The following is a 140,678-nucleotide window of genomic DNA, read 5'->3' as shown; positions in this document are numbered from 1 at the left end:
ATCATTTTAGATGATGAGATTTCCAGGACATATCAGGCAGAACTTATTCCATGGACCTATATTTTGCAAAGTACCTTACCTTGGAAGTCAAGCTGACTGTTGCTAACCAGGGGAGTTTGTATCCAAATACATAGCACAATTGACAAGATTAGTGCTGTAACACACAAAGCTCATTGGACTCAGTGCAGCTCTTACTGAAAATTCTAATCCCTTACATGATGCCAACAATATATTCTTCTGCTCTAAGCTTTTGTATAAGAGCTTTTCTTTCATCACGCCTTTGTTCCAATGTTCCCTTTATACAGAATTTGTTCTCTTCTTAATGCCTTTCCTCCCTTTTTACTCCACCACCACAGACTTTAAAAATATGGTATATTCTTATTGAGGCATTAATAGAATAATGCATGCTTTACTTGACTTTAATGCTTTAGGCCTTATGAGAAAGGGTCATATTGTTGCTGCATGTATCAGTTAATTACGTCTCCTTTAACAGTATTGAAATTCCCTTTTCAGCTCTTTCTTATGCATATATAGTTCACCTGGACTCGTCCTAATCCGTCAGATTTTTCAATAAAACATTATAAGTCTAACTTAATGGGAAACATTTATATGCAGGCAGAGTGCCAGTTTTCAAAAAAATTAAATTATCTTGACCTCCCCCATTCATTTTACCAAAAAGTTTATTTTATGGGCTGAATCTTTGCCAACTTTTTAAAAAGTATAGATTCCATGTGATTTTGTATAAAGTCAGCCCAAAATAAAATACATTTCTTTATTTCTATGTTATCTTCATATAATTTAAGAATGGCCAAACTGATTTTTTTTTATTCAGTTAAATAATGCTAAGTTTGGACACAGATCTGCTCTGTCATGTTTTGGCTTGGAACAATTTTTTACAGTTCAAAAGACAGCTTGTAATGGATGCTGAACAAACCTCAACTCTTCTAGCCAAGAGCTGTTTATAATGAATGCCAGAAAGGAAAATGGCGGTGAAAATGTAGATAGTAGCACAGATTTGCTTTTGAAGAAAGCATAAGCTACCAAAATCTGCTTTGATTTCTAGCTACTGAATCTTATTTTTGAGCATTTGGGCTCCGAATACAAACGATAGAGTCTACCTTTTAAAAAAAGGAATATACCTATGGATCTCTTGGATGGGCCATCTTGTTCCCTTCAAATGACTTTGAATAAGGTTGGATCAGCAACAGATTCACAGCAACAATGCCAGGCTCTACAGTAGATCTATAGCTGGTTGGGAAATGATGGTTTTTCCTCACAAAAACTGACATAAAAATGTGTTGCTCTTGGTTTTGTCAACATTTTTCTTTGAAGATTTTCTGTTGTTTTTGTTGTTGTTGATGTTGTGTTGGTTTTTTTCTCTGTCAAAAGCCTGAAAAGCAAGATTTTGTCTGTGTTCATTTTTATTTGTTTTGTTCTCTGAAAGCAAAAGGTTTTGGTTGCCCATAAGTAAACAAACAAAAACCTGAAAACTGATTTTTTTTCCCAACAAAAATGGACTTGTTTGCAAAAAAATTATTTTTTTTCAAAATGACCATTTTCTCTCAAAAAAGTTTAGATGGAAATGTTTTTGACCAGCGCTAGGCAGAACTCCTGGGTCATATACTGGCCCCCGATTCCATCTGCTTTTGCACTTGTGACAGTGCAAAGTACCTGTCTGTTTGTGGAGTTCCTGGTACTATGCCACTCTCTCTGCTGTAGGAGTCATCAGGGAATTGTCGGGGAAAGGTGGACACTGCACTATGCAGATGCCTTGTGGGCAGAATAGCCCTTGGCAAACATTATCAGTTAACACAATGTAGAGTAGCCCTGAGGCTGCTTTAAGTTGAACAACAGGAACATAAAAAGTCACCTTTTACCCCCTATATATTTTTCACACTGTATCATAGTTGTTCCCCATTTCTCTTCACCTCCTCCTCTGCCCTGTTACTCTAAACATGTTGCTTATAACCAGGGGGATGAGTGACTAACCCTTTCCAACGATGACCTCTATGGACTCTCTGGAAACAGATGTTTATATAAATTACAGTAGCTCTCCTGGCCCTACATGTCCCCTGTGATTAGCATACTCCCTAGCAACTGCCAGCTATTGTTCAGGCAGAATTTGAAAAGATTCTTATAAATATTTGGAAAAGTTTTGTTTTTTCAAAACATGTATTCTTTATCATTTTGAGGGAAAAGCCATTCCAGATTTAGCTGCCCATCCACCAGCCAAAACTTAGTTTGTTTTCAAGGTGTGGTTTAAACATTTTATCCAAATCCAACAAACCTATGAATGTATCATTTTACTGTTCTTTTCCTTTCTCCTGCCACCTTTTGTTTCACAAAATATTGAATCCATAACAGCGTACAGATAAGATATTTTATCTGGCTCAGTTATTTTCCTCACCATCCTTTTTTGTAGCCAATATTAAAACCTTATCAATCTCATAAACACAAAGACGAATATGTACGTGTTTGTGCATCTAGGATTTCTTGTACGAACTTCCTTTCAAACAGCTGCCACTTCTATGGTATTATCTAGTGTGAGCCAAAGGGGAAAGCACCAGTATATAAGGATGCCAACTACTGTAGAAAATAGCTAGCAGCTTCCTCCCATAATCTTGTTATGATTCATGACAGAAAGCTTTAGAGCATACTTACTGGACTTATAGATTGGCAAAAGCACTTCACCAAAAGTCAAGAGACCATTACATAAAAGCATAAGGAATAAGCATCAAAGGTGAATTGCAGAGCTCAAATGAAAATTGAGTTAAGGCCAGAAATATTTGCTGATTGTCCCTAAGAGGGGAGAGGAAGGGCATACAACAAAGGAATATGTTTGCAGTAGCTTTTAAAAAAAGAAAATCCCTGTGTGAAATTTTCTGTCAATTTCATGGTCTCTAAAGACATCCTAGATGACAACATTCTGTGACATCATTATCCTGGGACATTCTGTGAAAGCAAGGGTTTCCCTGGGACTCTTGCTATCCAGGGTATCACAGAGTCAGTAGTGTAGCTGAGGATAAACCCAGGTAAAGCGAGTTTACCTACTTTTCATTTGGGGAATATGGAGTTTAGTTTAGGTTTGTTTACTCACTTCTCTTTTTACCACTATACTACTGCACAGCATGCTGCACTCTGTGATGCGTTTAGCAAACCAGGAATTGCCACCAGTTTTCCTGGAAGCAAATGAGATATTTAAAAGGTTAGTTTGAATTTAATTTTGAGTTGATGACCTGCCACGACGAGGTAATCTTCAGCCCCTTCTTGGCTGGCAACACAACTGGCCAGGCTTTCATTGCCTGCTCCTGAACCTCAATCCTGTAACATGGAGTATTATGGTCAAGGAAATCTTTTAGGGGGGTTAATACTGGTTGCCAGAGCTGCTCCCCACTGTTCCTGGCCCCAGTTCATCCTTGGCTTCCCTCTTCCCTCCTGTGTGCAAATCCATGGATCTTTGGCGGGTTCCTCCCTGGGATGTGGAATGAGGAGGAAGGTGCTATCGAGGTGACTGATCCCATGGGAGAGGGAGGAAACGTGCATGCAGCAGGCAGCTTCCATCCACAAAGGCTGAAGGAATGATGCCCTCTTATGTTTAGTCCTATGTGCAAGTTAAACAAAAACACGTGTTCTTGAGCAGGTAGGTGGGGAGGGAAGGGAAACTGGGTGAGCTTGGCTCTATGTCCTCTCCCCTTATGCCAGTACTGCAAAGCCAGCATACTGTGTTGCTGGCCTAGGCCAGAAGGATATGATTTAAAAATACCCTCCACTCCACTGCCCCTGGAGCTAGGGGGAAGAACAGGAGGAGGTGTGATTCAGAGGGATGTCTCTGAAGCACACAGCCTCTTGAGGCTCCTTTTGAAGCAGTGCAGTTTATGCACCTCACCTTGCTCAGTAACAAAGCAGTGTCGTTTATCCAGCACACCCATACTGATGTGCCACTGAAAGTCCCTCAGTTAGTGATTGCTGAAAACCCAGGATTACTGATAAATGACCAAAATAGAGGATGATGGAACAAGGTGATCCATTTAGTCAATATGAAATGAAGATGTAGCTATTTACGTGCTCTCAAGCACCAACCCATATTAAACACAAGGCCGGACTTCTTTTAGGTTATCACACATGGGAGAACCCAAAACTATTTTACAAGAGCATGTTCCAATTTAATTTTAGGTAGGCAGAGACATACGGCTTAACTTGTTCTCATTTGCCTAACTAAATGACCAGGCTAAGTTTCCCACCTGTATAAAATATATGCCAACATTTTTAGCAAACTTTTTTCTACCTATTGCAGATTTGGTCATAGACCAGGCTGGACTGTTGACTCTGCTGGAATGGATTCTGCGGTGACTTTTCTTGTTCAGTTGACCAAGGCTACGTCTATAGATCTGTAATGATCCATCCAAGTGTGATTTAAATATAAAGCAATGGAACTGCCAATCCTGTGAAACAGGGGTTCAAAAATCATAACCCAGGCCTCAAAAATCATGAGATCAACTTTAAAATCATGATGTCTTAAAAAAATAAAACACATTTTGGGCTTGCTTTATTTTCCTTCTGGTTTCAGAGCTTTTAGCCTATACTGGAGTCATGCTCTCAAGTTTGTCCCTGTGAGTAGGTCCAGTAAACCTAGCAGTAACTTAAAGTAGGTTAGAAAATGCCTGTATCGTCTGAAATATACCACAGCGCTCTAAAGTTTAAACTCTTAAAAAACAAAAACAAAACAAAGCAAAAAAACAGCTTTAAATGGGAGTTTGCCTGGTCAAGGACTGAGGGCCAGATTGTACAACCCTTCTTTGGGATGAGCAATTTCTTACTCTGAGTAGTCCCATTAACTTCAGTGAAATTAGTAATGGAGTCAGGTACTACTTACTGTGAATAAGGGTGACAGAATTTGATCCTGGGTAAGGACCTAAGGATTTTACTCATTAATAGGCCAGACCCTTGAGTAAGGAGTGGTGCACAAACTGTATCACACCCCTTGAGTAGCTCCAGGAGTCACAGAGTCACAAAAGCTCTGGAGATGCAATTCCTCCCCTGCTTCCCCATTGCTCTTTGGTGGGACAACACAAGCATAGTAATTGGCTGCTGGCCTATAACAGCAGCAAATTACAATACACCCCATGCAGCCACGGCTGTACTGGCTAATGCATTTGAAGAGTGGAGATTGGCCAAGGCTCTCCCATTTGCCAGCCCTCACTGCCGCTGGCTCCAGGAGGGAGGAATAAGTGAGCACTTGCCTCTGTACACCTAAACCCAACGTTAGGGTAATCTTCATTGCCCCACTGCACTGGCATGAAGACAAGTTACAATATAGCTCGGTGCGTCTCAAACGTTTTTTTTTTCCATGGACCACTTGAAAATTGCTGAGGGTCTTGGCGGACCACTTAATGATTTTTCCAAATATTGTTTGTACCGTTACTAACTATTGTAAAGTGCTTTGAATAAAAGTGCTATATTCTGGTTGGTATATAAAATGAAAAAATCAAAAACATAATAATAATTTACGTTTTTTTGTTCTACAAATAAAAGCACACAACTCATATTTTAATATCAGTAGTCTCTCCCCCACCCCGGAAGCCCCCAAGCTGGGGCTGGGAAGGAGGGGGTTCTCTCCTCGGCAGCCACAGCCCTGGTACTGGAGAAAATTGCCTCTTTCTCTGGCTGCCACAGCCCTGCACATCCCAAATTCCCCCTACCCCCTCTTCTCACTCCACTTCCCCCTCCCACCTATGCCCTATTTCCCCCCAAGGCCACCACTTCACCTTACATGTGCATCCTCTCCAGGGTCCAGGCACTTAATTAGTGGGTGGCCCTTTATTCTCTCATGTGCAGCCACCCAGGTGCGCACGTTAGAGGGAACTATCCATGGACCACCTGAATGGAGCTCACAGACCACTGGTGGTCCATGGACCAAATCCGAGAACCTCTGATATAGCTCATAGTTGGCTGACCTTGAGAGGCCTTGCACTCAACTCAACAGCATGTCTCTGTTTGTCTGTAATGTGATAACTCTGGACCACCACATCTGGTCAATTCCAAGATTTCAGGGACTGATCTTGGCAGCAATGGGCAGAATTCTGGTGATCTTGGTGAAAAGCAGAAGAGGGTTGAATGGATGGTAACCATTAACACATTCAATGTTCATATTTCTCTCTCACAGGGCCCTTCTTACTTCAGCAGCTGGCTTGGGAGCTCAGAGTTCATTTAAATCATTTTCTCCCTCCTCTTTCACTCTTTTCATTTGCTTCTTCAGAGAGATCCTGTGAAGATGGCCCCCCTTTGGAAATCAGTGCTGCTTGAACTTTGTGAGTAATGAAATTTCAATCTATCACACAATGGCAGATGTAGCCTTTTCTGCTCTCCTACTGGAGGAAGAATAGCAATTGCCCAGCATGAACAACAGAACTGCTTTCCAGTTCTCAACAATTGGCTGTCACTGAACAGCAGTGCATAAAAATAATCCATGGTGATCCCAAAGGTGGCATTTCTTATCGGCTCTGCCACACACACCAGAAGTTGATAAGACAGACAGAAAGGAGATAATCGCTGCTATCAAGCTGTCCAGGTAGTTTATTGTTATTTCATCATCATCATCATCATCATATATTTAAGGAAAAGCAGCTTTTTTATATAATAAAAATAACAGAATAAAGTTTCCCCTTTCACCCTTCTGAACTGTGATAGATGACAGAGTAGACCTCATGTGTAATATTAAAGTAATAGACGAATGGCCTTACATATGTCTTAAGCAATCCGAAATTTCTTCTGATTGGTTCATAAAATGAAAACAATCAAAAATGTTCTTTGAAAATATCATGTGCCCTAAAAAAAATCCTTCACAGCCATATCTTGTCCTTCTGACTCCAAGTGTTTGCAAAGGAATAATATACATAATTCTGTTAAAATTATTTTGAGGCTTAACACATAGTAATTGCTGTGCTGGAACAGACTGATGGTCTGTCAAGTCCATTATCCTCTCTCATACAGTGATTTATAGCAGATGTTCCAGAGGACGGAATAAAATCTCAATGATGTACTTGGCAATTCTATAATACTATCCCTTGGGGGGAAATTTAATCCTTTCCCCGGCTGGCTATCAGCCCACACCCTAAAGTCTGAGGATAGGTAATTGTTATCCTAATCATATAACTGCAAATGATATTCTTATTCATGCGTGCTTCTTTTTGAGTCTTACTAAGCTATTTCCCTTTGTGAGATCAAGTGGCAGTGAGTTCCACAAACTAATTCTACTTTGCACCTCCTTTTACTTTATCTGGCCTACATGTGTGCTTCACTGAATTTCCCCTTGTATTTTTATTACAGGATGGGATTAAAAGGAGTTTCTTCCTGACTTTCTTGGTCTGTATTTTATATAGCTGTATTATATCTCCTCTTACTCCTCACCTTTCCAAGAGAGAACATATCCTTGTTTTGAAACACTATCCCCATGTGGAAGTCACTGCCTATTTCCCCTACACACACACACACACACACACACACACACACACACACCCTAATCAATCACATTGCTCTTCATGGCTAAACCTGATCATAGGTGACGTTTATATCGATTACAGGTTAGGGCCAGACTCTGCAATTTCTAAACATGTTGAACAGCACATATTCATGCTGAGTAATACCCTTCCAGAGAACAGGATTACTTGTGTGAGTAAATGTTACCTGCTCTAAGGATGCAGAAGTGTGCTTTCATATTCAATAGCATTATAATATAACCCACTGTACACAGAATTACCAAAGGTGTCCCTTTTCTGATCCACTCTAGTGCTATTGCCTAATAGACTGAAAGTTTTCTACATGCTAGTATGGTTATCAAATTATTTTCTCTGATCTAGGAGGAAAAGTAGTAACAACTCCTGTTTCTTATTTACCCCAATTTGATTGAAAAACAAAGAGAAAACTAATTTCTCAATTAAAAAAAAGAAAACTAACTCTTTATGTCTTCATGATATACAGGGCTACAGGGCAAGGAAATGTATAGAAGGTAGGAGATACAATGAAGCGCACTATAGGGAATAGAAGTCAGCATGGGGCACTGATGCTTCCTTTCAGATTGTAGCCAACAGGGTTAATGTCTGGCCTGCTGATAAAATTCTGGCAGCTGTTACAGAAAACACAATGGGCATTGTTGTCATTGAGAAAGTGGCTTTGTTTTTCCTGGCATGAGTTACTGTTTGCAAGCAGTCTTAAAATAGAAAAAAAAGCCAGTTAGATAACTTAAAAATAAAAGGAGTTGTGCCAGAGTTGTTACTCTACTATAATCCTAGGAAGAATTATTGGTTCATTGTTCTGCAAAGGTTACTTATGTACCTGAAATGAAACTACCTTCAAAACTCATTGCACACTTAATGCAGCTTCTGTCAGAAACATGATCCACCATACTTAAAATGTACCAACTCAGACATGCTGTCTAAATGTCCAGCATATTTGCATATGAAATACAGTTACATCCTGTTTTAGTCACTTCTCCTCACTCACTAAAGGGCTCCCACTTCTTTGTGTGTGTTTCCCCAACAAGTAAAAAGATGCTGAAAGTACACTTCTATTATATGGGGCAATGTCACATACCTCATATCCTCCTGCAATGTTGAAATGTTTTGCCATCCAGTTTCTGTCTTCCAGACTGATATCAGATCCTCAGCACACCCTGGTTTACACTAACTGAGTCTCTGGACCAGCGAGTATGACAGTAGATATTTTGTTTGCTCCACTGATCTTTATTTCTATTCTCTGTGATAGTTTGCCATTAAATGGGCATTAGCAAAATTAACAAGCAGGAGAAAGATGAGACTAATCATTATAAAACTTCGCATTTGAAGTTGCTGATTCCTCTGTTCTGTAAATTCAGAAATGACAAGCAAAGATACAGATACAGACTATAGGAGATACTGTACATACTCCTGTACTATGTGGCTTGCCTCAAGGCAATGGAAAGAGACTCAATGGATGCTGGTATTTGTTAACTCGAAATTAAGCCACTGTTTGAAATAATTTTAAAGAAAGAAAATAAAGCCTCTACCCTGAACAAATCTCAGAGACTCAGATGTTAAAAAAAACAGTGCCATAAATTGTGTGCATTTGATCACCAATTAAACAACTGACTTATGTTTCTTTCATTCCTATGAAGTCAATGGACTAACAGTGGGGTAAATGAGATCAGAATCAAATTTAGTGGACCAGATTCTCTGGCTTTCTCTGGCTCCTTTGTGCCACTCCAGCAGCACAAAGAGGCCAAAACTGGCTAAATTTCTTCAAGCTGAGATGTCTCCCAGTCTGAGGAATCATCTGATGACATAGGCAACTCCTGACCCCAATGGAGGGGACATGTTGAAGCCAAAAATCTACTGTGCTAAAGCTAAGCTGACAGTCTTTATGGGATCTTCACCAGCTGGCACAAGTTAGAGCAGACCGGAGGTGGCCCTAAACTACTCCGGGGCCAAGGTAAGCATAGAGCTGTACAGAGAACCAGGGGTCTACAAATGACTTCTTTGTATATTCATGTCCCATGCCAACACCAGAGAATTGGTGCAGCAAAGAATCTGAACCAGGGTCACTTTAAACTGATTCAGTATTGTAGCCATGCTTGGCATCAGCTGGTGCAGAGCAATCACACTACAAATCTGTGGTTGTTTTTATTTTAATGGTTATATCCTATATACACAAAGCTATTGCTGAACCCATGAATTCTGAGAATCCTGAGCCACCTATCCTACAATTCCCAGCTCAGCCTCTGGGAGAAAGTGCATTTAAAGAGACAGGGGTGGGAGGAGCTAACCTGAAGCAAAATTGCAGGGCGTCTCTCATTTTCATATAATACAAGATTTTTGCAAGAGGCAAGAGCTTTTTCACAGGAGTAACAAGTGCAGTGCTAATGTTTCAGTTCTGCTGTTTAGAGAAAAAAGGCAACCAAATATTTTGAGCAAATTCTAGCAAAGAAAGAAAAATCCAGTTTTTAGCGGACAAGATGTTTATTGTTTAGCCATATATTACCAGAGATACATCATAAATTATATTGTCTAGTTTGGTAGAACTATAGATCCTATTCCAGGCAAAGAATTTCACTAACCTACAGTTAAATGTAGCAATACAGATAAGTAATTTAAAGGTTACATTCCTAGATCAAAGTGGTCTAGTTATTCAAAAACAACCTTTCAAAAGGCAGGAAATTCAAGTTAAGGTTAAATTTAAAGGAAATCCAATCCCTGCCTTGTTCCTCAACCACCACTTTACAAGATACACAAGAACTGAGCCAATAGCCCAGTTGTATTACTGTCCTAAGCATACAGTGATACTATCGAAATTAGACTGATGTAAAAGGTGGTAGCAGACTTTGCGCTTATGTTTGTAGCATAATGGTGCACTGCTATGTAAAAACACATTGAATTGTTTGGATTCGTTTCCAGGTTTCCACCCTCAAACCCCAAAACATGCCATTGAAAACCTGGAATTTACATTTTGCTAATCTACACACCCCATAATCTACTCAGCAAAAACTGTCACTCTCTCCTCATTTCTCAGCAAAGATGTAATAGCAGAGAGCTGCTGTTAATCTCATATTGTGGGTTTCATTCATTTCGCAAACTACTGTGTATGTTGTACAGAGCATTTACTGGCAAACCAAGAAGTGTTGTAGGCACAGTAGGGATCAAAAATATTTTAAACTAACTAAATTACACTTTCAGATTATAGGGACAACTCCATCAGCTAAGGATCAGTGTGTGTGCTATGCACTCTGGCCCCTTGTCATGAGACACTCACAACATGCCCTTGGTGTACCTCCCCCTGTCCCCACAATCCCACCCAACACACCTCTTATTCACAAACAAAGAAGTGGGTGGTGTAAAGCTGACCCCAAATGTTTTTTCCCTGGATCATGCCCTTATGCCAGGGGAATCCCCAGTTCACCTTTCAGAGCAGATTCTTATGCCTGAAATAGCACAAAGTGGTCAGAACAGGGGCAGAGGATCAAGGCCTCAGACACTGGGAATGGGTCTCCCAGCAGAACCTCCCTGAATTAGCAAGCTTCTGCTGTACCTGAAGCCCCTAGTGCTTTTAAAGATGAAGGATGACAGTTCCTTGATCAAAGTAGTTATTTGATTTTTTGCATAAATCACAACAAATTGTCAATGAAATCCTTCAGTTTGGTTCATGTAATAAGCAAATATCAGGTGCATTATACTAGTTCAATTTTTATCTGATGTGAAATATGGTCTTACAATGAGCTAGCTGATCTTATTCTAAGCAAAATAATGCCCAGTCTATTATAGCAAGCAGTAAAATAAACTAACTGAGCACCACAATACAGAATGGAAACTAGAGAACTCATTCTAGTTGAATTCTGACCCACTTGCATAGCTTCAGACAGTGCAACAGAAATTCCTCTTCCAACAATTCGGCTGCTCATACACAACGCAGCTACATTTTAATGTCAAGGAAAATGAGAGCTGGAAGGAGGAAACAGAGACGGACTGCACTCTAAAACAAAATTTAACAAAAAGGTCCATTTTGTTTACACAGAGACTTTAAAATGGAAAGTCATAATTTTTGCCCACAGAAATATTATTACAATGATCCCTACCTGAAAGTTCACAAAAGACTGTGTACGTTTTCTCAAGTTCACTTACTTTTTTTCCCCCAAAACACAATTTTGATTGTGGAAAATTAAAAAGGGAGTAGGGGACATTGTAAGCATTTAGAAATGTCAGTCATTGTGCAGTGGCACTTACGGTCCTGATCCTGCATCCTTTCAAGCCAATGGGAATTTGTGCCCGGTTATAGAACATGATGAAAATCCTGTTATCACTGAAAAATGGAACTGTTCTGCAAGATAGTATACCCCAGAATTGACTGTGGCAGGCAGTGATCCACCTATCCATTCTCATTCATACATGACACCTGCAGCTATTGATTCTCAAAAATGTTTTTGTAACTATGAACATGAGGGGCTGATGGAAAACTTTCATACTCATCTTACGGAGGTATTTGAGGCATAGGTGTGATGGGAATTCTCTCAAATACCTCCATGAGCTGAGTGTGAAAGTTCTCCCCTCAGCCCACACATTCCACCCTCTCCTCATAATGTTAACCAGCACAACTACCTGCTGCCCTTTGCCCAGGGCTTTTGGGAAAGCAACAATTTAGCCTTTACGTGGTACATAGGTTTCGTGCTAACTCTGTGCACTGGGATGAATTTCACCATTTGTGAACTAAGGAACTAGTAAACCAGTTCACTGTACTCACCTAAACAGAGCAGCAGCAAGAAGCTACAAAATGCAAAAGCATACTTATGGCAACATGCTGTCCATTTCATATGTGTCCCCCACCTCTTTCAATGGCTGCAACAAAAGGATTCCAAATGCTGTAGCTTCTTTTTCCCCCTTCGCCTGCCTCTACATAGTGCAGTAGCTGTCTCAAAAAAGCAAGGTGCATTATAGGAGAAAGATGCTGCCACATCCATCCCCGCCTCTTCCTTTCTCCATTTTGTCCTGGAAAGAGTGGGGCTCTGTTCATATGTGCAGGTTCTCTATTTTCTCCGAACCATTATTATCCGGTGTAGCTGCTTTTCCTATCCTTATTTGTGTTAATTTCCATGTTTTAACCTGGGCCCTTGCCCACATTTATATGGATACCTGTTTTGAGGAGAGGGACTGCAAGACTCTTAGTGTTCCAAAAGATCTAGGTCTTTTTATGTCAGTTCCAAAATAAGAAGCTAGTTTTGCGCTCTGTGGTCCATCCACTCATTTTCTCATAGGCAGGCTGTGGTTACCCCATGGTTTCCTTCCCACAGTCCCCACCCTCTTTCCCCACCAAAAACAAAGGAGGAAAGGAGATAGTTACACCTTGCTCATCATACAGAGAGTCCCTTCACGTGGATCTTGCTTTTTTGCAGAGAGGAAGAGGTTTTAAACCACTTCCATGACACTATCTCACCCTTGGACTGGATCCCTTCTCCCCAAAGATCCCTTGTGGGTCTATGGCTATGTATATAGGAAATAGCCACCAAGGGCTAGGCTGAGGACATATGTATCACCTCAGCCCACCAACTAGAGCTCACTGGGAAAAAAAATCCATTTAATTACAGAGTGAAACAGCTCCAACAGAATAGACTGACTCAACACCCTTCAAACCAGGCAGACCAGGGCTTTGAATGTAGCTCTCCCACCTCCTACAAGTTTCCTTACCTCAAGGCTATGAGCTATTTTAGGGAGGAGAGAGTGCTAGCTCCCTCCCTCTCTTTGCCTCTCTCATTTTTCCAGCAAAACTTTTGAAAGTTCTCATTTTCGGTCCACATTGAAACAAAAACAAATTCCAGACTCGACATTTTTCATTAACTAGAAATGTGTTTGGCTGGTCATGGAAAAAAATGCACATTAAAAACACATAGCCAGAAGCTGTATTAACTTTCTTAAAGTCTTTCCTCTATGTTGGGAACCCCCTTGAAGATGGACTCTCTGACAGCGGGGCTTTAAACTCCACCTCCTAGGACAAAAATCTGAAAGGAACTGTGCGATCAGGCCCCTGATTTTTAGAGTTTCTATGAATATAAAGATGACTGGGGCACAATTTTGCATCTTTCTTTTGATGTGATTTGATTTCCCGTTATCATCCCTTTTCCTTTGTTCATCAGGCTCCCCTTGTTGTGACAAGCAAAACTGCTGATCATATCGGTTAGCTTCAAATCAAGGGCCTAGGTTTTAAAATTTTGAGCTGCTCCTCAGACACATAATTCTCCATCTCTCCTAAGGGAAAATTTGTGAAATTACTCAACACAGAACTGATTAATTGGTCTGCTTTTGAAAATGGAGAAAAAGGCAATACATTTTGGAGGGGAATATTTGAATTTGGTCTTATCTAACATTTCATATTTGATACATTGCACTTTATCATGTAAAGAGTTAGACATGTACTCAGCAATAGCATGTACAGAGCATGGCCTGGAGAAGCTGTGTTATTGGAAGAGGGAATGTTGGTCCAGACACTACCGCTGTGCCTTATTCTAACCACACAGAATGGTGATAAAAGAATCCAACTCAGGCACACAATCTAATCATCCACCATATGCAGGGATGAAGATAACAGGATATTTTACTCACCCATCAAAAAATTATATGCACTGGGTGAGGGGACAGGTAGAATTTTAAAAGGCTGCCATATGCTTTTCAAAGAGGGACATGGGATCTATCGATTGTACCTGGTGACTGACATTAGGGACCTCACTTTATACCGCCTCTAAACAATGGCACCTGTAACAGTGCATCATTCCTAGTGAGAGTGGTGGATACGAGCTCCTCATGTGTTTGTAAATTAAATTCACCATAACTTTACCAACAACAAGCAATAAAAAAGATGAAAAGCTTTGTAAGTGTTTTAAACATGGGTGCACTTTTTTTTGCCTTTAAAATGTTTCCCATTTATTGAAATTTGCCAGTAAAATTTTGCAAAATAGATTCCATGCAATTTTAACAACTGAGTACAGTTTGACATATCACATTGACATATTGGGTGTAACATCACGGAAATAAATGGAATTATACCAGGGATCAACTTACAGAATAAAATGTGTATACTTTAAAGTATTACTAATGCTGTGCTTTAAACTCTTCAACAAAAGTACAAAACTTACAACTTAATGACATGGGGGTGGCAGAGATGAAGCTAGGATAAAAGCTGGTATAGTGTTGAATGTACTTTTCCTATGTGTAACTATTATACAGTTTATCTTTACCTCATCTCTAGCCAATCAGAATGCAAAAAAAGGCTGATGTCTAACCATCATTACCCACAGAAATTGCATAGCTTGCTGAGCACTTTCATCCTGATTGGCTGATGAAAACAGAATTTGATAGATGCAGGAGAGATCCAAGATGTTGTTTGCTTTTAAAGTATATTCATATCGAAGCTTTGAGGTAAACTGTTCATAAATCAAGAAAATGCCATTGCATACTGTCTAGCAGCTATTTGCGTGATACTTTATTTCTTAAATACTTCTCATGGGGAAACAAATAATTACCTCATATCTATAACATTATAGCATCAAAGATAATGGGAGTGCAGAATTGCAGCTTACTTGCCCACGCACGAAAGAAAATTATATATCATTGCCACATCCTGATTGGTTGATGATTACAAGAGACTGGTAGTTAGATTAATTTTCTTCCTCCTTTTTATTCTTAGGAGATTTGAATGTTCTGTTTCTTTGGTTTCTTCACTTTGTCCAGCCAAAGCCTGTAAATCTGAATTCATACCAATTATGGCTAAGGAAAAAAAGTGTATTGTCAAGAGAGGTTTCAAAGGACAATGGAGAATGTTCCCAATTGTGGCCTTCTGATGTAGGGGAAAAAAATGGCACTGAGCAAAAAGGCAGCATTAAACATAATCTCTGGTATGTTCAAGTAAATAAAATGAAGATTGAATTTCTAGGGGGCTTTCAAGGTAGCAATGAACTTTATTATTTTTTACATTTTGATCACACATAAGTAAGCAGCATATAAAGCAATGCAAATTAGAATGTTACTAATATATAGTTGTTGCTTCATATTCTGCTTTGTCAGGTCCCAATCACCCCCTCACCCCCTTTTACATTTTATAGCATATACGCTATAACAGGGTTTTGGTTTTGGTTTTTCCATAAGGCATGAAGATAAACCATGCATGAATCAATACATGAACGAATCCGCTCCTGCTCTAGCTTATTGATGCACTTATCCTTTAGGTCTTTGAAAAATCTGCAGAAACTGAAATTGTAGCTGGGCTACACTTCAGCTGAAAGTGTCCAATGAGGTTTCATGTTCCAGATGAGGCCCTTTGTTAGGGATTGCGGAAGCAGGAATAAAAATATCCAAAGCTCTGTACCAAATTGTATGCTCCTCATGCAAGCATTTAGGACTCAGAGCACACTCAAGGCTGAATTTTGGTGTGAGCCAACACCACTGCCAGCTCTTAGCTTTGCCACATCTGATCCTACTTAAGTCAATGAAATTTTTGGTTTTGACCTCTGTGAAACAAGGATTTAGTCTTGTTACATTCTATACCTTGGGGGAGCATACTGTAACCCCTATATTCCTCATTTTCATATAATCATGATCTTACACATAAAACATGCCTTGTAAGGTATCAGGGGAAAGATTATGATCTGCTGAAAGTCATTTCTCTATCCATATAGGTGTATCGTTAATGCATATGAAGTTATGAGAATTGTGCTGTATGGTGGTCACTAAAACATGCTGTAAGTTGGGGAATCAGCCAGATATTAGTTCCCCAGAGGCAACAGCAAGGAAAGTAACCAACGCCCAGGCGGGGTGTCAAAAAACCTATCAACAGCCATTGCCCAGCAAGGGAGCTACAATACCATGACTCACCTGCATGAGGCCACAGCAGGGGAATTGCTCATCCATGCTTGGAGAGACTCAGCAATGCCCCCCAGACATGCCTGGACTTGTGCTCTCCAAGCACATGGACTGGAGGTATAACACAGACAGATTGGACACATACTGGGCCCTTCTCCTGCCCCTCCCCACCCCACATGCTGCAAGCAACCAAGACACTGAGAAGAAGACAAGACTCCTACACAGGAGATTGGCCCAGGTTTAAGGAACAAACCTGTATATTAAGAACTGCAATATCCACTGGGGTGAGAAAAACTGCTTAATCTAGTTGCCGCTCAGTCTAATAGGGTTGAGAGTTTAGACTGCGTGCTTATATTGTATTTCTTTCGGTAACTAACTATGACTTTTTGCCTCTCTCTTAATATCATTTAAAATCTATCTTTTATAGTCAATACATTTGTTTAATGGTTTATCTTTATCTGTGAGTTTGTATGAAGTGTGGGGCAAATCTGTTCAGGTTTGACAAAGGCTGGTGTATATCCACTTTCCATTGTTGAAGTGGTGAACCAATTAATAAATTTGCACTGCCCATCTTGAGCAGTGCAAGACAGTATATTCCTGGGGTACAGTGCTGGAAGCTTGGGGGATTTGGCTCTGGGGCCTTTCTCTGCATGATTCATGAGTGGCTCTGGGAGCATTCATGCAATCCAGCTGGGTATGGGGGCTCCACATGCAGTTGTGATGAGTGATCACAGCGCCTCAAGGGGTTTGCTGCTGATCACTAGTAAGGCATTGTGAGAGACAGCCCAGGCTGGAGACAGTTAAGGGGACACAGCAGTCCCACAATCCCAGGCTGTACCCCAGGGGGATCCCATCACAGGTCCATCAAGTCAAGGGGCCTGGCCTCATCACTTTGAAATCAACGGGTCTTCTGATGCAAATTCAGTTGGAGCAGGACAGAGACTCCCTTGGCTCCAGCTGCTGCAGGGGCCGACCGTGGAGGGGGATTCTCACAGTGTTTGATGAGGAGAAGATGAGGGAGCTCAAAAAAAGTAATCTAGATCTAGGTTGGTGGGCCTCAGAGAAGTGGGGGGGGGAGGTATTTCCACAGAGGCAGCTGAGAAGGGTTTTTTTTTTTTTGAGGGGGAGGATTTCCATGTAGGGAGGGTCCCATTCAAATGCAGATTCTTGGGACTCAATCTGGTCAATTATTAATAATTATGTGTACTACCACAGTACCTAGGATGCTTCACCGTGGACCAGGGACCCATTGTGCTAGGTGCTGTACAAACACAAAACAAAAATAATCCCTGGCCCAGTGAGTTTACACTCTAAATAGATTATAACCAAGAGGCTCATATGTATATTAATTGTTTGTCCTCTTTTCTATCCAAATGGCAAAAGTTCTCCCTAACAATCCTCACCTCGCAACCCTTTTTCCAATATCTGCAGCCAGCTCTGAGTACTGAGGCAAATTCCAGACACACTGTGGTATACAGCAGGCCCGCATTACAGCAGAGAAGCCAGCAAACACAGTAGTGAAGTGAAGGACTGGTTCTCCAGTTGTTCTTAAGTTTATAAAAACTATACTTGTAATGTTTTGTCTCAGCCCAAAGACAACTTTGGTTTTTTTTAAGCTGGCACAAAACTGGTTGAACTATATGTGTCTCCTATACTGCCGATATATTTGTAAGTGTACTAACTATTCTATCCATTAATCTGGTTCCTGAGGGCTCAATTCTACTATTCACACTACTATAGAGTAGCACGTTACTATGTAAGTAGGCTGATTTATTTCAGTGGAATCACTCATGGACTCTAGTCTGGAATGCATGGAAGGTTTCAATGCATTTAGTGAGAAGCTGTTTGGACTAGTGACAGTAAAATGTAATCTTGTGGATAGTGACTAAGAAATATGTACAAATGCTTTCTCTCTCTTTCAGAGTTTGCACCATAAGGATGAATCATTGAACAGTCGTTTTCCCTCAGTTTTCTCTGTACATGTTGCTGATGTGGTTTCCAACATGCCTCTCTTGCCCAAAAAATGATTTAGAGTGACATTTACCCCCATGAAGAAGTCAGAAAAAGGTACATACACATCTTAAGCCCTCAGAATAGGTCTTCCATGGCTCATTGGCCTTGCACAGGGGCAAATTTCATTCTTATTTCACATTTAGGTCACTGGATGAAGGAGCATGGATTGAAAAGTCTTTGTGTGGCATTTGATGGGACAGCATAACTCGTTTGAAATGGATGTGTGAGAACAGGATGATTACCCAAGGCACATTTTACATTGGGTGGGAAGTGGGAGGTCCATATATAAAAACCTGATTCACCCTTCAGGTGGCACATTTCCATTTTCAAAGAACAAAGTAAACTGGAAAAAAATACCTTTATTACCAATGCAGAGTAATTACCATAAGCAGGAGTGGATACATTGTTTTGACATGTTGACTGCAGACTCAAGCTGTACACCAGTACCACTGCCTCAGGATTGTTGCTCTCAGTATATCTTGCTAGCTCATGCTAGTGGCCCATTACTCAACTGTTGCCACAAGTAACAGCTCTCCTGGTATTTTCAGAGAGTGCTAGATACCAGTTACCACACAGGCAAAGGTAGATAGGTTATATGTCACAATGCTATGATTATATGCAGTGTTGTAGCCGCATCGGCTACAGGCTATTAGAGAGAATAGGTGAGTGCGATAATATCTTTTATAGGAGCAAATTCTGCTGGTGAGAGAGACAAGCTTTCGAACTTAAAGAGGACCTGAAGAAGAGCTCTTGGTAGCTAGAAAGCTTGTCTTTCTCACCAACAGAAGTTGGTCCAGCTTTGCCATTTGTAATCTTTCCATTTGTTTCTGTAACCGCATACCGATTTCAGAAGCAGAATTAAACAATAAATAAACAAACCCATAAAGACGAGCTGAGGCAGACTGGGCATCTGGAATATTTCTAAAGTCGAAAACAGGGGAAAACACTTTGTGAGGCCATCTTTATATATAATAAAGAAAAGACGCAAAAAAGGGCACAAATTGATTTTTCTCCTTCCATAGCAGGCATTTCTAAGGACCCAATCCTGCTATCTCTATGCAGAGTTAAACTTCACTGACATCAAGGGGCATTTTGTCTCCATAAGGGAAGCAGGATCAGCCCCTAGATGGGATTAAATGGAAAATGTAGCTAATTGTGTTCATATGTAAAATTTTAGACTGAAACAGGAACAGCTTTGCCTAGTAATATGTGGAGTAGTTTGGTCTGTTTTTGTAAGAGGATATATTTAGCCATACCACAGGGGTGCCCTTCCTGTTTACATAGAAATGTTCATGTTATATAGACATAGGCCTTGCCAGTAGTTTTGGCCATATGCTGCTTTGTCTGGCCTGATTAATATTTTATTGACTTTTCATATAAGCAGCATATTGAAGTATATATGGTTTTAAATAAGAAGTATTCCTATGTTACATCATGTGGATATGTGCCAACATAGTTGTGACACCTGGCCTAGATAGAGTATATGATTGTATTTTATTTATAGGCATTTATATGACCTAGAAATAGGATTCTTGTAAGGTAATTTGTTATGCCAGATAAGCACTAAAGCAGATGATTGATAAACCAAATATAAAAAGGAAATGTTTTATTTTGGAATACAGACAAGTGTCAAAAAATAAATAAAATAAATAAGACCTTCAGTATATTTAACTGAGAAATGTCCATGCCTTTCCTTTTTTTTTTTTTTAAGACTGTGTGAAATGTGGTTTCTGATCCGTAATGATGTGGAGATATATATTTCTAAAAATAAATGTGTCATCATTTTAAAGCCTAATCCAGCAGAAGAAATGGGAACACAGCTAAATTCTGCCCTCAGACTTTGGTCCATGGGACTGGAGACTACTTGTGCAGATTATGGTTTTAATCTTACCATAGCACAGATTCAAAGGCCAATGAAGTCAATGGAAGTCTTACTATTGACTTCACTGGGCTTTGGATCATGTCCTGTTTCCCAAATCATCAATTTTCAATGTGATAGCATCTAAGAATGGGAGTCTAAATAAATGTACCTGAGGGTTTGGGTTTTTTCACCTTACCCTCAGATTATTGCAGAATCAACTATTCTTTCTATGCTTTCTTCTGTACTATCTTATTTTGGCTGCTCTGTGTTGACAATTAAACTGGGAAATTGTTCTCAGAGAAAGAGAGACACTATTCCCACCAGTCAGAGGTCAGGATGGGATTTTATGCTTGCAAGTTCCTGATAGTGAAAAAAATAAATAAAGAAAAACATCTTACAGTGCAGCAACATCAGGCTCTGGATGTTGATTTCATGTATTTGTTGTACATTGTGCAGTTAGGAGTCCTAACCAGCTCTACAGAAGCATAGATCTTATGACTCTGATAATGACCTATGCTACATTGCCTTTTTCTAGTACCCTGGAAATATATGCTAATGCATAGTTGCTTTTTGCTCTTCTTTTTCTGTGTAAGCATCTTTTTGTGATGCAAACTGGTATGATTGCATACAACCCTATCAGAGCTCCCAAGGTAAACAGGTTGACCTAGGTGCTACTGGACAGTGTTTCCCTCTTGGAGATGGGAAGAGCTAGACCAGGGGTAGGCAACCTATGGCACGTGTGCCGAAGGCAGCACGCAAGCTGATTTTCAGTGCCACTCACACTACCTGGGTCTTGGCCACCGGTCCGGGGGCTCTGCATTTTAATTTAATTTTAAATGAAGCTTCTTAAACATTTTAAAAACCTTATTTACTTTATATACAACAATAGTTTAGTTATATATTATAGACTTATAGAAAGAGACCTTCTAAAAACATTAAAATGTATTACTGGCACGCAAAACCTTAAATTAGAGTGAATAAATGAAGACTCGGCACAGCACTTCTGAAAGGTTGCCGACCCCTGAGCTAGACTGATTCAGGAAAGGTGTGGTGCAGAGGAAAGGATCGCTGTTGGCAGGGAAAACTGCAGTTCCCACAAACACTGCAAATGCGTGGGCAGAGTCATCTCTCTTCCCTTCCTTGCTCCCATTATGAGCCCTCGTGTAGCCGGGGAAGGGAGGTGCTCACAGGCACAGGACTGCTGAACCAGGCAGCAGCCTATTAGCCCATGCCTTCCTTTTCTGCTCCTCAGGCACTCAGCTCCACCTTACCTGGCACCAAAAGACACCTGTTCTCCCTGCTTCCCCAGCAGCAAGTAGTGGGGGAGTGGAGAGCAGCAGCAGAGATACCATAGTGAAGAAGAGGGAGCTGAAGAGTCAGCAAACAAAAGAATAAGAATGGGGTGAAAAGAGAGAGGCGGGGAAGAGAAAGGAGAAAAGTGAATGCATGAGAGAAAATTGACAGAAAAGAGCAACTGTCTGAGGACATGGTGTAAAGGAACATCGGGACTGCCCATGTGGCAGTCTCTCCCAACGGGGCTCCAACAAAAAACAAAACAAACCAAAAAAAATTAGGGCCCTCTGCTATGAGCAGGAGAGATGACAAGACAGCAGGTGGCACCCTTCCCTTTGAGTCAGTGCTGAACCAGTGCCCCAGCACGGTATTATGGGGAACTGTGCTGCCAGAGGTGCGGAATTGGATTGAGACATAAAGCCAAGAGCTTTACTACCTGTGATCATTAAAGATCCTATGGCATGTTTTGGCCAAAGTAGGGTGTGAAGCCTGGTTTCCTGATCAAACTTCAACCTGGGTCCTTACATTTACCTGCCTAAATTCCCTGTGGAGTGTCAATAGTCTTTTTCACTTGCTGCTCTATGTTGCAGAGTAGGGGATAGTGCAGGCACCGGGCACACCCACCCATAGAAGCAAGTGGGACTTTTGACAATGGAAGTGGAGGGCATTGCCTTTCCCTCCTCTATGTGGGTAGGGGCAGAGGTGACCAAATTTAGGAAAGTGTCAGAACAACAACATCCCCCCCATCCCATCAACCTTCAACAGCAACCCACAACAGCACCTCACTGCACCTGCCACTGCATCCTGCCTGGGGCCAAACTAGGGATATCCCCAGATCCTGCAGCTCCTGGCCAATCAGCATAAGCATAGCTCCATCAACTTTGCTACACTGTTTTTTGCCAGCTGAAGATCTGGCCCTGAAGTATTTTGGCATTAGCCAACATCAACGTAATGATTAATAAGGGAAAGAATTTTTAAAAAAAAAACAAACCTCACTAATCCCCCACTAATTTGTTATGAAATAATATTTTTTTTTTTTTTTTTAAATGATTGTGACAGATGTCTAGGGAGGAGAGGAAGATAAATAAAAGGGTATATTAATAATAGATATAATCTGGAAGAACTGGAGGAGGACCTGAGAGGGTCCCCCCCCTGCCCCCCCTGCCTTCACTAATTTTGCCCCTTTTCCCTAAGTCCCTCAAGGGCTGGAACTCAGAACCCTGGGGATTTAGTAGGCCAACAATATACTCAAACCCACTCAAACCACTGAGCTGAGACATAAAGGCAAGCTGTTTGTTTTAGTCAATTGTTTCTAGTATATTAATATAATAATAATAAAAAAAAAAAAAAAATAAAACATAATATAACATATATAACAACAACATTTCACAAACAAAAAAAACCAACCAACTCTTACCTAACCAAAGAAAAATGGTTCAGATTTGCAGCAGTAATACATTTGAAAGCTCCTTACATTTTCTACCCTGTAATTAAGCATTTGTCTATGAATACTCAGGGTTACCGAATTAACAAAGTGTACCATGCGACTGGATGCTTTCAGACTGAACATGCTGGAGTCATCTTCTGGCTGAAGTTTCTGTCAACAGAACTCACACTATTGATGTATGATGAACTGTACAGTCACCTGCTAAGTCTGGTAGACTTCCTGCCTACTTTTGTGTGCATATTACTTCCAGACTATTTTCCATAGATGAAACAGCCAAGATCTATGGACCCAACCCATGGGATTTTCCTATGGACAAGGATTACTCACATGAGTAATGGTTGCAGTACTGGACTCTATGGGCCTGATTGGCTATTCTGTCCTATCAGTTATACCTGGGTATAACTCCACTGAAGTTGATGGTGTTGCACTGCTGTACATGGTGTGGTGAACCAGGCCCTATGACTTTAATTAGGAAGATGTTAAGAGGGAAAGACCCATAAGCACCCCAAAACAGCCATTTTAGGGTCTGACCCTGTTTCAGTTGAAGTCAAAGGATGTTTTGCCCTTGATTTTAGTGAGAGCAGAATCAAGTCCCTACACTGCAAAACTATATTAAATGATGAACTAGATTCTGATTGTGGTGCTGAGAAAAGTGGGTGTAGGTGGATATGCCTTTGAAACGATATGTCATAAAATGTACAATACCATAAAAAACATTTACTGAAACCAGTTTTCCCATGGTTTGCTTATGTGTAATGTTCTCACTTCTTTCATAATGGTTCTATTTGAATTTCTGTAGTTATTCCTGAGTCAATCTTTCTACTTCTAACCCTTGCATTAGTGTCTTTACCGTTCCTTCCTGGCTTTTTTTCATTCCCATTGGCTCAGACAGGTTGCAAGATGAAAGCAGCACCATGACTATACTTCTGGGCTTTGCACCAGTTCTGTGATTCACTAATATTCTCATCATGCCCATACATATTGGAAAATACCACCCTGTCTATGAAAGGAGCACTTTCATGGTTAAAAGGCCTATAAATTAAAATCAGCCTAAAAATATATATTGTGGTGAGTCTGTTTGTTCTTTATCCCACAAAGCAGAAAAACAATCAGGCTTCTTAAAGGATGGATGTATGCTCCTCAGCTGGGCATCCCTCCAAAACAAACCGAGCTGCTGAGTTTCTTACAGAATCCATGTGCTGCAAGTATGGACAATCACAATGCACGCTTCCTATCTGCTACCCTTTGCTCTTCAGCTTTGTCCTGCTAGGAAAATCCACACTTCACCACTGGTGAACTGCAGAGGCTATATAATCCACAGGGCTCAGGTATTTATCACCAGGTGGCCTAGCCTCATTCAGAGCAGAGTCTGATGATGCAGCAATACAAATGCTAAAGCCTTGTCAACACTGGCTTTACACACAAGTCCTATTTTTTCTGAAGTCACAAGTTCTCCTAATCTTGTTAGTTGGCAAGCATCCAGGCTTTTAGGGACAGGGACGGCTATTGATTATATGCTTCCACAGTGCCCAGTACAATAGGCGCCAACCTGATTGTGGCCTTTCACACTACCATAGTATAAATAAGTGTTGATTAATAATAATAAAAGGGCTGGCAGCACCACCTATATACTTAATGTTGCCTAGCACCTCCCATTAAAAGATCCTGTTTTCAGTTAGTTATAATTTTGTCAAATGTTACCTGTTCTGGCTGAAGTTTTCTATGTCAGGTGTCTGCTTTAGCCTCTTATTTATTTTCTTACCTATTTTCAAGAATGAGATTAGGGAGAAATCCATTGTTAAGGGAACATTAAATCTGTCCTTTTCTCACAATTAAATTTTATGTGGAAAAATTATTATTTTCATTGAAATTCTTTGAACAAAATTAATTACAAAAACCTATTTTTTAAAATTGTGGGGGAAATCCCCATTCTCTCTCACTTTTTTTTTTTACTCTCTATTCCCCCACTTTTTTCCACTACAAAAAGGGGTGAAAGTAAAAAAATGTGAAGGGAAAACCTCGAACCAGTGAAAAGCATGATAGTCTATCCACTCCTGAAAAAGCCATGTTACTCCTATTGAAGACAACAGGAGCAGCCCCTGGGAAAATCAGTCCACTCTTACGTAATTTTAAAACACCCAAATTTGAAAATATTGACTACTAGGCATAGCACATAGCACAGGCCATATGGAACTAGAGGACAACAGTGAACCTGTGATAGCAGTCTCCAGACCCATTCCCTAGCATGGGACATCAATCCATTCCATAGAGATGATTACCATGGGTATGCACTTGTGTGAGCTTACTACAGGGGAGACACACACACACATACACACACACACACTATGGCTGGATGGGGGCAACGGGAACTTCACACAGTTGATGCCACATCCTGTCCTATTGTACCATGGTGAGTGACACGGATGGGGTACCATCCATTCACAAGGTATGCTAGCATGTGCTGCACTGTCATAGATCCTTACACATGTTCTTTATCCACTTGGCTTAATTTAAGGCTACTTTCCACACCAGGGATTGGCTGCCTATCCATCATGTGCCCAGGAAGTTACCACTGCCCTACTTCCTCCCATGTTTCCACAGCTGCATACCTTTCTGCTTTTGAAAGTGGGGATACACTTTTTATTTGTTTGTTTAAATTCTCTGTGTACCTGACAGCCTGTGCAATATTGTATCTGGTTTATATGTGCACAGGTGCTGAATTCAACATGGGGTTCTTGTATATGCCTGTTGCATAAATGCAGCTTGAGAACAGTTTTGACATTTTCAAAACCCAGTAAAATGTGCTTAGAAAAATACAAGGCAAATTGGTTAGCAGTGCTAAAAAGAATTTCTTAGAACCACAAAGAAGAGCGTTTCTCTACAATAACAAAAATAAACCAAACAAGGAACAGCAAAGCACATTTGTTAAATATCAGCAAAATCAGCCACTGTGAAAATCTGACAAGCGGTTATTGACTGCAGAGGAGTGCGTGTGCATTCACCACATCACTGCCACAGAGGTACAGGATGTTATTAGTACAATATGACCCTTTACTCAGCTGTCACTAAACCACACTGTGCTTGCTGTCAATTTGTTTACGGCATTCTAGTAGACATTTCATGGAATCTATTTTAGAAGGCATGAGAACGGTTATCCACCTTTCACGATAATTAAATAACCTCTCCAGATATCATAGTATTAAAGAAACAAATCCAATGTTTCCCCCCCCTCATTAAAATAAGGGTCTCTGAAGTTGTACACTGATGACTTGAGCACCAAACCTTCAAACACTCATGCATGTGCTTAACTTTACTACTACAGGTACTTCCTAGCTTTTGTTAGTACAGGAGTGGTGGGGAGCGGTTGCACCTGCTTGCATACAAGTCAGTGGCAAAACTCCCAGTGACTTCAGTGAGACTACCCAGGGCAGTACAGTTAAGCACATGTGGGCTTGCAGGATCAGGCCCTTGATCCTGCACTCATTGAAGTTGGGGGGAAATTTGCCACTGACTTAATTGCATGCAGAACTGAACCCTCTGAACTAATAAAAACTGGAAGTACCTCTCACCAAAGAGCTAGATGCACCTGACCAGGACTGTGAAGTAGAAGCTGGCTGCAGGTATTCTGGTAATCATCTCATCTTCCAAAAGTGGAATCTACTCAGGCCAAGTCTTTAAAGATATTTAGGCACCAACTGGGATTTTCAAAAGCACCTAGGAACTTAAAATATATTAATTTCAATGATTGTTAGGTGCTTTTGAAAATCCCAATAGGTGCCTAAATACCTTTAAAGAATTGGCCCTTGTGCTAGGTAACAATTTTGTGCACTTCTACAGAACTGTTCATCTGACTGACTCTTTCAGTGTTTTACAAACATGAATTAATAAAGCCTCATGACACCCCTAATTATCCCCAGGTTTAATTATTGGCAAACTGAGGTGTAGGGAGTTTATGTGACTTTTCCAAGGTTTCAGAGTGACCAGCGCTAGAAATGGAACTCAGGTCCTGATTTCAGTGCCTGACTACTAGAACACACTGCAAACAGAAGGTGAGAACAAGATTAACAGAAATAAACAAACATTAAGACATTTGCAGAGGGGGGCTTTCAGTGAATTTACAGAGATGGTAAACGTATTTTTAATACGCTAAAGTGCAACTGGGATGCTGTGTTCTGCTCTAAGCTACGTTATCTGACACTTACGTATCTCTTCATGTACAGGGTACAGAATGTGATAGTGTTTATTTGTCTTGCTAAATAAAACAAAACACCTGTGATCTCAGGCTCCCATGATCAACCTTGCCTCTTTTTTCCTCAAGGACCACTACAGCTATCTTTTCCGCATAGTGAATTAATGGCACTTCTGCAGTTTAAACCTTTGCTTTGTGTACTCTGGGTTTATTTCTATGAGTCACGAGGCTGTTCTTTGTTCTCAAGTTCACAGTTTGGGGCTGCAAAAATATGATTTCCTTCTTCCCCCACACCACACGCACACACACACACACAGCTTAGTGACAGAAGACAGACGCAAAAATTACTGTTCTCATTTCCTTTCTGAGCTGATTTGAAGAGATCTTCTCCACCCCTAAAGTAACAGGGTATTGTTTTGTTTATATTTCTGCTCTGACACTGAAGCAGGTACAGACATGGCAGAACAACACGTGTATCTGCGGCAGCAGAGTCTGGTGACTCATTTCACAAAACACAAATGTTTGTTGCAAAAGCTGAAGTTCTGCCAATGGGAAACTCACAAGTCTCTTCACAGAATCTGAGGAGGAGATTAGCACTTGCAGTTGCATGCAATTTTTAAATTTCCTGGGGCAACATTTCTCATGCTTGACAGGCAGGGTTGTTACTTTAATCACTCAACAATCCTCTTATAAAAAGATTGCTCGATCGCTATCTAAGCTGCATTTGCTGGGTTAGTGATCCTATCTGCCAATAATATCCACGTCTGTCCTGACAAACAAGTATTACTGTGAACTGGGCTGAGGGTAGCAAAAAGGAAGAGTGTGTGACCTCAAATCATTAGATAGATCCCTAGCTTAGTATATTAGAACATAAAAATGAACAGCAGCTGCTCCCTCCATCTTGTCCTACTAAAAGTCTGATTTGGCCTCAATTTTCACATGGGACTAGTGAATTTGGGTACCTATGTTTTTTGGTAATCCAATATTACACATCCTAAAAGGGCTGACTTCCAGAGGGGAGTCCTGAGCACTTTCTGAAATTCAGGCTCCTTTAAGGAATCTCAAGTTGGGCACCCAAAAACTGAGTCCTCCTGCCCTCCATTCCCTCCCAAATCACTAGTCGCTTTTGAAAATGTGGGCTGCTAAGTACTCAACTCACCACTCTCAAAAGAATTCTTTTACAAGGCCTGGTAGACATGCAGTGGTACCTAACATCATACTTTATGATGCAGGCAGTGTAGCCTAATGGTGACCACAAAAGGCCTCAGTTCTAGGCTTGGCTCTGCCATTGGCCTGCTCTGTGACCTCCCTACCTCAGTATCCCCCCCCCATCTGTAAAATGGGAATAACGATACTGAAGTCCTTTCTAAAGCACTTTTAGATCTACTGAAGAAAAGTGCTAAGAGCGATGCATTAATTCTTATTCTATACCCAGAAAAATCACCCTAAAAGAATCCCCTTGAATAAAAACATTCCTTTATAAAGTTGAGGAACACCCTCTTCCTCCTCCCCCCCAAGAAAAGCAGTCTCTGGCCCTCTTTGCAGATTCACCATCCTGAAGAACTTGGGATGGGCTGAAAACCCTTATGATGTTTTATAGGTAGGTAGGGTGACCTAGGCACTATGGGCCCAATCTTATTTCACAGACTGAACCCCCACTGACTTCACTGTGAAGAATCCAGCCCCAGATCAACACAAGAGAAGCCCAGAATTCAGATGTGGGGATGTGGTGGGAATAAGGGACTGTTTTATTTGTTATATTTAAAAAGCTGGCTTCCTGTTTGCCCTGCTGCCAGCAATTCTGTCGCTCATCTCCTGCCCTGCCCTGACTTTCCAAACCTCCGATCTGGAGACAGCAGCACTTCCTTTCAACAACCGAGAGAAGTGTTGTTCTGGGTGGTACCCACTGAGACCCTGATCCAACTCCCACTGAAATGAATGTGACAGACAAGCTATGCAATAATGATCCAGCCCTTGTTGCTGGGGAAAAGAGCAGTGAGGAGAGAAGAGAGGACAGCCCACAAACAAGAGGGAGAAGCTATATGGGAACAGCTGAATGGGGACAGCACTGACTTTTTGAAAAACCAGAAGTGGCCCATCGAAACTGAGGCATCTGGTCACTTTAAAGAGAGGCTCCTGAAATAAACACATGGCTCTTTGCACCAGCCATGTCAGATATTTGTTACTGTTGCTCTTAATGTCCTCTAGTCCCTTACTGCCTTAGTTCTTCTACTGCATTACCACTTTTACATTCCAAGTAACGTAGCCCCAAATGTTTCACTGTCTATGCAATTCATGCTTCTCCTAGTAAATTGCTGCTTATTGCTGACATGGTGAGTAAAAGCTCTTGGAAAGGTTTGTTTAAGATTCACATCTCTTTGATCTTGGCAAGGATAGAGGGAAACTACCCAGATTTTATGACTCAACCCTCAGGCTGCTAGGCGGTATAGATCAACTTAGGGAAGAAATTCTTCTTTATTTGTTACAGCTTCCAAAAAATAGCTATTAGATTTGTACAGCTTCTTATATAGCTGTAGACTTGGCTCTGTCTGTCATCCAGAGACTGCTGGAAATTTTATATAGCCCCCACTTACTTTTTTTTTTTTAAAATAAAAGTACCTAGAAACGTGTATGACCTTTAGCACCATAATAGTGGAGTGCCTCACAATCATTAATGGATTTTATCCTCAGAACATTGCTCTGAGGTAGGGAAGTAGTGTCTTTATACAGGTGGAAAATGAGGAACAGGGTCAATCCATTGACTTGCCCAAGGTCACACAGGAAATTGCACCTAGTTCTCTCTCGAGTCTTACTCCACTGCAGTCTAAACACACACACACACACACACACACACACACACACGATGACCTATTTCACTGAAATGATTGTATTTAGTTGTTAAGGACAAAAACTAAAGAGGAAATAAACACAACATTTCTCATCAGTGATGAAACTCAAGCTCAAAAGTGGAATGAAGCCTAAAAGTTGCAAGATCCTTCTACAGTTTATTTATAATTAACCCATATTGCTCACTTAGGGGGAAATTAACCCTTGTGTAGAAGGCCAGCATAAGGCCTATGCAACATTTAAGTCTCATTTAACTTCTCAAAATAGGGCTGTAACCCTAAGAAACCCTCAGTGCCAACTGGCAAAGAGTTCACTGTACTGTAACAGCAACTGCTATCAGGCCTGACAAACTCACAACACCTAACACACTGCTTTCTTAATATTTACCCAAAAAGGGCTGTGCAAGGTGTCTAACAGAAGCTTACATCATAATGATCCTCCTAATAATTGTGTGATATACGTACAGATGATATTTGAGAAATTGCACATACATATTGAAAATATGTTCAGAATCTGTGTCCCAGGCAGGTTTTGCTAGGCAAAAGGATGTGGAATCACATGTCTGCGTAGGTGTCCAACGTAAATTAAGCATTGTAAAGCCAACACAAAGCAAGACCCATTTCCATGTAAAGTCAACAGGAGAAACGGGTTGATGGGGAAAAGTAAACTCAACAGAGGAGAGCTCACCAGTATCTGAACTCCCCTGGGTCATCCTGCCTCTGGAAACAAAGACAATTAACTTTGGGTGTATAAGAAGGCAGCACCAGGACCTCTCTTTTATCATCTACTTGAGGGGTAACTGGGCAGTGCAGTTATATCCATGAAAACAAGTTCTCAATTGACCTGGATTGAAACATTGCCAAAAAGGCTTAGATGAGATAAGACTGCTTTAGATAAGGATTGTAGCCTGTAAAGCTAATTTGTAGTCTCTAGAAAGACTACACTTTTGTTTTATTTGTAACCTGTTGTTCTTATTACCCTTGCTTACTATCTCTTAAACCTTAATCTTTGTTAATAAAAACTATTTGTTTTCATTATAAACAGATTATAGAACTGTGGTATATTGGAGCTGACGCTCAGTTGAATCAAACAAGGTGGTGTGTATATACCAAGGATGGGCAACCTTTGGCCCATGGCCTGCCAGGGTAAGCACCCTGGCAGGCTGGGCCATTTTGTTTACCTGCCGCAGGTTTGGCTGGTCGCAGCTCCCACTGGTTGCAGTTCACCGCTCTAGGCCAATTGGGGGTGGGCAGTGGCAGCCAGCACATCCCTCAGCCCGCGCCGCTTCCTGCAGCCCCCATTGGCCTGGAGCAGCAAACCACAGCCAGTTGGAGCCACAATCGGCCAAACCTGTGGACACGGCAGGTAAACAAATTGGCCCGGCCCGCCAGGGTGCTTACCCTAGTGGGCCGTGTGCCAAAAGTTGCCGATCCCTGGTATATACTATTCCCTTGGGAGTAGTGAACCAGGTAACTACTGTGAATGTCTGGTCACAGGGACTGGATACTGCAGGGGAATACTCTTAAAGGGGGCTCAGGGACTGGGTGCACCTATTGTTAATCTTCACAGCAAAGTAGGACTTGTAGAATCCTGAGGAGAGTGTTTGTGTGGGTGAAAGGACGATGCTGTACAGTCTCTGACACTCAACTCCTACAAGAAAGACTTCCTCATAGTGGAGGCAGGGAGGTAACAAGATGACTCCATCTTGGGCACCCCAAGAAAGTGTCACAAGGGCTTAAGCAAGACCTAAAATTTGTGCACAGGTCTTGCCTTAGCCCTTGGGACAGGGGTTGAATTTCACCTTCAATGATCATACAACCAAATTCTCCCTTCAGATGGATCCATACTGTTTCCATTGCAGTTAACAGGAGAAAGTGACACTGGCACATCCAAAAGGCAGAACTTGACCCAAAGTAGACAAGAACTCAGTTTGCGCACAAGCCGATGCCACACTTACTCCTTGATGTTTGTTCCTTGCATTCAGATAAAGATAGCTGGAAGAGCATTCTGCATAGTGTTTTGTATAGAATTCCACCCAGTGTCCCACTTCCATTCAGAAATCCCATGACCAGGGCTACTACAACTTCAATCCTAGCCCTACATTTCTATAAGGGACCTTGAGAAATCATTAAGTCCAGCCCTCTCTGCTGTGGCAGGAACAAGTAAACCTATATCATCACTGACCGGCATTTGTCCAATCTATTTTTTAAAATCTCCAGTGATGGGATTCCACAACCTCCCTTGGAAGCCTATTCCAGAGTTTAATTACCCCATTGTTTCCTAGTATGTAACCTAAATCTCCACTGTGGCAGATTAAGTCCATTACTTATTGTCCTACCTTCAGTGGACATGCAGAACAATTGATCATCATCTTCTTTATAACAGCTCTTAACATATTGGAAGTCTGTTATCAGGTGTCTCCCCCTCACCCCAATCTTCTGTTCTCAAGACGAAACATGCCCAGTTTTTTCAATCTTTCCTCAAAGATCAGGTTTTCTAAACTTTTTCTCATTTTTATTTCTCTCCTCTTGACTCTTTCCAATTTGTCAACGTCTTTCCTAAAGTGTGGCACCCAGAACCAGACACAATACTCCAGCTGAGGCCTCACCAGTGCCAAGTACAGTGGGACAATTACCTCCCTTGTTTTACATACAACACTCTTGTTAATATACCCCGGAATTATATTAACCTTTTTTGCAGTTGCATCACATCGTTGATTCATATTCAATTTGTCATCCACTATTAACCCCCAGATCTTTTCAGCAGTACCACCACCTAGCCAGTTATTCCCCAGTTCGTAGCTGTGCATTTGATTTTTCCTTTCTAAGTGAAGTACTTTGTGCTTGTCTTTACTGAATTTCTTCTTCTGGGTTTCAAACTATTCTCTAATTTGTCAAGGGCATTTTGAATTCTAATTCTATTATCTAAGTCATTAATAAAACTATTGAATAATACCAGACCCAAGACTGACTCCTGTGGAACCACACTAGATACACTCTCTCAGTTTAATAGCAAACCATTGATAATTATCCTTTAAGTGGGTCTCTCAACCAGTTGTGCACCCACCTTATAGTAATTTCATTCCGTAGTCTGCTTACAAGAATGTCACGTGGGACTGTGTCAAAAGCCTTACTAAAACCAAGATATATCACATCTACTGCTTTCTCCCTAACCACTAGGCCAGTAAACCTGTCAAAGAAGGAAATTAGGTTGGTTTGGCATGATTTGTTTTTGACAAATCCATGCTAGCTTTTCCTTATACACCTATAAGGAGGGATAGCTCAGTGGTTTGAGCATTGGCCTGCTAAACCCAGGGTTGTGAGTTCAATCCTTGAGAGGGCCACTGAGGGATCTGGGGCAAAAATTGGTCCTGCTAATGAAGGCAGGGGGCTGGACTTGATGACCTTTCAAGGTCCCTTCCAGTTCTAGGAGATTGGTATATCTCCCATTATTACCTTTATTAGTTGCTTACAAATTGTTTAATAATTTGTTCCAATATCTTTCCAGGTATCAAAGTTAGACTGATTGGTCTATAGTTTCCCAGGTCCTCTTTGTTCCCCTTTTTAAAGACAGCTATTACATTTGCCCTTCTCCAGTCTTCTGGAACCTCACCTGTCCTCCAAGAGTTGTCAAAGATAATTGCTAATGGTTCAAAGACTGCTTCAGCTAGTTTCTTAAGTACCTTTGGATGAATTTCATCAGGCACTGCTGACTTGAATACATCTAACTTACTTAAATATTCTTTAACCTATTCATTCTCTATTTTGGCTTGCATTCTTTCCCCCTTATTGGACCTGTGATTTTACAAAGCAGAGCAGGATTTACAGGCCCCAAAGATAACACACAGCATTTGTATTTCAAGTTTTTCCTACTCCTTCTAAAGGCAGGTAGCAGCAACAAATGAAATTCCAGTTTCTCAGCTGAAAAACCTAAAAGCCACAAAGTCAGAGCACTGGGTCTCTTTGGAAGTATAGTGCACACAAACCTGGCTTACGAGATTCCCGCTGTCACAAAAATGGAGTCATTTCAATAGTGCAAGAATAGAGCAGGAAGGCAAAGGGGAGGGAGAAAATTACATTCATAAGCATGCCCACAAAAAAGCTGGTAGGTCTCATTTCCGAACTGGCATCCTTTAGTCTCCATTAGTACTCAACATACCATGTCTAGGAAGTAAATCAGATATGGCAAATATATGTATTTGATACCCTAGGATCACATTGCTTTGCCACACTAAGAATAATTTACAATCCCCTCTGTGACTCTATTTCCAAAGAGTCATTCAACAACAGAACAAGCAATGAAATGATAAATAGGAAAACTGGAACAAACATCATCGTTCTGGGCAAAATCCTCCTCTCAAATCAGCCTAGTAGGACTCAGTATCAGCATACTGTTCCAGGGGTGCTGGAACATTTTGTATAGTGTGGGTGCTGAGAGCCATTGAACAAAACTGTAAACTCTGTATTTGATGGAAAGCACGTCAAGCCAGGGGTGTGGCAGCACCCCTAGTTCCAGCACCTATGGCCTGTTCTCCTGATTGTACACACGGCTGCACTCCCGTTGGAATCCTGGAGTGCCCTGATCTGCTAGCAATATGTTGACAAGGGAGTCGCATAATATTTTCCACCATAGCACACGATAAACTCTGTGCCCCTGAGTTGTGTACACAGCAGAGAGGAAGGGTGAGAGAGTGGGTAATCTATTCATTTGTATTCCCATTTAAACAAACGGGCTTTTTCATGCCTATAACCAAACAAGAAGCCAATGTCACTGGGGAACGAAAACAAAAACTGAAGATGCTTTGCTGCATGTTAGTATGATTTTCAGGAATGATATAAAAAGTATGGACCAAATTGTGACTCATTGAAGACCCTCACATCGCGGGGAGCAGCGTGTGAGTAGGAGCAGCTCCTGTACAGTTACTGCTACCCCTGTTCCCATGCAGTTGGTCAGAGATTGAGCAAGCCGGCATATCCGTGCCATTGTGCTGAGGACAGTAACCTGTACCATGGATAGGCCTGGCTTGGACTGTTTCCTCCCAGAGCAGGTGGTGGGGAACCAGGAAACAGACTGTGACTTTGAGTCCTTGTTTGGTTCCCAGGCTGTGCCTGGGGCAGCAGAACATGGTTCTGCCCCTTATCTGGGGCTTGGGTCAAAGCCTCTGTGTCAATGCGGCCTCTGGCGGGACACAATGAGAGTATCAATTCAGGACAAATTGCTTAGAACAGGGCAGTCACAGGCCAAGGCTGGGGTTCCTCCACTATTAAGGCACACCAAACCAGCCAAACAGAAAGGACTTCGGTTTTACCCCACTGGCTAACCAGAAGTCATACAAGCAATTCTCTCGGCCACTCCAGTTTCCCAATATCATCACCAGTGCCACTTCTTATGGGGATGAATGATTATGAAAACCAATACCCCAGTAAAAGAAAAAAGGTTCTCCCGATCTCAAAGGACCAAGCCCCAGACCCAGGTCAATATACAGATCAGATCTTACCCACAAATCACACTGTTGCCAAGCCTTTAGAATCTAAAATCTAAAGGTTTATTCATAAAAAGAAAGAAATATAGATGAGAGCTAAAATTGGTTAAATGCCATACAGTAATGGCAAAGTTCTTGGTTCAGGCTTGTAGCAGTGATGGAATAAACTGCAGGTTCAAATCAAGTCTCTGGAGTACATCCAGAGCTTGGATGGGTCATGCAGTCCTTTGTTCAGAGGTTCAGTTTGTAGCAAAGTTCCTCCAGAGGTAAGAAGCAGGATTGAAGACAAAATGGAAGAGTTTTCAGGGCCTTTTACATCCTTTGCCATGTGGAAGGACACTCCTTTGTTCTTACTGTGGAAAAATCACAGAAGCAAGATGGAGTTTGGAGTCCCATGGGCAAGTCACATGTCCATGCATGACTCAGTTCTTTACAGGGAGAGCAGCCATTGCTCACATGCTACCTGGAACATTCCCAGGAAGACTCCTCATGTGGATTAGAGTCTCCCAAGGTCCATTGTCAGTTTCTTGATAGGGCACTTAATCTGAAGAGTCCCTTCTCAATGAGCTGGCCAAATGCTTCACTGGTGCTATTTAGAATCAAACACATTTTGATACAAGCACATAGTCAATATTTATAACTTCAAATACAAAATGATACATGAATACAGATAGCATAATCATAACCTGCAAATCATAACCTTTTCATAGACACCTCCCACGACAACCTTAATACAATATTTGCTGCAAATATATAACAGTGGTTACAACAATGATATATATGGTCACAGTTCATGTCAATAACATCACACCCCAGTATAGCCCAATATGGATAGTACACCAGAGAGTTCAACTTGTGTCAATTAATGATTGGGGGGTGGTGAATGAAGACTTTGTGGGAGGGACAGATCCTCTTCTGTGAATCTCTTTGGAAAATGCCTATCTTCTAGTGCAATCTGGACCAGTCCAAAGGCAAAAGAAAGCTGCTCTTCTGAAGTATTGTTATGGGCCCCAGAGATAAGTCACCTCTGCAGCCCTTACCAATTATGGTGCCCTACATAGCCCGAGCACCTGCTCCCCCTCCTTCCATGGAGGGTCTGGGCTACTTCAAGGCCTGTGGGGCCAGGGAGGCAGGAGCTGTAGGGGGCCGCTTTGGGGTGCCCCCACAGGCCCTGAGTGGCCTGGGGGATTAGTGGGGGGCCCTGTGCCAGCAGCAGGAAGTGCAACGACTCGGACCCAGCCCAATCCGCTCCCCCACCCCAGCTGTGTTGGTCGGGGGAAGGGGTCTACCCCTCCCCCCTGCACTCACCAGCAGGGGGAAGTGGAGCGACCCAGCCCCAGCCTGCTCCTCTTCCTCCGCCCCAGCCCCATACGTGTTGCTTGGGGGAGGGGAAGGACCGCCCTCCGGACTCACCAGCAGAGGGAGGTAGAGTGACACGGTTGGGAGCTGGCGGAGTGGAGCGGGCTGGGGCAGGGTTGCTCTGCTTCCTGCCGTTGCTGGTGAGTGCGGAGTCGCTGGGGGAAGAGGCTTGAGGGGGAAAGAGGTGGAATGGGGGGGGCCAGGGGCGGAGCAGAGGGGAAGGCTAAGAGGCAGGGCAGAATAAATTGTCCAGGGCCCCACACACCCCTATTGATAGCCTTGCCCCTTGCAGTGGGTGCAGCCCACGCAGGGGCTGGCCAGGAGATAGGGCTGGTCACCAGAGCTGGTGCTGCCACGTATGCAGCATGCAGCTACCTAGGACAACATGAAATTTGTGGCAATTTGGTGCCCCAAATTTCCTGGTGCCCTACGCAGCTGCCTATCCTGCGTATGCCTAGGGATGGCCCTGCACCTCTGGCAGGAATGGTTTAGCAGTAACCAGAGAGCGGGGAGAACTCTATCAGCAGCAGGAGGATCATCTTGACTCACCCTTTACCTTGGGGAGAGGATTTTAAGAGGCTCCCAATAATCCTTCCAGTCTGAGAACAAGGTTATGAATTTGAGAGAAGAATTTAGCTCTTTTGAGTCAGGAGCAGTATATGCCAGGCATCAAGGAGGCCATTTTCCATAACTGGAAAGTTTTAAAGGCAGATAGATTCTTGTTTGATGTTCTCAGACATACCAGTTTAAAGATAATCAGGCAAAGTAATTTTCTAGTCCTCTGAGTTTTGTACTTGTGTGTTGTGCTGGCTGAAGGACCTGATATTAGCCATACTATAAAAGGGCTATGAAATCTGAGATTACTGCTGTGCCCTTGTGGTTCATGCAGGAACCTGTAACGCTTTTAAGCTCAACCATCTTTATGGGAAATTGACTTGATCCAGGTAAAGGGAAGTTTTGTCAAAGTGCTCTCACTATTAAAGCTGAATAATTTGGTAAATTTACATGGTTGCATTTCCAAAACACTGGGCTTAAAACAAGTAGAGCTAAACGGGAGCCAGAGTCCTAGCAAGATTTCACTGGCAGTTCCCGTTTGTGTCAATGGTGGGAAAGATGTATCAAATCAAGAATGGTTTACAACAGCTCTATATAAGTGACAGCTCTATTAACTAGACTAAAGTGTTTTACTGCCGTTTTTTAAATGTAGGCTCTTTAAAAAAAACTGTATCCTGTGTTAAGATATTTTTGTTATGAACAAATAGGAACATAAGAACTTTATCAAATTAAACTGGGGACATATTGGTTTAACTCCTGCTCACCCTGCCCATATAACCCCACTGACTTCAGCAAGAAAATATGCATGAGCAAGGCAAGAAAGATTTGGTTTATTGTAAATACATTTCAAATAAGCCCACTATTTATTTTACAAAAGGGAAAAATATTTTCAAACTACAATCCAATTAAAATCACAGGGCTCCAGTCTCATTTTCACACTGGTGCAGCTCCTTACACTCCAGCAGAGTTACTTTCAACATAAACCAGTGTATGTGAGAGCAGAATCAAACCTAGAGGTGTCAGTCCTATTTTGTTACCTGTCATTTGGTTCTGGAGGGGGGCGGTCAGGAGGGAGGTGTGGAGAGATTGTAGCGATATGAGCCAGGAAAAATTATGCTTCTTGTCTATCCTTGACTTAGATGAACAATTCTCTTTGTCTCTTCTGTGCTTGGTGTTATCTTTGACTGGAATAAAGGTTTACAAGTCTGAAAAGCTGAGCAGATTTCAAAGAAATAGTTGGGAAAAACACAAAAATCTTAAATGTAATCTGTATTTTAAAACCCACCAAAACATACAGAATCTGACCTTTTTTAGGATAGCATCTCCAACTACTTTACACTAATTGCAGAGGATACACGGATGTTACACTGCTCTGCTTTGTATTTTACAAGCAATATACTGACACTGCTGTTGTGCTCTTTACCCAAACACAACAGCAAAATCACAATAATAATAATGATAGTATGTGCGAATAATATGTAAACCGTGAAGCAATCAGACTAAACACTGGAAGAAAGGCAAGTATTAAAATAATAGAATGGATATTAGATTAGTTCAAGGCTTTCTATTACTTTTTTAACATATTTTCAGAGTAGAAAGTTTGGGGAGGCCTGGGCAAAATTCTAAAAGTATTCTGGGACATTCCTCTGTAGGTAAACCTATTAGCCATGTGGTCCACTTCTGTGTCTCTTAAAAGGAAAAAGCCTTTCTTTTTGGTAAAGCGCAACCATTTTAAAAACTGGGTCAGCAACAGTTTTTATGGAACATGGCCCAACATGTCTCCTTTTGATTAACACTAAACCTTTCCACTGACTGGCCACGATTAATGGACAAATCCTATTCCCAGGGGAGTTTCGACAGTGACTCCCTGATTTCCAAGATATGCCCCTAAGTGCAGTACTAGTTGTGTTTGACATGTCCTAAAAGTGATCACATCTCCTTGGCACTTATCTAAACAGTTGCTCTAGAAAGAGAGAAATACCAGTGGTAGCACCAAGCATTCATTCTCTGTTTAGACAGAGATTTTCAGTATGAGTAGAGACTTCCCCTTTTCTCGCAGTATAACCTGGAGGAAGAATAGACTTCTTGTGTGAACATGTGCTGTAGCTGAGCTCTTGTAGAATTAAACAGTAAATTTACTTTTAGAGGCTGAACCCCCCTCCCCCGCACAACCACATGACTTTAAAACAAACACCAGTCACTAGAGAATTACCAGCTGTTCTGGTGAGAAAAGTGTATTCATCCTCCACAGACCATAATTCCCCCACAACCAAGAATGTAGCCTAAAGGCTATAAAAATATAAATACATTTTCCATCAGGGCAATTATATTATATATATAGCTCCTTAATAGCAAAATTATATAATACAGAGTAGTAAAATGGCACAAAGTGTGACTGAATCAGACCATAGACTTTGCAGACATCAATTTTTTTCTAAATACACAATCAATCCATAAATAAATATGAAAAATAATTAAATTCAGCTGGGGAGGTGTCGCTCATATGTTAAGCAATCCGCTTACAGTCCTTGACGCAAAATGATAAAAAAAAAGTCTTGGCAACAGAGCTTGTTCTGCAGAGATCACAACTTCTTGGCCTTTTTGTTATTATTATTTTGGATGGAGTTGATATGGACAGTTAATCTCCCTGTTGATGTGAACAAGAAAAGAATTGGTTTGCATGTAGCTTTTCACCAAATATAAAACAAAAGGCAGTGCTTTTTCCTCTGTTAGTCTTTTTCAAAGAAGCCAACATGACACTAGTTCTAGTGCAGAGACCCTTAACACAGAAAGAAAATTATGGACTATTGCCCTGAATGTAGTGAAGGAATCACAACTCCACATCGGTTTAGCCTTATAACAAAGATCCTTTAAAGGGGAATGAGGTCTGCATGACCTATGTCACTTCAACCCAGGTAAATTATCCAAACTACCAGGGCTAGACTAGAACCTGATAGTCTGCCCTAAGTAAAGGAGGATGTACAACTGCACCACATCTGCAGAGAGACACAATTCCTCCCCTGCTCCCCACTTGTTCTGTGAGGAGAAGCTCACTACTTCTCCCTTTTTCCCAGACAGAGCACCTTCCCTATGCCCAGCCAGCTGCTCTGACTGACAAGTAGGATAGAACCGGGTCTCTTCCCACTCCCTTCCTGCCCACTAGCTCGCAGTGGGGAGTAGCAGGACAGCAGCCCCTGAAGCAGCCCCTGAACTAGGCTGAAGTCACAATCTGAGCAGAGAAATAAAGAAGGGGCCCTGCATTGCCAGGTGAGGACTGTGACAATCTAAGTTTTAATTCTTTGACTATAGCAGTGAGAAATTCAACAGTTACAATTTGCCCAGGTTGCGGGAAAGGGGAAGATGCAGTGGATCAAAAGCAAAACACACACACCTTCCTTCAGAATGCCCTTCATGCCACAGCAAGGGAATGGCAAAAGAAAATATGTCACCATGAGAGAGAACACAGTCTGTGTCACTATGAACCAAAATGGCAGCTGCCTTCCCTCTGCAGCAGGGAAAGTAATGCCTCTCCCTTTATAGGTGCAATGGAAAGATAACTGAATAGAATCAAGCTATTTACCCCACTCCAGGTGTTCAATTTTCTTTTTAATGTTCACGTGGGTTCACATGCCATGAGTTTCAGTTTGAGTTTCACACTCAGACAAGCCCCCAAAACTCAAAATGAAATTCAGATTAAGCCACCGAATTTTGCATTTCTTCCCCCAATGTGGTTCCATGAATTGCTCCTAGGCACTAGTTTTGTGAGGTTTTCAATAAATCTGGCCTGAGTTTTGGACTCATAATGAACATGCCTGGTTTCAGATTTCATTATGAATGCTGAGCATAGTTCTCGTTTAACCTTGTTCCTGGTCTTGCCCGCTTTTTATGGGGCACTGTTGTTCTAGGAAACATCCATCAGAATCATAGAACACCCCAGCCCTTACCGGCTGATAAACAGTAGGTAGCAAAAGTGCACCTTAGTCTATTTGGTAAAAGACCAAACTGTAGCATGAAAATATCAGGAGGATGTTTTGTTCAACAAAATTTCCTGATCAAAGGTGTCCAACTGCCCATCAGGGGTTGAAAGCAAGTAGCACTTTACAAGCTTAGAAAGATTTCACTAGCATGTTATTTGTATCAGTGTTGATGGCACACACAAAAAAATTAAGTTAAAAGTATAATATTAAGGTTGCAAAGTCAAGTACCCCAAAAACGAACAAGGCCAAATTTTCTCCTGCAACTGAATTCTGCTCAACATGGGGACTATGTGAGGGAGCCAGTTAAAATTTCCTGATTCAAAGGGCTAGCCCCAGCTGAGAGGCTGTTCTAAGTAATGCCACCGGTGCAGGATCCTTAATGGACTGTTTGTCGGTGTAGATTAGCCACGGCAGAGATCTACTGCACAATAATCTTCCCCATCCCAACACACTGAGAAGTGGGAGGTAAGTGACACCAGAGCTGGTTACAGCAGCTTTCCATCAGCACAAAGTTTCCCTATAACAGGGGAATTCCCAGCTGGTCATTTGCAGCCAGAATTCCGCATTGTGGAGCTTCCTGAGCAGTGCAAAGGTGTTGGATCTTATTTGAGAATATGGCCCACAGACCCTGCCTGAAAGATCTCATCACCTAAGTTTTAGGCATGACAATACAAGTGGATGCGACAAACGTGGGAAGGGGAGAGGATGAGGAAGGATGAGGGTTACACAGCCCGGTGATCATGTGGTTATTCAGTTTAAGTATGTGCCAATCGTGGTGGTTTAGTTGAGCTATTATAACTAATTAACTAATATAAATAAAGGAAGATTACAAGATAAGATATAGGATTATGGAGGCACAGAGCACAGGCATTGTGGAAGAGGTGAATTTTCCAGGAGAAGCTATAGTCGGAGTGAAGTAGATTTGCAGACCAGCCCACCTCTACACAAAGGGACAGCAGCAAGCAAAAAAGGTGCAGAGACACTAGTTTCTGAGTTAAGAAGTGGACTCAGCGGCAAATTTCACAAAGGGCCCTGAAATTAGGAATTAGTATGATGTCATTAGAAATCTTTGTGAGACCAATTAGGGGTATGTCTACACTAGAAAAAGTCGTAAGCATTTTTCTGCACTGGCATAATTCTACTGGTGCTTTCAATGGTAGAAAACTGTAATACAGACAGGTCATGGACATTTTTACCACTGTGGCCAGAGCAAAGTTAAATGATCCAGTGATACAAACACATGCACTGTATCTAACCTACCCATCCTAATGCTGGATCAGCAGTCGGGTTGTGCCAGTGCAGAAGAATAGTGAGTGGATATAGATGGCATGAGTTCAAAGGTAAAGTGGTGTACACTGGGAAGGCAGGGAGGGCACAAGGCCTATTTTTTGTTAGGAGGTGGGAAACTAGAGTGTGTGTACTTAAAGGGAAAGTAACCTGAAGAGAACAAGAGGCTGAGGGGAGTGAGGTTAACAGTTGGGAAGATAGGAGGTTCGGGGGTTAGAGGTGCAAAGCAGGTGAATAACCTCAGAGTCTAGGAAAAGGTGCTGGGAAGAGAAAGGAGGGAAGGAAGTCTCAATGGAACTAGTCTATCTTTGCAAAGGGTCTTGCTGACCCTTTGCAGAGAGGAAGGGAGCTGCAGGAAGGAAGAGGGTCTTAGGAGGGACCCAAAGGAGGCCAACAAGAGATGGCAGTTGCAAGCCAGAGACGTAACATGTGGAAGAAGTAGTGGTGCTAGGCAATGAAGATGGCAGAGCTGAATGAGGAGAGTATACATATTTATAGTGAAGAAAAGCCATTTGGACTCAGCATTTCCTCCAGAGCAGCTCACAAGGTGTTTTCTGGGAGGGGTCAATACCTTTTGATTGGACTCATAGATCATACAGTGTGTTTATGTTTCCTGAGCAGATGACTGGTGCAACGGAGGGCTAGTCAACAGTGGGTGTTTTTCACTGATGTAGTTGCATCAGTGCAAATTCCTACTGCACCTGTGCAGCTCACCCACATCCAAGCTGTTCTTCACATAAAAGTTACAGTAAACTGTACCATGCAATTCACATCTTATACCAATGCAGCACATCTACAGTAGAGATTTACATCGGGGTACACTACGTAGCTATACTGATGCAAAAACACAACAAGGTAGACAGTCTCTTGCCCAGCTTTGTTGTGCCTTGAGAAATGTTGAGATTTTGAAAAAATTTATTGTCCAAAATAGGGATGAAAAGTCAGAATCTCAAATTTTGGCAAACTGAAAATCCGAAAGATATTAGATCAGGTCAAAATATTTCATTTCAATCTTTTCAATTAGGGTGAGGGTTTTGTTTTTATTTCAACTCCTTCCCCGCCCACACACACACTTACTTTTTAAAAACCTTAAATTAACTTTTCATTTTGAAAAATAAGTTCTTTTGAGTCAAAAAGATGGAACTTTTTTGTTTTGAAAGTGTCAAAATAGAGAATTTTTTTTCCAATTTTTTCCAAAATGTGAAATTTGTCATAATCGACCCTTTCCTGTGAACAGGGGCCATTTCCTGTGAATAGGGGCCATTTCAGACCAACCCTGTCACTTTTGTCTACACTGCAATTAAAAACCCACATCTGGCCCGTGCCAGCTGACTCCAGCTACCTTCTCACCTCACAGGGTCCGAGAGCCCAGGCTCCAACATGAGCACTGACATCTGCACCGCAATTAAACAGCCCTGCAGCCTGAGCACCTTGATTCAGCTGGCACGGGACAGACATGGGTTTTTAATTGCACTGTAGACATACCCTTAGCACTATCATCTCCCAATTCTTACCTATGCTGAGACTAAACTCAATGTAGCTGAGGATCTGGACCATGATTGGTGACTTTTTTTTTTTTGCTTGTGTATTGCAGGTTGACATGATTACAGAGCAGCTAATGGATATTCTCCAAACTTAATGGAATTTGTGAAGCAGGTGAGTGTTGCGATCCATAAGTACTTCACTACTTGCACACTTTTCACTGGACACTTCAAGGGCTGATCTTTCTCATGCTAAGGTAAGTGGGAATTTTGCCATTGATTTCAGTGGGGCCCACTGAACTGAGACTATTCAGTGTCTCATGTTGTAGATTTGTGACAACAACATCATTACATAAACACGTGACACAGTCACAAACCCATGTTCTCCTGCAAGGGTGTAGGCCTGCGTCTTAAAGGTCCTTAAATGTCCAGTGCTTAATCTGTTCCTGACAGCTGTCATAAAAACAAATAAATATTACTTATGTTATTAGATGGTGAAATTCACCCATCAAACAGCAACACAAATGAGTTTCTAGCTTTTTAAACTTAGTTATTGCTTCATCCTTGTTTATACTTTTCTCTTCTGTCAGTTTGGATAGGATTTTAAAAGCAGAACTGAATATTTTTTATATAAACATTTGTGGTAAGCATTGAGCCATAACTGTGTCGCAACCAAAATACAGTTGCTCAACTGCACCTGTTAGTGCAATTACTTTGACATAAAAATGTGTTCTTCAGTGTTCTCTACGGGGAAAACCAGCAGCAGCCTGTTATCCGCAGTTCCAGCTGGCAACAAATTTTGTTACCTTTTCTTGATCTTACATAATGTTTTACTTGCAACAACAGAATCCCAAATGATAAAACTTGTTTTTCATTTTGTTATCAAGTGCAAATCAAGACCAGCAACTAGATAACCTTGAGGAATGAGGCTGAACTGAACTATGTATTTACAGCCAAATACTTCCATAGGATGTGCATTTATCAGTTTCAGTAGGAGCCAGGCACAACTGAGAGCAACATTTTCCCTTTATTTTTATCCACAGCTAAGTTTGTGCTAAAGAGAATCACAGAAACGTAGGGCTGGAAGGGACCTCAAGAAGTCATCAAGTCCAGCCCCCTGCACTGTGGCAGGAGCAAGTAAACCTAGACCATCTCTGATAACTGTTTGTCCAGCTTGTTCTTAAAAGTTTCCAATGATGGGGTCTCCACAAACTCCCTTGGAAGTCTATTCCAGAGCTTAACTACCCTTATAGTTAGAAAGTTTTTCCTTATAGCTAACCTAAATCTCCCTGGCTGTAGATTAAGCCCATTCCTTCTTGTCCTGTCTTCAGTGGGCATGGAGAACAACTGATCACCATCTTTTTGATAACAGCCCTTAACACACTGCCAGACATATCAGGTCGAGGTCCCCCCTCAATCTTCTTTTCTCAAAAATAAACATGCCCAGGTTTTTTAACCTTTCCTCATAGGTCAAATTGTCTAAACCTCTTTGTTGCTCTCCTCTGGTCTCTTTCTAATTTGTCCACATCTTTCCTAAATTGTGGTGCCCAGAATTGGATACAGAACTCCAGCTGGGGCCTCACCAGTGCCGAGAAGAGCAGGCCAATTACCTCTTTCATCTTACATACAACACGCCAGTTAATACACCCCAGAATCATATTAGCCTTTTTTGCAGCTGCATCACACTGATGACCTCATTCATTTTGTGGTCCACTATAACACCCACATCCTCTTCAGTAGTGTTACCACCTAGACAGTTATCCCCCATTTCGTAATTGTGCATTTGATTTTTTCCTAAGTGAAGTACTTTGCACTTGTCTTTACTGAGGCAAGAAGGTAGCAGCCTCCTGAAAGTTTTATTATCTTGTATATGCCTAGATGTTCTTCCACAATACTAAGTGGAGGGAGACTTTTAATTAGGGAAGAGGACACTTGTAAGAGCCAGATCACGAGCAGCCCTTACGCGTGTGCTAAGAAGCCTTCCTCCACTAGGGCAGCTCCGCAAAGGCTTCTTAAAATAGCAATCCCTGTGCATTGGGCAATGCAGATGTTAACCTGAGCTGCAGCAACTGGGGGTATCTGTGGGGACTGAACCCAGAATGTCTGGATCCAGAAGCTTGAACCCAGCTCCTTTAGCTCAAAGGAAATAGCAGACTTGTTCAACTTCTACACATGGTGTAGCCACTAGAGTGGAGGCATGTTAGCATGGGCTACATAGGGGAGCAAGACTATGCCTGCCTGAAGCAACGTCTCTCCAGATCTCCTAGGGTAGTGCACCTCTGTACTATGCGCTCTACAGAGCAATGGCACAAATGCCACAATCTGGCTCTTAATATTTATTGTTTCTATGCTACCGCAGAGCATGGACAGTGCCTTACACAGACTGTAGTCTAGGGCAAATGGCATAGGAATTAGAAAAGAGGAAAAGTGGGGAACAAGCAGATAGGAGAACACACAAATTTTCTCAGTAAAATGAGAGAAAAGGATGTTGAAGGTGAACTGAAAAGCCTGCCAAGATTTTATTTCAGGCTTAAAGCCCTGACACTGCGAGGGGCTGAGTGCTCCCTGTAACAAATGGGAGTTAAAGGATACTCAGCACCTCACAGGAGGTGGTCAGAGCCTCATAAGATAAGACTCCTACAGCAAATTGGGGAGAGGGCAGGAAAATTCTCTGCATCTAAACAAACTCACAGAGTCAGCTGGTGAAATCTTGGATGCACCCAGGCCTTTCATGCCGTGGGACAAGATGGACCTTTTAAGAGAATTTGAGGAGTGGAATTTGGGTGACCTGAAAGCAGAGAGGCAAAACTGAAGTATAAGAGATTTGTTCAGAGTCCATTGACAGCAGTGAGTAAGCAGAAGAGGAGCCCAGAGAGCTTTTGTTATTTTTAAAAATTAATTTTACCTTAATAATTCAGAAAATAAATGTTTGGAAAACAGCAAAAGGCTCAGAAGAGGATACTTGAGGAAATAGGGTTCGTCTTTAAAACTTGCAAAGCCAACATTGGATAATAACAGAAGGAATAAATGTCAGGAGGGGGAAAAAACCATTGTGTACAGTGCTAGCAAAAGGGCATTACTCATAGCTTGATATAAGCAGCCAGCAACTCCCACCTGGCAACAAAAGTCTTTGTAAAGAAAAATATTCTGAAACTACTGCAGTTGATAACTGAGGCCTGTTTTGGGAAATGCCTTCAGGATCCAACTGTGATTGCAGCAGAGGGAGAGGAAATGACATGCTTGTATCCAAAATAGCTAAAGTCCAACAATACTTGAGAAGTTTCAAAATAGTAGCTGCATTCAGAACTGAAAAGCAAACATAATTGGATCTGTAACATGATATGCACAATCCAAATATATGTTTCTATCCATTTGCCTGGGTCTCAGCTGGGGAGAGTGAAGGAGGCTCACTTGTACCTTTCTAATCAAACTACCTCACCCTAGGTCAACTGGGCACATACGAGCAGCAAATGTACTGGAACAAATGGAAAAAGTGCAAACTGAAAATGAGGCATTATAGTTAAGTCTAGAAAAGGTGCTTATTCATATAGGGCCCGCGCCAAAGCCCACTGAAGTCAATGGGACTCGTTCCACTGAGTTCAATAGGCTTTGGCTCAGTCTCATATGGCTGAATCCTTGCCCTGGCATGTTTACAGTATGATTCAGAACTGCACAGCCAGACTCAAAGGCATGATTCGTAACCTAAAAAAAAAAGCAAGCTACTGGACAGCAAATTATGGCTCCAGTTCTGCAATTGTCTCTGCATCGGTGTTAGCCGCAACATCAGTACTAGGCCAGGCAACCATACAGAAGGCCAAGAATCAGCGCAAGGGCATTTAAAGGGGCACAAGGTGTTACCTATGGACACTGACATTTTGGGGTAAAATTAACATTTTTGCAATAAGGTCAAGAGCTTTAGAAAATATTCCAAGCATAATTTTTAGTTTTGCTACAGCAGGACTTGCCAACCTCTTAAAAGGAAATATATTAAAATGGAATCAGTACAGCAGAGAGCAACAGGAATTGTAAGGTACTTGAAAGGATCTTCATGTTGAAAGAAATAAAGGAATTTAAGTCTATATTTTGGGGGAAAGATGGACAGGGAAAGTGTGAAGAGGATCCTTGTTAAGGAGATGGAATATGGGTGTAAAGCAAGAGCCTGTTTATGACAAGTCTATCTGGAATAATGCAAACTGGAAGATTCAAAGATACACAAATTGAAATTAGAGGGCCCATCCCTTGCAGACAGAATTTCTTTACACACTGTGCTTGCCACCTTTTGATAAGCCCATCCCCTACACTCAAAATAACCATTTAAACTGGGAGGGGAAAGGGAGAAGCACTGAATCAATCACGGGTAAATATATGTACTGATCCCTTCTTCCATTGTAAGCAAGAGCAGGCTGAATTACACACAAACTTTTCTAGCATACAATTCACTGGGACCACAAGCAGGAGATTTTACACTGCATTGTGCAACCTCCACACAAGTATTTTATTGGCTATTTACTGTGGCATAAACAATGACATAGAACAAATTAATAGTTTAATAACTATCCAAGACGAAAGGAAATTTCTTTGCCAGTAATAAAGCTATTTCCTAGGACAATAGAGCCTGATTCTCTGATGCCTTGCCCCTTGTGAACTCTTTTACCCCACTGCCAATCGGGTGTAACACGCTACTGTACTGATGAGGCAGCATTCTATACTCAGCATTCTATACTCCCAATGACTTCAATGGGGCCAGGATTCACAAGCCTCCCCAGGGAAGTTTTATTTCCTTTAGGATTGAGCTTAGCACCATTTCCCCTCTGACACACACACCTCCCCCACCAGGCACAGACACAGGACAGAAGTCGCCATTTTGAAGTAAAAAGTTGTGTATAGTGAGTTCCAGGGGGGGTGGGGGTGGAAATAGTGGAATTGATTCCTCTTCGTATGTTCTGAATCTTTGTGAGCACAGGGTTAGTGAGCAACATGGATACTGTAAGAGGAGGTGTGTCTATCTAATGGGGGATATCACTGTTTTCTTCATTATCCTTCTTTATCTCCCCAAGCAGGTTTCTACCACACTCCCAGAGAGACTTCCACGCTGACCCACAAAAACCCCTACAATGTTCAGGGGAGACTTTCAAAGGCACAGATGGCAGGGAGGTGCCCAGCTCTCATTGACAGTCAATGGCAGTTGGGTACCTAACTGCTCTTTGTGCCTGTGAAAATCTCCCCCTTGATCCTTTACATTTGTATTTAAGCAAAAATCAAGGTTATTGTGGCTTCTTGCAACCCCAGCATTGCAGCCATGGGCAAGAGATTGTCACTAGTGGCATAAATTTCACCATCCTATTGCAAGGAGGCAGAGAAAATTCACCTCCTTGGCTCTACAGGAGTAGATTAGAAGCACCCTACTGCTCAGGTAAGAGCTGTACCTTTGTGCAACCCAGATGTAACGTCCTGCTTGGACGGAGACAGGGCTGCTGTGGAACAAGGACTCCTGGTAGGACTATATGGGTCTCATCCACTCCTTCCACTGTTCAACCTCCAGACAGACTTGTTCCACTTCTTTCCCCCTCTATGAAGCCTCCTACCCCATCTGTTACCCTCCAATGATGCATTATTCCTTCCACCTGACAGCCACTCCCCCTCCTGCATCCTCTCTGTACCATATCTCTACCCCCAACCCCATTGCACCTTAACTCACTACTTCACATAGACCCATTTTCCCCTCCTGTCCCTTCCCATTGCTCCCTAAGAGGCTCAATATCAGCCTTCCTCCCCAAAATATAAACTCAGCTATGTTGCTAAATATGCCACTCTGAAGCACCGGGGATCTTTTGCACCTGACGCAGGGAAAAGGAGCTATTGTTTCATGAAACAGCTCTGAGGTAGTAAGCCTACTGCCTCAGGCTGGGGTAGTGGGTTGGGTGATCAAATCAGGTGGGCATAATTGTCTGCTGGAAATGAGGCAGGAGGATGCTATTGGGGAAGGTACAGTGGATGGGAAGGAAGGGCACTTAGTTATGATTAAGGCCCTTCGTTTTCAGTTTAAACCATTTTTTACCAGAAATTTTCCAGGTTTTACAAAAAGTATTATTCAGTTTTACAATAATACGTTAGTCTGTGTGTAAATGCAAAGCTGCCTGTTGAAGTAAGGCTACATATTAGTCTGGAAGATACACAAAATAAACAATCAGGCATGCACGCAAGCTCTGAAGTGCGTGCACATCTGAACATACTGATGAATCTCACGCCCACCACATACACATATCAAGCTGTTAGCAGATAACGGTTTACAGATTTGACACACTAAAATGGGATTTGAGATATACTGTTTTCTTAAACTCAGAAGTGGCATTGTGTTTTGAGTTCTGTTTTAATTCTGCAGCAAACCACATTGATGAACAGAATTCAAAGCATTAATCTACTGAATACTTCCCCCCCGTCTTTCTGTCCATCAAAATAAACCCTCGTATTTACCCAGAAAAATTAATTGTTTTTTGCACTGATTTTCCCCTGTTTTTGTTGTGGTGGTAATAAACACTGATAAATTCCCAGGAAAAATTAAATGAAATAAAAGCTTAAAATGAAGGGTCCATCGCTATGACACAAGGGCCACTTGGAAATTCCATTTGGGAGACTGCCCATTAATCATTGTGCCCCAGGGCTGCCGCTACCTGCGACCTATTTCCACTAGACCTAGATGAGAGCATAATTTTACCATTTGGTCTCCACAAAAAGGGGGTTTGGTTTGGTTTCAGTACAGCCTTGCTCCAAAGATAGTTTATTTTCACAGAGTGAAAACGAAAACATCATTTTACCAACTGGATCTAAGAACTGGGCCTTATCCTTCCCCTGCCCCTGCTATGGGGGGAAAAAGCTGTCTAACAGAAATATTTACTCTAGTTAACTGTAACCTATGTTTAGTAGTTTGGAGGCCAAATTCTACAACTGAATCAACAGACTCTGATCTCTTATTATGACTTTTATATCGTTTTCTCTAGCAATAAATAGTTAGGGTTTCATTCCAAATCTCTGTAGTTCCATTATAAACACTGCTCATTAGCAGTTCACTGTAAGGCACTGAGCTTATTTCTTAGTTTCCAACAACCTGACAGAAGGAGCATTGAATTTACTCAGGAAGCAGGACAATGGCAGATTGTGCAGGTTTGCTTTCTCAAGCAACCTCACACACAAGAAATATACATCTAAAAAGTTCAAACCTGAGGCGGTAATATAAATGCACTGTATATAGTACACAATCACGTATCCTGACAGCAAAACTTTTGACGAGTTTGTCAGGCAATGAAAGAACCAAAAGAAAGGAGTATGAAAACCTCTCTTTCCTCCCACTTCTTTTTAAATGCTTTGTGTTTCTTATTGTCAAATTACATCACTAGTTTGGAAACTAGTCAGCTACTCATCCTGCTTGTACCAATAAATGAAGTAGCAAGAGTTGGTGGGGAAGGGGGAAGCATACCACAATATCTCAGTAGACATGAAGTTTGACACCAAATGTGGACATAATTATGACCAGCCTTTTGTTCTATTGGGTCATATTCCTACCATGTTCTGGTCAATATATACACATACAAAAACCTAGGTTCAAAGGACATTTGTGCAAAATCAATCACTCAAAAACTAGGAAATGTGCCTGTGTAACCTTAATTCAGTCCCTTGTGAGTATGCTTTATTATACCGTCTTTAACTACATGATTACAGGCTATTTTTTCCACAGGACCCTTGCCTCATTCGGTGCATGGGATGCATGGTGCTCTAGCAAGTATTCAATATTTAATTTTAGCCTCATCGTTCTAAGCCTCGTGACTTATTTACTTTGCAGATCAGCCACTAGAGAGCAATGTGACACACACACTTTGCCAGATATATTTGCTGATGGCAGAGGAATGGTGAGATGCAAGAATCTTGGCTTCCATTCCAGCCTATGTTCTATTGTGGTGACAGACCCTCTTGCACCTGTTTCCCCCAAGTGTGACCATTTCTGCCCCCTCCCATCCAGCCTGCCCCTTTCTTTCCTAGTCCTGTCTGTTCCTTGTCCCCATTGGTTTCTCATCACAGTCTCCTAAAACAACCAGGCCCAGTCTCCCACTGTAGGCTCCCCGTCTAGGTCCTAGTCTTCCCTTCACTCTCTATACCAGTCCTAAGTCTTCCCCATGCTCTTCTCCCAAGCTCAACATGCCACATTCCCATCCCCAGTCTGGTACCAATCTCTTTGCACTTCCCCAACCCCTCATCCAATCAGTCTTCCCACTACAACCCTTTGTCTCTCCGCCCCAGTATCCCCACATCAATTCCTTGTCCCATCTTATTCCCTCCATCACCCTGGCACCTGCAGGTCTAGCTCTTGTTCACTATGCTGATTCCTGGATACAAAGTGAAGGAAAGAAGCTGGGTGAAAAATCACTGGAGGCATGTCTATGCTGCAGATGAAAGTGTCTCCCCCAGCCCAGATACGTGCTACGTCTGCTCAAACTAGTGTGCTAAAAATGACACCATAGCCTATGGCTCAGACTAGCCACCTAAGTACATACCCAGCAGTGGGGGAGGCTTATACTTGGGTAGCTAGTTTATGCCACTGCCCATGCTGTAACCTCCACGCTGCTATTTTTAGCACACTGGCTCAAGCAGAGTTAGCATGTGTCTATCTACCCATGCTGGGAGGCTCCAATGGCGACTTAGCCTAAGAGTTCTATCATGGCTTCACAGGCCCAGGCCAGGCTGTAGAGAGGAGGTTAGAGAAAGCAAATGTACCATGAGCAGTTCCTGGAGACATTCTGCCTTTGGCGTATCCAGCCAGCGAGGATGCCTTTGGCAGCAGAGAAGGGAGTATGCTCAGGTGTAGTTCCTAAACCTCCCTTTTTGGAGGCATCATGTGTGCTCCCCTCCCTTACAAGTGTCATTCCTTTGGAGAGACTTGTATTGCTGGCAGCACTTGAGCTTCCCATACCCAGTGTACAAGGGGAAGGAGAGCATTTTACATCCTCACCATCTCTTTGTGCAATCACACAGGCCAGCCACAATCTCACCCTAATAGTGTGAAATCCTAAATTAGGTTTCTTAGAATAAGGAAATAATAGCTGGGTAGGGGGAGGGAGAAGAATCCAGGGGCAAGCATTAGTAGTAACTGAGCTCACCAAACTGATCAGATATTCAGAAGAGAGCAGGATCAGTTAAGAAAACAGCTAACTAGCTAATTCATCTTGTTGAAATCATGACAACAATATCAGCAGAAGAAACAGAGAGAACATAGTTTGAGACAAGATATAACAACAGGTCAGACTGGGAAGAAGCAGCATGCTGAATGGCATCCACACTGCAAGAAAGAACGAACTTCCTAAATCTTACTGATCTTCTTGTAAAAGAACATAGTCAACTAGTCATTAGAGCTGGAGGGTCAAAACTTTTTTTTAACCCTGAGGGAAAATGGCCTTTCAACCAAAATGAAAATGTTCATGGAAAAATATTAAAAATTAAAAAAAAAAACACTGGAAACTCAAAAATTTGGGGGTGTTTGTAAATTTTTTTTAAACTAAACATTTTTTTAAAATAAAAACCAAAACTTGTTCAATTACATATTTAATTTTATTATATATGAAATTATGAAGATAAAAATCCGATGAAAAATTATCCCAGTTTTTCAGCTAGTTCTACTAGTCATTCATTTCTACGTTTTCCCTGGGTGTGAACCAGAGGGCCAGGAAGAGGGCACTTAACATAGATAATCTAACATTTCAGGGCCTCCAAGGAATAAGAATGTAATTTAACTGAACATGAAATTGATGGCCAGAGTAAGCTAAAACTTTCCATACAGGTTATACTGGAAGAAACACTTAGTTTCTTCACTCAGCCCTTTAGCAGATTTCCACTGCCACCCTCATAATTGGAAAGCAGCTATCATAGGCTATATAGCTCAGATGAACCATAGCTGAGAGACAGAATTCATTCTTTCTAGAAACCAGGGGCCTCATCCACTGAGGTAAATGCATTCAAGGCATAGGAGATCAATTGTATTCAGTCGTTCTTATTAAAAAAAATTAAAAAGTAATGTAGAGTTAGTAACAAAGGAATGTGAGGCAAATAAGTCAGTATTTTCATCTATAAAATTATTAATATAAATAGCTCCAAAGTTGCAGCATTGGAACCTGGAGTTCAACAAAATGGAATTTTGAATGAGATCAAGTTATCATCCAGAAATGAGAAACTGTTTTCTGATAGAACTCCAGAGAACACTGTCACATAATCCTGAGTGGACACTGTGACAAACTGAGTGTGTTGCCTCAGCAACCCAGGATGTTAAAAGAATCAATTACTGCATTAATAAAGTTAAGGATTGAAGGTTGAGAGGACTGATAAAAATGCAAATTGAAATGGCCAAAAATCCACAAAGGACAAGCAATGGAGATGAACCCAGAAAGCAGTTCAGCCAGGAAGTTAGCTAGTGAATCAGGAGAATGATGAATGACAATGAGTCTTCGAAAAATGTGATGAAAATACTGATACCAAACTGCACACAAATGACATTAAAGCACCAGGCCAGGAACAACGAAAAAAGCTAAATCCATCACTGCTACCCAACAGCTTAAGAGAATACGAAGCTGGTGGGTTTTTTTTTTTCCAAACACACTGGGAATGAAATGGCCAAGAGATGACCACACCTCCATCAACACAGATGTAAGAGTGGCTGAAACAACAGAATAACTCTTAATAAAAAATTAATTAGGTAACTAGGACAATGCATAAGAACCCTCATCACTAAGGGGAATGCAGCCAACTATGACATCTTCATCGATCTCCTCAAAGTGGCTGTGAAAAGAACATCCCCCAGGACTACAGGAAACCTGTACTTTCTGCTGGTTCACAGACATGTAGGCACTCTTAAAGGAGTACAGGCCAACAGGTAACCCTGTTACTGCAACCATGGTGATGTCCAAGACTACAATCCAGAACCACTCAGATATTTTGAGAAATCCTTATGCTGGAATGTCAGAAGGTGACATTCAGACCCTTCTTCTTCATGGTGGTTATTCACGTGGAATGTGGAAACAGCTGGTTTTTGAGGGTTCACAGTCAGAGTTGCCATAACTATAGTACTCCTCCAGTATTTTCAGCTCTTCTGTTAGGATACGTCCACTTGGGTGAAAGTGCTTGCTCGGATGGCAAGTGCAAGATCATCCACATATCCAAATTTCCATGACTGGGTCAATGGCATATCACTGATATAAATATTAAAGAGTGATGGTGCCAGGATAGATCCCTGTGGGAGCCTATTGTTCAGTAGATGAAGTCTGCTGATCTGTTCCATTAGACATATGCAAAACTTGCGGTTCATGAGCATAATTGTCAGAAGGCGAATGTTGTTCTGCAGTATACTGTTTTCAACATTTTTGGTAACAGGCCATGCCACCAACACATGTTGGCTATGGACAGGTCCACAAAGGCTGCTGCTGTTTTGAGTACATTTTGATAGCCAGCTTTGATGTGGGTAATCAGTGTGATTACCTGATAGCAGGTTCTTCATCCCAGTCTCAACCTGGATTGCTCTTTAGGGATGTAGTCCTCAATGATGCGTGTAAGTCTCTGGAATAGCATCCTTTCCAAGAGCTTGCATGTTACACACAGTAGTGATATTGCCCAGTCGTTTTATGGATCTTCAGCTGCTTTCCCAATTTAAGGAAGGTGGTGACCTTTGCCTGTTGCCATAGTTTGGATATTTGGCCAAAGACATGTTTGTTGATAAAGAACTGCGTTAGCCAGTTGCGGCCATACTGACCTAGGTTTTACAGAACATTTGGGAAGATGCCATCTGAGTTTGGTAACTTATCACCTTGTCTACTTCTCTAATGAATGGCTTTGATAGATTTGATGTTGCTGGGCAATAAGATAGGGAGCAATGAAGCTCCTTCTTCACTTTCCTTTTGTGGTGACACTCTATTTGGGCCTTGGAATTTTGGAGGTGATGGCTTCAACTGTGACATGTTGCCATTCTGCATTGGGGAGGGTGTAATGGGATCCCCGGGATACAAGCTGAAAATAGGGTACCGCTGTGCCCCATTAACTCTCCAGTCTAGGCAGTCTCTCACAATGTTTTGCTAGTGACAAGCAGCAAACCCCTCCAGGAGCTGTTATAACTCAGCACAACCACATGTGGAGCCCCACACCCAGCTAGATTGCATGAATGCTCCCAAAGCCACTCACGAATCACACAGAGCAAGACACCAGCCAATTCCCCCCAGCTCCCCAGCCTTGCACCCCAGAGCTGTACCGTCTGAACCTGGTCAGAAGCCTGACCAGTGTATGTTTATTACCCAGTCCACCCCTCCCTCAATGTGGAGAAGACATGCACCAGCCTTTGTAAATTGAGTTGAGATGTCTCAAGCACTTCAAGCAAAATACACTGTTTTAGTTAAAGTATAAAACAGATTTATTAACTTCAGAAATATAGATTTTAAATGATTATAAGTGGTAGCCATAAAAGGTCAGAGATAGTTACCAAAGAAAATAAAAGAACACACAATCTAAATCTTAAACCTTATTACACTAGGCAGTATTTAGAGCAAGCAATTTTCTCACCCCAGTGGATGTTACAGTTCTTAATACACAGGCCTCTCTTAAACCTGGATCATTCTCCTCAGTTGAAGTTTTTGTCTTCTCAGTGCTCTTGTTACTTCCAGCATAGGTGTGGGGGGGAGAAAGGCCAAGACATGCTGCCAGTGTTCCCTATTTTATATCCTTAGTCCATGTGCCTAGAAGACACTTGCCCAGACATGTCCTGGTGGGCTTTGCTGAGTCACTGGGCTGGGCAATCACCCTGGTGTGGTCTTGTGCAACTCAGTCAGAGTTGAACAGGCCCCTTTGAGTGGTGCTTGGGCAGCTGTCATTGAATTGTACATTGTATTGAATTGTACATCCCTTGTACAATTCAATACATTGTACATTGAATTGTACATACATTGTCATTGTATTGAATTGTACATCCCTTGATTACAACTCCCCTGCTGATTAACGGTCATTGAACACCCGCCTGGGCGGGGGTCCTTTGTATGTTACTAGCAAACTTACAACATATTTCAGTAACAACCATATAGCAAAATCCCATAACTTGATCTACACTAACAATATACATGTTTGGACAGAACAATGGGTTTCAGCAGATCATGACCTTTCTAATGATATCCTACATGGCATGCTTTGTATATATCATAATTAGAAGACAGTGGTGAATATGATGTTTCCAGGGTGTTGCTGCTTCGAGGTACAGAGTGCCACAGAAGGTTAGCACCATCAAGACTGAGGAGTGGGTGCCTGCTTGAGTGGGTGAAATCTAGGCTCTGCGTAGCTTTTTCCCATCGTTTTTGACTGGTAGTGTTCAGTGATTCTGAGAACATCTGCCAGAGACTGCTGCCAAGATAAAAGCTAGGAACAATATAATCCACAAACTATCCAGGACCAGTTAGGGACCTGACGTTAACACTCTGCGGACAGCCACCTTGGCTCTCATCTTTCCTGCAGCTGAATATTGTGCACCAGTAAGGGCAGGTGCTCGTGTACAAAATTTGTTGACATGCAATTGCACACTGCTATGAGAATTACCACAGGGGTGCTCATTGCCAACAATTTGACTCTCTGTCCTCACATCTCTTCAAAGGATGGTGGAAAGATAAGCAACTATAAAATGAGAATATGACTGTGCAATAATGAATCCAAACTTGCCCATCTCTGAAGATCTCCCACCCCCCAACATGGTGCCTTAAGTCCAGAAATCCCTTCTGGTTAATGGCCATAGTTCTCAAAACCTCAGGACTGTCACCAAAAGACAGTGGCAGAGGCTGTGAGAAAACAGCAGGGTCATGAATCAACATCTGATCATGGATAAGGCTAAGATTTTGTCATGAATATTTTTAGTAAAAGTCACGGACAGGTCACGGGCAATAAAGAAAAAATCACGAAAGCCGTGATCTGTCCCTGACTTTTAGTAAAAATATTGCTTTTTAAGTTGCCATCGGAAGGAGCCATCAGTGGTGAAGCCAACAGGAGGACAGAGGGGGCAGTCACACACCCTGGCCTTTTAGGTGTATCTTTTCAAGCATATTTTTCTGTAGAAAAATGGCCACCAATGACTCATTGCTGACCCTCCCTTGCTCTTAGTTAGAAAGCCTGGCTCTAGTACTGAGAAGATGATGATCCCAGAAGTGCTTAGCCACACAAAAAATAAGAAGGGGACAGAGGGTCCTAAGAATTCATCTGAACCTTGGGAAAATATTCTATTTCAATGCATTTTGAGTTTGAGGAGAGAATTGAGCAAGGGGTCATTATTGTTTTGCCTAAACCTGTTGTAGAGATCTTACAGAGGCTAAAAGCCAAGCAGCAGCCACTTCTACCAGAAATCATATCAAAGCAGAAGAAACAAATGAAAGGCAGGTATGGGGTTGCAACTCCGTTCTGTGCAGAACAAGAGAGAGGAGGACACTCACACAAAAAAACAGAAATTAAAATCACAATAACCACCCCAACACCAGGATACAAAGAGAAAAGCGATTTTGAAATGGGCAGCAAATCTGAAAACATACAAACAAAAAACAGCAACCACCAATAAAAGAACATTATAAATAGTAGCTTCAAGGCCAAAGTCTAGAGATTAGCAGAGCAATCAATGAGTAACAAACAGCTTTAAGTCTTTGAAACAGTCCAGCAATCAACCAAACACTCTAGAAAGATGATTTAGAAAACAAGCATTACGAAAGGAGGATTCTAACTGACTGACAATGACAGCCATAGATCCACGCTGGATGGGATTTGTTAATAAGTGTCAATTTCATGAAAGCAACTAACTACACCAATGGTCCCCAACCTTTTTCGTCTGGCTGGCGCCAGATGACGAGCCACAGAGGACCGTGGCGGCAGACGGGCATCCACCGAAATTCTGCCAACAAGCAGCAATGTCAATAGGCGTCGCCGCTGACAAGTAGCATCATCAAGAGGCGTCGACGCCGAAAATCGGCGGCATTTTGGCGGTGATGCCTCTGGATGACACAGCTTGTTAGCGGCATTTCGGCAGATGCTTGTCCGCCTGCCAGTATGTGGGCGCACTTAAACGCCCCTGCGGGCGCCATGGTGCCCACATGCACCGTGTTGGGGACCCCTGAACTACACATTTCCAGAATGGCAGGTCATAGCAAATACAGCAAAATTTTGCTGCCCACCCTAATTTGCATACCAAATACGGCTATTTCCACTTGTCAGCAAAGTTTTGTTATTGCAGTGTTGTAGTGAAGTCTCATCGCTTTTATTTTAGAAAAAATACCACAGAACTCTTTCTGGGATAATATTAAACATTATCATAAATAACTAAAATTAAACTGAACTTATCATCTAAATGGTTAAAATACTCATTGTGATGCCATATCTTTGTGGGTGTATGTTTGCTTACTGCCTAATTAGCAAAATTCAGCATTTTGCAATGAGTCGCCTAATCATTCATGCAAATTAGTGTGGCTTTACTCTAAGTACAATTCTTAGGTAATCAAAGGGCTTGTGATCTTCAGGCTGAAGCTTCACAGCACACCCAGGGCGTATCTAACCTGCATGTAACCTTGGTCAGATAACTTTGCTTACATAGTGGAGAGTAGTGCAAGGTGTGGATAGTAACAACATTGAACTAATCCAGCAGTAGGAACACGGTGACTGGAAAGTCAAAAGCTGATAGTTACACACTAATATTTAAGGATTTGATTCAGCTGTAAAAAAGCGAACAAACAAAAACCAATTTCTGCAAAGTAACAAAAGGCGTCATTCCCTACTTCCTCAAAAAAGTAATGTTTTGCATGGCGTAGACTTTAATTGTACCTGTTCATTGTTCTTTATGATGACAGATATTCCTAACTAACATCCATCCTGCACAAGTGTACTATTGTCTCAAGCCCCAATCCGGCAAACACCATACACATACTTAACCTCACACAGATAAGCAGTCCCACTGAAGTTAATCGAACTACTAACGTGCATGAAGATCAGCATGTTTCACTAAGTGTTTGCAGGATCATGGCCTAAATGATTAACATGTATCATGTTAATCATTTAACTGAGAATAGAATTTTTTTTTATGCTAAAGGAACAAATCCCACATCATTGTAAATGTCCAGAATGAATAGGGTGTGTGTGTGTGTGTGTGTTTGGTCTGAGTGTTCTCCTCTCATTTCAGAACTTTGTTTCTCATTGTGTCCCACGTCTGCGCCTTGGCAGACTGCAAAGGAAGTCTGGACATATATTTTTGTTTTCACTGAGTCAGGCCTCACACTAGTCATCACTGAAAAGGAAACCAATGAAAATTACATGACCAATGAGATTTCTGGCAAATGTATTTTTGTTTAAAAGTTTGCCTAAGTATGGCGGCTCTAACAATTTTGCCTTCTTGCTTCTAAATGAAGCCTTCCTAGGACAGAATCTAGAAAGTGAACATGTTAAGACCATAAAACTTGCTGAATCCACTTTTCCTTTGCCTTGGGCACACCACTTCTATTCAGCAGAGAAAATAATACCCCACCTACAGCAGCTTGCCCAGAAGCTGCACAGCAACAAGCCTCTGTTTCTTCCCCGGCTCCTTGAGACTGCCATTGCCTTGGTGCTGAATAGTCTGGTGGGAAGAGTTCAATGCAGGGTTTGCACTTTCCCAGCCATTAGCCAGCTGCCACTGCATTTCATTATCTTAGGCAGGAGGAGTGCAGGCAAGGCAAGGAGGGGGGCAGGGGGTGGCATATACATCAAAGGCAGTTCCAAACAGCGTCATGGTGTGGAAGTAACTGAGCCTGGTCAACATTATAAGTTGCAAAGTTTTGTTGGTTTTTTGGAGGAGGGGTTGCACACATGTGATGCCATCTGGCACACTAACTGCAAAGGCCAGTGGTAGATTAAAAAAAAAAAACTGCTTCCCCTACTTTGTTTATTCATGTAACAGTCCTGATAAACAGCAAGGCCATGGAGCAACTGCCTGCTCTTGTTGTGCATATCTATTGTTTTGCAGGAGAACTGTAAAGAGCTAGGGAAAAACAAAGGTAGGGCACAGGATTTCATGTAAAACCAAGTAAGTAGACCATGAAAAACAGCCTTTAGCTGGCTTTTTGTTAGCTTTATTTCTTGGCGGTGACAAAAAGAAAGAGTTGAAAAAGTGTTCACCCTTCTAAAAAAGCTGCCTGCAAACTAAAATAGGTAGTGGGCTTTGCACAACACTGTCTAGAACCCTTGTTCATCTCTTTCAACATACTTCAGCTTTTGTCCCACTCCTAATAATTATAGTTCATTACAAAACCCAGTATGCTTTAGCCATTCTCATCTATGCTTGTCCAAAAGCACTTGGAACCTGGTTTCCATTAACAGAAATGGCTAATTAATGATTTTGTACAACTCTTGAGTCTTACATTAAGGAAAAAAGAAAACCTCGCTGAATGTTACAGAATATCAATGAATATCTGTACTGGGAAGTTGTCTGCACTAGAACTGAGCTGTCTTGTATTTCAAATTTGTTTGCAGATCAGAGAATAAACTCCAGCACATTTTATAATTTTCAATTTACTGTGTATTCTAACCACCAAAATGCTGCATTTTCAAGCTTCTTTTCCTGGCGAGAAGGGCTCTGAACTGCCACAGCTAAATACTGTGGTATATTCTTTGGTCAACAGATTATTTTATTACCACCCTCCCTTACTCAATTAACTCAGGTCTTTAAAAACAAGAGTCTTTTGATTGTTATATGAATAAGATGGAAAAGAGAATCACATGCCAAACAATCTGCCTTGAAAAATGCACCAACTTACAACATCACCTTAAAAAAATATTATGCATATATTCCAGGTTTTTTAGTGAAAGGTTCTGGTTTTTAAAAATTGCTTGCTACAGAGAGGACATCTTTGTAATTGTGGTTGTGGGTTCTAATTTATAAGGCCTTGATCTTGCAAGTTGATCCACATGGACAAACCTCTGTACTCACACAGATTCCAACAGGGGTCTGTTTACAGTATCAGGGCCTCGGGGTCCAATTCTGAAGCTTAAGGCAAAATCTCCCCTGACTTCACTTGAGAGTTGCAGCAGTATTGGGCCTTTGAACTGGTCCTATTATCTCCTGCTGTTTTGTACTTACTGTACCTACCTGTAGCTGCAATATATCTTGTGGTAAGCTAACAACTAGATTGCTATCTCAGACTTATTTAGAAATTGTGCTCAGAGAAATTAAGCTGCTGGCAGCCAACATTAAAAACAAATCCCTGACCTTGACTGTTCTCAGTACAATAGCTCTTTTCCTGCTGTTTTCTGAGCAGTAGTGGGTGGGACAGAGGATGTGGGGAGGGGGGAGAAGAGAGGGCCGTAAATAATAGGACAGACACATTCTACTAAAAGGATAAAAGAATATATGTTTTATTACTATGCAAATTTTTAATCAAGTATGAAGACAGGAGGCTACTGCGGGAAAAATGCATAAGAACTTGATTTATATTGAATAGACCCTCTTCCTTCTCCTGCATAGCACAGAGAATAAATGAAGCACAGAGAGTTTCCTGAGCTTTTGCAATTTTCCTGGGAAATGTGTTCCCCTTACCTTACTTCTCCATATCAGAAAAAAACCAAATACTTGTGGCAGTAAGTTATTAATTCCATTTAAAATTAAACAGACTCTTACAATCTCTCCCCTGCCTTTATCCTGGCTTTGTGCCTAATTTGAATGAACAAATGGTGCTCCATGGCTTTGTTGTTCAAACTGCATGCAAATGATATTCTTCTCCCTTTTAGAATGTGGTGGGCATGCTTTGGTAGGTAGAAGTCAGAGTACCCTGGGCCAGACGAAGAGGTGGAGGAAGGAGAACAGTCTCAGTTAAATAAGCTGATCATTCTGTTCTGTTTATTTATTTATTTTAAGAAATCATGGACAATTAGGTATGTGCATTATATCAACGCATCCACCAGGCAGATTTGTGCCAGCAGGCCTAGCACTTTCTTAGCAGATCACACAAGCTGTAAATAGACATGGCAGCATTAGACTTCTGGGGGACACATTTTTACGTGAATGACCTGGACAAATTGTTCAAGGGCAATATGATGAATGCAAACAGGCTTTCCTTCAACATAAGGAAACCAGATAAAAATACAGTGAATGATGTCTCCTCAATGAGCATTTATTGCTGGGTTACAAGGAGCTTCCCTCTGTTCCATGTGCAGAGCAAGATCCTCAGCTGGTGTAAGCCAGCCCAGTTCAGTTGACTTCAGGACAGCAATACCGATGTTCACCAGTTAAGGATCTGGCTCAGTACAGCTCCATTTGGCTGTTATCACCAGGCCATACCCCACCTCAGGGAGGGCACACAACTGTATATTTTGGAGGATAGCGGGGAAGAATACTGGGCAGCCAACATGCCTGTTCTGCTGTACAGAAGATTCACAAGGGAAAAAATATATTAATATTAAATCTCAGAGACCCCTTTGTGGCTGCTACTGCGCAGCTTAGGGAAGGGAGCCAAGAGCAGCCTTATTCCAGAAGGGGGCTGCACTGCTCAGGGGAGGAGAGCACTGTAAGCTAGCTAGGTAGAAGCACTGGATATGGTGACATGCATTCCTTTGGGGGTGGGGTGAAACCCCTGCCGATTTAAAAGCAGGTGGAGGATGGCTTTTGCCTCTCCCACCAGGAAGTATTAGGAGGCAACTCTACAAGTTAATATATTCCAGGGCAGAACCTTAGCTGGCATAAATCAAGGTAGCTCTACTGACTTCACTGGAGCTATGCCATGTAAGGACAGCTGAGGACCAGGGCCCACGAGAGGTGGGGGGAAGCCGGTACACATTACCGGGGCCCAGTGGTCCAGAAGGGCGCCCGGGGCCCGGCTTCCTCAGCTTCGTTGGCCCTGTTTAGCGGGTCCGCCCTTGCTGGGGGGCCCGAAAAAAATTTTCACCGGGGCCCGAACCCGCTCTCGGCGGCCCGGTGGAGGACCTCTCCCTCAGAGTTTTCAGTCCACCTGAGGGAACATGGAACTGAATATTTTAGTTCAACATTACTGGCGACTGCATGCTTAGAGCTAGATTATGGCTTACCTGACTGCACCTGCACTGGGGAGTAGGATCTCCTCTGCCCCGAGTGGCTGTTTTAGGGATACTTCTCATTGCCAGCTTGTTCACAACAGTCAGACTACTGTAGTAGCTTGGCCCTGGATGGTGGGAGTGAGAATTAGGATGTGGGCCCAATACTTCCTCCCCGCCAGCAGGTAGCTAGGCAAGTTGTGGATTCAGGGAAAGGAAGCTGAATCCTTTTTGGGGCTGCAATAAATTATTTCTCTCCACGAACAAAGAGGGGAGTTGGGAAGAAATTGTGGCTCTTGGAATCACTGGCCTAGCTACTCACGAACTCTAGCTCAGAGCTGATCCTTATGGCTCAACTGAGCCCTTAATTTGAATCACAGAGACAGTAGAGAATCCATTCAATCAATGGCGGATTTAGAGTTAGTGAGGCCCTGTGCACAACTTCATTTTCTGGGAGCCCCGCCCCGCCCTGAGACCCAGCCAAGAAAAAGAACATTCTCTCTTATTTACCCCCCCGCCCCATTTTTCATTCTTTTTTTCTTCATCCTCCTCCTATATTGTAAGTAATGGGAAGTAAATGAAAATAAAGTGAGGTACCTTGATTGGGGTTGGGGTGCAGGGGGCAGGCTCTGGGAGGAAATTTGGTTCCTGAGTGCAGGCTCTGGGCAGGGGCAGGGGGTTGGGGTGCAGGAAGGGTTGCGGGGGGAAGGCTCTGGGAGGAAGTTTGGTTCCTGGGTGCAGGCTCTGAGCGGGGGCAGGGGGTTGGGATGTGGGAGGGGGTGAGTGGTGCAGGCTCTGGGAGGTAGTTTGGGTGCAGGCTCTGGGCTGAGGGTTCGGGTGCAGGAGGGGGCAGGGGAGTGGCGCTTGCCTCAGACAGCGCGGCTCCCAAAGCGACCAGCACACACACCCCTCCGGCAGCGGCTCCTAGATGGGGTGGGAGGGCAGGCAGTCTCTGTGTGCCGCTGCCTGCAGGTGCCACCCCCGCAGCTCCCATTGGCCACAGTTCCCGGCCAATGATAGCTGCGGAGTCAGTGCTTGGGGCAGGGGCAGCGCATGGAGACACTCCCATGCCAGGGGCTGCTGGAATATGCTGTCCACTTCTGGGAGCGAAGCGGCACAGAGGGAGAGAGGCAGAGTGGGCATGGATCCACCTTAGCCCTGCTGCTGACACGTCTCTGCACTCCCCTTGGGGAAAGGGGGGCAGCGGGTCTCTGTGTGCTGCCTAGGGCTTCCCCCCCGCCAGGGGTGCGCAGAGACGTGCCAGCAGCCGGCTGCTTCCGGGAGCAGTGTGAGGCCTCTGGCCATGGCATGCAGGCACCCTGCCTGCCTGAGCCCTGCTGCACTGTCGGCCAGGACTCAGGGGCAGGTTGTCAGATATTTGTCCTGCATTTTGGGGGCCCCGGGCCACCACATGGCTTGTTTCATGGGACATCCGGCTCCTGCATTCAACCCATCTCATTCACAAAGGAATCATAAAACAGCATCTCACATGCAGGTATATCCACAGAATGCTGCAAAATACCAGGAGAGAGAAAACCAAGAAAAATAATGGCTCTTATGTTGTTTTTGATTGTGTCAAGTAAGAGTCATTCTCCAGCTCTTCCCCCTTTCCAGTTCACTAAATGTCACTGTGACTGAGAGTTTCTAACCATTCCTGTAAACTTCCAAGCTGTTTTCAGGCAATGTTACCATTAGAAGACCGCTCTTAACATCAGCAACTAATGAGTAATGACAATCATTTGTGATGGCACAATTCAAGGAAACAAAAATAAAATGAAAGGATATGAATTCTATGGGAAACAAACACACTGTGGGTGGGATGCTCCAGTTTCCTAAAACTATATAACAACTTCATAACTCTGCTACAAATTATTTCTTGCTAGGGGATTAGGATACTAGCCCATATTCCACCTTCACATTCTGTTTATACCAACCTGCAGTAGCATCAGATGTCTATTTCTTTTAATTTGTGGGATTTTAATTTAAGACATTTTAAAATACCAAACCAGGTCACTGAAAGAATGAAAATCACAGTACAAAGTTACATTAATTTGGTGTTCCCAGGAAAGTTCTTAGTCAATCTTCAGCAAAACAACAGATTAAGGATAAATAATAACATATTGATAGAAACAAGATTTTCTTAAAACAATTTAAGACTATGTTAAAATCTTTATCTTCTCATCAAGGTGCCTGCATTTCTGATAAGATTTTTTTTTCTTATTTTTCAGTCAGGCTTAATCCTAGCCATCTATTTCTTCATTATCTAAATTTCTTCTCATCATCATTTTCTCTTCCATGTTTTTCATAATTTGTACATATTTCATATGTAAAACACACACACACCCTTGTTTAAGGTTCTGAACCAAACTAACATATTATGAACTACTGTATCCTACAATATGAGGCACAGACCATAGCTGAAATTCATGTTACACTGGCATATATTGTCTATACAACATGTACAGTACACCACCATTTATCCAAATGGCCTAGGGGACAGACAAAAATGGATAACCAGGCAATCAGATAAACAGAAGTGCTATTGACTAACATAGGGAGATACTGTGGATTCAGAGAAGTAGGATTTTCAGATAAATGGAATTGGGATAACTAGAATTATGTTGTATTTGCAAGATGTCAGACTATTTCTTTGTAATTTAACAGTCTGGATCATTACCCTGTCTAATGAGGACTATAAATTTCCTTTGATTTAGGAATGAGGAGATTCCTGAATATGCTATTTTTTTATTTCCATTCTCTAGGTCTAACAAAATGTCTTACTTTTCATATTTTCTGAAATATCAGTAAGCTCCAATTTTTCCAGGATATGTAGAGAGGGGACATTTTCCTGTGTGAGAATATTATTTACAGTATCTATTTTTAAGTGAATCCTGAATGTAAAACATACTTTCTTTGGCTGCTATGAAAGAGCATGGCCTTCCACAGGTGGATAAAGATATTAATGATAAAGTACAGTATTTGGAGACTGAATCCGGTACACAAAATGTGTTTTTTATTTCTTTCCTTTCAAGAAGCACACAAATTGGATACAAATTCAAAGATAATTAACCAAACTCAAAGATAGTTTAGTAAATTAGTGTTATACAGTAGAAGATGCTTAGTAGCAAGCTAAATTTAGTTTGACAATGTTAAACAGAAAAGAATAGCTGCTACCCACAGGGAATACATACCTAGGATTCAATTGATTGACCTCATGTGATTGCTATGCCACATAACTACAGCTGACAGTGCATTGATTTGGCAGTAAATAAGGTGGACCGTTAAGGAAACAGCTTCGCAGACAGCAGTGTGGCACATTCCAAATCCCCATCACAATATTCATGTTGTATATACAGAGAAGAGAAAAAAATAGTTCAGTCTTGAAAGATTCATATGCATAGAGAGAAAAAAACACTAGCTACTGTTTTTAAGGAACTAATTAATAGCCTGATGTGCAAATGACAGTATGACAGAGTTCCAATCACAATAATGCCTCCATCGTAGGGATTTCATACTTAAGAATGGAGGACAGATTATATTGTACACCTTGTTTTTTACCTCCTAATCTAACGCTCACACCTAATTTCTCATACTTGCATATTAAAATAGACAGATATCTAAGAGTAGCAAATAAACACATCAATTCAAAAAATCAAGAGCAGAAACAAGATTATCCAGCAATTGATGCTGCTCTCACAAAAACAGTTTTACTTTGTTTTGTGCCAGCACATTTGCATCAATGCTTTCATCAGAAAGCTAAAGGGGTATGGCTAACTGTTTACTCAGCTCTATTGCACAAGAACCTATTTAAACATTTGCTCAAGTCATGCATGGCTTTAGTCACATACACAATAGCCTACAGACAAAAGGCACAAGAGACAAGGAGCGCTTTATTTATCAAAGTGAAAATAGTATTTCCCTGTGCTAATACACGGAAACAACACAGAGCTGCAGGATATCACTTTAACCTGCTTTGTTTGAGAGAGTTTAATTAATACTTAAAAGCTATGCTACCTGTGTCTGGAGGAAAATACACTGGTTTGTAGGGGAAAAGGTCGTATAAAAAAAAATCTCTACCCATAGAGAATATATTCCTTTGACATGGATTAATTTAAAGCTGTTCCATAATGGCATCGAAATGACACATTTATGTATTCATTTTATTGGATATGCTAGACACAGACACTTAAAATATTGGAAAGAGTGGGCATAAGAAGATGTCACTAAATATGTATTGGAAGGTGAAATTTACCTAGGTGCTTTGGGCCCATATAAGGCCCTATGCACCACTTGCCACAATCCTTAAAGGCCCATTGCACTGGGATCAACCACATCTTTAGTGTCACCCTAAGTGATTAGGAGGGGGGTGGAAATTATAAGATTAGATCCTCACTGGTGTAAATCAACAGAGCACCATTAAAATTGTCAGAGCTCCATTGATTTATGGCAGCTGAGGATACGGACCATAATGTCAAATAAAGAAGGGTTTTTACAAGTTTATCATTGATACCAAGGGCAAGACTGAGGGAGTGAGACAGTGGCATGATGGTACTCTAGAATATAAAATCTTTTCTAAATCTGTTCAGTAGATCCATGTTCATTTTCTGTGCCTCCCCCCATACTAAATGCCTATTTTGTAATAAGAGACCAGTTCCAGGTTAAGCTATGCCATTTACAGGATAGAAGAAAAATGGCAAATACTTCAGTTTGGACTGAGGTCCTGTTTACAGCAAGAGAAGGGAACACACTTTTTTCCCCTTCTAACTACTGCTGGGCTTGAGCTCAACATCTGAAGAACAAATACAAAGAAAAGCAACAATTGTTTGGGAAAAATTTGACTCAGTATTTTTATAATTAGCAAAAATCTAGCTTGCGGTGAGTATAAAATAGCGACACTATATAACAACACTCTGCTATAATGCTTTTCATCCGTAGATTTCAAAGTGTTTGACAAAAGCAAGTAAGCATCATTATACACATTGGGACACTGAGGCACAGAGAAGCAAAGTCATTTGCCCAAGCTCACCCAGCAACGCAATGGCCAAGATAGGTCTAGAACATCTATCTTAAATCACAGTACTCTATCCACTTTCCCACCCTGCCTCACTTAACTATGTGCCAGATCCTCAACTGGTATGAATCTGCATCAGTCTACTAAGTTCAATGGAGTTACACAGATTTATACCAGATAAGGATCTGGCCCACAGTGTTTAAACCTTCAGTGCCAGGAGTGACAAGTTTTGGAGGTAAAATGTCAATTATGTTTTTTTTCTAGTGTTCACAGCTGAGGATCTGGACTTACTTGCTCCACAGACATGAGAGATCAAATTAATGCAAAAAAGTAATAGCTCTTTTAAGACTCCCTGTCCAATCACATGGAGGATGATGTTTGTGTTGGATGCTGACACTTCCCCGGGCAGATTGCTTTTGCAGGACATATATCTAAGCACTGCACACACATACATGCCCCAATCCAAGTGAATATTAATTATGTCTACTGTGCATTCTTGCTTTGTGTTATAAAAATTGAGTTGTTAGAAATTACTTCTAATTGACCCTAAGTTCACCGTGTTTTATTGTCAATAAATTCTTCAGAGTTCGCCCACTTATATGCAGTAATATTTCCAATTTTAAACAGGATAATAATTTATCTTATTTCTAATCAACCATACATCCAAAACAATTTCAATATCAAGCATACTACAATTTAACAAGGCAGAGAAGTATTAGCAACAGTACAATCCTTGAGATATCACTATTGGGCTGGATTGATACTTTTTTGGTTATTCAGATAGGAGATAGAAAGTCCCTTTATTTTACTTTTGCACAAGATGTGCTGCCATTATATTAATCTCAGAGCACTCTCAACGCGGAGCAGAAATGAGCTCATAGAAATTAAAGCATCCACTCAGCATTTATGATACATCACAGAGAATGAAAACACAGGCCCCTTGGAAGACAATGGCAAAACACCCACTGACTTCGGTGGGACCAAGATGATATCCTCCTTAAGCATTTTAAAGCAGTACAAAAGATCTCTCCTGTCTGGTCACATTAACAGTCCTCATTTCCTTGAGGGCTTTAGGGGGAAACTATCATTTGTGGAACAATGTTGGCTTTATGGTTCTCCAATATTTGTGGTGATATTGTCATGTCATTTGAGATACTAACCCCATACTGGAACACTTGGAAAGCATTTTACAAAGAAGGCTCAGATTCCCCCTGGCATGTCAGCTACTTTGTACCTCACCTCTATCACAAAGTACAGTAGTCCTGAATCCTAAGTAACCAGTCACAGAAGGTGGTATGAAGCTGGGTAAATGGTTCCAACACTTCTGTCCCAGAGCCATCCCTGAGGTGAATGTAGTTCTGTAGTAGAACTACAAATATATATTTTAAGATCAAGATCACAAGTTTTCAGATCCCAAACTTCTTGCCTTCAAGGACTTCAATGTTTGCGTAATGTAACTTTAGTCTATTTTAGAAAGTGCCAGGTTATCCACATTCTTCACTCAAATCCCAATCCAGCTCTGTACATTGTGTTTATCAAAGTTGGGCTGCCTTTTTCTTCCCATGTGACATCTACTTGAGTTCAGGTGGGTGGACATAACCATTTCATTTTTTAATACCTTTATATCATCTTCTTCTCTAAACTGGAGCTTTTATAAATAATCATTCTGCACAGATACTGATAAGAGGTACCAGTTCCATACACTAAGAAATTTGTGGAAATATTTCTTAAAGAAATGCTGGTCAACCCTATTTTAAATACTGTGTTTTTTCTGGTAGGTGCCTGATAGCACAGAAATAGCGTTGGAAGCATTCCCACTGTAATGGATCATTGTAGGGTTGAAGGAGAGTTTCTACATGTGCGTGCAGCACTCATGTAAACATACAAGTTCTCTCTCTACTTAAGAAGATGATAATAGATCCTGTAATATCCCTAGGCTTTATTTAAAATATTGTTCCCTGGGATAATTGCACCAGGCACAAGTAGTGAGGAATGGAAAAAATAAAATAATTCACATGGTCACACAAGGAACATACAACCAGAGCTGACCAAGACACAGCATAGCACAGGCTATTAACATTCTCAATGTGCAGTCGAAGTGAGAACATACTAAAAATACTGAAATATACCGGACTTTCGCTAGAACATGAGATTTGGGATCCATGCACAGTACCGCGTTAACATGGGGACCGCGTTATAGCGGGAACTGCATTAAAATGAATTGCAATTAATTAAATTAATTGCAATTAAATTTGGGATCCATGGCTGCGACTGCATTATATGCGAATTCGTACTATATAGATGCGCATTCTAGCGAGGGTCTGGTTTAATATGGATTCATAGTAATTGATTCATAGAGTTTAAGCCCAGAAATGACCATCTAGTTTTACCTCCTGTATCTCACAGGCAATTACTTTTCACCTAGTTACTGCTGTATTGAACCCAATAACTTGTGTCTGGCTAAAGCAGCTCTTCCAGAAACACATGCAGCCTTGATTTGCAGGCAACAGGAGATGTAAAATCTCTACTTTGCTTGGTAATTTGTTCCAATGGTTAATCAGACACACTGCTAAGAATCTGTGCCTTCTTTCCAAGTGTAATTTGTCTGGCTTCAGCTTCCAGCTACTGTTTTTTGTTATGCATTACTTTGCTTGATTAAAGATCCATTACTATGCAGCATTTTCTCCCTGTGAAGGTACTTCTGCACTGTACTCAAATCACACTTCAAATATTTAGATAATCCCTAGGCCAAATGGCTCCCCAGGCAAGGAGCATCTTCAGCACCCTCCCCCTCCATTTGTTAAATTTTTGAATACCTTACGTTTATTGCATTTGTAGCCATTTCATGACTTTGATGCACGATTTGCATGCATGACTTATCCCTGTCATATAAGATGATACATTTGCATACTAGGATCTGTAAATCTGTGTTTATCCATGCCATATATAAGCAAATACAAAAATTCATTTCCTCTAACCTTATAGAAACTTTTTAATTTTAAGACTAACTGAAATGTACTAATATTAAGTCATCAAACATTATGTGTGAAGCTTGGTAAAAGTAGTAACAGTATTTCTTTTATATTGTTGCATAGATAGGGGTTTGATATATATCTCTAGTGTGTCATTAGTCACTGTTTTAACTCTTCAAGTCTTGAAACACAAATACACTTTCACAATTACACAATAAAATGAGGTTCACAATATCATAGCTTCATTCTTATATCTCACTCATTCGTGATCCCCCACCCCTTATATACCTGTGAGGGCATGGCTGACAACATTCTACGAGGTTCAAGGAAAATATAATTCTCAGAAAGTCTGGAAGGTTCCACCACATTCCACAAAGATCCAGAACATTCTAGGAGGTTACTGAAAAATGAATCCACATACGAAACATTTTACTTCAAACATTCTATTTTCCCTTTTGTCGCTAATAACAAAAGCAACAGTCCTGAGCCTAGTGTCCTAAGTGGTCACCTGGGTTGCCTGCCATTAAATCTGACCCTGTAAGGGCAAGTCTACATTACCTTGCTGGAGACTCAGAGCTGCAGACTGGGTGGGGAGTAGGGTTTCCAGTTTTGGTTGGACATATTCCTGGAGATTTAATCACGACATAATCTTTAATTAAAGATTAATCTTTAATTCCTGGAGACTCCAGGCTTATCCTAGAGGGTTGGCAATCCTAGTGGGGAGTCCCCCACATTTCCCCCAGCCTCCTGCAGTGGAGAGGGGAGCTGCAGTCCAGATGCTGGGGCTTTTCACAGGGAGGTAGGTGTGGGCTTCATTCCTTGTTCCTATATGTATAGCTTTGCATTTGGCTGTATTCAAAATACATTTTGTTTGAATGGGCCCACCTTACCGAGCAATTCAGATCACTCGGTGTGACTACCCTGTCCTCTTCATTATTTACCACCTTGCCAAAACTTTGTAGATGACACAAAAAATATTAGCAGTGTTTTTATATTTACTTCCATATCATTGGATAGTACTGGATTTAGTAGCGATCACTGGAGAACCCCACTGAAAGCCCCCATTGAGTGATAAGTCCCCATTGCTAACTACTTTTAAAGATCAGTTAGCCAGTTCTTAATTCATTAATGTGCACTTTATTAATATTGTATAGTGCTTAACTTGACATAGATATTAGTGCCAGAAAACCTTTGTGCATTGGAGGGTTTGGGGCCTAATCCTGCTCCCTTTGATATAAATGAGGGTTCTGCCATTAATTTCAATGAGAGCAGGAGCAGGTACTTACTAGTCTCAAACAAAAATTTAAGCTTGATTCTCTAATGTTGCTATTAGTACAAGGAACTTTCATTTGCAATAATCAATAGTGTTCATTCCCATTAACAAAGAACACTTGGATCAGTTTTACATAACTGAGTCATAACTAATCATTATAAAGGCATTTACTGGATTTGACTCAAATGCTGCACTAGAATTTAGAGGCAGGGAAATCATACCAGAACTGAGTAGCAACTGATTTCTGGCAGAAAATGGTTCTTTTATTCAAATTACATCTTCCAAAATAGAGTTCAAGCCTTTACACTAGATAATTTCATTGAGTTTGAACTAAGAATGTCAAGTTTTAAAAGGTAAACAAATGGGTTATTTCCAATTTTATTAGTAGTTTACAGTTAGAATAATTTCACCCAGTTGGCAGCATTATTACAGTGCAAAGATATACTGGTACAATGTTTCTTGTGCAGTTATTGTCCTGAATTAGCCACAGCTCAGGCTCAAGTGAAGTGTGATATTTAACATTTCATTTTGCAATAAAATTTGCAGCATAGGATGTACTGCAGACAAGCTAAAGCGCAGATGAAATAAGCAAAGGAAATGGAAAAGAGAAATGTTGCCTCAATTAAATGTTTAGATGTGAAACAGTCTGCCACATATTTAAGTGTCAAGCTGAGCTCAGAGCATTTTCCTGACACAGACTGACATTCCACCATCACTGATCTTAAAGTTCTGCCCACCACTAAGTAGGCAGATAAGTAGCAATAAAAGGAAACTTCTATATATAGTATATTAAAACTAAGGTAAAGAGGGAGTTCACCACACCTAAAAGGACACATTTAATATCTATTTAATATCACATCTATTGCCCTCCTCCCATTCCGGTGAGTCTGCCTGTCCTCTGATACACTGAATTAGCATTTCTGCAGTTCTATGAGAGAGTTTTGTTGCAGGAGCTGCCAATGTAGCATGGGCAAGCATCCTGGATTAGTAACACTGGGAATAATTTAAAACATATTGAAAGAGTATCAGGGTAAGTCTGAAAAAATGTGCACCCACCCTGTCATATGTAAATTAAAAGAGGACAATGATTGTGATACTTCTTACCAAAACAATTTAAATGTCTCCCAATCCACCGATAACATCACTTAACATTTAGATAACTGTTTTTAGCAGTGGATCTTAAAGTGCTTTACAAAAATATGGGTAAATATTATTTCCATTTTACAGATAGGGAAACTAAGGTTATATGATTTACTGAAGACCACAAAGCATAGCAATGGCAGAACTGGAATAGAACCCAAGTCTCCTGACTCCTAGTGCAGCATGATATCCAGAGAACTGCAGAGCACTTTATACAGTATCTTTTCAGTATGTAAACGTGATTCTGCTCTGAAAATGACTGCAAAAATGGCAGCTACTTACTCAACAAGGCTGGTCCATGTACGTATTCAGAGTCATAGCCATTCATTTTAGTGACTACAATATGTTTTCAGTGATTTTTTTACTCCTCTAGGCCTGCAGGGCCAACTGAAAGCAACAGAGATTCTCTTTCACCTAATGCATCATCAGCAGAATAGTTTATGTGTCTATCAGCCACACCTGTGAAAGCCCCACTGAATGGTTGCACAGGTGTGACTCAGGGCCTAACTTGGTTTGCAGAACAATTATTACTAGTCATGAGATGGAAAGAGTCCATTCAAAGCCTAGGCAGCATTTTCAGGTCTGACAGATTAAAAAAAAAACTAAAAAAAAACCCCCAGTACATTGAATATATTTAATCCCATACATTTAACCATTTGTGCAGTCCCTTTTCAGAGTAAAACTGCACTTTAAAAAGTTTAATTTTCTGCTCACTGAGCCAAAATCTGCCGGCAAATAGACTGGTGTAAATCCATATATAATCTAATGACTTCATCTAAAAGTCACTGCAGATTTACACCAGACAGCAGAATTTGGTTCATTCTGTTTAGGTTGGTTTTATTTACATTATATTGACTATGGAAAAAAAAACCCTGAAGAAAGCATCAATTATTGAAAGAAATCTTCATTTCCTTGCAACAACCATTTTACTGCCTGTAAAATTACAAAGTAGGTTTAAAATATTTTGAACCCTAACTATTCCCATACATGGACCACACTCAGTAGTGAGTCACCTCATGCCATTAAGTGTTCATTTTACTTTTTATAACTCCTGTGTCAATGAAGACCTCCAGATATCATCCGACCATGTTCATTTGCTTGCCAAATGGCAAGTGCCAATCTAAGAATTAATGTTCTCATGCATAAGCTGTACAGAGTGTTTTCAGCTGTTTCCTACCATTTTCCAATTACCTTTGATGACATTGGACATCAGACTTGCATCTGAATCAAAGCATAGAAGGCAACTTTCTCATTCTAAATAAAAGATCTAATACAGTGAGTTTTCTTGAAGGCTTGGTTAAGTATAAGTTAGTACCTGGGTCCAAATCAGTCTTCCGCAGGGGAGTGTCCTACTCTATTCTCCTTACAGAGGGACAGGATGCGTAGCCTACAAACTGCATAGACCATGACAATCTGTGGAGAAGTCCACTGCTGACCCTGAGAGCATGCACAGAAATAACCAGCTACTTTCCACAGTGTTTTCTGGCATCATCACACTCCCATACACAGGGCTAACTCAGGAAACATGTTGCTAGTAATTCCCCCTACTACATCCACTGTATTTCCATTGGGTTGCATGAGGAGTTATGCTGAGCAGAACAAGCTGTTCCTCAGTTTCTTTTATCCATCTAATGTCCCTCCAAACCCACAGAGTCACGGGGGGGTTCACACTAAACAGGCTCCACAAGCTCCCAGGGAGAGGGAAACAGGCAGAGCTGCCTTGCTTCCCTTCTTTTGCTGTTTTCAGGACTTTTAAAATGAACATTACATGAGAACAATTGCTGAATTCAGAATACTAAGACAAGGACATTTGGAGAAGCTTCTCAGAAATGTTAAACTGCTAACATCCTTTCTTTTTTATAGGAAGCTATTTTAAGAATTGTACTGCTCAGTATTTTAAGTAGCCTGAAAGGTTTTGAAATGTTAGCACACTGGTGGATCGACACATTATTTAAAAAGCAAAATCAGCTATAATGAATTGCCCAGAATAATTTCCATTCCAGAGGGTTCTTTTGTTGAAATCATTAGCCATGAGGTTCTGTGCTTCAATTCATATCAAAGCGCTCAGATGGAATTGCTACCTTGTAAATCACTGCAGCTCATCTCTTATTCTATATATTGACCTTGTGTCTGCAGCCCTACATTGGATCCATACTGTCTGCATCTACATCTGGAAAGCAGACTGCGGAGAATCTAATCACTCAAGAATCTAAGACCAACAAATCAGCACTGTGATTTCTCTCTGACTTGACTGACATACAGTAACAGTGGATGCAGTCAAACACATACCAAATTCAAGGGGCATAAAGTGGGATTAACCACTGAACTGTGAATGTGTAAAATCAGTTTCACAAACTACCACTCATGTCCTATTTAACAATTATATAGCCTGAATATTGCAAACAGAGCTCCACATTTGTATACATAGTATGGAGCAGTAATGTGAAGCTTGAAGATTCCTAGAGAGTACACAACTTCAAAACTAAAATTTGTCAGGCTCATTAGTTTAGGAGCCTGAGGCAACATGGCTAACGGTAAATGGAAACTATCAACAGACAAGAATGAGAGGGAGGCAACTCAGAGGTTTTCAAACTGTAGGGTGTGCCTTCTCGGGGTAATGCTTCTGGGGCAGGGGACGGGCACAATGTGATTATCAGGGGGCTCGAGGACCTGGTGTGAAGTAGAACATTCACACATCCAGGCTACTTTCTGTTGAGCTGGCCGAGGTAGCACCTCTCTGCATGCAAGAGCAGTGGCATCAGCTGGTATACACTGGAAGGCCTTGTCTACACTGCCACTTTACAGAGCTGTAACTTTCTCGCTCAGGGGGGGTGAAAAAACACCCCCCTGAGTGCAGCAAGTTTCAGTGCTGTGAAGCACCAGTGTAGACAGTGCACCAGTGCTGGTAGCTACTCCTCTCATGGAGGTGGGCTTTTTTACAGAGCTGGGGCCGCACCAGTGCTTTAACATTGCTAGTGAAGACATACCCAAAGGTTGCCAAGGGAGGGATTGGAGATCAAGCCTGCTCCTGGCAGTGTCTGTTACTACCCTGCTCTTCCACCTCACACCCCATCCCACACACAGGGTGACCAGATAGCAAGTGTGAAAAATTGGGACACTTTTTTTTCCCCCAAGAGGAGGGGATTATCGTTGCCTATATAAGACAAAGCCCCTAAAACTGGGACATCTGGTCACCCTCCCTGCATGTGATGCTGAGCTGGTAGCAACAGGCTGTGGCCTGGGCAGCAGCATAGAGGAAGCAGCTGGAGCCAGCAAGCAGAGTCACCAGGGGTACCTACTGGGTTCCGGGAAGTACACCAGGTGTACCTATTGGGTTCCACTGCTAAAGGACTCCCCCTCCCCCCCAGCCTAAGGGGAGGATCTACAGGACCTCAAAACCCGAGTTTGGGGGACAACTAATAAAAGAACAGGGACAGGAGTGCAGTCAAAAGAAGGGAGCCTGACGAGGACACCGAGCGGAGAACCCCGAACAGCGCCGAGTCACCAGGTGTAGAGAGGTAGGGATCTCAGCTGACTGAGAGGAGCTGGCTGGGGCTGCAGGAAGGACAGTAGTTTGGGAGAATGAGAGCAATGGGGCTGGAGGAAGCTGAGAAGGGTGTTTGGGCACAGGGCTGGGGAGGGGAAACAAAGCGGGGTCATGCCTGGGACATGAATCTCTAAAGGTGGGCACAGCAAAAAAAGGATAGGAACCTCTGCTCTCACTTATCCCATTGCAAATACACCAAAGTACAACAAAAAGCAATAGGACATACTTTGCACCAGCCCCCTCTGGAGTGTGCGAATCTGATGGATGGTCAAACACTATCCCAAGAGCTAAAAACAAAGAAACTGCTATACGTTAATGAGGCTTGTATGATGCTCTACTGTCTCTTACTAGCAGGATTATTTGTCTGGCCTTGACTCATCTCCCAAATCACACACAGGCCAATTCCTTCAAATTTTTATCACAAGTTTCATATTATTTGGTATTTTCCTTAAAGCCCCAGAGCTCCTGGGATCATGATATGAGAATCTCAACTTGCATTTTAATAAAAGCAAACAAGAAACAAGCTTCATCACAATTGCAGAGAAAATCTTGAAAACATGACCGCCTAAAGGTTCAAAAAACAGAAGGCAAATAAAGGTTTGGAAATGTATGGCTTAGAAATAGGTGTTTAAAAAACCCACACGCTCATATTTTGGGGTCTGACTTGTGATATTGGGGCATTTGGGGTGAGCAGTACTGAAACAATCATGTTTAGAGTGAGATAATGATGCAGGGGTATGCACCAATCATTCATTTCAGCACATCCAGTACCTCCAGCGTATAAGAATAAAGTTGGAAGCTTCTCCTTGGTCAATGGCAAGGATTTTGGGGTTCATTACAGTGTCCCTACAAATAGAAAATACCCTCTTTGCCTCACTGAAAAAGCATTTCAGCTTATACCTCTGTCCTTGAACACTGAAGCATGTGTGTTATACTCACACAAATAGTCCCATAGGCGCCAACAGGACTCTTCAAGTGAATAAAATTTAGCATGTACATAAGTATTTGCAGGGCTAGGCCCAAGATTTTAAGAAGGTATAGTCTCTTGGAAATCTGTCTTCCCTGTATTGCCTCTGTAAACTGATAATAAAAGATTACTCATATAGGTTGGAATAGATATAAAAGAGGGACAAAGTTCACCAGGGCATTTGTGTTGAAAAACCTGTCACAGGATTACATGGATTTGATAAAATGGGAGAAATTTGGGACATACCTACGTATAGATAATGCCCATACCAGAATAAGGCACATTAACCACAAGCAATAAGTCTATTCAGTTAATTGAGTTCCCCTTTCTCTTCAAATTGTCCAGTGAGTTTAATGAATAGTGATTTGAAATTGTTTAGATATATATTTGCAAATACCATTTTTCTAGCAATTACTCCAAGTATGTGTTATAACTACTGCTTTGAGTATTCACTGTTGGTATTCTGCTGTTCATGCTGTGTGAAGTCACCCCTCACATGATCTTTATTGTTCAATGATTAGCTGTCTGCCAAATGCAAAGCTTTCAAGATGGCCACACAAACACCCCGGTGTGAACATTCATGCAAATACATATTTGCTTCAAGTGTTCTTCTGCAGAGTATTTACACAAGTATTTGTTACACTGTTTTCTCACACTTGGAAAGAAAAACGCAGATGCAAATAAAATGCATCAAAAGATCCCAATTCAGACTATTTTCCTGTATTCTTCCTTTAGAACTTGGCACCAGACTTCGCATTCATTTTAATGTCATCCTGACTCATTTATAAATTTTGGTACTGCCATTTCCACTGCACAACCTTGCCCCCTATTTTGAAACTTCGGTACACACTGGCCTTAGAGTGATTGCTGGCTGGGGAGTGAGTCTGCAAAATGGAAATGCTAAAGGAAGGGAAGGAGTTTTGTCTGGGGTTTAAATAAAAAGTGCACTGTAGTGCAAGTTACAATTGTAATTAGAAAAGTTAAATCATTTTGATAGCTTGACTTTATGATCTGGGAAAGGTCTCACCCCTGGAAAATTACTAAGTATGGATGATTGTATTTGAACTTTAATAGAAATTAGTCTCTCAGTATATCTACTCAGTGAATGAAGCCAGCCTCGACTCAAGCTGACATTTTACTGATGTTTCAGACAAGACTGCCTGCTGGGAAGTAGAAAGGTATTTCCTGTGTGGTAAATAGGAAATAAGATCTGCCATGTTGCAAGTAGAATATCTTCGTTTTATTTTCAAGTTAATTTTTAGCTTGATATTAAACATTAAAAATGTAAGTTATATTAAAGAGCTAAGGTGGCAAAACTGCAATTGCCCTTAAAATAAAAGTTTTGATCCCATTTGTGTTGGGGTGGGGTTAGGGGGAACTACCCAGTAACCAAACTAGCACCTGTTCCTAATTTATAATTCTTCTGTAAAGTTCACAAATGGGGAAAAATGGATTTTTAATTCTAATGTACAAAGAAGTCATGGAAAGTGTGGAGTGGCTAGCGGTAAGGGGCAGATTAAGTTTTTTTTCTGCTTGTCTTTTACACATTAAGAAATGCATGACTTGCCCACCCTAGAAACCTCTCTGGTGACTTGAGAACCTGTGAAATAATGACATCACTATGACCTGAAAGATGGAGAGATGAAACTATTCTAGTCAGATGGTTTAAAACACTTGGTTTTAGACAGATATTACAAACCTCCAATATCGAACACTTGGGAGGAATGTTGCCTTTAATAAATATTCATCCACTAGGGTATGAGAATACTCAATACACAGTTAATTTCTAGAAAAAAATGGAAAAACTAGCTGAACATATTTTTGTACTTGGAAATTAAATGCCTAGACCTCATACAGCACAAAGCACCAAGAGCATACTAAGAATTTTCCTAGTGCAGCTATGAGCAGCTGATACTGTTACATAAAAATAGATTGGGCATCTAGTAGTAACTTAAGGAGAAGTCGTACCCTTTTCTTACCTCACACCCTTAGCAACTTCTCCTTGCTGCAGCCTTGGACTCTAGTAGCAAAAGCCTCACTGCCCCAACCACCCTCCAGTTGTCTGCCATTTTGTTAGATGCTGCCACTCCTTGTGTGTATGTAAGGCTGCGCCAAAAACATTAAATGTTATTTCCTTCCGCCACTTCAAACTCCCAGTGGTTGAAATGTTTGCTTTTAATAAGCAAATACAATTACTAACACACAAAACAAACTTGCACTGGATTCTAGCATGTCTCAGAGGAACTGCAAGGCCAAAGGTTGGCATCAAGTGTCAAATACAACCACCACACCACCCAAAAACCCTTTCAAATGTTTTTTTGATAAGCCACGGTTAGAAATCAAGTGGCTGATTGCTAGAACTTCAAGATGGAACAGCTATTCCTTAGGTTTGAAAAACAAAAAACTAAACAAAACAAAAAAAACCACTCCAGAAGTCTCCCCCAACCTAGGACTTGGTCCCTGCAGTGCAGCTTTGATTTATGCTGGATTTCCCTGTCTCTTAAGGGTATCATGAGGCAGTTCTCTCTCTGAAATATAATAAAAAATGTCTGTTAAAAAAATGTGGTAATTACTCACCCTGTGCTATTGAATTTGAATACCACTTCTGGCCCCATTTGACCTACAGTACTTTGCTGTCAAATCACAAACAAGCTTATGACAGAATTACCATGGCAAGACTGATGTCACAAATGCAGCATTATGACTTGGCTTCATTATCTACTAGGCTTCAGTAGAACAGAAGCTAGGAGGGAGTGATGCCCTTGTTCAAACACATTTTCAGTAATTAGCAAATGCGATAAAGCAAAGAATTAGCAAAAGGTTCAGAAGGTTAGGCTTTAGGGTCTCTCAGGCTTAAGTTTCTACTGTGAAAATACACTCTAGAGAAAGCACTGATGTGTTAAGAGTATTTCAGGTCTGTCCGTGTATGGTAAGTCAGCCATTTTACTGTTGACCTACTTTATATCAACAATACATAGTTTGCCACAGCATATTCTCCAACTCCAGCCAAAAGAAATTGTGAAACCATACATTAAAGTGCAGTTTCAAAGCAACGGATGTTAATTATACCCTGCAATTTCTATGTTGAGGAAATTAAGTGTCACTGCTAACTCTTGATACAACATTTACTGTCTAAAGTTTGACTTGCTTTTCCAGCCTTTGAAAGCCACTGAATTAACATCCTGCTTCACAATGTTCACTTTATGCCACACTGGAATGTAAATGTAAAACACATGTAAAAACTTCTGTTACCCCAAGAATAGATGTAAATATACATTCCTTTTTAATCCAAATGTTCTCTCTAGTCCACATATTCCACTCCTTAAATTAAAAACATCTTTAAAGTTGAGTCAAATGGCAGCTTTTACCATATACAAAAACCATTTTCCCTTCAAGTCAATAAGTGTACTAGAGAAAACTTTGAAAAAACCCAGTGTGCCACTTGATTTAGGAGCATTCAGCAGTAAACTCAACATAGATGTGCAAAACAGAAGCAATATCCCCATTTTGCTGTACAGAACAGCTTGTTATGCATTAAAACTAAAAAGAGCACAGATTTTAAATGCATATGTACTCAAAGTGACCATGTAAAAAAATGGCACTTTCTTTCTCAGCTGTTCAGCAATAGCTGCTTAATACAGAGGCAAACATTCACTAACCACATCATAGAAATATTAACAGCACTAGGAGTTAACTTGACTCTTTCCAGCTTGCACATCGACAGCTGTTTAAGTTCCCTTAGCCGTACCCACTTGCAGTTTCACTGTCTCCAAATTATGGCGCAAGTTACACCTGCACAGTTTCATTGAAGATTAGAAGTGCACAGGTTTAAAAATACCATTTAACTTTCAGAATCATTATGGCTAGTAATGATGCATTATCCAAAACAGTTTCATTTCCAGATCCCAGAAGAATATATAGTGCTGGTAATTAAGATTTTTTTCCTACTTGTTAACTCAGCCAATTTGATATAGAATCATTGAGGCACAATAAGTGTGGAAGGACTTCTGAATTGGAATTAATTTGCAAATTGGACACCATTAAATTAGACAAAAAGACTGGGAGTGGATGGGCCATTACACAAAGTAAAACTATTTCCCTACACTTATTATTCCCCCCCTACAGTTCCTCACATCTTCTTGTCAATTGCTGGAAATGGGCCATTTTCATTATCACTACAAACAGTTCTTTTTCTCTCCTGCTGCTAATAGCTCACCTTAACAGATCACTCTCCTTATAGTGTGTATGGTAACACCCATTGTTGTGTGTGTATGTGTGTGTGTGTGTGTGTGTAAAAATAAATAAATTTCCTACTATATTTTCTACTGCATGCATCCGATGAAGTGGGCTGTAGCCCACAAAAGCTTATGCTCAAATAAATTTGTTAGTCTCAAAGGTGCCACAAGTACTCCTGTTCTTTTTGCAGATACAGACTAACACAGCTGCTACTCTGAAACCTGTCACATTTTTATAGTAACTTTTTGCTGTAACACAGCACTTTAGGCACCAAGTTATTTACAAACTGTCAGGCTACATGAGAGAACTAGTCACTTCTGACAAAAACTGGCAAGTTGAGGCCTGTCCCACAGACAGCATTGAGGAAAACCCTTATAAAAAAAATCAGTAGAAAAATGGAGATTTAAAAAAAAAAAAATCTTGGCAGTTGCTTTTTATTTAAATGGCTGCCTAACATTAAGGCCCCTAAATCCCTCTTTAGTTACTTAACTGTGGGTCTTAACACAGACCTCATTTTTTAAGTCTTGGTTCAGCTACTAAAGTGGGGTATTCAGCTCTGGGGTAACAAAGGAAAAATTATGTTTAGTGCAGTTTAGTGGCCAGAGGAGCAGCACTGACAGCTCTGAAAAACAGTTGTCTACAGGGAAGATGGCTAGGAGGTAGAAACTGAAAAAAGGAGTCTCAGCTGTGTGGAACTACACAAAAGATGAAAGAGGGGTGGGGGAGAAGAGAGGCACAAGGCAGGAAGGGTGGGAGGATGCATAAGAACCAGAAACATTTGTTATGCCAGGTACACACTAAAAGGCACTTGTTATCATGGGGTAAATAATTTCTAACCTTAGTAGATTCTAACCTGCTTCAATATTAAAGCCAGGCAAATAGTTTAACATTAAAGCTTTATATACAGTGAAACTCATTACCCTCAACACACTGAAACAGAAAAATTATTCAATACTCAACATGGAAGGCCTAGTAATTTAGCTAGGCTACTCATACAAGCCATCCTGAGGTATGCTCTACTCACATTGTCTATTGATATGTTTGTGTTACTGCAACTTAAGCCTGGACAGTTTGTCTTCCTTTGAATGTAAGATGCCATTACAAGTTTAATTTTATCTGCAACATTTGTCCTGTTTGCACTGAAACAAGTTTTAATGGCCTCTTGTAGCCAGGGTTAACTCAAAGCCCTCCAGTATTAAGCTTCCTATGCTCTTATGAGCAAGACAAAGATCATGTCTATAATCTGATCATGCTTTCATAATTTGCATAATGAATGTCATAAATGCAAGCCATATAGCTAACTTTTCCTCATCCTCTTCTTGCTGGCTGAAGAGAAGACTGTTTACAGAAGCACCTGCACATTACACCAAGCAGTTCCATTTGCTGCTCTGTGGTGTAAAGATAGCAAGTTTCAGACAAGTCTTTTCCTACCTTAGATTCACAAGAAACCACCTGCAACATTTACATTGCCTCATCTATTCAGATGTACTAGTGCTGTCCACAGAAGTTAAAATACAAAGGTAAACTTATGTTCACCTTTGTATTTTAATACTTCACTTTAATCTTCCAAATTTTAAGCAGACGGAGCTTTTCAAAATGAATACAGTGAATTTTACAAGTTTGTGTAAATTTCAGAGATGCAAAATTAAAGATTAACACAGCATTTTAAAGCACATCTGCAATTTAGAAACTGTGACAAAACTGCTACTGACAGACTCAAAAGTAAACAGACGCCTCAAAATCCACTACTCGACCAATAACTTACGTGACTTAACTGAGGAAAGCCCAAGTACAGAGTAATGTTGGCACATAATGTTAGATTAATATGTTGGGGGAAAAGGTATTTTAAAGCAATTCTTTATTTTACCATGATCCGAACTTGCATGTAAAGCTGAGCTTCTAAGACAGGAAGTTTTTTTCTGCCTCACTACTCAGCAACAGTTTATTAGAGCAGGGCTGTACTTACAGCCATCAACAAACAGGAAGGCCTAGATTTGGGCTGTTGGCCCTGCATTGGAATCTATTAAACCATGACTAAAATATTGTGATTAAACAGATACGACTACATGTAAATTAAAGCCAATCATCAGCAAGGTTTGTCATAAGTGGAAAGTCTCCAATTAATTTGATTAACCTCTTTTGACAGTAAGTTTAGATCAGAGTAATGATTCTGCCATGCACTTGCTTATCAGTTACAACTTTATGTAAGAAGTGAGACATTACTGGAAGGGACTGAGTTGTGTAGGCATTTTGTTCCATGCTCATGAAACAATGTGCACATTGGATCATGGTTCTGAAAATCATGTCTCATCAACATTTTAATAAATGGCAGTAAAGTAGTATAGAACTTCTCAAGTGTACCTAACCCTTGCAAGATTTTGCCTTTAGTGGGGTGCTTAATTGAACCATCTAACCATTCATAACTTGGAATACACTTTTCAATATGGGCATATCAATTTAGTATCCGTCTTTTTAAATCTGGGAAAGAAAAAAAAATCACATACCTTTAGTTTGCTGAATCCCATACTGATTTATAAGTGAAAATCTTGCTTGCATCTGAAGAAAGTGAAAGGCAACCAACCTTTCTGCCAAGTAGTTAACCTGCTCTTAAGGCTATGGGACATGTGTCCCAGGAACAGCTAATAGAGCAAAGAATCCATCAGGGAAGAATTGAGAACTTTTTTCAAAGGTAGATCAAAATGGACACTTAAGTTTGCTATATCCTCACTTCATCAGGAAACCATGTAAGCTTTAATCCTCTGGATTTATTCAAGTCATCTTTGGTGGGTGTTATTTGTCCCTTTTCCTCATATCCTGGAATTATTGGCCCTGAAGTTATTTCCATATTATGACTGATTTTTAAAAAAAGGTTTTAACATGTCATGTTAAAATACTGTGTTTCCCTAGACTTCCCAAGTGTTTGTACACAAGTGATCTTCATTAATCCATGGCTGTATCAAGTGTTTCCCCAACCGTGTGCCATTGATGTTCCTATCCTTTAGGGTACAGTACCTATTTTACATCTACTGGGAGGATAAATCATTTGCCTGATCCTATATAATCACGACAAGAGATTAATTAAAATGCCAAGATAGGAAACAATTTATTATAGAGAGAAGAAAAATTTCTCATCCAAAATATAGAAATCTGTACAACTTTGCCACAATCAATATACATGAACTGTACAAATTTACACCAGTTCATAATTTACCAAATAAAAGATGACTAACAAAGTTCACAAAATAGATGGTGGTTTGTGGAAAAGACTTTTACCCAATTACATACAAGGAAATTACAAACCAGACCTCCACTTTCTAAAAATAAGAAGTTTACTCAGTCTTAGAAAACTACAAGCTAGCAAATGTACAGATAGCTGGCTGGTGCTAACACCACAGTTCAGACAGTGTCTTTATATGGTCTTTTTTTAAAGCCTGTTGCCATGGCAGATTCTGGTCACTTGTTACTTTCAAGGCCAATACACAATATGAAGTTTGACCATTTTCCCAGGTCATGCTTACAAATTTGTTTTATGTACATTTATACATATTGCAAGTGCTAGGTAAAAGTCAGAAAATTTCCAGTACTATTATGTTTATAACAAGTCTTGTTACTGAGCTGCCAAAAATGTAACAAATTTGTAAGTGTAATAGTGCAAATTTACTCTGCAAGACCAACTGCAGAGTAACTTTATAAATACAGATTTGGATTGAAATAATTTGTGTAAAAATTAAGTAAGATGTCTGGGAGAAACTGAAACCTTCCTTGGACCTCTTCACTCCCTAGCAAATAAAGTGATCATTCTGACTCACAGGCTGTTAAATCACTGAAAAGGTACTGTCCAAACTACGGCACTGTCACTTGAAAGTTTACCACTCTATTGTGTGCCAGATCTTCACAGCTGTGACATGGTTTAAATTCCATAATCCATCCCCAGAGGAGCCCACCCAAAGTAAAAACCAATTTTATCCATCCATTTTAAGGTGATCCATCCATAGACTATATCTTAACCCGATACAGTCATCATATTGTAGTTTTTGGAAGGGCTTGTTCTGCCCAAGAGAAGTTCCTCCTTACAGCTTATTCTGCTGTCTACCATTTGCATGTTGGTGTTATTTTGGCTACCTCCTGCTGGTGCAGCTTCATACAGCACACAGATTGAGCCATCCTCTCCGATACGATAGGAGACTTCATAGGGGTCAACCCATAGAGTGAGTTCACTTGGAAGAAGCCGGAACAGTTCCTGACTGCTCAGTCCAATCCGTTGTGCTGCTTGTCCAATCAGAGGATCCATTTTATGGTTGATCCGGATACAACGGTAACCTGATCCCTTGCATGGCTTTTCTGGGAACCAGTGATGTTTATAATGCTCTACAGAATAAGAAAAAAAGATTGTGCTGCTTAGCTCTAGATAAGAGTGAGAAAGATGTACTATGATTGTCATGTACTCTAATTTTTTTTTACCCATTTCACAATTGACATTGTTGAGAAATTTTATTTTTCCAGCTCAACAAGTGACTAACATTGTCAGAATGTCTAACATAATAAATTGTAAACCTGAAAGACAATGGAAAAACTCAAGATGAGCTCAAATATTTTTGGAGGCAATTTACACTACTTACTGTGATCTCATGTGGCAAGTATTTTTCATGAGTTAACTGCAACTGAGTCATTACTTTTACTCACATTTTTTAAAAAATGATTCAAATATAGGTGCATGTTACATGGAGTATAAGCATGACATTACAAAACCATAGTATCAAGCTGGTTCTGTGTGAAGCATTAAGGAGTTTCAGATATCCCAGATTTACAAATATTCTCAACTTTTGGAGGAAAAATACACTTAACATCTTGAAACATTTCAGTATTATTTTCCCATTGCAAGTACTGCCAATGAAACTATAACAGGGAAAAGCAGACTAGCAATGTTTACTGACAATTTAAAATAAAGACCTTATGTATTTTGAATGTTCATCTTAGTGCATACCTCTCTACTACCTTACTATATCACTTGTTGTCCTAGGGCTAAATTCTTATACCTCTACTCACCACAGTTACCCAAGTAACAGGGTAAGGCCACTGAAATATAACCAACAAGACTATTAGAACTTGGTCCTTGGATCAGAAACTGTATAGGGAAGAAACCACATTTTCCTATGTGGTTGTATAGCACCTAGGACAAAGGACCCTGACTGGTGCCTTTGAAGGGTAGCACAATAGAAAGATGTCTATAGTGCATTTTCTGGAAAATAGGTCCTGAAGGAACCTGACTCCCATTTCTGTAATATTTTCCAGATATAAAAACAATTTTTCTACACTTTACACTTGAAACTGGATGTGGTTTCAGTACCTCACAAAGTGCTGATTTCTTTCAGAGACTGTTATCGGTCTGTGTCCAAACAGATTTTAAACTTAAGAGGCTTCAATTTAAATCTCTCCCCCTTCTCCACCACCTTTGTAAGCAGCCAGGAAAGGACCCTGATTTTCCTTATTTAAAAACTATGTTACTGTATTATAATACTAGCAACCAAAACAAGATACATGATGTTGGTTGACTACATTATCAGGGGTTGCAGCTTTTTAAAAAGCATTCCTGTTTCGGACAAACTCATGCACTGTATAAAACTACAGAGCTTGAAAATGCTAGAGAAGTTTCTTTCCAGAAGCCAGTCGTGTGTCTTTGTCTCACTACAAAGACACAAATTAGAGGCCTGGTTTAGGAACTGAAAAGTGACAAAGGGCAAGGGCTTAAGGGCGGCTCTGCTAGGTACTGGGAAAGAAGCAAGCAGAACTGGGCTTGTAAAAACACTTGGGGGCAAACTGAGCTTCGGGGATGGGGGAATAAAGGGAACCATGGTGGGCCAACAGCTGAGCTTGGGGGGAAGGGATCCCGCGTGGGGAGCTCTGCCCCCCCCCCCAAGAGCTGAGGGGAAGGGATCCCGCGTGGGGAGCCATGCCGGGGGGGGCACTGCCCCCCAACAGGTATGGGGGCGGCTCCCACGGGTCCCAGTATCCAGCTACCACCTCCCTGGGTCGGGGGAGGGGGGCGCAGAGTGACTCCCCCGCACCGCCCAGGCCCGGCGGACGCCGCCAGCGGGCAGCACGGGCGAGGGCGGCTGAAGACGGCGCCCTGCTCGCCAGAGCAGCCCCGGGCCGCGCGGCGCCGCCCCTCACCTGCCAGCAGCTCCTGTAGGCTCTGGCTGAAAGTCTGCAGCTGCCGCTCGTTCATCAGCCCCTTGGTGCGCAGGAACTTGGAGATGAAGCCCACAGCCGCGGCGATCTCGCGTATCATGCTGGCCCGGGTGTACAGGGCGGGATGCATGGGGGCGGCGGGCGCGGCTCTAACGCGGGGACAGGAGAGCAGCGCACCCCAGCTCACATCCCGGGGGGGGCGGGGGCGGCGGCCTCCTCCTCAGACAGGGGGGCGGCGGCAACAGCAGCGGAGGCGACACCGGGAAAACAGCGAGCATCTCCTGCTGCGAGGGACGAGGCGAGCCGCCTCCGCGCGTCGCCTCTTATAGCCGCCGCAGGACGGAAATGGCGTCGGGGCCGGGCGGGGCCGGGAACCCGCAGCCACCAATCCCGCGATCGCACCATTGTGACGACAGTTCGGGAGGGCGGGGTCCGGGGTGGGGTGACGTAATCTGATTGTAAACAAACAAAGCTTGGGAGGCGAGAGGCGCTGGGAGGCGGCAGCTGCCTGGGAACAGAGCGTCTGGCGCTGAGAGCAGCGGGGCAGCTGCCGCCTGGGGGAAGGGCCTGTGCAATAAGTACATAATCTATATATGTAAGCTACAGCTGAACAAAATATAGGCATAGACATGTCAGGACTTGTACCTCGAGAGAAGGGCTTAGGCAGCGAGACTAAATGTATCTGAGCATGCACATTTGTGTGTACATGTGTGTAAATAATGCTGTATACAAAGTGAGAACTATCCACACACACAGTACTATGTCTACAGAGTCAAGTATCAGAGGGGTAGCCGTGTTAGTCTGGATCTGTAAAAGCAGCAAAGAGTCCTGTGGCACGTTATAGACTAACAGGCGTTTTGGAGCATGAGCTTTCGTGGGTGAAGTGGGTATTCACCCACGAAAGCTCATGCTCCAAAACATCTGTTAGTCTATAACGTGCCACAGGACTCTTTGCTGCTATGTCTACAGACAGGCTCATACCAATCGAGTATAAATATACCTACAAGGAAAATCCTCTGTCCACAGACAATAAAGAATTCATACATAGCTCAATATCTGTATATAGCTCTGTATCTAGTAAGAGAAATATCTGCCTACACACATAACACTATAGATTCACTACTTGTATGCAAACAAATATCTGTACATATAGAGAATATGTATGTAGACAGATACAATCTCTGTATACACGTATGCACAGATATGCAGATATGCTAAGACATATGTACTCTACATTATCTATGTGTACATAGTTCTCTATTAATACATTCATATGTAGCAATGGAAATATCTACCCAGGCAATATAGATTCAATACATGTACCCAAAGAGGTGTTTGCATATATACCGATAATGTACATCTGTCTAGAGAGAGAAACATCTGTTTGCACAGACACATAAGCATGTATTTAAGATATGTACAGAGAGAGGTGTGTATTTAGATAGTGAACAAATATACACCGAAAGTTAAAAATATATGCATGTACACACACCCTTGAACTGTGGCCATGTTTATTGGTTATATGTCCCTGTGTTTTGATAATTAATAATGGTTGGTGTGGCTTTTCTAGTTTACATTGTATGCACAAAACTATATATAGTACAAAACTATGTAAATTAGCTTGGGTGTAAAACTGCAAATTGCTGCTGTGAGATTCTATAATGTTTAGGAAAAGCTGTGTGAGTGAGTGAACTATGTTGTAAGGCTTGGTAGTAATAGTATATAGAAAATACACAATTTATGTCTGCATATGTGTGTTTTGTATTATATTTATGGTCAGAGTTAAGGCTTCCTATTGTTTCTTTAGGATAGGGGTTGGCAACCTTTCAGAAATGATGTGCCAAGTCTTCATTTATTTCACTCTAATTTAAGGTTTCGCGTGCCAGTAATACATGTTAATGTTTTTAGAAGGTCTCTTTCTATAAGTCTATAATATATAACTAAACTATTGTTGTATGTAAAGTAAATAAGGCTTTTTAAATATTTAAGATGCTTCACTTAAAATTAAATTAAAATGCAGAGCCCTCCGAACCGGTGGCCGGGACCCAAGCAGTGTGAATGCCACTGAAAATCAGCTTCTGTGCCGCCTTCGGCACGCGTGCCGTAGGTTGCCTACTCCTGCTTTAGGATGAGACCAGAGATATGTTGGCTGTGGGTGGTACAAGAAAGGTAGTTGAGATAGAAAGGGGAACTAGTTAGTGTAGTATAGACAGGCAGTTGAATGACTTAAATGTTTATTTTGTGCTTTTTCCAGTTTGTGCTGGACCATTGGAGGAATATGCAGTCTAGCAACCTGCAACCAAAATTAATTGTATTTTGTTTGGATTTCCCAGCTTTTTAAACAAACATGTACCAGTGCCAATATTTATTCACATTTATAGCTGTTAAGGTTGATATGGATTATCTCTGATTGATTGCTTTCTTGCAGAGGCCCAACAAACTCCCACCCCAGTGTCCCCTACAGCCCCTCTTCTGGCCCCTGAAGAAATACACTCTTCCTTAAGTCCCCAGTTCTCCATCCACACATCTGGACTATTATTTAATAGAGTAGTGGCATTCCCAAGCACCTAGGAACCCTGGGCATGACCCAGGACACTATTGTGCTAGGTGCTGTACAAACACAGAAGAAAATGATGGTTTCCTGCCCCAAAGAGTTTGTAATCTTATAAGAAAGGAGACAATTGATGGAAACTGGCAGGCAAAGGAGTACAGGGAAACAATGAGACAATACTGGTCGGTAGGAGAGGCAGTGGTCTCAGCATAACAGTTCTCAATTTTTTTTTGTAGGCATCATGGCAAAGGAGAGTTTCAAGGAAAGTTTTGAAAGCGGATAATGAGATGGCTGTGCAATGTTAATGGGGAGCTCCTCCCAAGCATGTGGGGCAGCACAAGGGATATTATGAAGGTGCTTGTTTGAAAATTTAATAGGTGAATGATGGTGGCTGGCATCACTGGCCAGCCAGAGATGGGGGTCAAAATTTCTGTGCTCTACCACCCTGCACAGCTCTCCAGACACTCACATCGCACTATGATATGCTTTCCCCACTTATCTTTGTTCCCAACAGTACCCATTGCTTCCATGTCCCTTTTTAAAAAAAAAAAACAAGAGGGAAAGGGAGATTGACATGTTTTAGTCACAGTTGGAGTGACCTAGGAAGGATAAGGGCCTGGGGACTTTGCATATTGGGCCTCCCTCCTTCCTGGGGCAGAGAGGGAGGAGTTGAAAGAGGGAGAGTAGCTCCAAATGGCCCTCCAGTCTACCAGAGATGGCAGTTTTGTTAAGATCAGAAGATCTGATAAGTTTTGGATACATAGTTTAGTTTCCTTGTTGGCATGGTAGTTTTAAGGCCCCTAATCAATTACAGTCACTGCCACTAGTACTTACAGCTTTTTTGCCGCCCCACGTGGCAAAGTGGGGGGGGGGAGATAAAGCCCCGATCGGCGGCACTGCCGCTTCATTCTTCTGTGGCAATTCGGTGGCAGGTCCTTCACTCCGAGGGACCCACTGCTGAATTGCCGCCAAAGACCCGAAGACCCAGACGTGCCGCCCCTTTCCATTGGCCGCCCCAAGCACCTGCTTCCTTCACTGGTGCCTGGAGCTGGACCTGATTGTCAAATATTCAATAATAATGCGGCACTGCCGCTTCATTCTTCGGTGGCAATTCGGCGGCGGGTCCTTCACTCCGAGGGACCCACTGCTGAATTGCCGCCAAAGACCCGAAGACCCAGACGTGTCGCCCCTTTCCATTGGCCGCCCCAAGCACCTGCTTCCTTCACTGGTGCCTGGAGCTGGACCTGATTGTCAAATATTCAATAATAATGAGTCAGCCCTCCCTCTCCCACCTAAATATGAGATTAGCTTAAAGATCATTATTAAAAAAAAAGAATTTGGGTTCTTTCTAGGGTTGCCAACTTTCTACATGCACAAAAATGAACACCCTTGCCCCTCCCCTGCCCCACCCCTTCTCTGAGGCCACACTCTCTGCTCAGGGGATCAGGGCAAGAGGTTGGGGTGCAGGGGGGTGAGGGCTCCAGCTGGGGGTGTAGGCTCAGGGGTGGGGCTGGAGATGAGGGGTTTGGGGTGTAGGAGGGTGTTCTGGGCTGGGACTGAGGGGTTCAGAGGGTGGGAGGGGGATCAGGGCTAGAAACCTCCCCATTTTAATTATAGACATTTTTTTTGCATCGAAATTGCTCATTTTTAATCCCCGCCCCCCAGAGAAACTTTGAAATTCAGACTGTTTCTACTATCTCTAGTATATATATAAATAGACATATGTAGAGGAGATGAACTGAGGTATATGTGCATACACAGCAAATCCATTAATCAAGAATGACTTCTTAGGTGGACTCTACTTACACAGAACTGCAGAGTGAACTCATTTGTCAAAGTGCTTGACACTTGACCATACATAGGGTTGGTACCTGTGTCACAGCCCTAATCTGCTGCCTCTGTGCTCATAGTAGCAGTTTGCTGTATTACCTTTGCTGCGAGCTAATTGGACAGCCTGTAGATCTTTGGGAATCTGCGGCACTCCTTCCTTTCCCTGCTCCTTCTTCAGCTGTCTCCTCCTTCCTTAGCAGATCCAGACGCAAAGACTTCAGCAGGGGAGACGTTTGGCACAGTCAGGCTGCAAGCCAGTGACTCAATTGTGATGGCAGGGCACTGTTCCTCCTGTGTGATCATCTGTAACTTGGGAGGGTTTCTCAGTTCTGCATCAATAAATTGGACCATACTTTGGATGAGGAGGGTAAAAATAAATATTGAACAGCTACCCCATTCACTAAGTACAGTCCACCCTGTGTACTGACTGAGATAGGGGTCCTGTAGGAAAACAGTGCACAACCCTGAAATTAAGGACTGTATCCTAATGCATACATACAAGTGGTATGAATTAAGATTGTCTAGCAGGGCCGCCCAGAGAATTCAGGGGGCCTGGGGCAAAGAAATTTTGGGGGCCCCGTCTATAAAAAAATTGCAATACTATATTCTCCTGGGGGTCCTTGCAGGGCCCACAGCAAATTGCCCCACTTGCTCCCCCCCATGGGCGCCCCTGGGAAAAATAAACCTTCCGCATTTCAGCACAAACCCAGTTTTGAGAAAACTTCTTTACAAGGTATCACTGGTTCTCAGCATCAGCTAGTGCTAAAAGGCACTAAAGCTCATTAAAAGGGTTGGACAAATATTTTCCATCAAAACTTTTTCTGGATTGAAAACTAGGGGGTTTTAAAAAGCAGAAAAAAATCACGGACAATGTCTGCTTTCCTTCAAAATTTGTTGTGGTTTTTTTAATTGAAAAGCTGAAATTAGTCTGCCAAAACCTGAACATGGTTTGAGGTTTCAGAAGTGTGTGGCCAAATATTTGCTGCTTGCTGTGTTTGATTGTTTAAAGAAACAATAAAAAAAATCTGCTTAAAAAAATCCAAAACTTTTGAACCACCTCAGCTTGTAACCATACACCTGAGCCCATCCAGGCAGAGATTTTTCCAAGTTTCTGATACTCTGCTGGCTTCCTTGACTCATATCTGTCTCCATAACTTTGGGTTCATTTAGGTTAGAATATAAGAACAGCCATACTGGGTCAAACCAAAGGCCATCCTGCCCAGTATCCTGTCTACTGACAATGGCCAATGCCAAGTGCCCCACAGGGAGTAAACCTAACAGGTAATGATCAAGTGATCTCGCTCCTGCCATCCATCTCCATTCTCTGAGAAACAGAGGCTAGGGACACCATTCCTTATCCATCATGGCTAATAGCCATTAATGGACTTAATCTCCATGCATTTATCTGTTTCCTAGAGACTGGCTCCATGTGGTCCCTCACAAACTGGAGACGGTTACTGTGGGTTTGTCTTTAGTATAGCTTATGTACATACTCCACAAACTGAGCATTTGAGCTTGTTCCAGAATCTGGGATGAGCCTATGTTGTCAAAACTGAAATGCTCAAAATAGCACATGCATGTGAATGGACACAGGGTGCTAAAATTAAATTAATCCAGGGGTTCTCAAACTGGAGGTCAGGACCCCTCAGGGGGTCACGAGGTTATTACTGGGGGTTGTGAGCTGTCAGCCTCTACCTCAAACCCTGCTTTGCCTCCAGCACTTATAATAGTGTTAAATATATAAAAAAGTGTTTTCAATTTATAAGTGGGGGGTCACACTCAGAGGTTTGCTATGTGAAAGGATCACCAGGACAAAAGTTTGAGAACCACTGAATTAACCCCTCTGAAGTCTCAGGGAATGCAGGGGAGGGGGGGTCTCCCTTGGTAGGGTTGGGAAGGATATTGCTCTTCTCATGTGATCCCTCTCCACAGTGGCTAATTTTAAATGAAGCTACCCTCCCCTGACATGAATCTTCCTATGGCACTGAAATTAAATATAGACTATAATTTGGCATTTGAGAAGTGAAAGGGATGGTAGCCCTAATGGAAAAGCTAACAGCTTGGCTCTTCTGCAAGCCTCAAACTGCTGAATGAGCTTCAGGGTAGGGAAGGCTGTGCCTCCCAAACAGCCTGGCCCTGCCCCCTATCCGACCTCCACCCACTTCCTGCCTCCGACTGCTCCCCTTAGAATCCCTGACCCATCCTGCTCCTTATCCCCTCATCGTCCCCCAGAGACCCCCACCACCACCACCACCACCCTGGGACCCCACCCCTGCTCCCTGTCTGCCCCAACCCCTATCCACCCCCCCTTGCTGAGTCCTGACAGACCCCCGAAACGCCCACAATCCAATGCCCCCCCATTCCCTGCCCTTTGACCACCCCCCCAACCTCTGCCCCCTCCCTGTGCCCTGACTGTCCCCAGGACTCCCTGCCCCTTAGCCAACCCCCCTGGCCCCAACCTCTTACCCCCGGCTCCCTCCTCACCCGGAGCCTCAGCGCATCGCCCGACAGCTGCAGCGAGTCTCCAGCAGGGCCTGAGCTCTGTCCCGCTCCAAGCCGCGTGGTGAGGGGGCGGTGCTGTGAGCTCCATGCCGAGCGGAGGGAGCTGAGCTCAGCCTGGAGCTCGCAGCCCCGCCCCCTCACCACACGGCTCTGAGCGGGGCGGGGCTCAGGGGCCCCGCCGGAGACACGCTGCGGCGCTGTCTGAGGACGCCGCTTGATGCTCTAAGGCTCCAGGAGAGTGGCGGAGGCGGGAGCCTCAGCTGTTCTCTTGGGGGCCCCTGCAGAGCCCGGGGCCTGGGGCAAATTGCCCCACTTGCCCCCCCCCCCCCCCCGGGTGGCCCTGTTGTCTAGGCAACCCTAACATTCTGACATTTCTAACTTTTAAGTACATGACTTTGCAACATTCTTTTCATGTTGTTTTGGTAGGAACTGACTCTCCCTACTGGTCTGGGGACTGCCTTGCTCATTGTGGGTTCTACCATCATAGAAATAAGTAATACAATGTGACTACTTTTAGCTAGGCAATAAAACCTATGTCACCTAAATATTGCAAAGCCTGTCTGCCTACCTGGGCCTTTCGGATGAAGGCCAAGATTGTCGAGCCGAAAATAGATTAATTAGAATAATGTGATTTTATTGTTATGGGTCTAGAGTCTTTGGATTAATGTATGTCTGTTTAAGGAAATAAATAAGAGGCATGTATCATTTTTCTTACAAGTGATTTTTTGTTTAGGAAATACTTCCCACCTATACAAGGAAATGCTATTGTGTAACTGTTTTTATGCAGTATCTTGTTAAAACCTTTCAGAGTAGTGAACAATTAAGGATATTCTCCCTATATTACAGTTGTATCTACAATTTTTATTGTATTTGGCATTGACCTCATAATGAAACAGGAGTTGAAAAATCATTGGTGATTGTTACTGAAAAATTGCATTTATTCCTCAGATTGATGAAAGGGTGCCTTTTCTGAGAGGTATTGTGTGCTACATGTAAGAAACAATATACATTAGCAATCCATTCTTATTATCGAAAAAGATATTATTAGTGTAGGTTGTGAATATTATAAGTTAGTGTTATTAATCAAGCAGTTTTGAACCTATGGCAAGGTCTTATTTCTCCCAAAATAGCATAGCTTGTTTTGTATGATGTGTAAGACATGCACTTTTGAGGTATCTTAATCCTTGCACTAATGGGGAGGAGCACATGTAATCGGCATTTCTGCAATGAGGTGCAGATAGGGCTCTTCAGCTTGGGCTATAGGCCTTTCTCTTAATCTAGTATCACACTAGGTTATAGTGTTATTAGTACAAGTGTTCTACACATGCATAACACTAGAAATAGAAGAATCTAAATACAAACAGAAGCAATATTTTAATTTAATATCACCAATACTGGGGGAGAGGGGCTTCCCCTCATTGATTTTGGAGAATGCAGGATGAGCACAACTAAAAGACTAAAAACAGAAATCACAACAATGAATATACATGTGAAAAATTAGGCCAATGGTGTCTTTAAATTAACCAGATGTCTCAAACATGCTTGTGATGAAGAATGAGAAAAACAAATCTCTGCTTTTTTAGATATTCACTGTTTACTAATCTAAAAAAAAGTGCAGCCTTCTGATTTATGTCTCTCCCCCCACCACACACACCCTGCAACTCATTTGTGTAACCATCAAACAGTGACCAATTTTCTGTTTGTCTCAGATGTATTTACAGACAGAAGCAAACAAACAAACAAGAAACCTGACCTGATGTGCTGTGTACAATAAAGAGAAGAAATGTGACTAGCTGTGTGGGAGGGGACACTTGGTTCTTAGATGTAATGCTGGGTACTCCTCCTCAGGAGCTGCATAAGAGTTCCTCCTGGCAGGGAACAGAGTGTTCCGCTTAGCAGGATCTAACATAAAAGCAAAGACAGTAAGCTGCTCTTTTAGAACTAAGCAGTACATTAATGCGAGAGCCTGCAGAGGATGATCCTAACATTTTAGTTCAATGTTCTGCACTTTAACTTGTTTTGTAGTTCTTTAAAAACTGCAAGCAAGTCTTTTTTAAAAAAATGAGGCATAATTTGTTGCAACACATTCAATTGGTAAAAGACCCAATTATAAAAAGGTACATAACCTGTGTCAGTGGTCTTCATGCAATATCCTTGTAACAGCAGTCCTCCTCACCCCCCCAATTCACCCCCTGAGAATCCTGCAGAAAGCGCTCCATGGGTCAGGGTAACTGCTGAGGGAGTGGAAAGAGACTTGAGGATGGGGTTAGAGAGACACAACTTGTTTCTGGCCCCACATCGCTGAGTAAGTCTGGAGCTATATGGTCTTTTCTGCAGAGCTCTTTCCTCTTCTTGTCACCTGGGTTTAGTCACAGCCAGCTGCAGTGCCTGGTAGCCAGGCTCTGACAGAGCCATGCTGCCAGGGAACCAGGCAGGATGATGCCAGGAGACAGAGCTAACAAAGAGATGTTTGCTTCTTCCACGTCAGAAAAGGCCTGGGGCTGGCCCCCAAATCTGGTAAATCCCAGGAGATTGCTGGAGACCATCTCTAGGTTTGAGTGCATGTCCCTCAGCATCTTCCATATGAACAATATGGTATGATGAAATGATGTGGGGGATCGTTGTGAGGATTGCTCACAGATTTTCTCCTAGTGGTTTGCCTCAGAAGGAAATGATCTGGCCCAACGTTATGTAATTTCCTACGTTGTGTTTAAAAGCAGACTCATCAGTTTATCTGAAGAAGACATACCAATACATGGCTTTTCAGAGAAAACAGGTCTCATTTCAATGCAATGAATTCTCTAGTAATGGATAATGCTTGGGAACTGGAGTCTATAAATGTGTGTATATTTAGATCTGCAGACTACCCAGTATTTTAAATACAGATCATTTTAAGAATCTCCTGTTTTGCCCATGAAACCCCATTTAAGTCAGCCAGAATGTACGGGTGTAGGGCAAAATTTTCACTTCATTTTGTTATTCCTCTCACAGAATTGATGCATTTCTACATGAATGTAGAGGTTCCCAGATACTAGGGGAGTGGGTGTCTTAGAAATACATAGGATAATAAATAATGGACGAAATCCTGAAACCGTGAACTCATAGCCAGACAGTGTCTGATAGGAACTGGTCCATGTTGTGGGTGATGGTGAGCTCCAAGAGGGACTGTTCTTCACCTGTGTTGGCTAGGAGGAAGGAGAAGGACCACAACACCTGGGGTAGCTAGTGTAGGGGGGGTACTAGATGGGAGCAGTCCCTGCATTCATGGGGGAGGGATAGCTCAGTGGTTTGAGCATTGGCCTGCTAAACCCAGGGTTGTGAGCTCAATCCTCGAGGGGGCCATTTAGGCATCTGAGGCAAAAATCTGTTAGGGGGTTGGACTAGATGACCTTCTGAGGTCCCTTCCAACCCTGATATTCTAAGTGCAAGATGTAGAAAGCTTCATGTCTTTCCCCCCTTCCCAGCACACCCCTGCTCAATGACCAATCACAATTTGACTTTCAGTTTGTACTCAGGCAAGACTCCAATTGATTGTAGTGAGACAAATCTTGAGAGGTGATGAGCACTCAACAGCGCTCATGGATTTAAAAGTTCTCAATATCTCGCAAAATTTGGCTCCTTGAAAGTTTAGACTGATTTGGGCCTTAAAGATTTGTCCCTTGAAGTTCTGATGATCATCTAATGCCAATTTGTAAAGCTCATTTGGTAATTGTTGATTTCATTTCACTTTGAATCCAATAATCTTAAATGACTTTGACTCTGTTTCTAACAATTTGTCCAAAAACCCCACACCAGACCCTTCCATCTCCTTCCATAAATTAGCTACACTGGCTTCAATTTTGCAAACTCCAGGCTGCAGAAATGCCTGTCTTCAGTGAACGTTTTTGAATTAGGACAATAGGCATTTTATTGCTCTTAATAAAAGTAAATAGAGCAATCTCATATCTGAGAACAACCCCATAGAAAGATTACCTGTAATAAATAGAAATCATTTATCAAGCTTGCATAAAATAAATGTAACACAGTATTGTTCATTAATTTCAAAAACTGGAGATCAAGCATATATTTTAGAGTGGGAAAATAATATCTTTTCTATTTTAATTTTAAGTGAATTAACAGAAAAATAAAAGACAGTGGAGCAGTGCTATTTGTAAGTGACATGGGTCCTCTCCCAAAAATGTGCATGTGTTTGGGGGCAGGGGAATGGTTAATCACCTTTAAAGAGCTTGTGCCTTTGTTGCAAAATAATCACAAATGAGAATTCTTTTAAAAACAGGCAACCTGTCTATCAAAGCATGAAGTCAGCTCATTTCTAGGTGCAAATGTGGACTGCTGGCTGTTATGTATATTTACCAGAGGCAATAGGCCCTATCCTGCTTGCACTGATGTCAATGGGAGTTTTGCCACTAATTTCAGTGTGAGTAGTATCAGGCTTAATATATTTTTCACTATGTTGAGTCATTTAGAAGCTTGTTCTCCACCCTGATGTTCACCATACTGATCCCCCTCTCCCTTTCATGCTCCCTCTTCTTCAATCACACTGTTAACTGAGAAAGCATTACGCCACTGGGACTAAATGGCTCCTCCTTGAGCTATTGCCAATGCTAAAGTATGAGATCAGACATCATGGAAAGAGACAGAGTCAATAGAATTCTTCTCAACAACTGCATCTTCACAGTGACCCTTTAGCATCCAGTTCTCAAAGGTTACAGACTTGGGAATGTAAATCCGCTCCTGCCCTTTAGTTTCCTGGACATTAGAAATTCAGTGGTGTCACTTCAGAGAAAATCAGACATAAAGGCCCAAGAGGAAGTTCCTTTTTCCATGACGTAGCTTTTGTTTCTAGAGTAATCAAGTCCACTATTTCTCATTACATATCTAACTGAGCAAACAGTGGAGAATATCATCCATAAATATTCATATGAATTCTAATTAGCCCATATGCCCAACCCCATTGCAGTCACTTTGTGCAAACATCCAACCATTTGATTTTTACCAGCACAGATACTGGCCAAAAACAAAACAAAACAAAAACAGGTTTTCAAAGTGTATGCTCAAATATTCAATTAAAGAGAATTTTGAATGGCATATTCATTTGTTAAATAAATAGTTTGCTTTGTGTTGGTTAGTGAAAAAGAGAAATAACATCACTATCACTTCTGTCACAATGAACCCAGTGAAAACTGCAAATTGTCAATCTTCTTCACAGATGATTTGCAAATAATCTGCAGACCAAGACTTCCAATCTGAAGAAATTTGCCAATTCTTTCAAATAACAAATTTCAGAATTTCACAATGTATTTGTGAGCAATTTGAAAACATAAAAAAGTTAATGGGGGAAAATGTCCATGGTCCAATTCTATTTTCAATTAAAAAATACACAACATTTTAAAGAGTTTTGAGGGAACATTTTGAGGGAACCAGATAAAAACACTAGGAAAAAAAACTGTGGTACACTTTGGAGCAAAATTGTAACACACTTGAATAATTAATAACATAGATAAGTGAACAGATAACTTATAACTATACTAATAGTACATCGCACTTTTATAGCTATTTCATCTATAGCTCTCAGAGAACTTTACAGAGTTTGATAACCATTATTATTCCCATTTGACATTTGAGGAAATTAAGCCACAGAAAAGTTAAGATCCAGATTTTTAAAAGTGGGCCAGTGATGTTGTTACCCAACTTGTGATTCATTGGGCCTATTTTTCAGAAGCGCAGAGTACCTACAACTCCAACTGAAATCAAAACCACTGGCTACCTCTGAAAATGTTGGCCTAGTGTCACTCAACATGTCAAAGGCAAAAGAGAGAATATATTATAGACCTTTTGACTCCCAGTCAGGTGCTCTATCCGTTAAAGGTGCTGTACCCATTAAAGCAGCCCTACAGCAACAGCTGATAGGGAGCCAGCTGCTGCTGTAGGGCGAGATTGTACCCAACACAGTGTGGGTGAGTGAGAGAGGTTGCAAGAGCCCCTTTTCCCCTTGGGTTCCTGTGCAGGGGTGGAATGCAATTAAAGTCCCTGCACTCCTAGGAGCACAGAGACTGCTTCCTCCATGCAAGACACCCCAAAGGAATAGAAGAAGTGGGACTGTGGCTCTCTCTAGATCTCCACCCCATTGCAGCTCTTGATGTAAATAGTGTGTAGTCCTAAAGAAGTTCTCAATGGCTCCGTGTGGGTGTCCAGCTATAGGCAACTTTAGGAACAGAGGAGCATAAAGGTAACTTCTGGTCATTTTTGCCTCCTGCCCTCGGGAACAGTGACAAGCAGAGCTCTGGCACAATTGAGGATCTGGGCTACTGGCCGGAGTCAGATTCACTTGCTACTGATAATGTAACTGCCTAAGAATATCCGTGATTAGGGTATCATATATTGATTAAGGTACCTTTTCTGCTATATGTCCCCCTTCTGAGACAGAACAGTTTGCCTGTTGACAGGACAAAGCGATGAACTCCATGACCCATTTTCTAAACCTTTGCTTTAAAACAGACCCACAACGACTCTGTTATTCCTTTTTCTGGGAGGGGTTCCCAGGTCTTCATAAAATTCCACTTTTCTCTTTAACACTGAGAAAGCTGTATAAGCATGATATCAACCATTTAATGATTTGGGTGCTGGTAACTATGCCTTCCAAATCATTCATTTTTTCTGCTACAGCCCTTGCTAAAAACTGCTTCAGAAGCAAACTGCTTAGAAACAAACATTTAATTTCATCATCACTACAGTAATTTGAGGGATACATTATTTTGTTATAATGTTGCGTCTCATGAAAAAGCATGAGTTACCAAATTCTTCCTCTTGAAATATGTATGACAGACCAGTAATAACTTTCTGAACAAGCCATTTCATTATCGCCATTGGCAAGTCTATCCAAAGCGGAATCTAACATTTTTCCTGTCTAGTCAAACTGGACTCCTCTCATATTCCCTCAAGCACTCAGAAATACACCATACACAGTCACAAAACACTGTAGTATTCCTAACACTTGGCTGCTTGAGGCAACAACTTGCTCCACTGATATAGTAAAACTAGCCCTGATTTTATCATCCAAGATGATTATTAGGTTGCCCTATCTTCTTCAAAAATATATATGCAAATGGTGATTGCAAAGCGAAAAATTCATCCTACGCATTGAGTGTAATTCTAGCATAAAGAGGCTACGCAAAGGGGTGCTGTGGCAGAGTTACGTTTGTGATGCTCATACCCCTTAATTCCATTAATGGCCCTACCCTAAAGCAACAAAGCTAGCAGGAGTAAGCTCCACCATTGCTAAAGATAACGTAACAGCTAAAAATACCCATGATTAGAGTGACATGAATACAAATTAAATTAGCTATTCTGTTATAGACACAGGACAGTCTGCCTGCTGGACAGGACAAAATGATGAACTCCATGACCCATTTTCCCAACCTTTGCTTTAAGGGTCTTAAGTCACAAATAGGTAATTAGATCTAAATAGCTTTGTGTGATTGAAATAGATCAACAGTATACATGTGTGGCCTAGGAAAAAACGAAGGCACCACAATGGATTGATTTAGATGGAATTCTGAGACTGCTTTCAGCAAGTATGTCAAACACATTCTGAAGGAATTGCAAGAAGTCATGTAAAGAGTGTCAGTAACAAGAGCCAGCCAACCACACATTTTCCTGGCTACTCAAAGTCATAGCTATTTGAAAAGAAGGAACCTAAGATGAAAATCTTGAACAGGTTAAAAGGAAGGATCAAGGAACAGATTTTGATCCTTCAGAAGATTATAGCTTTTGATGAGTCATTCTAAAAAACAAAAATCAGGCAATACTGGAACAGAAAAAACACCTTTCAGGATTAGAAAATGCAAAGGCAATAGCATACTAAGTAAATATGTGGGTAGATAATTCTACACTGTGCTGAGTGTGTGTGTGTGTGTGTGTGTGTGCGCGCGCGCGCACGTGCACATGCATGCAGAAATGCATGGAAAAATGTGCCTAATGAAAATAAAATAAAAGTGCACCCAGTGTGAGCTGAACCTGATTTTCATCAAAGATGCTCAGATACTTGTCTACAAGATAGGGAGAAGTCACCAACCATGCAACAATGTTCATTTAAGGCAAGTGCATGGGTCAAAAGCAGACAGGAATATGGATGAGAATGGCAAACAGCCATGGGATAGATTGCATCCCAGAAAAGTTGATTAAGCAACAAAGGTGTCAAATTCTCACCTCCCAGTATGAAAATGTATTTAGTTTACAAGTAGCAGTCTAACTGCAGTCTCCCATCACACAAGCATAGGTTCTGCTGCATACTGACATGTTTCCATGGGAGTGCTGAACAAGGGAAATAATGGTGAATGAGGCTAGACACTGCCACAGAATGCTGCTGGAGCACAAGATGATGAGAAAGTTCCCAAAGAGCCATGGAACAGAGAGTGAGTGGTTGACAACCAGCTTCACCAGTCATCGCCTCACCAAAGCACCTGTGTCAGACACCACTTCAAAGCCACAGTAAGGTGAGAAAACAGTACAAACAGGAAATCTCTCCACGAACGCAATGAACTGTAAAGTCTCAGTGCACATGTGAACCCATCCATTTGTCAGCTGCCGGATGTTACTGGGAGAGCTTGTTGTTCTGACATGCTCCTGTGGACTGGGTTCCTGGTCCTGCGATATAAGTAGGCATCTCTGATAGGCTCCTCATGGGAAGTGTCTCACCTCGAATCTAACCATTGACTGTTCCTCCTCGGTATGTATACACTTCCTGACCTCATTAATCTAGTATTTCATGGGCACTGCGCTATGCAGTCTTTCTACTAGCATATTTGAAAGCTGCCTGAGGCTGCTTTAATGTATAACTGCCTAATCTATCTAGGCATTTAGAGTGCACCCTTTGCCGTGGCGTCTGAATGCCTTTTTCACTCTATTTATACACGCAAGAGAAGGTAATGTATGGTACAGTGTTGTGAGCTATGAACATGCCCTCTTTGCTATGTGCCGCATGTCTCTGGACCCCCAAAATGTTGCACAGACACTTCAGCACTGTGGTTCAGCACATTATCTCCACACAATATCATTCATGAAGGTCATGCCACATTTTCTGCTACTTAGTGATTCGTGTGCATTTTGGTGTCAGGTACACCATGTGTCGGAAGGGAAGATTGGGCCTAGAGTGCATCTGTAGGATCTTGGCATTTTTGTTCAAGGTGTTTGAACCCCACAAAGCTGATAACTCTCATGAACTGATTTGGGACCAAATATGATGAACAAATGGGAGGTCAGAAACAAATAACATATTTTGTTCTGTTTTTGTGCAGCACCTAGCACAATGACGTCCTGGTCCATGACTGGGGCTCCTAAGTATGACCACCATACAAATAATAAATAATAATATGTGTGGCTATGCATGTTGGAGAAACACACAAATCACACAAGCACAGTATATTTTATCCTTTGTCTCTCCCACCCCCCCAATGAAGTCTTTGAGTTCCAACAAGCAGACTGAAAAATGAAACTATAGAGTTGAAAATGCTAAAGGGAGATTAGTACAGCTTCTCTTGCACACATTTATTCACAAATTGATTGCTTTCACTGCAAATATGGTTTAGTTTGTTGTTTTATTCCCTCCTTGGATCATCTTTTTCCCACACCAGGTTGGTACTTGCACATCTTTCTTTATGCCACAATCAAAAATAAAAAATGAAAGAGTTTAAAGAGAGGAGTGAATCATATTCCATTGTTACAGTCAGGTATACAGTATGTCAGGGCAAGGCATTGATAACATCTAAATCCATTTGGTATGCAGCTATACTTAGGTGGTCACATACGACACTGACATTTATTCTTCTATATTAGAGTATTATCCAGTATCTAATGTTTATTCATCTTGGCATCTAATATGAAGTATACATGGATAATATGAAAATATCTGGGAGGGGAAGCATATTATGATAATATTTTTCACATTTTTCCTCAAGCATGTTTCAAAAACATATTTCATCGTTAAAGTGCAGACATAGGGAATATACTGTGATAGTACAACTTTTTAAAAAAATATTGCATTATATGTATTGTTTCCTTTATTTTCTCTTATAGATTTGAACATTTTGGCCTAGAATTGTCAAAAGTCACTGGGGATTTTGAGTGTCCACCATGAGATGCCTTTAAGACGGCTGATTTTCAGAGACTGGGTCTTCAGGCACCTCATGGTGGGCACCAAAAAGCAATAGAATTTAACTCAAATGCACATATTTACTGTGAAATATATTTTATGTGCAAAAAAGTCTAAGCATCAATGCAACATTGAGGGTGAGGAACAAAGTACTCAAAAGTTAGGAAAACCCAGAAGTGAAGACTGTATGGTCAGCTTTGTGCATCTGCTTTAAAATGTAAGGCTGTTTTCTGGTCTCACTTACTGGTGTGAAACTGGAGTTTTCAGTCACTGAAAAGAGTCTTAGAACCAAGCATCCCAGTCTTCTTTAACCACTTATACAGAGACTCATGATATAAAAGAGCAAGCTTGAGACTGAATTTTCAGCCCTGCTTCCCTCTCCCCACCCTCCAAGTGCTCCTGCACCATGGCCATTATACATGCCCAGGGAAAAAACATAGAAATACCCTCCCTCGCAGGCTATGAAAGGCACTCGAGCAAAATAATTGTTATAACCTCTGATAAGGAGACAAGCAGCATTGTGAGGAAGTAGATATCAGCCCGATGGCAATGGCTAGACTGTATGCAAGGAGCAAAATGCAAGGAGCAGAATTATTGGGACAGCAGCACAGTGTGTTTCTGAACGAGAGACAAAAGGGTAATATTTAGATGGTGGCCTTGCCAGATATGAAGATCTAAGAAATGTATTTAAATTGTTTTATGGCAACAAGTTGCCATCCTGGGGTCCTACAAATTATGAATATATTGTAAATCGGGCTTTGCCTCTGAACCATGGAGGCATCAAAATCGTGAGGGAAGAGTTGCAACAGGAAGGGTACTTACCAACAACAACAACTCTTTATCTCTGAGCATATTGCCTTCAAAGAGCTCTTGACTCTGCAGCGAGAACAGATACTGATTTGGGGAGTGTAGTGCTTCAGTCACTATTCAGCTTTGGTACTTCTCCGCTCCCCTCTTCTAAATGCCCACAGTGGGGCTCTGTGGAGGCAGCATCAGGAAAGAGAATTAGGATTATTTACCAACAATAACTCACTTCTCAAATGTATTCGATCTACACATTCTCTCTCTCTCTCTCTCTACCTTTTCACCTCCACTTCAGTTCTCAGCTCTTAAACAGAGCTTCTGGGTGTGAGGCGGAACTGAGAAAGTGTTCAGGGTGATGGTATTTACACCCTTAGTTTATGGGCCGTAGGCTCTAAGGGAGCCAGCTGCTGCTAACGTAGGCACACAGTACTATGTGGAGATGATGTCATAATGAAGGAGAACCAATCCTTGATTCCAGACAGGAAAGAAGCCATTATGCATGGTGAAAGCAGTAGACTGCCAGAATGATGTTAAGAATTAGCTGTGGCTGTTATGGTGTACTGAGGTAGTGGAGGCGTAGGCCCACTACAACTATTGTTTGCCTAGCTCAAGGCTGATTAGGTTATAACACTGAATAATGAAGTCCATAGTCCACTTGTAATGCAGCCAGCAGAGTCCAAGTTAGACCCTGTCATTCAATTGCAGGTTAAGTGGTGGTGTCCACTACTTGACACTTTTACCATCCCAACAAATCCTGGTGAGACAACTAAAGGTATTCACCCACAAGATGATGTCCAAAAAGTATCATAAACCCTTTGTAATTGGGCCATCATGGAAGTACACCCAAAGCTGCTCTCTGTAAACCTGAATACTCATTGCACACTTCTTTTGCTGAGTTTACATCAACGGATACACCACTAATGCAAACTTGTGTTACACATATATAGTGCCTGTATCTCAAAGCATCTAGAAGCACGTTACAGATATAACAGATTACAGTATAAAGATAATTTTATGCAGAACTGAAGTGAAGCAACATCTGTAGTGTAACATGGCAACTTGCACGATTAAGCAATTTACTTTCTGCAACATATGTAATTTGTTACACAACCACATTGCACAGCTGTTCAAGGCAGGAAGCAGTGGTCAATACCATATTCACTTGAAACTACAGAAGGGCAATGGTACTGTCGCAGCTCTTCTGGCAAAAAGGTTGCTAATGCAGATTTTTCTGGTAAGTACTGTAAAGGTTCACTAATCTAAGCATCAGAGATATGAGGTAATTGTCAGGCTACATTTTATCATGCTAATTTTTCAAGTATAAATTTCATAGTATTTATAGTAATTGCAATTCAACAGGGTTTTGTTATAACCTCATTTAAAGAAAAGTGTGTTTAGATGTTCACCCAGCCTAGATAGAATTGGGTGAGGAGCCTCTTAATGAACCTTTCCTCAGTCAAGACTCTGATTATGTCAAAAACACCTTTATAGATTATTCCGGATGTTGTCAGAGCAGTGACTTTACGGTAATCTATAAAAATATTTATATATAAAACACTGCACGTTATTGCTTCATGAGGGTCAGAGAGTTTATCTTTGGAGAACTATCTGTAAGCACGTCTGTTACTTATTTCCTGCCTTGACTCTGTGTAGGAGTTTCAAAGTGTGTGTAAATGAAAGAGTGAGCAATACATCGTTAAAACATGTATATACTGAAACATGTTGGCTCAACTGCTAGCATCCTACACCCAAAAGATAAAATGCTTCGAGCCACACTCTGCCCTTAGTTACATGGGTGAAATTCTTACTGCAGTCAGGGGAAAGGGGGGGTCACTCCCAAATAACAGAGCAGAATACACAAAGGAACTTTGTTCAAAAGAAGAGTTCAGCAGCTAAAGTTACATGATAACACATTTAATCTTTCACTTTAGATTATATTTTAAAAAAATTGACCGGTTATTTAGCAATTAGGATCATATATTTACTGCAGTGAACTTGACATTCTTCCTTTCTTCTTAGATTCAGTAAGTAAAAGAAAGGCTGCCTCTTTAGAACCTGCTGTAAGTAGTGTAGTTGTACCCATGTTGATCCCAGGATATTAGAGAGACAAGGGGGGTGAGCTAATGTCTTTTATTGGGCCAATGAAAAATATTACCTCACCCACCTTGTCTATTTAAAACCTGACCTACATAACCTGTACCTCAAAATATGCTCTTTCTTCTATAACTCCTTTTTTACTTTTCCAAAATTTAATCTAACATGTCAAGAATGAGTATAACATAAATAAGCACAAATGTCAGCCAGCTATAGATTAGTTCTGACATGCTTTGCAGGGGAGATGAAAACAGGTCTCATTTGTATAACTAGAAGGCGGCCGATGTATAACATGGAAAGCAAATATTATCATTCTCTTAAGGCTCCCTATTTTTCAGTCAGAAATTCTATAAATATGTAGAGAAGCCTCACAAACTGTATCTTCTGTTTCTAGTTCATAGATAACTTTCACTGAACAGAACTTGGATTTATAGAATTGGAAAATCTTCACACCCAATTCTAATAGTTCTAACAACTTTCAGAAGGACTAAATTCCCTTTTTTCAAAAATGTGTAATCTAAGCAGGTGTAGGTGTTCCGTTTCAAGTCAGCTTCTTGCATTTCTCTTACACTGCAAGAAAATATGTTACTTTCAGTCCTTGATTGCCTAAAAAGTAGTAGAGTTGTGATAATTGAGAGGATAACAGCTCAGTTTTGGAGAGCAGTGGATGGATGCCAAGGTCATAAGAAAAATGTTCATCAGGGTGACTGAAGACACTTGAACTTTGGTTGCAGAATACAACTACCGCCAGCAATTATAACTTTAATAAGAATCAAGCTATCGCTCTGTAAAAATAATCTGATTTATACTGCAGTGGTGCTCACAGTGTGCTAGGCACTGTACAAACGTAGAAAAGTGCGGTCCCTGCCCCCAGCAGCAAAATTTGGATCTGAACCCGAATTCACACAGTAAACTCCTCACAGAGCTTGGGGCTCTGTGGATCCAGGAACTGGGTTTACAGCCATTTCTCATTTACAGTTTGGGGCTTTGGCCATTAATGACGTTGGTTCATTTTCCAGACTCCGGTGCCTCCATCTTCCACCTGCAGGCCAGGTAGGAAAAGCTTTAATTCAATTGACAAATTCATAATCATTGTCATTTCTACATTTATCCATTTTCCTACAAGAAAAACATATCTGCCACTTGCCCACTGCCTTGCTCCACTGATGTAATGCTGCTGTTGTATCTTTCAGCCTGATCCAGTCCCGAGCCTGCTTCTGCTTTTCACAATGTATGTTCCATGATGGAACTCTGATGCCAGCGTAAATCTGTGCAACACAGTACAAATTACTTTAGTACTTGCATGCCACTATAATCCCTTTTCTGTGAAAATGCCTTAAAATAGTCTTTTAATTAAAAATCCAAATCTTTGGTCATTTTTTGTAGCATATTGATCTACAAAAATATGGAATCTGTATTACACTTCTGTCACCCAAATTTCATTAGAACTCTAGAAGTAATTGGCTGTGCATGCAAGACAACTGTACATTATTGTACATGGTATGGATATTTTTACATGGATTTTTTTCTTGAGCATCTGACCTGCTATGTGTTGTTTCAATGGGATTTCTAATCAACTGCGCAAAATGCTTTAACCCAGTGTCATCAGAGCAGGTCAGTCAATCAAAAATGAGTGCAATGTCTAAGAAATATGAATATTAATTAGTCGTATTCTACTCAGTCTTCCTGCAGAATTGCCTTTGATTTAACTATGTTGGACTAAATTCAGCCCTGGCACTAGTAGATGCAACTCCCATTGAGTGAAGGGGGGGGTTGCCTCTCATTGTAGTAGGGCTGAATTTGGAACTTGAAGACGACCCATTAATTGTTGAATAAGATCTATGGGGCTGCACAGGCACTCAAATAAAAACATAAGAATGGCCATACTGGGTCAGACCAATGGTCCATGTAGCCCAGTATTCTGTTTTGACAGTGGGCTGTGCCAAATTCTTCAGAGGGAATGAACAGAACAGGGCAATTCCAAGTGATCCATCCCCTGTCATTCAGTCCCAGATTCTGGCAGTCAGAGATTTAGGGACACCCAGAGCATGGGGTTTTGTCCCCGACTCTCTTAGGGAATAGTCATTGATGGACCTATCCTCCATGAACTCATCTAATTCTTTTTTTCAATTCAGTTATACCTTTGGCCTTCACAACATCCCATGGCAACGAGTTCCACAGGTTGCCTGTGTGTTGTGTGAAGAAGTACTTCCATTTGTTTGTTGTAAACTGACTGCTTATTCATTTCATTGGGTTACCCCTAGTTCTTGTGTTACGTGACAGGGTAAATAACATTTTTCTATTCACATTTTCCACACAATTCATGATCTTCTATTATAATCCCCCATTAGTTGTATCTTTCCTAAAATGAACGGTCAGTCTTTTTAATCTCTCTTGATATGGAAGCTGTTCTATACCGCTAATCATTTCCATTGCCCTTCGCTGTATCTTTTCCAAATACTTGGTTGATGGGTATTGTATAAATAAATAGACAGTCAGAATCAGATTGCTCCCTGTGTGAGTCTGATTGGATATTAAAGGAAGACTGACCCTAAAAGGGTGGGCCTCTGGGTTCAAGGAAGTAGTATTAACAGGTCTACAGACTGACCAAGGGGATAGTCTAGACATAGAGACAGTCGTGTCACCCACCATCACCTTTGACTAGGATCTGCAGTCTCGCTGCTGTCTGTCAGCATTGCTCTCTGTGAAATGGCAGAAAGGAGGTCTAGATGAGTGAGGGAAATCTGCTCAATGCATGGTGGAGAAGGGATGAGGATGGGCGACAAGTCCGATTATCATCTCTGTTTATAGATGTTGCCATTTGAACCCTAGCGTTCTGAGCTGTTCGTGTGTGTATCTCATCATCTTGGCTCAAATACTGAATATGTCATGTCAGTCAGGAAGGAAGTGAGAATTATTGTTTCAAATGCTTATCACAAAGGACAGCTATTGTTAGTTAATCTTTTCCCATTACTTGATTATACATTTAGACTATGTTCTTCCTGCACCTCCTTTCAGGGCATCATGGACACAGACACTAAAAACCACAGGAGATCATCTTAATCTTCAGGTACTGTCTGAAGAATGGATTCAGATAGTCTTATTCCAGATGAACCACAGACAAGCACAAGATGCCTACAGGCAAAACCAGAAGCAGTAATTATCTTTTTACAAAGGTTGATAATGTTTTAGCTAATCCATACCCAAAATAAAACCCTATTCTTTCATTAGATTAAGCTTATACTCCCTTTTATTTCCTGACTAAAAGGTAGCATAGTGAGAATTCTGGAGTTACTCCAGGTCTTGATTATTGGGGGTGAAATCCTGGCTTAATTTATGTTGATGGCAAAACTCCTTTTGATTTGAATGGGGCATGGATTTCATTCCCAGGTTTCTAGGTAATAAGAAAACTGATGTATGTTGTTTTGGTTCTGGATCACTCTACGGTCTTCAAGAACTAGAATGATGTGGACAGAAGAACATGTCCAATTCAGGAGCTCAGAGTTTCAGTTTCAAGCTTTAATAAGTTCTAAATCCACTAGAAATAGCAGGAAACGGCATGGTATGCCCCCTCATATCATTAGATTGGAGCAACTCGGCTATCTGACATGCCAAGTCAAACGAGCACACTCAGAACACTTATTTCACTTCAGAGTGGGCAACTTAAAACCATGCTACTTCAAGTTCAAGCCCTCCCATCACACTAGCCCAGTGCAAGTGCATAAAGGGAATACTTACGGTTTATGACTACAGCTGGGCAAGAAATGTTATGTTATTTCCTCAAATAATTTAGTTTTGTTTTTAAATCATACCAACTTCACCTACTAAGTTATTCACAAATGTATTCAGCCAATTATCAGTCCTGTTTAGATCTGGGCAGATAATTTAAAAGATATATTAGCTATAATAATTTATTTATAAATAATTTTGAATTATCTCTTCCCTCAGCCAAGGCAGTGTTTTGTGTGTGTGTGTGTGCGGGGGGGGGGTGTTTGTTTGTGGGTTTTTTTTTATTTTGTTTTGTTTTGTTTTGTTGGACAAAAAGCTGTACCAGGGTGCTCCACTTACAGCACAGCAAAACCAGCAAAGAGCATCCACAAACATTTACTAGATTAAAAACTGAAAGTGCACATCATCAGCATTTGTGCCCTAGGTTTATTTGGGATTTTTTTTGTAAACATCCAAGTGAGCAAAATGTTGTTTGCAGCAGAGTTGATGGCTAGGGAAATTGTTGAAAATACATATTTGTGGTGTGAATACTAATTCAAATACATATCTACCCAAGTACTTGTGCCAGTAATATAAACAAGGCCATCTGGAAAGAAGTGTGAGTGTAAGGGAGTCACCCAAACCAATCAGCAGAGTTATTATCCTGTATCCTGCTACTTAGATGACTAGTTGCACCGTGCAAATTACTGAATGTTCATAACATTAGCTGCAGCAAATAGTTGGGGAGTAATCCGTTGGCTGAAACATGTCAATATAAACCATATACTGAATAATTTGAAATCAGTAAATTCAGAGATATTTACATGTGTTGTTCACTAGTTAACATAAAGAGAAGCGATTGTTTGTAATTAGTAATTCACCACGGCCTAGTCCAAAAGCAAGAGGAATTTACTGTCAACGTGGAAGGATGCCAGAATAGCTACCTGGCCTGATCTGACCTGTCCATAGTTTAGGCTACATGGCATTGCTAAGTCAGCTTGGCTGAATAAGCCCTCAGAAATTCAGAATCTGAAGAAGGGCCATGTAGGTCCACATACTAACACTCAAACCATTTTAGCTAGAGCAGTGGTTCTCAAACTGGTCCGCGGACCACTGAGCTCCATTCAGGTGGTCTACGGATAGTTCCCTCTAAGGTGCGCGCCTGGGCAGCCACACATGAGAGAATGAAGGGCCACCCACTTAATTAGTGGAGCCATGCAGACGCACAGGTAAGGTGGGGTGGTGGCCTCTGGGGAAATAGGGGGTAGGTGGGAGGGGACTGTGGGGTGAGAAGTGGGGGTGGGGGGAATTTGGGACGTGCAGGGCTGTGGCGGTCAGCGAAAGAGGCAACTTTCCCCAGCCTCCAGGACTGTGGCTGCTGGGGAGAGACAGGTCTCCTTCCCAGCCTCGGCTCTGTGGCTGCTGTGGCGGGGGAGAGACCCCCTCCTTCCCAGCCCCAGCTCAGGGGCTGCCATGGTGGGGGAGAGAGGGCACATCCATCACATTAGAAAGGTAAGACTACAGATATTAAAATATGGGTTGTGTGCTTTTATTTGTAGAACAAAAAAACAATTATTATTGTTTTTTTATATATAGCGCTTTTATCCAAAGCGCTTTACAATAGTTAGCTAATGGTACAAACAACATTTGGAAAGATCATTAAATGGTCTGCCAAGACCCTCAGCAGTTTTCAAGTGGTCCATGAAAAAAACAGTTTGAGAACCACTGAGCTAGAGCTTTAGGCCACATCAGCCTTGATTTGGAAAACCCCACAGGGTAAGACCAGAGAAGAGGCGGGCAGGTTCCACCATATAAAATTCCATGTATGTGTGTAGGTGGGAGGTGGTTGGAGGGTGGGGGGGACAGACAGATGTATCCCTAAAGAATGGGCAGTGGATTCAGCTCTTAAACCCTGCCGCAGGTCTACATGGAGATATTGTATCTTTCTGCACACTCTTAGCTCCCTGAAGCCCTCTCTCAGTTCCATCAACATAGTTCCACATCCTTGCCCGAAAATAACCCTCTTGATGGGTAGTTCCACAGTGAGGAGAGGCTTGGATTTCCCCTGGGATTGCTGAGGGGACAATGCAGGTATACACCGGCTCCATCCCTCTTTTCCCTGCAAATGGTTCTCCTGGGTGTCAGCAGTGTGAATCCTGGAGATACAATCCAACCCTATATTTACACACAGTTCCTGCTAGCAGGGCAATCAGACAGTCTCCCTGGCCAATGTAGAAAGGGGTGAGGCATGTTATGAACCATTTTACAAAGTGTGGTTTTACACGGGAACAATAAATAACAGGAAACTCTGAAGGGCGACTTTCACCAGCAGAACTGCCTAGTGGTCAGGCAGGGATGTGGGAGATAGTCCCCCTCCCTAGCATCTCCCCTTTTCTCTATAACTCCATCCTGTGGTATCTGTCCCTTCTTTTGCAACTCAGCCCTGCGGCTGGGTTATGCTTTGGGGGTATACAAAAAGAAGAGTTCAATAACAGAAGTCTTCTAGGACTTCAGGGCTTTCTCCTTAGCTTTGTGACATAGGGGCTAAATCCCTTGTGTATTCAGGGCCTTCCCCAGCTGGGAAGACTCCTATTGTTGTCCCACCTTTAGAGGTTTGTAGGCGGGCCCAGGCCCACCCTCTCCAGCAGGTTCCAATCCAGGGCCGAATGATAGGCAGCTAAGTCCTTCACTTTGGGTTGTAAAATAGCTGCCTCCCTGTATCATTTCCTACCTGAGTTCCCCTATTTTCCCACAGGATAAATTAAAGAACTGAACCAATAATAAAGTTTCTGACTTTGCCAGACAGTCATCAGTCCCTCCTTTGCAGGCTTGTTCAGGTCAGCACAATCAGGTCTCAACAAGAGCACCTAGAGCTTCCCCAGAGCAGAAGTCTATCCTTTCAGTGCTTGCTCCCCCTTTAAACTCTGCCTCCAGTTTGTTCAGGCTTTGCAGGTGTGGCTGGGTGGGCGGGGCTGCCTGGGTCCAGTGTCACTCCTTAGCCCCTTGTTCTCCAGCGTGGGGTTTGTACACCGCATCACAGAACCCCACCCCCTGCTTACCAAATGAATTTGTAAACAGATAGTAGGGTGGTTCATCCTGCTCGAAAGAGATGTGTTCCGGCAACTAGCAAAAGTTACTAGATCATAGGCTCTGGTTATCATGGGAGACTTTAATTACCCTGATATCTGCTGGGAGAGCAATACAGAGGTGCACAGACAATCCAGGAAGTTTTTGGAAAGTGAAGGGGACAATTTCCCGGTGCAGGTGCTGGAGGAACCAACTAGGGGCAGAGCTCTTCTAGACCTGCTGCTCACAAACCAGGACGAATTAGTAGAGGATGCAAAAGTGGATGGGAACCTGGGAGGCAGTGACTATGAGATGGTCGAGTTCAGGATCCTGACACAAGGAAGAAAGGAGAGCAGCAGAATACGGACCCTGGACTTCAGAAAAGCAGACTGACTCCCTCAGGAAACTGATGGGCAGGATCCCCTGGGAGAATAACATGAGGGGGAAAGGAGTCCAGGAGAGCTGGCTGTATTTTAAAGAATCCTTATTGAGATTGCAGGAAAAAAACATCTTGATGTGTAAAAAGAATAGTAAAAACAGCAGGAGACCAGCTTGGCTTAACAGTGAAATCCTTACTGATCTTAAACGCAAAAAAGCAGCTTACAAGAAGTGGAAGATTAGACAAATGACCAGGGAGGAGTATAAAAATATTGCTCAGGCATGCAGGAGTGAAATCAGGAGGCCAAATCACACTTGGAGTTGCAGCTAGCAAGAGATGGTAAGAGTAACAAGAAGGGTTTCTTTAGATATGTTAGCAACAAGAAGATGATCAAGGAAAGTGTGGGCCCCTTACTGAATGAGGGAGGCAACCTAGTGACAGAGGATGTGGAAAAAGCTAATGTACTCAATGCTTTTTTTGCCTCTGTCTTCACGAACAAGGTCAGCTCCCAGACAGCTGCACTGGGCAGCACAGTATGGGGAGGAGACGACCACCCCTCTGTGGAGAAAGAAGGGGTTCGGGACTATTAAGAAAAACTGGACGAGCACAGGTCCATGGGGCCGGATGCACTGCATCCAAGGGTGCTAAAGGAGTTGGCAGATGTGATTGCAGACCCATTGACTATTATCTTTGAAAACTCATGGCGATCGGGGGAGGTCCCGGATGACTGGAAAAAGGCTAATGTAGTTCCCATCTTTAAAAAAGGGAAGAAGTCCCTGGAAAAATCAGGGAACAGGTCCTCAAGGAATCAATTCTGAAGCACTTAGAGGAGAGGAAAGTGATCAGGAACAGTCAGCATGGATTCACCAAGGGCAAGTCATGCCTGACTAACCTAATTGCCTTCTATGAGGAGATAACTGGCTCTGTGGATGAGGGGAAAGCAGTGGATGTGTTATTCCTTGACTTTAGCAAAGCTTTTGATACGGTCTTCCACAGTATTCTTGCCAGCAAGTTAAAGAAGTATGGGCTGGATGAATGGACTATAAGGTGGATAGAAAGCTGGCTAGATCGTCAGGCTCAACGGATAGTGATCAATGGCTCCATGTCTAGTTGGCAGCCAGTTTCAAGCAGAGTGCCCCAAGGGTCAGTCCTGGGGCTGGTTTTGTTCAATATCTTCATTAATGATCTGGAGGATGGTGTGGACTGCACTCTCAGCAAGTTTGCAGATGACACTAAACTGGGAGGAGTGGTAGATACGCTGGAGGGTAGGGATAGGATACAGAGGGACCTAGACAAATTAGAGGATTGGGCCAAAAAAAATCTGATGAGGTTCAACAAGGACAAGTGCAGAGTCCTGCACTTAGGACGGAAGAATCCCATGCACTGCTACAGACTAGGGACTGAATGGCTAGGAAGCAGTTCTGCAGAAAAGGACCTAGGGGTTACAGTGGACGAGAAGCTGGATATGAGTCAACTGTGTGCCCTTGTTGCCAAGAAGGCTAATGGCATTTTGGGCTGTATAAGTAGGGGCATTACCAGCAGATCGAGGGATTCTCCTCTATTCGACATTGGTGAGGCCTCATCTGGAGTACTGTTTTGTGCCCCACACTACAAGAAGGATGTGGAAAAATTGGAAAGAGTTCAGCGGAGGGCAACAAAAATGATTAGGGGGCTGGAGCACATGACTTATGAGGAGAGGCTGAGGGAACTGGGATTGTTTAGTCTGCAGAAGAGAAGAATGAGGGGGGATTTGATAGCTGCTTTCAACTACCTGAAAGGGGGTTTCAAAGAGGATGGATCTAGACTGTTCTCAGTGGTAGCAGATGACAGAACAAGGAGTAATGGTCTCAAGTTGCAGTGGGGGAGGTTTAGGTTGGATATTAGGAAAAACTTTTTCACTAGGAGGGTGTGAAGCACTGGAATGGGTTACCTAGGGAGCTGGTGGAATCTCCTTCCTTAGAGGTTTTTAAGATCAGGCTTGACAAAGCCCTGGCTGGGATGATTTAGTTGGGGATTGGTCCTGCTTTGAGCAGGGGGTTGGACTAGATGACCTCCTGAGGTCCCTTCCAACCCTGAGATTCTATGATTCTATATGCTGTGGCTAGCACAGTCTGATCCTCAGTGCAGACAGGGTCACTGAACTCATGAGAGAGGGAATCTCTAGTGACTCTTCCAAGAGACACTGACTGCACACCCATAGAATGAGGCAAAACAAGTTCCTTCTCACGAACAGGCTTTGAAGTAAACAGACTGTTACTTCAAACTGTTACTTCAAACTGTTACTCTGTTACTTGCACATTTAAAAGTCACCAGAAAAGTGCTCTTGGGATTGCTGTATTGTGCAGGGAGGAGCACAGTTCTGGCCTGACTCAATTTGGGTGAACCTTTCCTGTTGACAGGGATTTTAAATCTCCATTGTTAAAATAATTCCTTCCGAGCATTTCAATTTAAATCTAGAGGAGCAGGGCATGATCCTGCAGCCTGGACTCACATGGCACGGAAGCTAATGGGGACAGACTACCTCTCTCAGGGTTGCCTGATTAGGCCCAGCAGCCAACATTTAAAATACATGTATATTGGGGTTTTGTTTTTGTTGTTTATTTTCAAAGGGAAAAGCTCCTGCCAATTTCTTTTGATTTAAAAGGGAAAAAACACTCTCTGAAAAAAAAAAAAGTCAAGAGATGTAATTGTTACTACATTCACATTGAATCAACATAGCTTTTAAAGTATTTTTGAGCTTTATTTAGGATCAGAATGGAAACGTATTTCATAAAAGCTCCTTGAACTTTTGGAGGTGTTTTGTTTTTTGGAGTGGGAACGGGAAGGATAATGACAAAACATAATCCAACCCATATAGGCTCAACAGATGAATTAAATTAATTTCTTAGCCCCTCTAGTCTTCATGACCCAATTATGAGATGCTTATGTTGCTGGTCAGGTCAGAACTTGTTCGCAGAGCCAAGTGTCAATTTTCCACTTACAGATTATGCTGGCAGGAGTCAGTCTGTCTGCGTACACAGGACGTGTCTTTGTCCTTGACCTGCATTATTCCAAGAGCTCTTTATTGCAGAAATGAAGAGTTAGACTCTTGAACAATTTACAGATTTGGTTGATTAGCAGAATAAAAACCTACCGCTGATTAGTTTTGCCCTCTACAGTAAATGTGCCTACAGTAACAGAAAAACAACACACTTCTTCAATGACATTGATAAAATATAACGTACTCATTCTAACTCAACAAAAATGGGGAAAGTGCTCTTATTGCAAAGGCATACATTGACATATACAAAAAAGTAGCTAAGTGCTATATTACCCATAGGAATGATAAGAATGAATAGGATGGATAATCAGTGGCCTATGGCACTCTTCTGTATTGTGGAATAACCTAGTTCCATTCTTCCTTAAGAATCCTGCTCAAGAGCCTATTGTGTCTGAGAACATGAAACGAAGTTTCTCAGTACTGGGGATTTGTTGTGGTAATTTGGCAATTTCCTTTGTAGCCCACATAGAATAGTATATACAGAAACTGTCAGTGCCAGTTTCATAGAATCATAGAAGATCAGGGTTGGAAGAGACCTCAGGAGGTCATCTAATCCAACCCCCTGCTCAAAGCAGGACCAACCCCAGTTTGTTGAGTTTGCCCCAATGAATAATTCTCAGAAAGTAACTGAAGAAATTAGAGTAAAATAGGTGAAGTTAATCTCAGTCACTATGGCTACATCTACACTTGGAACTAAGCGTGAGATTCCCAGCTCTAGCAGACATACTTGTGCTAGCACTCATCCAGCTACTGTGCTAAAGATCGTAGTGTAGCCATGGTAGCATGGTAGCATGGGCAGCGGCCAGTGGCAGCACAGGCTTGCCGGCCTAAGTACATATCCACAGGGTCCCGGTGAGTTTGTACTCAGAGTTTGTACTCTGTGCCACGCTTGCCCATGCTACCACAGCTACACTACTATTTTTAGTAGGCTAACTTGATGAGAGCTAATACAAGTATGTGTGTGAAAGCTGGGAATCACACCCAAGAATCCAAGTGTACACATAGCCTATGAGGAAAAATATACTGGTGTATTTGTATAATTATGGGAATATACAGAGCATATATTAATGTATATATTATAGATGGAAATTTTATATAATATACATACACATATGGCCTACATTTTCAAAAGTGAATTTAGGTGCCCAGCTTGAGCTATCATAAAGAGACCTTACTTTTCAGAGGATGGCTGTTTAGCACTTTTTGAAAATCAGCCCTCCCCCTTAAACAGTATCTCAGGTTGGGGCCCCAAAAACCACTAGCCACTTTTGCAGATGTAGGCTATATATCTATACACATCCCATACTGTACACCCCCCTCAACTGTGGTGCCACAGACATGACATAGTCTAAATTTAAAATCAAATTACTGGCAGCTGGACAGCGTACAAACTCAAGTAAATGGCTTCCTATAAATCAGGTACATGGCGCGCACTGCAAATGTAGATGCTAAAACTGTAATTGTTAATGATAAATAGCATTCATGCACATTAGCGTAAATGAAGTTGATTTATGACCAAAACTCTGATTTTGCTTGTGACTCCACATTTGGATTTATTGCACACACATCAGGTTTATTTTCTGCACAAAAGCTAATAAAATATTACATTTGGGAGTTCAGCACAATTTCTTCACACCCAACCCAGGAAAAACTGTCATTATGCAGCAACTCTGGAAGGGGCTCTGCAGCCTTAAGATACCATGCACTTGTGTATGTATATATTCAAATACATGACATCTCATGGGAACACAGGCTGGAGAGGAAGGGGGAGGCATGTCTCAGGCACTGGGGCTAATTGTTTTTACATCTACCAAGAGTCATCAATCCTTTGGCTTAACAGGGCGTCCTGGAATGGCTAATATTGCCTGGATCCCAATGATAAATGTAACAACAATCAGACTATGTGCAGACTCTATGGAAAGAAGCCACTACCACTACTCTCCTCCAACTCAGCATCCTCTACAGCTATGGGTTTTGCAGGCTGGCAGCCTCTCCCAATATTCCCCCACCGGTCCCTGTTTTACCTACACAGCCTTTTCCATTATTAGCGGGAAGCATATGTTCCGCTTCCCCTAAGCTTGACAAGAATGTTGTGCTGTGCTAGCGAGTCCAGCCAGCTTTCAGCACATCCACAATGAGATCACTTTGCTTTTATTTATTTTACAAGAGTCAAATTGCACAGTAGAGGCTGGAAGATCTCATTTTTAAGGGTGCCCTTGCAAGACAGCTGCTGCATGACACAGCTGTTACAGAATACCAGAGAAAGCAACCTTACAAATTACTACCACAAATCTAGGTAGTTAAATTATGCACCTAGCATGCAACATTGCAAGGCTGTTAGTGTGGCACACAGAGATAATTTGAGCGTACGTGTACATTTGACCTCTCCAGGGTGAAATTTGCTTGTGCTCCATGGACAAGGGAGGCACTGAAAATAAGAAAGGCTTTAAAGAATGTTGATACCACTTATAGGGCCTGTCCTATTGCACTCCCATCATGTGAGCTACTCTCTCTGCTCTGCGTGCACTGCATGTGTCATGGTACAGAGCAGGAGGAGGATTTGATGAGCACAGCGAGCCAGGCTCAGCAGCATCCTGGCGGTATTACTGAACCTGGCAACAATACCAGTGGCAAAGCACCCATGAATTATAGAGGGAGGAAGAAATAGCCAGAGAGAGGGAGGGCTGAGAGGGAAAAGAAGGCCAGGGAAAGAGAGAAAAATGAATAAAGGACTGATGGGCAGCTAAACAGAGAAGGCAGAGAGTTATAAAAAGAGGGGGATAGAGAAGACGTGTGGAGGAAAGCGAGAAGACAAGGAAGATAAAGAGAGGACTTTGTAGCAGAGTAAAGGGATTCATGACTTTCTAAAGTCCCCCAGCGCAGAATTCTCTCGGCATCTGCCATAATAGTAGAACTAATTACTACAGTCAGCTTGCCACTCAAACGGTCATCTCGCACACTTTTCATCACTGACACCTAGCAATCCCTTTGAGTATCTCTGCACGAGAACGCCAAGAGGTCTGCACATAGTACAATAATCACAGGGACCTTAATTGTCTTCCTGTTGCAAATTTACGAAGCAGCTGCACCATTAGGCCTTAGTGCATAAATATGAATGATGTGGGCTTGGAAACGCAGCTCACTGCTGAGGAAGATTATCATGCATGTCCTTATCCATGAATACCAGTAGATAAATAGCTGTTCTGCTTGACATTTATTGGAGAGCAGAAAGGATTTTGGAGAGCAAAGGGTGATTGTTCATGTGCCCCATTCTATCAGACACACTCTGCTCTTCCAGCCCGTGTGGCAGTGTTTTGCTCTAACAACAGAGGAGTTCTCAGGCGTTGGCCTAGCTTTTTCCTGTACCTAAGGCAATGCTACGTTTGCCTCCTCTGTTGTAAACATTTCTTAAAGAGGAGGCTGAGGATTTTCTCCCTGCTTTTAAAAAAACAATGATATATTTAAGAAATATATTTTAAAACACAAGGCAATCTTCATATTTTCCTCCTTCTTCCCTGCTCATTTTTATTTAGGATCCTGCAAAACCAGAACACTCTGTTGGATATTTGGGTAAAGAGGATTCCGCTCTTCTTAAAGTTTATATGAAAATTAACCTGCAATGGAGGGAGGGGGAAGCATTCCCCACCTCCCTTGCCTTGTTTGCATTTTTCCTGTATGAGGTCAGTGCCTCCCTAGGGAAGTCAACCTCACAGCTTGAGAAAGACTGCCTTTAGGAACCCTGAGCTGCGGGAATAAACTGAAAAGCTTTGCCTGATTGTTTATGTGCACTGAATCTTCTTTGCTTTGTTAGTGAAGTGGCAGAAGAGAAACACAGCAGGGATTTTTTAAAAGTTCACACTGTCACAGGAGTGAGTAATGATAAATATAATAGTAAAACAAAATCAGGGATCTAACACTTTTGTCATAAAAGTTCTAGTTATGGAGTCTCCAGAAAATGAGATAGACAAACTAAGTGAACTTCTGAAAATATGCACCAATCAAAAATTTGTTCTTTGATTTCTTTATCATGACTTGCCATAGTGGCCCTGATTTAGATACCATTTATAGAAGTTTCATTCTGGTGTAGATCTAGTGACATCAGTGGAAATACTCCAGATTTCTATTCATGTAAGCAAAGTCTTGCCTCCACAAACATTTAGTTTGCAGTAAGTTGGAGTGTGAATCTACTCCTCGCCTCCCTAGCTCCTTCACTGACAGTGTGGGTCCTCTCGGCCCTATCACACTGTGCCTTTTAGGTGCTTATATGGTGTCAGAGGGGTCAGTAGGGTGAATCTGGGGGCAAGATGGATAGTAATCCCCTTTAGGCTTGTCCTGAGTCTTGTGAGGTAGGAGGATAGGAAGTAGAAAATGGTCTTATTCAAAAAGGCAAAGGACAGACCAGCGAGAGGTACTGTGAAGTTATTCATGAAGATGGGCCCTGCAGAAGTGTTGCAGGAGTGAAAGGGAGTCGCAAGCTACAGTGGAGGGGATGGCCATGCAGCTATTCCTCATAATCACCGAACAAAAATTAAGCAATTTCTCAGCTTTAGATTTTGCTCTCTCCCTTTTGCAGACATGCTGAAAGTACAGAGAAAAAAAAATCGATGGGGTTCTGCAATGACTGCCTGAAGCATTCACTATTCCCAATCAGGAAGCATGCATGTTATAGAGCATTTACAGGGGAACTGTTCTCTTTGTGGCTCTGCGGGCCGGCACTATCCATGTCTACCCCATGTAAAGTCAGAGCACCAACCACCCTTTCAATCAGCTATGGCACTGCACACAAAAAGGATGTTTTCCTTATTTGAATCTGCCACTGGAAGGGGGAGGGTCGAGGCTTCCATTTTGAGGTGGTGAGTGGACTTGGGGATGGGGGTCAGGGGGTAAGGGGACTCCAGTATTGGCCAGGCAGGCCAGCTGAGGGAAGGGGAAAGGAAACCAGCTTTGTAGGCATATGACTTCCATGGCGTGGGCTTGAAAACAGTTGTGGCTTTAGCACGGGCCTCAGACTCAAAAAGTCTTCTAGCTCACATGCCTGCAATGGCTGCAGCCACGGGGTATCGACAACTGTAGGGCAGTGTAGCATAACCACAAGAAGTTAAATAGTAAATTATTTAAATAAATAATAATAATGCCAATGTTCCCTCTATAGGATCAGTCTCAGTCCTGGCCTGGGTTTCTGCCTGGCATTTGGGGCTGCTTGCTACAGAGCAGGAATTGGGCTCACCTGCTACCTGGCTGGCATTAGGGTCCTGAGTCCTGAACAGATCCTGGCTTTTTGGGGAGATTTCTTCACTGGCTTCCTTGTGTTCATCCTGTAATGATTCTTGCTGTTCATCCTTCGTGGGTGGGGGAGGGGAGACATGGAGAGGGGTGGAGAGAAGGCAGCCAGCAGGCTCCACTCACCTGCTTCCCAGCAACGTTAGTTCTCTTTGAAACGGGATTCCAGAGTTCATCATAAATGTGGAGTCTGTGTGCTACAGTGTGTACACGAGTGTTTTGAAAGAACATTAACTCAAAACCTATGGATATAACCTCTCATGTAGATTGTGTGTAGACCACTAACACTTTGGCCTACATTTTTAAACATGACTAATGATTTTGAGTGCCCGGTTTGAGACACTTTAGAGGGGCCTGATGATCAGAAAGCGCTGAGCACCTTGTCCTCTGACAATTAGCCCCCTTTTAAGGCACTCATAAATCATTACTTTGAATGTTTAAAGTGGACACTATCTCAAAAAGGCCTTAAAATTCTAGATATGAAATAAGGGCAGCAGGACCCCAGTATTGAACCTAGGCCCAGCAGGTCATTGGGTGGCAACCTTTAGCCGCTGCACCATGACAATACAATCAACTGATGCCCCTGACCACCAGTGTTAGTGCTAAAGGCCTGCAGGCCCAAAGCAGCCATGTGCCAGGCTCCAGACTGGATGGAGGAGGCAGCACTCTCATTCTCTACCTGGACTACATAAGGCCTCCACACAAAGAGGAAGCTGTCTGAGCAGAGTGGCGCCAGCTAGTTGCTCCCCAGCCTGCCTTGCCCTGCTGTCTCACCTGATCTTGGCTTAGCCACCTTGTCCAACCTCGCCTCCCTTACCCACTGACTCAGTCCTTTGGATTGGATCTCCTGGCTACTGGCCCATGCAAGAACTCTAACCATTGGCCTAGACTGCCTCTGATACTGCTGGTTACCTGGCCACCTACACACACTTGACTACTGCTCTAAACTGACCCCTAGCCAGCCTCAGCCACTGGGTATTACAGAACATGAATCAAACCCTGAGTCCTGTAGTGATGAGCATTCCCTAATCTCACAAGGATGATGAAAGACAATGGAACTACCTGCGTGAATATGGAGTAACAGGATAGGATCCTCAATCAGAAATGTCATCATTGTTATAGCGCCTTAAGCAAGAGCAGTGATTTCCCTGGTTGACTTGCTTAACGTGCAAGGAAAGCTTCATTGCATGCAGCACCTTTGAAAGTAAAATTAAGTCTTTTCTCTTTGATTTCTGCCTAATGCTCTACATTTAAGAGTTCATAATCACAGTGGTGTTCTATTTCAGTATACAATTTCTAAATATAAAAGAAATTTTCATTTCCAACACTGGAGTTTTCCAGATTGGCCCCTGACAAACAGATGATTAAAAAAAATTAAAACTAAAAATCTTACATTTACGTAGCTAATTTTTCCAGCCACAGAAGTTGCTGATGGGGACCCTAAATGCTCATGCAACCATAATCTCCACAAACATGTACAGAGAATAATTACATAGACACAAAGGTATAAGTATTTCACTGCTGAGTAAATACTTTCACATGCATAGTTTTGTGTTTGTGGCTGAGAATTTGGCCTATAAAGTATCCCCAAACCAGGTCACAGATTCATAGTGACAGTGACACAGCAGCAGCTCAAAACCAAGTCATAGTCATTACTGGTCACGCCATCTCTTGTATGAAATGTGGGGGCTATTTACCATTGCACAGCAACACTAAAACAGTGTAGAACAAGAAGTTGTGGGGCAGGGGGATGACTTCCTACCATCCCCAATGTAAACTTCAGAGCAAATTTAATTACTCGGCTTGCATTTTAGCCAGAATACGGAGCCTAACATCTCTGCCTTTTTAAAGAATCCTCGACACTTTTTACCGTTTCCATTTTATGGCAACATCCAAAGCATAACACCATGTTAGTCAATCAGAAGGAAGAGTGACGATTACCGAGTGGCCAACACAAATCACTAGTCCTACATAGGAGTTCCTTAAAGCTTTTCCCCATTCAAATACTAATCAGGCCTGAGCTTAGTGCACTTTAAGAAGATTACACAGCCCAAGCTCATATACTGAAGCTGCAATCTCAGCACATTATCAGCTACATTTTCAAAAAGGGAGGCCCACGGTATGAGCTGCCCTCATTTAAATGCACAATCAATCACAGTAATTGTTCAAACATGTATCTATGTGCAGTTGTGTACTGATGTGTCAAGGTGAGTCACAGGACACTTTTTTAGCCATATTACTAGGGCCCTACCAAATTCACAGCCATGAAAAACATATCATGGGCCATGAAATCTGGTCCCCTGCCCCCCAGTGAAATCTGGTCTTTTGTGTACTTTTACCCTATACTATGGATTTCATGGGGGAGACCAGCATTTTTCAAACTGGGGATCCTGACCCAAAAGGGAGTTGCAGGGCGGCTGCAAGATTATTTTGGGGGTTTTGTGATTTTACCACCCTTACTTCTGCACTGTGTTTAGAACTGGGTGGCCAGAGAGCAACAGGTGTTAGCCAGGCACCCTCCTCTGAAAGCAGTGCCCTGCCAGCAGCGGTGCAGAAGTAAGGGTGGCAATACTATACCATACGATGCCACCCTTACTTCTGCACTGCTGCCTTTAGAGCTGGCAGGAGCGGCTCTAGCTTTTTTTGCCGCCCCAAGCACAGCAGGCAGGCTGCCTTCAGCAGCTTGCCTGCGGGAGGTCCGCCAGTCCCGCAGATTAGGTGTACCCGCTACCAAATTGCCGCCAAATCCACGGGACCGGCGGACCTCCCGCAGGCAAGCCACCGAAGGCTGCCTGACTGCCACCCTCGCAGGGACCGGCAGGGCGCCCCCCACGGCTTGCCGCCCCAGGCAGACGCTTGGAACGCTGGTGCCTGGAGCCGCCGCTGACAGCTGGGCATCCAGAGAGTGGTGGCTGCTGACTGAAGGCCCAGCTCTGCAGGCAGCAGCTCAGAAGCAAAGGATACCATGCCATCCTTACTTCTGCGCTGCTGCTGGCAGCTGCTCTGCCTTCAGAGCCGGGCTCCCGGCCAGCAGCTACTGCTCTCCAGCTCCAAAGGCAGCACCGTTGCCAGCAGCAGTGCAGAAGTATCGGTAGCAGTAACACAACCTCCCCTACAATAACCTTGCGACCACACCACAGCTCCTTTTTGGGTCAGGATCCCTACAATTACAATAACATGAAATTTCAGATTTAAATAGCTGAAATCATTAAATTTACAATTTTTAAAATCACATGACCATGAAATTGACCAAAATGAACTGTGAATTTGGTAGGGCCCTATATATTACTCACAAATACACTATGACTCAAATCTTCTGCTGGTGTATATTGGCATAGCTTCATTGACTTCAGTGAAACTTTGCCAATTTACACCAGCTGTGCACCTGGCTGGATCATATTTTCACAACCACTACACTACATTTTGTATATATAAATATTGTGAGAGACAGACAGTTTGGTTTGTGAACTTGAGACATTTTTCTCCCCCTCATTGCTGTATATATGGAAGACTCCATTACATGGCTTTCACCTGACCCTTAGTACAAAGCAAGTGCCTCATTTTAGGCTCAAATTTACCTCTGCTCCTCCCATACATAGCTTCACTTTTTTATTGTTTTATTTATCTTAGACATTTTCACGCATAAGATAAATGTTATACAAAATGCTATTCATGCTAATGATACAAACTTCATCATTTTAATCTTCCTACACTCTTACTATTCTTATTCACCTCATTATGGATCTTTGTCTGAGGTTGTCCCCTGCCCCCATCTGTGACACAACCTTGCCAAGCTGAGAGGTGTTTACTCTCTCCTACTGTATTTGGCATATCCCCTCTCTTCTACCATTCCTCAGAAAGGAATTCCATTCTATTCCAGAAAGGAATACTATTCTTTCTTCAAACTGTCAACAACTTCTCAACTAACATACGGTGATTCATTTTGCTCCTTCATTACAATCCCAAAGGCTACTTTGCCTCTATTGCAATCCAAGACACAAAACATTTTTTGGTTATTCCACCACTGAAATATGGTTCTGAATAGAAGATTTACTTGGATATTTTTTGACCAGAATTTAATCGTTTAAAATACTTCATACTGAGGCTAAATGAAACTTTGAAGAGACCAGAGAATTTGGTCCAGGAATTCACAGGTTTTATTTTTCGACTACAGTATATACTGCAACTCCTAGGGATTACTTTCATCCAGCTTGAATAAATTGTATTGAATATTGTTGTTTTCAGTGCAATTCTAGCCATGTTGGTCACAGGATATTAGAGAGACAAGGCGGGTGAGGTAATATCTCCTACTGGATCAACTTCTGTTGGTGAAAGAGAGGAACTTCTGAGCTACACAGAGCTCAGAAGACGACCTGAAGAAAAGTTCTGTGTAGCTCAGAAGCTCGTCACTTTCACCAACAGAAGTTGGTCCAGTAAGAGATATTACTTCACCCACCTTGTACTGAACTATTTGATTAGGCCCAGATTTTCAAAAGTGAGCCCAATTTGCATGCATCTGACTAGCATACGTAAGGTCCAGTGTGCACAGACAATTTGAGGATTTGCATACACACATCTGAGCCTGTCTGTCATCCTTACCTGTACGCATACAATCGTTACATGCACTTTAGCAAATCTGACCTAGGATTAGAGAAGCCTTCACTGCTTCTGCCAACTCTCTAGCTATTCTGTGGAGAGCTGTAGTCTTCCATTATGTCTGTCAAGCAACTTTCAAGGGAAGGAAAACAAGAAAATTCTTCTAAAATCCTCATTAGAAAAGACTAAGTGGAGTTTTACTTTGTGAACGAAGATATACAAAAAGAAAATCTTTTTTTTAAGGTGATTTTTTGAGCAGAAAAGTCATTGTGCTATCAACAAAGTGTGCACAACATAGTTTAATTTCTATTAATTCTACATACTCCCTCATTGATTTCTCCTTCATTTCATTTTATGGATTCTCTGTTACACAAATGAGCATAATAGCAGCTTGCTGTGTCATAACTGTAACAAATAATGCAGTAGTGCTGGGATGTCACTGACTGCCCTTTTGGTATACTCTTCCCCTTTACAAGTCTATTATCTATGCATTCTTGTTTCCTCTCCTTCACCACCATCCTCCCTACTCTGCCAGTAGCCACTGCTGACCCCTGAACTGAAATAGGGTTTGTAACCACTCCTTACAGAATGCATAACCTCCATGCCACTTGCAACATTTAGAAAGAAATACTGTTCTTCCTTTCAACGGTTCTTTCTGTAGCATCTTAGCTTATCATTCTTCTCTTTTTTCCTCCCTTTAGCTCTTAAAAATCTGAAAATGACATCTCTCTGAGCATCATCAACCTCCCAAGCTACACAAATAAGACAATAAAAAGTTTTCCTGTCTTAGGTCACTAGTATATAAGACAATTTGATCAGGATCTTCAGCAAAAAGCAATTCCTTGTATTGCAGTGATAAATGTTAGAAAGCAGAGCAGTTTAATGGAGAAAACACAGATTAGATCAGGGGTAGGCAACCTATGGCATGCATGCCAAAGGCAGCACGTGAGCTGATTTTCAGTGTCACTCACACTGCCCAGGTCCTGGCCACCGGTCCGGGGGCTCTGCATTTTAATTTAATTTTAAGTGAAGCTTCTTAAACATTTTAAAAACCTTGTTTACTTTATATACAACAATAGTTTAATTATATATTATAGACTTATAGAAAGAGACCTTCTAAAAATGTTAAAATGTATTACTGGCACGCGAAACCTTAAATTAGAGTGAATAAATGAAGACTCAGCACAGCACTGCTGAAAGGTTGCCGACCCCGGGATTAGATCATTTATCCTACTGAAAGGATTTTATTATTAGGCATGCATCTTTGAAAATATATATATGTGTGTTCATAGATGCTTCTGATCTGCATTTTTAGCTAACTCAGTCCCTGTTAAGGCATTGAATACAGTGATACAGCTAAAAAAAATTAAGAACTATGGCAGCATGAAGGGCTTTGGCTTGAATGAGACAGGGTATGTGTATTTTCATCAACAAGGAAAAAAGAAGTCTTTACTACATTTTGATTTCATAGGCATATAGAGAGACACAGGTGCCATGTTAATATATTTTATCTAGTCCATAGTTAGAACAAAATCAGGCAATTGACAATAAGCAGCTGAGTTCAGATGAAAATCATTCACCTTTGTTAAGCTTGTCAAATAGCAGATCCAAATCCTGTTTCTTCATTATTCATGGACAGGGCCGGCTCCAGACCCCAGCGCGCCAAGCAGGCGCGTGGGGCGGCATTGTCGGGGCAGGGCGGCATTTGGCTCCGGCGGACCTTCCGCAGTCATGCCTGCGGGAGGTCCACCAGATCCCGGGACGAGCGGACCTGCCACAGACATGACTGCGGAGGGTCCCCTCTTCCCGCGGCTCCGCTTGAGCTCCCGCAGGCATGACTGCGGCGGGCGCGCTGGTCCCGCAGCTCGGACGGAGCTCCCGCATGCATGCCTGCGGATGCTCCACCGGAGCCGCGAACCAGCGCACCCGCCGCAGACACTTCTGCCCCGGCCGCGGGACCGGGGAAGGGCGGCGCAGCACGCCGCCCTGCTTTGGGCACCGTAATTTATAGAGCCGCCCCTGTTCATGGAGTTTAAGGTCAGACGGGACCATTAGATCATCTAGTCTGACCTCCTGAATATCATAGACCATTCTGTTTCACCCAGTTACACCGAGCTTATAAGACCTAAATAAAAATGGTTTTTTCTCTTGTCTGTAAAAAACTTGTTACACGTCTGAAATGGATGGATTACATAATTACAGGATTTCCAGGTATTTAAGATGATAACATTCAGAATACAAGTACAGTAACATATTGACTTCATCCTTCATTTTGGAAGTGGTGGGAGAAAAGGCGTCCTTTTTATCTAGCCTCACTGAACTTTGGGCACTTAGCTAAAATGGGAACTGGTTCTGAACCATTCCTTATTTGGGATTTGGTTTTGTCAAACAAATTCCTAAATGATAAGGTTTTGCCCATCTCTGATTTTGCTAAAAAATGAAATTAATTTTTCCTTGATGTAGGTATTTATCTCTGCTTCACTTCAGCCTCTCAGGTCAATAGTTATTCCCCAGAACAATGATCAATGGCCTCAGTCCCATGTTCTGCTGGATGTTTTGCATTGCCCCCAGGGCACTAACTATCCCTAAGGCTTAGGGAATACTCCTCTGGTTGGACCTGCCATGTGTTAAAATACCTGGATTCACCATAGCAACTTCTACATCACCCCCTTTTGCCCGTAGGAGAAAAGGGGTCATAGGTGGGGTGACCTTATGTCCCAGCAATGGCCAGCCCAGCCTTTCAGGTTGCTCTAACTGGACTAGTGCCCTGATGGTCCCAGAATTGAGAGCAAAATGGTGACTCCATGCCCAGCTTCCCCAGCTGAGCCAAACATGAGTCATAGCTGAGCATCTGGCCCAATATTTGCTTACCACATTGTGAAAACCTCTAAAACACAATAATAACCTAGCATTACTGCAATGCTCGGATTGTGAAGTCAAGTACCCAACTTCCAACATACATGCCAAAAGTTAAGGTTTCTTCTCAGTTCAGCTATTTTCCACATCATGTATATTTTATGGCATTCATTAAAAATGAAGAGTGGTATCTTATTTTTTTGCACTTATACTACAACCACATTATGTGTGGTATAGGAATCTTTGATAGATTAGATACACACATTACCAGGTTACATTTAAAAAGGAGGGGGAAAATGAGAAAATACTACTTATATGAAATATGGATGAGTTTATATTATCAGGGCTTTCACTTTGGGTACTTCCTGACTTCTGAGGGCTTTATCTCAGAATGCTAGTATTGCGTTAACACTAATTTTTACATTATTTCCTAGTTTATTTTCTTTTACAAAGAACACAGAAGATTTTAAGAAATACCAAGGAAATTGACTTGTGTAGTTTACAATCTCCACTGGCTTCACAAGCACAATTTCCTTACTTCACCCCTGTTCCAATTGCACAGTTTACAGATTTCATTGGCTTTTCCAGTGGTGCTTGTAAAGTCCTTCTTTCACTGAGTTTCCCATATGCATCTTGTCCATCTTCATGAAATCCCCTGGATTCAGCATGTTTAGACTATTCCAATGTGCCCTGCATGATGCTAAACCTTAAAACAATTGGGAGACAGAATGCAGCAGCTCACTTACTGAGCAGAGCATCGTGTTGGGAGTGTATGACATCACTTGTGGAAATCTGACCCTGCGGCCCACTCACGAGTGGGGAAATGGCTGCCCTCTGTCCCCTACCTGCTCTCTTCAGTGCAGTATGAGAGTGTGCTTAAAAGGTGTGCCGGGGGGAGAGAGGGAAAGGTGTTAAACCTTCAAACTAAACATTGGCTAAAATGCTTTTCCTCAGATTTGAAAAATAAATAAAATCAATCACCCTTGGGTAGAGGCCAAGCAGATATTTTCACCCCCATAGGGGAACATTTAGAAAAGTTCTGTGTGAGAGAACAGGGAGTACTCACTTGAATGGTTTTGGAACCTTAACTACAGAGGGTGCCACCAACACTATTGTTGTTGTTTATAATTCGTATTGTGGCAGTGCCTAGCAGCCCCAGCCATGGACTAAGACTCCATTGTGCTAGGCACTGTACATAGATAAAGACAGTCCAGATATTCAAATGTTGCATCCTTCACAAAAAATCAACTTCTTCTTGAAATATAGTGAGAGAAATTAATATCTGTGTGCATGCAAATTTTGCCAAACTACTGCTTTCCAAGATATATGTAAAATTAATGTGAGACTGATAGCTCAGCAAGCTGGAGATCATAAGGCCTGTTTTATGATGTATTAAAATCTCATAACAACAATTTTAGAGAGTTAGCATAATGCATTATTCAAAGTTAAACACTGTCTTGAATGATAAGGTTAACATGCTATCAGGCTATAATAAAAGATAGCTTTGAAATATCCATTTTCATTTATCTGTAAGGTCATTTACATAAAGCAAGATCATAATGATGTATTTTTCCTATGTAGGAGGAAATAAATGTACTTAATTTACAACATAACCAGAAAATATTAAAATGTTGAGAGATGGCCATTATTAAGTCATTTAACTTTTCAGACAAAATAAATTGTCATAGATTTCATTACAAAGGCTGGCGTAAATACATTTATAGTTTCTTACACTGAATGTAAACAAACTTACTTTAAAAACTATACAGAACATATAATACCAGGCAGAAATATATCACTACAGTAGGTTCTTGACAAATTATATTCTCTTTATCCAATTTTTCTGTAAGCAACTCAAAAAAGCCATGCAACCAAAAGTAGAATTCATCAACAGGAGTTACTTAGGGCCATACATTGTCCTTAATCCACATATGAAATATTTTAAGGCCTTTAAGCTGATAAAAGGGTGATCTCAATATTAGTAATGGGGTGGAAAGGAGGACAGTCGAAAGAGGAGAAAACGAAAGAGGCAATGGATTGAAAATGCCTTTATCCAGATGCCACTCAAGACAATTTGCTATCCTAGGCAAAACTTCATTCCCCCATCCAATAGAAGAGAGGTTCTAAATGGGGCAGAGGGCCCACTTGGGGAGGCACATCAGACTTTCTGCGGGGTGCAGTAAGCCTTCTGATAGTTTGGTGGTGATGGTAGAAGTGGGAATGCCAAGCACCAGGTCACAGCATACTCACTCTGGCTTGGCCCGGCCACCCCTCCACCAGGCCAAATTTGAGTGAGTAGTGTTGTGACCTGGTACATGGGGTTGCAACAGCACTCATGTTTGGCATGGAGCCCCTGTCACTTTGCACGGACTCTGCAGCCCTAGGCAGCTGCTTAGTTTGCCTATAGCTAGAGTGGCCTCTGCCTTTATCCTTAATGCTGAACCCGCCTCTGCCTCATACTGATGTGTTCAGAAATCTACAAAAGTCATCACTGCCCTGCCTTCTAGTCTAGAATGCATGAGGAATGCTACAGTAGAAGAAATGGTCCCTTAGACTCAGTGGCCCAAATTCAGAGGCGATGTGTATAGCTATTTTTGCTGTAACCATTCCTTCTAAAAATGCGTGGTGGTAAGAGAAGCCATAATCACAGATGGACCCAGAGCTAGTGTTCTGGCTATGCCAAGAGAAAAAACAGTCTCCACGAGGTAACACTGAGAGATGCAACAGTGTAGGCCAGAGGATGAATTTGATACTGGGGCAGTTCAAACTGCCTTGTGCCAAAATGTTTTGAGAGAGAAACAGACTCCCATTGACACAGATGTATTTAAAAAAAAATCTATCAATAGAGATTGATAGCAGATATCCAAAAAAAATCAGAAATTCTTATCCCGGACCATATGACCATTATATGCCAATGATGGAGAAGCTGTCCATCAGGAACTGTCATCAAAACACAACAGCTGTAAATACTAATATGAGACCTTGTGGAACTAACAAAATAGTTTAGTTTTCTGAAAATTTGCACTGGACAATGAACTAGAGCCTGCAATTAGCAGGGTGACAGCCATTCTAACCACAGGTGCATGAGACACACAAAACACTATGTTAGATCAAACTAATGGAGTTACAACTTACACCACCTGAGAATCTAGCCCTCTGCATGCAGTGGTTTCTTATTTACTAAGACTCTGTCTACTGTGACATCTTTGGCAACCAGTCTTCATTGTTATTTATATCATAAATCCTTAATCCAAATACCAGGCAGGTTTTAAGAACACAATTATGGGTCTTACACCTTCAAATCTGCTGTAAGATCTCCCAGTTTTTATAAACATCTCTCAATTGTTTATCTTTTTGTCACAATTTCTTGACATCCCACTTGGCTCCATATTCTGTTAATTCAATATACATCACAGTCAGTGTTGGTTTTATAATGCAATTAAAAAATATGTTCTTGCCACATTTGAAGCAGTCCAAAGTATGTATGTAGAATATAGTAATTTCACTGACCAGACCATTAGAATAACAGTTAAATCCAAGAAAACAGCATAATCCATACCTTAGTATTAGACAGCATTTCAGAGCCAAAACCTGCAGCAAAGGTAAGTACATTTTACAGCAAGTCTAATTAAATTCTGCAGTCACGGTAACCTAGATAGCTAGAATTCCTTATCCTTGAAACTCATTGTAACTGCAGAGTTACAGAAGCTTTGTCTACACCTCAGTTTCCTTAGATTTCTTCCTGCTTTTGGCCATGAATAAAAGCAGTCTTCTTTTATATCACTTGCTGTTAAAAAAAGGGTGGGAGCAGAACTGTCATTTCAAATGCAAGATGCTGAGTCCTTTCTTCCATATTTATCTTGACAAGTAATTGCAGGCACCAGTCACTCCATTCATGTGCCTCTGCACCTATCACACACACAATCTCAACAGCAAAGCAAGTTTAAATGAGTATTTTAACAAGGATTTCTTTTCCCATTTTTTTTGTCACTGCCTTATTAGTGATGTAGGATTGTGATGGATTTCTACAGAATGAAAGGATGTTGTCAAGCTGATGTCAGGCCAAATTGGACTCTGAAGAAAGAATCAGATCCTTTCCTTACACAATGATTGATGCCTCTGGCTCTAATTTAATCGTTTCGTTCATTGTTATCAACTACGCTTGGTCCATCACAGGGTGAAACCTCCAATACTGGTCTCGACGCTCCTTCTGAAGAGGATTGTTCAGATTTTTACCCTGTTTAGGCCCTTGCAAGTTATTGTGGTGAAAACACCTACAATCAATCCCTGCTCCTACTGAATGTGCTGGGAGCAGTCAAACCAGGTGGCATCCATCTGAAGTTTGCTATCAGATTTGGGGCCTGGGTAAAATACAGTGGCCAAGATTTTCAAAAATCGGTTTCTAGAGTAAGGCTTCTAAATCAGCATTTAGGTGTCCAGTGACTGGCCAGATTTTCAGAAGTGCTGAGAGTTACTGGGTGCTCAGGACTCTTGCAGATCTTATTTATACACCTAAATATGGAATTAGGAGCCTAACTTCTAGCACCCATGTTTGAAAATCACAGCCAGCTTCTTTCTCAGATCATTTATACAATGCTAGCAGTAGAAAAGTCACACCTTGCTGTTTGTTTTCATTCTGATACACTGATGTCTGCCATTGGCAAATGATTTTGAAACTAAATGAACGAAGTTCAAATGCAGAATGCTAGGATGTCATTTTTAATCAATAATGATCAGGGTTCAGGAGATTTCCTGGGGATTAATGACTAGGCAGGAGCAGTTAATCACCTCCAGCCATTAACCCCAACTGTTTATTAAGCCCAGGATATACACTGACTGAGCCCTAAATCATTATGGCTACTATAAACATTTCCCTCAAAAAATAAACCAGAAAACTTTTTGGATGGGTATTTTGTGTGAGTTATCTTCTGAGCTTGTACGTGTCTGGCTCTGTATATGTTTACATAAGGTTGCCCTAAGGTTGCCAACTTTCTAATGGCACAAAACCTTTGCCCACCCTGCCCTATCCATTCCCCTAGGCCCGCCCCACCCTTTCCCTTCTCTGAGGACCCACCCCCCCACTCACTCCATCCCCCCTCCCTCTGTCGCTTGCTCTCCCCCACCTTCACTCACTTGCCTACTGAGCTTGGGCAGAGGGTTGGAGTGTGGGAGGGGGTGAGGGCTCCGGTTGGGGGTGCGAGCTCTGGGATGGGGCCAGAAATGAGGGGCTCATGGTGCAGGAAGAGGCTCCGGGCTGGGGCAGAGGGTTGGGGTGTGGTCTCTGGATGGGCCAGAGATGAGGGATTTGGGTGCAGGAGGGGGTGCAGGGCTGGGGGGTGGAGTCAAGGGGTTCAGAGTGTGAGAGGCAGCTCCAGGCTGAGGAAGGGGGTTGGGGTGTAGGAAGGGGTACAGACCCTGGGCTGGTGGTGTGGGCTATGGGGTGGGGCCAGAAATGAGGGGTTCAGGGTATGGGAGGGGGCTCAGGGGTGTGGCAGGTGGTTGAGGTGTGGGAGAGGGTGAGGAGCGCAGGCCCAGCGGCGTTTATCTCGGGCGGCTCCCGGAAGAAACCGGCATGTCCGGCTCCTAGGCTCGGGGCAGCCAAGCAGCTCTGTGCACGGCCTCTGCCCACAGGCATTGCCCCTGTGGCTCCCACTGGCTGCCGTTCCTGGCCAAAGGGAGCTGTAGAGCTGGTGCTCAGGAAAGGAGCAACATGCGGAGCCTTCCTGGCCATGCCTTTCCTAGGAGCTGAGGGACATGTCACTGCTTCCGGGGAGCTGCACAGAGCCAAGTAGGAAGCCTGCCAGCCCTGCCAACTGGACTTTTAACTGCCCAGTCAACAGTGCTGACCAGAGCTGCCAGGGTCCCTTTTCAACTGGGTGTTGCGGTCGAAAACTGAACACCTGGCAATCCTAGGTTGCCCCTCTCTATGGTAGCTGCACATGTGCTTCACATCTTGTGCATGGTGGTACAGGGTATTTGTGGACAATCAAAGCCTGGCACATTAGTAATTCAGGTTTGTCTGAGTTTCATTTAGCTCATAACATTGCAATTCACACTGAAAAAAGGTATGGGGATAAATCTGCCTATTGAGCACTCTAAAGAGGAACCTCTTCATAAAGCAACAAAGAATCCTGTGGCACCTTATAGACTAACAGACGTTCTGCAGCATGAGCTTTCGTGGGTGAATACCCACTTCTTCAGATGCAAGTCATAAAGCTCTTCATAAAGCTCACACTTGATATAATCTAATAAGCTTTTTGTTTCAGTTTATTTTATAACGTTGTTGTTTAGCGGGAAGCGTTGTTGCACATTCTAATCATCTGTTTCCATGACCTTCACCTTTATTGATTTGGGTTTTTTTTTCCCCTATGTTTAATGTCGTCTCTGAGATTAAAGTCATTTTTCTCCAGCAGCAGCAGGTTAACAGCAGCTTTGCTGTTAAGAAGTAGAAATCATTTTGATTAGTAAAAATTGATTTGTAGCCAGAGAAAATATGTTTTTAAGTCACTAAAACCTATTTAGGGAGCAATGCAATAGAAATAGGCTTCTAGCTGTGTGACATAAGCAAAGACAACATATTTAAAATATATAGAGAAAAGACAGTACAAATGAGCAAATAAATGAAAGACAACGTTGCTCACTGCATACTTATTAGTGCTATGAAACACAGCAAATTTGCAGAATAAAGGTAAGCAGGAATTTATTTTTCCCTCCCAGATATTATTTTAATCAGGTTTATAGTTGAATTGGCTGGAGAATCATATTATGCGAAGTAATTTTCCAAATAGATACAGTAACATAACTCAGTATTTTGAAAGTGTAGCAGGTGAGATTCCAAATTACAGACTAAATTTACTGCAAGAATCTAATAAACTGGAACCTGTTTTCCTTAACAATTTATAGTTCTGTTTTGATTTTACAGCTTATTTGCTTAACTTTATTACTGCATTAATTTCTTTTTTGTGCTACCCTATTCTCCACTGTCAAAGTACCCTTTACCTTCAATCGTATTTCAATAACCCAGGCACTCTGGCTGTTTACAACATATTTTATTTCAAGTACCACTGGCTACTTTTCCCTATTCACACACATGAACACTAAGTAATGCAACCACTGTTCCTCACTTCTAGCTACAGTGAGCCATGCAGCATTACTAGCCTGATACAAAATCAGTGGAAAGACTCTGATTGACCTCAAAGGGTTTTGAATGAGCTTTTATGTTCCTTCCCCTAGAGCAGGCATTACAATTTCTGGTCCTAGACTCCACTTGCCTAATAAATGTATTAATTCTACACAGCTCTTCTTTATTCTACAAAAGAATACCACAGAACTATAGCAAATAGTGTTTAGAAAATACATCCTGTTTATCCATACCACATATGTAATACCGTTAAAAATTAACTCCACTGTAGAACAATCTTTACTGAAATAATGATGCAAGTTGCAAACAGTTGCCAGCAAAATCTCTGATAATGATTTTTCTCCTTCTTCCATTCTCGCTCTCTCTCTCAAGTATTTTGACTGTTGCCATTATTGGGGGTTACAACAAAATAATTTCTGTGGAAAAAGAGAGATGCTTGTACATGAATTATACATTTGTATTATAAATATTTGAACCATATATTGTTTTATGCTAAAAATGTTACAGAATTACTGGAAACAAAACCAAATAGCAGCTACACAATCACCACTTCCTGTTTAGAACAAAGACCTAAGGTAGACGAGCTCATAGCTTGTGTCTGTTGTCTGGAGTTTCCCTTCAGTACATCACCAGTTTCGCCTAATTTTGGCTTTGATTTCGTCCTTGGGAGTTTTCTACAATTTCTCTGAAACTGAACAATTTAAAGCCATTAAGTGCCACTGATTTGGTAACAAAAAAGATAAATACTGTAGCAGACTGATTATTCAGAACCTACAATTTCTCCAGGCATCCCATCAGCTTTCATGGTGCTTTCATGGTCAGCCAAGCAGACTTGATTTTCTCTGTAGAGCCCTATTTAAAGGTGTTTAACTCAAGAATATTTTAAAATTGGGCTCCCACATTTTCTATTTAGAATAAACGTTCCTCTCTTCCAAGTAGCACCTTTAAATTCTTTTGGGGTATGTGTAGGAGTGCACATATATCGGCATGTAATAGATATTTCACACAAACTATTTTAAGAGAACCTTGAGGTCATGCTGGTAAACATTCAAAAGTCAAGAAGGGTCATCGTTAAAGTTGCATGTGCAAACTTTCTGTCCCTTCAAATAAACATAATG

The 140,678-nt window shown here is 41.8% G+C and overlaps 1 protein-coding gene and 3 long non-coding RNA genes across 8 annotated transcripts; 2 read left to right on the top strand and 2 right to left on the bottom strand.

Moving 5' to 3' along the window:
* Positions 1 to 35,698: 35,698 nt before the first annotated feature.
* On the bottom strand, positions 35,699 to 81,780 carry LOC120395350. 5 transcript variants are annotated; one of them, XR_005592613.1, is made up of 8 exons: positions 81,716 to 81,780; positions 72,770 to 72,836; positions 67,420 to 72,611; positions 66,163 to 66,241; positions 64,244 to 64,356; positions 38,451 to 40,060; positions 35,963 to 36,088; positions 35,699 to 35,852 (listed from the first exon to the last, which is right to left on the bottom strand). It is a non-coding gene; the product is annotated as an uncharacterized LOC120395350 (long non-coding RNA). The 5 variants fall into 5 exon arrangements; XR_005592612.1 differs by lacking the exon at positions 66,163 to 66,241 and having other exon boundaries at positions 38,451 to 38,597; positions 39,937 to 40,060; XR_005592610.1 differs by lacking the exon at positions 66,163 to 66,241.
* Positions 81,781 to 86,452: 4,672 nt separating this feature from the next.
* On the bottom strand, positions 86,453 to 89,876 carry BTG1 (BTG anti-proliferation factor 1). The gene is made up of 2 exons (XM_039504928.1): positions 89,546 to 89,876; positions 86,453 to 87,742 (listed from the first exon to the last, which is right to left on the bottom strand). Exons 1-2 carry the CDS (start codon positions 89,691 to 89,693, stop codon positions 87,378 to 87,380), a joined length of 513 nt encoding a protein of 170 aa, XP_039360862.1. The 5' UTR covers positions 89,694 to 89,876; the 3' UTR covers positions 86,453 to 87,377.
* A 145-nt stretch (positions 89,877 to 90,021) lies between these two features.
* LOC120386114 lies at positions 90,022 to 94,306 on the top strand. Its single transcript, XR_005589535.1, has 3 exons — positions 90,022 to 90,158; positions 92,351 to 92,468; positions 94,145 to 94,306. It is a non-coding gene; the product is annotated as an uncharacterized LOC120386114 (long non-coding RNA).
* Positions 94,307 to 108,567: 14,261 nt separating this feature from the next.
* LOC120386117 lies at positions 108,568 to 112,724 on the top strand. The gene is made up of 4 exons (XR_005589539.1): positions 108,568 to 108,634; positions 110,473 to 110,547; positions 110,688 to 111,108; positions 112,513 to 112,724. It is a non-coding gene; the product is annotated as an uncharacterized LOC120386117 (long non-coding RNA).
* The last annotated feature ends 27,954 nt before the right edge of the window (positions 112,725 to 140,678 follow it).

Source organism: Mauremys reevesii, linkage group 1, assembly GCF_016161935.1.
Source record: "Mauremys reevesii isolate NIE-2019 linkage group 1, ASM1616193v1, whole genome shotgun sequence".
Taxonomy (NCBI): domain Eukaryota; kingdom Metazoa; phylum Chordata; order Testudines; family Geoemydidae; genus Mauremys; species Mauremys reevesii.
This window is presented reverse-complemented; position numbering and strand designations above follow the sequence as displayed.

What these genes read in the sequence shown, in the direction of transcription:
- BTG1 (XM_039504928.1), bottom strand. Translation starts at nt 89,693, where the DNA reads ATGCATCCCGCCCTGTACACCCGGGCCAGCATGATACGCGAGATCGCC. An exon ending in CCTACAGGAGCTGCTGGCAG is followed by an intron (nt 87,743 to 89,545) that starts GTGAGGGGCGGC and finishes CTTATTCTGTAG; the next exon opens with AGCATTATAAACATCACTGG.